At 37.7% G+C, this 144,179-nt stretch overlaps 1 long non-coding RNA gene across 3 annotated transcripts; it reads right to left on the reverse strand.

Moving 5' to 3' along the window:
• Window positions 1-24,350: 24,350 nt before the first annotated feature.
• Window positions 24,351-61,845, reverse strand: LOC110135104 (uncharacterized). 3 transcript variants are annotated; one of them, XR_011484682.1, is made up of 7 exons: window positions 61,710-61,845; window positions 59,227-59,417; window positions 48,584-48,779; window positions 27,430-27,549; window positions 25,158-25,267; window positions 24,557-24,819; window positions 24,351-24,439 (listed from the first exon to the last, which is right to left on the reverse strand). It is a non-coding gene; the product is annotated as an uncharacterized lncRNA (long non-coding RNA). The 3 variants fall into 3 exon arrangements; XR_011484681.1 differs by having other exon boundaries at window positions 24,557-25,267; XR_002313264.2 differs by lacking the exon at window positions 59,227-59,417 and having other exon boundaries at window positions 24,557-25,267.
• Window positions 61,846-144,179: the final 82,334 nt, after the last annotated feature.

Raw genomic sequence — 144,179 nt, forward strand, 5'->3', positions numbered from 1 at the left:
TTCCCAGAAAAAAAGAGTTGTTTTTTTTTTTCAAAGTAGAAATAAGTTTCAAAGTTTATGGATTTAGATCTAGTTGCAGTTAAATAATTGCTATTTTTTTATATTACTGTGCCTCTCAAAATATACTTATGAAAAAACATAAGCTTTACGATTAAGGATATAGTAAACATTTATGTATATTCTGACATTCAACTTCAGCTTTTCAATGGAGAGTACTTGTATTTCAATGCATAAATAATTTTATAGAATTCATACATTTGCTTCAATAAGGCTTTCACATTAGATCTAATTTTATGTAAATTTTATTCAGATTTCAATCCAAGAGTTTTGTAGGGGAGGTTAAAAGGTGTTTATCTTGATTTGTTAAAAACACACCATTAAAATTAGGCAGTGACAAATATTATGACTTTTTAAATTGTTATAAATGGCTGAATTTGTTTATTAGACTTGTGTTTATACAAAATATTTTAACTCTTAAAATGTAACCTAATTTGATGAATTGTTCATACAGGAGCCATAGTCAGGAAAGAGATCTGGTAATCTCATAAATTCAACAGTCGGCTTGTATTCTTAGTAAAACCCCTCTTTAAGAGTATTGTTTAGTGAAATAAAATAGTATATATCACATTTAGAGAAATTAATGAAAAGAAAGCTTATTTTATTTTTAAAAATACTAGCCTTTCTGTAGCTAATCTTTATGATTAGTACTAAAAAATACATTTTTAACATTTGAGAGAACATATATTTACTCAGAATAACCATAATAAAAAATAAATGCAAATTGACAAAAAACATTTCATTTTTTCATTTAAAAATACTTCAGAAAGTAATAGTTTAAGGAGGGAAGGAAAGTAATTAGAACCATTCCTCCATAAATATAAGACTAGTATATTCCTACATGTTAGTTATCAAAAGTAATCAGTGAAGATGGAGTATAGATAAGACATGGCTCTAAATTAAACCTTAACCAAAAATCCAAATAGCATTTCAGCATCACGTATTAATAGAATAAACTTAATTTTAGTTTCTCATAAGTGCAGCTGCATTTTCTATTTAATTACGGGTTTTCAACAGTAGTAATTTTTCCTTGACCTACTCAATCTCCCAAGTCAGAAAATTGCTTCTTTTTAAAAACTGACAATGGCACGGTATGTTTCCAAAGAAAAAAGACAAATTACAGAAAACCATTAGTTTAAACAGATTTAAATAGCCAGAAGAAGTTCTAATAGAAACTTGGCTGAATAAGAGGAAAAGTTAGAAGTTACTTTTATTGCATGGCATAATGTGAATGTTAAGATATTTTTTTTTTTCTAAAAGTAAAAAAAAAAAAAAGATATGTTGTATAATTACAAAAAGCCCGACACATTAAAGATGACTTGTTTCTTGCTCTTTGGTAAAGGGAATTCTTTACAATTGCAAATTCATGGAGATTTTGCCTACAGCCTGGGTAGTAAGGTGAACAGAAAAAGATGTTTTAAAAGAGAAAAGTTCAGCTTAATAAGCATTGTGAAATAGGATAGCAAGAAAAATAAAAACAGAGCATTAGTCTTTGAAAAGATAATAAGATCGAAGCTCAGAATTTACAGACAAACACAGAAGCAAAACACGTTTTTTGACCTAAATTGTTAAATCGTAGTGCAGAGTGTAAACACTCAGGTTTTGTTCTGAATGAGAAACTAAATAATCTTACTGATTTAATAAAGCAGACGTCTTAACCACAGAGACGAGAAGATGGGAATTTTTGTTTATTTGAATCAGAGATTTTTTATAACGTATGTTTTAATCACACATTGAGACTCCTTTTGTGGCCAGTGAATAATTCATGGGCTAAGACTCCAGGTTGATGACTGATTACAGAAAGAAAACAATTTAATAGTCAATGGATAATTCTTCACTGTTTAGTTTTCTAACTTTTGTCATGCTCATAACCTTTCTCAATTGTATGTGTGCATTGAGATTTTTCTCTGACTATTTAAATGGCATTAAGAGCAAATTGCTTACCAATGAATTAAATCTGATAAAAGAGTATTTCTTCTAAAGCTTAGTTATTAATACTTTCCATTATTGGTGGTGCCAACATAAATGATGTCTGTCTTCAGAGCCAAAACATGGTCTCAACATCAGGTTAACTGAGAGGTCTGGGTTGTAGACTCTGAACCATCGGTATTATGAAGATCCATTGAGAGCAGTACCTCCAGCCAGGGAGTCAGGGCAGGTTTTAATAAAAACCAGGGGTGTCAAGACATTCAGTGGTTTTATCTCTGTTCACTTTGGTAGAGTTGACACCAACAAACGACCCAGGACCTCCTTCCAAGTGCATATCTGCCAAAAACCCAGGTTGCCCGGGGAAGGGAAGTCAGAGGCTCATATTACTATAAACTTTATGTGGCCACAATACTGATGTTTAGCTTAATTTTTTCTACTAGAGTTTCAGACGGATGTGCTATATTTTAAATTTTACTTAGCAAAATATCCCTTTTACAATCTACTGTTGCTTGTGAGGAAGGTCCAAATAAAAGTGGCCCTCAAATCTCATCAGCTTCCTCAGAAGCTATGAACTAAAAATGAAACCCACGCAGCCAGAGGCTGCTTCACAGGAGGGAGGAACTGAGATGTGGTCAGATGGGTTAGGAGAGAATCTGCCTTTGGAAGGTAATTACAACATTCATTTGTGGGATAAAAACCCATGAAAAGAGAGTTCTTTGGAGTAGAAGGGACCATGAAAATCTAAATAGCAAAATAAACACACATTTACACCCAAATTCTTGTAAATTATCAACCCATAAGTGGCTGATCTCTGGGTCATAGGTAGTGACCGTAAATACTGTCACCAGCAGATGACAATATATTGTATTGTCTTCATGAACAGTTGGGCCATAAAACAAATGCATAATAATTTTGGACCCTTTTTTATGGTGTCAGGAATTTCATAAGGAAGTCTTTATAAAGCTAAGGAAGTGTGGATTCAGTGCCACGTTTACTCCTTAATTTGCTGAGATACTGTAAAATGAAAGTTATAGGTAAAAGTAAGTCACAGGTCAACTAGACGGAGTATTAGGACATATATTTGGAGCCCCAGGACCTAGTTCTTGGTCTGTTTGAGCTCTCTCTTAGTTTCCTCCTGTGTGAAATGAGGATTTAAGGCTAGATCATCTCTTGGGTCCTCACAAGTTCTAAAATTCTATGGCTTTAAAAATTATAAATAATATGCCATTTGATATTTCTTTCTATTTAAAAAAGTGTTACTTATATTTTTCAGTTTATTGATACGATATTAATGTACTGTGTTAGGTGCCCTGCTTTGTAAAAGGAATTAAAAAATGCATTTTGGCATGCACAAAGGAATCAATTAAAGATCACATAGAAAATGAAAAGTAAAAGGACTGTTGAGAGCAATGAAATTTCTGGAAAGAAATTTTTAGGTATTACCACAAAAACAGAGAAATGCTGAGAAGCCATCTCTCACTGAACAACAAATGATTTCAAAGTCAGTAAAACATTTTTCTTCTCTCCACTACCAAAATAAATAAATAAAAGCCAGAGAGATAAGAAGAGAAAGGAGAGAGAAGAGAGAGAGAAACTGAGAGAAAGAAAAGTGGGTTCTCTATCTTTACATGGGAGAGTTACTACAGGTGTCCCGTTTACAATCAAAGGGGTTTTCATCTCGAGTACTATATTTTTGTATTCACTAAAAATACGTATGCACATTAAAAAAATCACAAGGCAATGTGTTTGAAAATTTTTTTAATTACAAAAATTAAAATGACTCACAATGAGTTTGAGCAGGTGTGTACAGGTCACAGGTCAGTAGGTCAGGGAAATGTCAGAGGGACTGAGTGGCTAAGTTAGAATGTGGGGGTGGGTCTTCCCTGGTGGTCCTGTGGGTAAGACCCCCTGCTCCCCATGGGGGGGCTGGAGTTCTATCCCTGGTTGGGGAACTAAGATCCCATGTGCTGCACAGTGCAGCCTAAAAACAAACAAAACAAAACAACAACAACAAAGAATGAGGAGGAGGTTGAATGATAAGGAACGGAAAAAGCTAGGTGGGGCAAAGGACTCCAAGATAGAAATAATCATACTTGATGAATAATTCAATGCCTTCACCTTTTTTAGCAGTAACCATAACACTCTTTGTCTTTAGTCCTTTTTAAAATAAAAAATCAGCAATGGCCACTAAAAAATCTCTTTCAATCTCACAGTTGAGGTCTTGCTGTGAAGGCACTAGTTGCTTAGGAAAATCCCAATTGACTGCTGTTCCTGTTACTTTAAACTCAAGTCCTGCAGTGTTACATCATTGTCTGTAGGTGTCTGGCATGTGGCTAGACATCAGTAGATCCACACCATCAGCTTTCATTATTATCTTCATTTACCAGGAAACCACTGGCTGTCAACCGAATGCTTTGGCGAATTATTTTAGCTGTAGTTATGATTTAAACCTTTCTACAGGGGAAGATTTCTTACAACAAGGCTGTCAGCTTGGACTAAATTCTTGATGTCCAATTTGTACTTCACTGACTCTCCAGTGAAAGATGCTCTAAAGGGCTTACTTCCCCTGTCTAATAAAGATGCCGTGAAGAGGTAATACCCCCAAAATTAGCAATCAGGAAGAAAGGAACTCTGACCATTAAGACTGATGGCCCTGAACTATGCTCACATCTGGTACTCTAGACTATGTCATGGGCTCCAGCAGTATGGGCTAGTCGCCAGCATCAAGATATATGTCTACAGGATGTTATCAGATCAGGGAAGACTCCTTTAATTTTAGGAACAGTTACTATTGTTATTTTTACTGTTATTTAGGTTAGTATCTTTTTTTTTTTGCTTTAATATTAGACTCAGTTCTTATAAGTGTTAAAAAGCAAAATTCAACTGAATAAGTTTTAAAGATCTCCTTAGCTTTATTTGGTAGTCTGAGAATTGGGCAACATCCAATCAAGCAGATAGAAAAGACCTCTGAAGAGCTATAAAGGCAAGAGGTTTTACAGGCAGAAGGGAGCAGAAAAAGGGAGTTGTATAGGCAAACAAGCTAACTGGTTGTTGCAAGGATATTTCCCTTATAGTGGCTGGCAGAGGTCTACTGGGCAGATCACCTCCACTGTGCTGATGGGGTGGTTCCTCTTTAAGAATCCATTTCTAGGAAAGCTGAGACTGTAATTCAGTTAAATCTGATGACGTGGGGCTTAGCATAAGCAACTCCATTTTGGGCCTATTGTCCTGTCTTTAACATCAGAAGATATTAGAATTAGGGGTTAATTTCTTAGCCATGTAGGAATATTTCAATTTGCAACTCTTTTTTTTTTTTTTTTGCTTAAACTTCATCATGCTTAGGAAAAATTAGGATCATTGCCACTAAGTCTTTCCACCCTTAGGTCAATTTCTATTCTCAGTCCCAAAGTCACTTGCTCATTACTGCCACATATGATGGATCTGTCGATTGGCCAAATGTGTCTGGGGATTTTTCCTCATCTTTCCAAGATATTCTCCTCAGCTGCCTACACTTTCATTAGTTTGAAATTCAAAATATATTTTATACTAATGAATAAAGCCTCTTAAAAGCAGGAACATCAGTTTGATTAACTTTATGAAAGGAAAGAAATTAGTATTACTTGGTGGTGATAATTATTTTGTAAATTAGGTCTCATTTTCCCATTTGTTGGAATTACAATGTCAAAAAATCTTTAGATTCATTTCAAATATTTTTTCATATTGAAAGATCTCTAAACATGAAGTCTTTACATTTTTTTTTCTGCTCTGACATCCCCACTCCTCAATTATTGACCTATAAATGAAACCAACATTGAAATCTAAAGCACAGCAACTTTGCCTCATATAGTTTTCTCTTAGACAATTTAGTTTTTATCATATGAAATTTCATCATCATGACATGCTGGTTTTATTCAGATTCTCACATATTTTATATTAGTTTAATTTTTTTGTCAAGGAATACTATAAGAACAGTTTTGTTCTTTCACATTACCCCAATACTTGTAGAATCATAGCTAGCTTTTTTCTTTGAAACTTTCCCACAATTCATAGCAGATTCCAAAAATAACCTGTTCTTTTACCAGTGGGGAGAGAGAAGGGGAAAGGAACATGATAAAGGTAAGGGATTAAGAAGTACAAACTACTACGTATAAAATAAATAGACTACATGGATATATTGTACAGCACAGGAAATATAGCTGATATATTATAATAAACTATAAATGGAGTGTAAGCTATATAAATATTGAATCACTGTATTGTTCACCTGAAATTAATATAACACTATATTGTATGTCAAATTAGCCACAGAAATGTGGCTTTTGGGGGTTGGACACAATGAATTCTTCCCAGATAGTAACAATGTCATTAGAGGAAGAGTGAAATGGTTTTAATAGCATGAACTACTTCCAGTTTTCTCTGCTTGGCAAATCTTCTGCTTTAAATTCAGGTTGCTTTGTTTAAGACTGGGACCATCTTTAATGTCACTGAGATGAACTTTTAACAAATCTATAAAATCTTGTTAAAAATAGCAACAACATTTGTGAAATTTAGTTGGGCAGCCTGTGGTATTCATACATACAATCTATGTTTTTATAAATATAGAACTAAGGCAATCAATATTTTTGATTTTATTCATGATTTGCCATATAATTCCCTCTCATGGATAGAAAAACATGGGAAAGATTTAGTTCAGGAATTTGGGGAGGAGGCATAGAGTGAATAGATCTGGGATCTTGGACACAGGATTATATGAAGATTGCTATTTTTATTTCACTATTTCCTCATGGGTTTAACTTTTATTAAATTTAACATATCCCATTATTTTCTGTGGCATTAAACACTTAGATAAGAAAAACAATGGTTCTGGAAATAAATCACTAAGTGCAGTTGCCTTGTGCTTAAGTGATAGAGCTAATCTAGAAGGAGAAAAGTGGCCCAGAGACCTCTTTGTGTGAAGTATCTCAACATATTGCTGTCTGTTATATTGTACTGAACACATGCACTTCTGTTTAGTAATATTTTGGGGAGCTGAGATTTAGGGCAGAAAAGATTGGAGCATCTTTGCAACTAATTCTAAAATTTTATAGGGTTATTTATTTATTGGTACTGTGATGAACATGCATTATTTGTAATAACATTTTCAGTTTAACATTCCTTTTTTATTTAACTCTGGTTTTTAAGACCTTCGAGTTTTTCTTTGCTTTAGCTTGGGAAAACCAAATAAGTGCAAGTTTCCTCCAAGACACCTCATGAAAACATTTTTTTTTAATAAAATCAAGAGTGAAACGAGTCTATATTTATTTGGAAGATCATCTGACTACTGCTAAATGGAGTATCTCAATCTGAAAGTGAAATCTGTTTCACTGCTAAAAATTGCCAAGAGTTTTTTGACTGAGATTTGGGAATCTGCAGAAAATGTAAAAGTTTTTTTTTTTTTCTACAATAATCTGTTCAGTGAACAAGCTGTGAAAAATAGTTCTGTATTTTGTCCATGTGATGCAGCAGACGGTAAATTTCCATTTTAAAGAACGATATGAGTAGCTTCTGGCATCCGTCTCTATTGCCTTACTCGAATCTACTTACACTGAGTTACAACAATGCAGTTTATTATTTCTTTAAAGCAAAAAATAAGAAGAGATCTTATATTCTTTCTTTCTTTTTTTCCCCATAGCTCAGTTCGATTCCTTTATCTGGGATCAGTAATATGAGGACATTTAGAGGCCTTATCAAAATGAAACTTCAAATGCCACAATTGTATTAAGAAGATATTATTTTCATGCATTTAAAACTTTGATTTGAAGAGCTTTAAAATTAATTTGCCATTTCTTTCTAAACATATTCTTTTGAGGTAGGTGGTTTGATAAACATTTATTATAAACTCTTAAAGGATATATTTTTAAAAGAAGTATAATTATGATTCTTATATAGACACAAAGTGGACATGTGCTTAAAGATTTTTTATCTATTCATTAATTAATGAAAGAAGCAGTAAGATGTCATAACCTGCTCAAAGGAAAATTCAAATTTGCCTTCATATACACATAGGTAAATAAAGAATGCTGGAATGAATTGGCAAGTAGATGCAAAACTGGTGAATATTTACAGGCTAATAATCAATGGCATTCTATACGTCATAACATTTATATTTCTATGGACCAGAATTATTCATATTATTTTTAATTTTCTATAGCTCAAAGATTAAAAATATCTCAAAGACAGTGAAAAGCAGAGATAGCCTGGAAGGGTGTGCTAGACACTTAATGATCTTTTTGGTTTGTTTCAAGCTCTTTCCCAATTTTTAACCTACAGATCCAATTAAAAAGTACTTTTAACATTTTCCACTGAAATTAATTGACTTTGTTTCCTGATTTACATTTTACCGATTTAACTAAACACCTACATGGAACAATGTCTGACAGATAACAAGCAGTCTATTCATATTTGCTGAATGGATAAAATTTTTCTTGTATTATCTACTGAATATTTTATAAGTAACACAGAAGTACAAGTTAGTCTGTTCTTTTGTTCCCAAATCTAAAGCATGTCAGAAAGATTCTGAAAGAACCTGGGGATCACCTTCAAGGCTGTGGTACCTACCTTTCTTTTGCTTTTGATCTTTTCACAGTCAATGACACATCCTCTGAGAGAGCAGGAGATACATAAATGGAAACCATGAGTTCAGCTGCCCAGTCTTCCCAGTCCCCATGGCTGTGCACAAACCCTGGTGGGTAAAACCAGGATCACACTGGCTCTGGGGTAAGCCGCCTCTGAGGGCAAAGCCTTACCTTTCTGAAGCCCTTAGTGTACTTTGCTGAGGACTTTACTGCAGGTCAGATGCTTGTCACTAGGATTTTGACAATATTAGGTTGTCCCGAGAATTAATGTTTGTGCAGCCTCCACTAACTTCACCTAGATGATAACCAAAGGAGTTTAGTTTCAGGTTTCTGAAGAAGTCTCTGATGCTCATACAATCTTTTTCTTCCTCACTTGTCTGATGACTGAAATTCTGTAACTTCATTCCTTAGACTTATCAATTGTGATGACACCTCTGATGTGTATATATATTCTCTTGAGAGAGGTAGAGTTATTATTAACATTTTATGTATTGCACACTTCCCTGGGGGAGAAAAGTGGTGACCAGACTGTGATTTATCATCCTATTAAGATTCTGATGTGGGCAATGAGTGTCAGACAACAGGCCCAAAACATTAGGGATAGGTCAGAGTGAGGCAAAGTCAGGAGTGAGAAAGTGGTGCAAAGTAGAGCCCAGGGTCTTCAAAAACTTCACACTCTAACCCTCTTTTGGTTAATGGCTCCAATGTATTTTTGTAAAACTATTCTGGTGTTACCAGCAGCATTACAAAATGGAGGGCATTCATTTACCGTGGAAGACTGTTCGCAAAACTGGAAGCTTTTCATAATGGCGGCTATTTTGGATCTTCATTTAATCATTGGATTTCTTTCTTACTTATTAAAAAGTTTGAGAAGTTGTCTTTCAGACATTTCATCATGCTTATGCTCTGCTGCAAATCTGAATATTCTCTTATGGTTGACAAGCATTTTCATATATATTATCTCATTAAATCTTTACCATAATGCCATAGTTCTTATTGTGAGAGACAATCTTTGACTCAAAAAGTGTATTTTCCCCATTCATGCAAGCTTTTCTGTGTGAGATAAATGACTATCCTATAAGTAGTTTGTCCTCATCAACTATATGGGTGCTGTATGTTGATGAGACTAATTACTTCTGTTGTGGTAGTCCATATTCTGCATGAAGATAATAAAAAAAGACAACACTCTGGAGCCACAGCCTGATTCATCTGCCATTTATAGGTGTGGTTTAGTCTTTCCTTCCTTGCTGGCTTTGCTGTTACCACTGAAGAAATTAGTTCTATAAATACTTCAAGTCTTGACTCACTGACACTCTGTACTTCGTCATCCAATATTTTCAGATACTGTAAAATTTGAATGAAGAAATCTTGGAACATAGGTTATCCATTGTTCTCATCTATAACTCTCTATTAAAGCAGTAAATGGATTGGAATGAAAGTTAGACTTTGAAAAATAATATGACTTTTAAAGATAAGAAAAAATGATCTGGTAATTTCCACTCCAAATAGCTAGTGTGACTTTAGATGAGTGACTTAATTTTCTAAAGTGGAAAGAATAATACTTTTGGTTTAGGGCATAGAGGTATTGTGAGGATTAGGGACAGTGAAATATTCTTAGTTAAAAGATATTATTTAAATGCAAGGCATTATTACTCTGAAAAGAAATAGAGGACCTAAGTTACGTTCTGATTAAATTTGCTTTTAAACTCTTGAACCTGAAAGGCCAAAGAAGTCTATTCTTGTATATATCATTTTGTGCACGAGAGCTGTCTACCTATGTGACTTTGGATGAATTTTCATTAAATGAATGAATACGTTTCATTCAAGGATTCCTAGCTAGCTTTATTCTTTCTAGGTCAGTAGACAGTTTTTAAAAGTTTGGGTTGTTCAGGCTGTAGGGAAAAATAATTTAGGTGTATCCTTAAGCAGAAGTTAAATTCAAATTTTTGTACACTGAATGAAATTCTAGTTTGAAAAATCCTCAATCTTAATGTACTTCAAACCATTTTTATATTTTTATTATTTCCTTAAAATAAATCTAGACCTTTTCTTATGTACATATCTTGTCAATTTTTGGCTGATCAGAATCTCCACTATGTTTTCAAGCATTTTCCTCCTGCTTTTCTAGAGAACTGCATCTCCACTACTGTAAGTAGTCCTGGGGTGATATTGGATTTTCATCCAAGGGACTGGATACTTTCTTTTCTCTTCTCTAGTTCTACCAGGGGGCTATTGAGTATCAACACTGGCCAATTAGATGCCCTCTTCAGGGACATCTAGCTTTGAGGAGATGACAAGGTTTGGGGTGTGATTAGAGGATTCCTCAGTAGCAGCACAGGCAGACAAGGAAGCTGTAATGATGGTGACATCTTTTTCTATACATAAGCTGGGTACTGTGCTTTATGTTTCCTTTTTCTTGGTCCTCTGGAGCATCCTTGGATTTTTGCCCACACCCATAGCTGATCTTTCAGTTTCTTGTTCATTTTGAGCTCCACAAAAATCTTCCAATAGATGCTTTTTTGCCTAAAGTAGTTAGAGTGGGTTTCTGTTGCTAACATCCAAGAATTCAGATTGAAAGAGTGCACCTGTGCTTCTGAGGAGTAGCAAGGTGACACAGGGAAAGCACTTGGACATTACTTGGTTTTAAGCAACCACTGACAGGTTGGCCACTATGATTATTATGACTCTTCCTTTAGCACTAACATATGATATTGTTTGGGCTTCCTGGGGGGCACTAGTGATGAAGAATCTGCCTCCCAATGCAGGAGATGTAAGAGATGTGGATTCAATCCCTGGGTCAGGAATCCCCGGAGGAGGGCATGGCAAACCACTCCAGTATTCTTTCCTGGAGTATTCCATGGACAGAGGAGCCTGGTGGGCTACATGGGGGTCACAAAGAGTCTAACAGGACTGAAGTGATGCATGCATGATATTGTTTAAGCTCCTTTAGATTGTCATTCTCATAGACAAAAACAGAAACACTTTGTAAGAACCTTGTCCTAGTTCTTTTTGCATGTGGCCCAGTATTTGGAATATAGTTTTAATTCAGCAAATATCTATTGGTTGGACTAAAAAATAAGCTAAGTTTGACATTTTTAAGCACACGATAGGCAACCAATTATTATGTTTGATTAAATTCAACTTAATTCATTGAATCCTACTATGTCCAAATTACTTATATTCATAAGCCTTGTCCTTTGCCCTTTAACTTTTAATAAGTTTGCAATTTCATAATGAAAAAAGGATGAAATAAGAAACTTTAGAATTTATTCCTCTACATGCACTTTGTGTGTGTGTGGCTTTGATGCTCTAGTATTGCATAGTAAATTTGAACCCTGTCTTTAAGATTGACTTGTCTCAACCATGAGTAGTCTAGTGCTAAGTATATAAAAATTGAACATAAACTTGAAACATACATCATATTGTGTGATGCTGACTGGTGATTTGGATTAGAGTTGACCTGTTACCTCTATAAACCTGGGAAAATTGAAATTTTACTATATTTAATTGATATTCTGATTTTAATTGATTCCACTGAAAGTAGAAACAGTATTTTGTATTTTACACTAGAAGCTTGTTTTATTCCATTAATGACCATGTAGAGCATGTTCATTTATAAAGTATCGATAAAATTGAATGAACCTGAAAATTGGACTGAGTGCCAGGAAGAAACATTTCAGCCAATGAGTACATGGCCCTTATCAGAATACCCAGAAAGAGTTATAGCTGTATTTCTACATTGTAATATAGGAAACAGCAATTAGGACAAGAGTGAACACCATCCTCAGGGTCTCTATCCTCAAGGTTCTGACTGCATAGTGACATACGAGAGGGAGAGAGAGGACTTTACATTATAGGAACTGATAACCCCCATCTCAGTATCTTTAAGCCAAAGTTTTGCAAGTATGGCTCTTCACTGGAGGACAGGGAAGTCTGGCCTGCAGTCCATTGGGTTGCAAAGAGTCAGACACAATTTAGTGACTGAACAACAAGAACTATAGACTATAGACTATGTGTGACTGTTCTGGTCTCTCAACTGTTGTCTGCTCATGACAAGAAGCTTGCTTTAGAATATAAATCATCTTCATCACCAAAGACACTTGCTATTTTTTAAATAGCAAGACTGTACTGATGAAGGGAGCTGGCCATTGATTTATAGTGTGACACGAGTTCCTCATTTCATGAAGACTGAAAACAAGTGCTTTGTAGGCAAATCACCTTGAGCAGGGCTGGTTGGTATAGTGTCAGGGCTGCTTGTTCAACTGTGGCTTTAGGGCCACAGAGAATGCCTACTGAAAATAGTACTTTGAGGATGAGATGCCTGGCAATCCATAGAACATTCTCAAGACAGGAGGCAAAATTTATTTGCCATTTCCCAAAATGTGAGATGATATTATTTTGCACATTTCCATGAAAATAAGAGAGATGGTCAATCTCTCCAAGATGAATATGAATATCTCTATGGTTTAAGCTGCATTCCCCGCCCCCCACCATATTTGTGATGTTAACACATTCTGAATACTGATAGCAAGACTATGTGGACAGGTACATTAACTTAGAGAGCTTCCTATATTCTAGGAATCTCTTCCTTGGTTTCTCTTACACCAACATTAATTCAAAAGAAGGCTCTTACTAATTATCCTAGGGGAAGAAATATGATATAATTGAGACTCATGTAAAATCCTTATTTGAGCAGGATGAGGAACTTTCTATAATTTTGAGCTAATAATTGGGGATGAGATTTGAATAGAAAAACAAAATTGAATCTGTTTGTCTTCTGTGATAGTTGAAATTTCTTGGCTCCTAAGCTTTTGAACTGTAGTGTTGGACAAGACTTTTGAGAGTCCCTTGGATTGCAAGGAGATCAAACCAGTTAATCATAAAGGTAATCAATCCCAAATATTCATTGGAAGGACTGATACTGACGCTGAAGATCCAATACTTTGTCCACCTGATGCAAAGAGCCAATTCATCAGAAAAGACCCTGATGCTGGGAAAGACTTAAGGCAGGAGGAGAAGAGGGCCACAGAGAATGAGATGGTTGGATGGCATCACTGACTCAATGGACATGAGTTTGAGCAAGCTCCAGGAGTTGCGGAAGGACAGGGAAGCCTGGAGAGCTGCAGTCCATGGGATCGCGAAGAGTCGGACATGAATGAGAGACTGAACAACAACAAGGATAAATAAATATTTGATTAGCATCAGTTGATCATGATTTGTGAACGTCCTTCAGTTTGGGGACAGCATAGAGACATCTGTGATCTGAGAGTTACAGGTTCAGCTCCTTAGAGTTTCAGAGTGCAGGGAGACTACCTAAACTGATACCCTGCTGTTGGCCATGTGCAGTCTGAGAAAACCTTGCCACCTGAAAACAGGGAAATTCTCTTTTGTTGTGAAGGATTTGAATTGCAGATTGGAAGGCAGGATGTGAAATAGATGAGGCTGAAATTGGGGTTCTTGTGACACTTGCTATAGGAAGTCAGAGCTATAATTTTTAATAACTCATTCTATTTCTTTTGTATGGAGTGGGATTTAGTGATTTTGATTGATATTGTTGTTGTTGCTGAGTTGTGTCCAACTCTTTGTGACCCCATGGAGGCCACTAGGCTTCTCTGTCCCTGGGACTTTCCAGGCAAGAATACTGGAATGGGTTGTCATTTCCTTCTCCAGGGGACCTTCCCCACCGAGGGACTGAACCTGTGTCCTGTATTGCAGATGGATTTTAGTGACTGTAATTATAGCATCAGGATTCCAAAGAAAACAAAATTTTGTTGTTTAGTCGCTAAGTTGTGTTTGTCTCTCTGCAACCCCGTGAACTGTAGCCCATTAGGGTCCAATGTCCATGAAATTTCCAGGCAAGAATATAGGAGTGGGTTGCCATTTCCTTCTCCATTGATTGATGTTAATAGTGTCCATCAGTATCTGAGTCTTTGCTCCTCTCTGGCACATGAAAGACTACAAGTTTTAGGCCTGCAGTTGGAGGAGACACAAGAATAGTTCTGGCCAAAAAGTGTGAATACAGGTGATATCATCTTCAGGTTGAAGCCTGGAAGAAGGGGATAGAATATCTCCAGGTGTCATCTGCCTCAGCAACTACAGGAACTCATATGGAGAAGACAGAGCCACAAAATCAAAGCAGATTCTCCAAGTTACTGCATGGAAGACAGCTACCCTGGGATGTTGCCTTAACTCATAACTGGCTTTATACAAATGAGAAATAAGCCTTGGTAGTGCTGCCCTACTGAGATTCTGGGTTTATTTGTTACCACAGCATAGCCTAGCTTAACAGACTGGTAAAATGATTTAATAATAATTGCCTTAGATAGCTCAATCTTCAGGTTCTAGAAATAATTCAGATTATGAAAATGTCTGGTTAAGCAAGACCTATTAACTATTTAGAACTGTAAACTACTTCTTTGTATTCATTTAGTAATTTGTTCAACTATTCAGCAAGAGATCTAGTGTAGGTGGTATGCCAACCCCTGCGCTGTGCCCAGGGAAGCATAGTATCACAGTGAGCAGCATGTGCTCTGAATCAACTGCTTGAATTTGAATCCTGGTCCCACTATATGTAAGCTGTGTGATTACTGCTGAGTCTTTAACCTTCATCTCTTTTACTTTCTTTATCTCTTCACTTGTTAGACAGCAATTGTAACATTACCTACCTAATGAGTTTGTGAAGATAAAAGGAGATAATAGATGTAAAGCACTTGGCATTATGCCCTGTGATGTAAATGATCAGAAATATTAGCTATTATTATTTGATAGCATCCCTGTCTTCCAGTAGCTTTTATTCCAAATGAGAATATCACAGTCTAGTAGTGAAAACCATTTATATTAATAATTCCTATATTATAATTTTATTACTGTCATAACAAATTACAATAAACCTTATACTTAAAGTGACGCAGATTTCTCAGTTCTACAGGTAGAAAGTCTGGGTTGACCTGACTGGGTTCTCTGCTCCCAGTTTCACAAGGCTGGAATCAAGATGTCCACCAGTTGATTCTCATCTGAGGCTCTGGGGAGGATCTGCTTCCAAGCTCATTTAGGTGTTGGCTAATTTCAGTTTGCAGTTTTAAGACTCAAGTTCCCATAGTCTTGCTGGCTCTCAGCTGGGGACTGCCCTCTCTCAGCTCCTAGAAGCCTTACTCTCCCATCCAAGTACTAACCAGGCCCGACCCTGCTTAGCTTCCGAGATCAGATGAGATCGGGCGTGTTCAGGGTGGTATGGCCATAGACTAGAAGCCTTACTCTCCAGAGCCCACAATGGGGCTAATCTTTCTCAAACTTGGAATCGCTTTGACTTCCCTTTCACCTCATCACTCTTCTGCCTCCAGCTGGAGCAAGTTCTCTGCTTTTAAGGATTGATGTGATTAGACTGGTTTGTTTAGATAATCCCGGGTGCATGTGTGTGTGAGTGCTCAGCCACTCAGGTATCCTCCATTCTTGGTGACCCCCTGGACTGCAGCCCCCCCAGGCTCCTCTGTCCATGGGATTTCCCAGGCAAGAATACCACAGTGGGTTGCCATTTCCTCCTCCAGCGGATTTTCCCAACCTAGGTGTCAAACCCGTGTCTCCTGCACTGGCAGGCAGATTCTTTACCACTGAGCCAGATTTACTCCTATTTCAGATAACCCAGGATAATTTCCCATTAAAAACATTTTAATCCTAATTACATCTGCAAAGTCTCTTTTGCTATGCAATGCTAACAACATCTTCACAGGTTCCAGGGACTAAAGCATGTGCATCTTTGGGGAACCATTATTCAAGGTCTACCACAATTGCCCTGGGTCCACAATCTACCTTTTTCCTGTTCTTTATAATGATACTACTACATATTGAGTACTTTCTGTGTGCCAGGTAATAAACCATACCTCTGTCTCTATATCGCCATATGCATGTGTGCTAATTCACTTAAGTCGTGTCCAACTCTTTGCAACCCTATGGACTGCAGCCCTCCAGGCTCCTCCGTCCATGGGATTCTCCAGGCAGGAATACTGGAGTGGGTAGCCATGCCCTCCTCCAGGAGACCTTCCCAGCTCAGAGATCGAAACGATGTCTGTTATGTCTCCTGCATTGTCAGGCAGTTTCTAGTGCCAGCTGGGAAGCCTGTTTCTCTGTCTATAACTTTCTAATTTCATATAACTCTGCAAGCAAGTTAATATTATTAATCCATTTTAAAGATAGGGAACTTGTGCTTACAAAGATTCTTGAGTTGGCCCAAGATAGATTTTCATAGCTGATAAGGAGAGAGAAGGAGTTCCAAACCAGATATGACTGCCTCCCTTGGGACTTTACTGCACTAATAATCCATGATGCTCCTGGGTCTCCTTTCAGCATCATGATTAGCCCATTTACAAGAACAGTGGGCTCCTAAACTGGCAGTGGCTCAATAGTTAAGGTTCTACTTGACTCTCTAGAGCCATCAACATGCTTTTCTGCATCCAGAGTCACAAACTTATTTTGGCCATCTCTTGCTGTTTTGGGTCAACATTAGGAAGAGAGGTGGGATGGTGCTGATGGTCAGGGGGTAGACATTGCTCATATTACAATAATGATAATAATAGCTGATGCCTATAAAGAACCAATTATGTGCTGGGCCTTGTGCCAAGCACTTCAGATGGAGCCTCAACATTAATTTCATTCTCAAAACAAGTTTACCAGGGAGGTGCTGTCACCAGCCGCACTTGAGGGCATGGAATTGAAGTCCAGAAAGCTTATGTAACTTTCTTAAGGTCACACAGCTAGAAAGCAGTGACGGTAGGATTTGAACCAAGTCTCAGGGCTCCCTGGTGTTGCCCAGGTGGCACGAGTGGTAAAGAACTTGCCTGCCAATGCAGGAAACGTAAGAGACATGCGTTCGATCCCTGGGTGGGGAAGGTCCCCTAGAGAAAGGCATGCAAGCCACTTCAGTATTCTTGCCTAGAGAATGCGGTGGACAGAGCAGCCTGGTGGGCTATGGTCCATAGGATCACACAGAGTTGGACATGACCAAAATGACTTAGCATGCAGAGAGCTATTTGTCATTCCTTCTTCTCCTCTCTGCCCTCCAGTAAAGTTGAAGACAAGAGGGTCTTGTAGTCAAGACTGGGGTTGGGGCTGTTGGCTGGGGTCAGTGAGAAGATAGTCTAGAACAGCTGTGGTAGCCCTGCCTCCAGATTAGGGTATGGCATCTAGGCTGCCAGCTCCTCTCTCTAGCATGGGAGTGAGACGCCGTGAGTTGGACAGCCCAGGGTGCTATTAACATGTCATAGAATCAGAAAGAGGGGCCCTTTTCTGATTCTATGCTGACAATGCATTCAGCAAGCATTTCACATAGTTACCCTTCTCCAACCCCAGAATGCATCTCTGTTGATGGTTTTTATGTCATTATAAGCAACCACATTGCTGTGCTGAGCAGCTAATTTTCCTGACCTTTACTTGTTTTCCTTTCAAAAGGAGTGACATGGTAAAATAATGCACTAGGAGTCTGCATGCACTTTTATTTATTTATTTTTTTGTCCTGATTTAGGCTCCTTTCACAAATATCTTGAAAACATAGTTTTACATATGTGACCGTTCTAAAGTGTTTTTGAGGAAAATTGTTAAAAAGTGATAAAGAGGGGTGGATGTGTATGCTTGCAACATGAAAAGTTCTTGGTCGTAAATGAAAAGACCCAAAAAGGAAATTAAATACATGTTTTTGAAATTATTATATCTAGAGAAAAAGATATGTAGATATTTTAGAAAGGCTTTTGTAGCTTCTATACCTTTTTCAAATTTTATTGGATTTGACATTCCACAATTTAGAATGATATAAATTATGAGGACAATGACAAGTTTGGTTATAATGGCAGAAATTTTTTGGTACCATAGACTAAATCTATAATGATGATATTTAAGCTGAATGAGAATTTCTTGAGATTGTATATATTAATACAAGAAGAATTCAGATGACTTACATTCTTATGTGGACTAATATTCCCTTGAAAATATGTTCTAAGTTAACATTTAAAAACAATGACAATTAAAAATATAGTCTTAATTATTGAGCTAGGAATATAAATGTGTTGTAATTGTCTTTATTTTCTTTCCTTTAAGTGCCACAGATATCTTGCAAGATACATTTTTTAGGACTGGATTTTACAGCCTTTAATCTGAACTATAGTACTTTATTCTGAAAGTTTTTCATAGCTAGATCCAATATTATTTAATGTTGTGCAGAAAAACAGAAACTTCAAATTGATAGAAGGTTTGTTCATATTCATTAATGTAAAAGGGAACTCTTTGTGATATAAAAATGTTTCTTGAGCTCCTGCCAATTAAAAAACAAACTAGAAAAGTCATCTGAAATATAATCGAAACATAACACTCAACAGCTGAAGGCTGCTATTTGGAAAACTTTGATGAGCCTGTAGAGAGGTGGGATCAATTTCACCTTTTGACAGCAATGGAAATGTGTCTTAGAGGTTTTCAAGTTATAAGGTATGTTCTGGTTCCATTCTAAAATTAAAAACTGTCAACTTATTCTAGAATTTGACTCATATTCAATTTTAAGTTCTCCTTTGCCTAATAACTTTAAACTGTAGCACAGATGAGACTTTTTCTTTTCTAACTTTTATGATAGGTTATTAGATCAACAAGGGCTAACCTAATAATTGCACAAAACCATAAAGTATGCCTTGAAAGAAGAAAATTTGGGATTTTAATAGGCTTTTGGGTTTTGATGAGCATGTGTTCAATCTTGCTGCATTCTTATACAATGGAAAGTGTCAGTTTTCTGTTTGTAAAACAACTGCAGGCTGAGAATGCTGTTGCAGTTATCAGCAAAGCTCAATACTGTTTTTGGACTTAGCAACCTTTCCAAATGGACTTTGAAGAGTCCCTAAACTGTGTGGGAAATTATTTTGAGACAAAATTCATCCATCTCACCTTCTTTGTATTATAACTCCATTAATTTAATACAGCATTAGATGATTAACCCTTACTGACTTAATCTTTCATTAATGACCAATGGTTGATAGAATCAACCATTTCAGCAACAGAGAATGAAACCATTCATTCATACATCCCTAAATAATTATTGTATAAAACACTGCCTGAGTCCTAAGATGCAGCAATGGACAAAACAGAGTTTTGCTGTTCTGGAATTTACAAGCAAAGAAGCTAAACCTCTTCTCTTTGTGGGAAACACTTTCCATTAAGTCTAATGGTACATTAAGTCTAATTTTGCAAATAAAATCTCATTGTAACATAATCTCTAGCCAATTTCAGTTTGTGGTATACTTTAAAAATACCAAATATTGACTGGTAATAGCCACATACTGCTATTTATTTCATTTATTTAAGTGAATTAAAAAAAAATTAACAGACGATTACAACCCTGGTGAATCAGCTGGTAAAGAATCAGTCTGCAATGCGGGAGACCTGGCTTTTATCCCTGGGTTGGGAAGATCCCCTGGAGAAGCGAAAGGCTACCTACTCCAGTATTCTGGCCTGGAGAATTCCATGGACTACAGTCCATGGCTTCGCAGAGTTGGACACGACTAAGCGACTTTCACACACACACACACACACACACACACACACACGCACATGTACTTACTGTTACGTTGCATCTGAGATTAGCTATCTTTGGCAGGAATCTTTTTAGCCTAAGGCTTACCTGTACAACAAACAAAATCAAAGTCATAGGTATTACCCTTAGGGGGAAATGGTGAAATATTTGTAAATTTTTCCTCTCTGGATTCTTCCAGTGTCTTTTACTTGGATCTTGCTCTGATCTTAATGGCCCCACAGTGGTTAGCATAACCACTAATACACGATTAAAATGATAGAACAATAAGTTACAACTTGTATTACTGAGTGCTTGGCATTGTGCTAAGCATTTTACATGCTTTATTATATTTAATTATTACAACAATCCTATGAGGCAATTAGTCTCATACTTTACAGATGAGAAAAACTGAGAAAACTGAGTAGAGAAGTAACTTAACCAAGATCACAGAGTGAGGCAGAGAGACTTGCTCCCCAGAGATGATGCTTGCAGTCACTGAGATTAAATATTTGTTGGGGAAAACCCCATTTTTACAGCTCTAGAACTTCTGTGATGCAGGCAAATAGAGCACATAAAAGAAGAAAAAAATAAATATCTTTCAGATGCAAAAATGGTGTAGCTGTGGCCGTCCTAGTCATGGGAGCAAGACTTCAGGAAGGCTCCTCATATCACCTGTTGAACCTATTGCACCATCTCCCCAAAGGCAGTTTAAGGTTGTTTTCTTTCTCTTCTCCTTCACTATAGCTCCAATAGGTCAAGCAAGGTTAAAATCCCACTCAATAAACTTTGAAACCAGCAATTTCTTTACTAGGAAACCAATACAGTTAAAATAGATAATTTAATAACTATTACAATAAAAGTCTATTAAAATAACAATGGGAGTTACATTATTAGGCTGCCCAGCATAGGTACCTTGAATAGTCCATGATAAGAATAATAAAAGAGCTTCCCATCTTTTTCTCTTGGCTCTTCTCTCCCTCTCCAAGCTTTTTTTTTTTTTTTTTCCTCTTTCTTTGGTGAGACTGAGTAGTTCTTTGCACAAATCATGAGCATTTAGGTCCTTGTGCTGTGAAAGTGGAAAGTTAGCTAGGATTTTTTTCACAAGAATTTTACAGTAGTATAAGAATATAACAAACCTTGAAAAGAATGTCTCCTTCTGATTTCAATAAGCCGTATTTGTGAGAAGCATAATAATGTCTTCATTTGCTGGAAAGATCTGTTCAAATATAAATGCCATAACGAGTTGTGAATTTGGTTATAAAGACAGAAAAGTCTGTTACGGTGGTGTCATGCCCTGATGATGTGGCTCAGCCTGTAGACACATTCATTACCTGCATCTGTGAGCAAATGATGGGACAGAAGGAAGTTATTAGGGGTTTTAACTTGACGCTTAGGACAGTGGGTGTCTCCTTGTGAATCTGTGTGTGTGTAAGGCAGTTAATTAATCCAGGGTAAAGCAGGTCCTTAGAAATGGGTGCTTTACAACTCTACTGTCTGTTGAGAATTTACAGAGCAAGGAGGATGCTGATCTGATCTAAAGACTGTTTTGCTGCAAATAGAGACCTACTAACCCACGTTGGAAGTGCTGAAGACGATGATTTTAAAGTGCAGCGTGGCATGGGAGTTTCACAAGCTGTATGGCCAAAGAGGTTTACAAATGCCAAGGATAGGTACTGGTCAATACTGGCACTTTTAAAATGCCAGCCTGTGCCTTCCCTCACAGAGAACAGTTACATTTGATTAGGGATCATCTGGGAGTGAGAGCGGGGAGGCAGCTTTGAGACAAGGAGAACTCTACAGATAGAAGCAGAGAGAACTGGGATGAAGTAATTATTGGTATTGCCGAAGACTCAAGGGGAGAGAGTCTTTCTGAACACAAGCCTGGGAGGTCTCCTGTGGCCCGAGGCTGACATTCTCGGGCTGGTGATGACATTTACTATCCGGGGTGAGTCTTAAGCTTTAAGAGCAAAACAGAATTGTAGCTTTTTGCCTTAATTTAGACCAAACTTCGGGACATATTAATATCAGCGACTGTTTAAACAGAGCAATAGACAACCGCACACCACTTTAACTAAACCCAGCATGCAAGCTAATTTTAAGGCAGCCCAGTTGGTGGAAGCCCATGCATTAATTTATTCTAATAGCAAGTGGGGGAGGTGGGGAGGGGAAAAAAGGTTGAAAGGCATTTTTTTTTTTTAAAGAACGAAAAACCCCAAAGAACTCATGCTCAATGTCTTTTTTTTTTTATTTGGTATTTAACACGTACAATTTGGTCAAATTATGGGCAGGATAGCAAGAGAAGCTAGTCAGTTTTAAAAGACCGAGAGTGTGTGAGACAGGACATGATTACTTTCCTGAATCCCCACTTTTTTTTTTTCTTCCAAAAGAGACAAAGGGAAATACTTAAGAACCAATAGTGACGGCAACAAAGCAATCACTGAGTTGCAGGATACCTTTGTCTCTAGGGGGCACGCAGTAATTTTTACATGTCTACCACTGAGTGTCAAACCTTTTCTTTTCTTCTTCTTTCCATTCTGGATGGCCAAACTGATTATCTAAAATAGAAAATTAGCACACAATGGGTTTACTCTGCGATACCCCTTATGCAACTAATGGCAAAGCTTGTTAATTGGTTGTAAATGCCAGCAGGTTGCCAGGATAATACTTCAGAAATAAGCGGGTATTCTGATAATTACAGCAATCTTCATCTATAAAAGCTTAAGTAGATGAAGTAGTGGCTGGCTTAAAACCAAGATTTATCCCGCTGCACTCACATTAAAAGAAAAAATAAGATGAAAACAATAATGTAACAAAACAATTATATAGCAGGAAGCTTTGTAGGTTTTAGAGATTGTGAAAACTCAGAAAGTAAAACAGTGCTGTAATAACCAGTTATGGAAAAATAGGCCATTTACATTTGTGTATAATTAAATAGTAGGCTATGCAATTTCACTTTTTAAAGTAAACTGCCTTTTCCTTTTTTTATAGGGCAACGTAGCCATAATTGCTGCATTAAAGCTTTAATGAAAGAAAAAACAGCAGATCAAGATGACATGTAACATCTACATTTGTACCGTGGCGCTGTGCTTGTTTAGTAATGGGAAGCTACTGAGGAGATTAAAATTGCAGAATTCTTCATAGTTTGTTCTAAAATTGCTATAGGAAGATCATTCGGGGTCTAAAATACACACAATTTATTTTTCCACCTTCAATCTTCAAGAATTTAATGGCTTTCGTAACTAGGAGGTGGTTGGAAATATGTTTTATATTAGAGAGAGAACTACTTTGGATCATAAAAATGATCAGAAGTAAGTGGATCAGAATTTAAGCCTTAGGGGCCTTCCTAGTGTATTAGAATATTGCCCAAATGTTATATCATAGTGTTTAACTTAGTGTGGTATAAAGAGCTTTCTTGTTCAAAATATCAACAGGTTGACTTGTAATATTGTTCCTGTATATTTCGCAGTTTCTTTATCACCCCGACTAACATCAGGAACTGGTGCAAAAGGTAGCCAGCTTATATTATGAGGTAACATTCTGGTAAACAGTTAACAGGCATGTGGGCTTTTGTTTTTAAAAACAGTCTCTCCTGTGAGCTACTTTCTCCTAAGAAATATTCCTCAGATGTTACATTCCACATAGGTTGGCCATGTTTTCTGTAAACCATCTCTGGCAAATAATGCAGGCAGAGATTGGAAACCTTCATTATGTGTTACAGTACTGAGAAGAGGGTATGAAAACATGCTAAAAACACATCACGCAAGAGAGTTAGGAGAAAAATACCAAGGACATTAGTGCCAATGGCTAGAGCAATAAAAAGTAGCCTTAAGAAAGTAAAAACAGGAAAAACCAAACATTTATATAAATTCTACGTGACTTTATTCTTCCTTTTGTAAAAAGAAAAACGCAAAAGCCATTTCTGGTAAAAGAAAAACCCGAGGAATGAACCCGAGGAAGGCCCAGAATTTTGGCTTTTTTCGGTTCTCACTTGAGGGAAGTGATGCAGTTGCTCCGGGGTTTTGTTTTGGTGTTTGTTTCTTGCAGGGTTGATGAAATGCATCTTCATCTACGTGCAGTTCTTCTGGTATGGAAAACTTGAAATACAGAGCCTTCTGGAGGGGCTGGCTTCCGCACACAAGTCAGAATGTGGTGTTGGCATGGCGGCCGGAAGCGCGCGGGAGCGGCGCTCGCCCAGCGTGGAGGCGCACCAGGCGGCGGGCGGGAAGCGCGGGACACGCGCGCCGCCACCTCACAGAGATGGGGCATCCGCAGCAACTGTGTTTCTTGGTTCAAGTACCACCTGAAGCGGGAGGAGGGGAAAAGGGGGAAAGGAACAAACAAATCATATTGAGTACTTGTGGAACTAGGAGGGGATCCTGGCCTACCACTGAGTCTGGTAGTTCAAAGAAGTTCGTACCTTCGCCTTCTCTGCTGTTGGCTCCTCACTGCTCACAGAAGACGCGGCAGCAATGACCTCGCGCCCTCCCAACAGTATTTCGTGTCTTTTGGAGGCTGGCAGTTGTGGAAGCATTTAGGATGGCGCCAAGAAGGCACTTGTGTTAGGCGGACTGATTTAAGATGTTCTTTCACCCACCTCTTTAGTGTATTTTGAAGGAGCAGAGAAAATAGCAGGGGCAGGCTTTCCTTCCCAGGAGGTTGAAACCAGCAGAGTTTTGGGATCTGGGTAGGTAGGGGTTGAGAGGTAAGACTTTAGGGGAAGAGAAATAGAACAGAACAGACTTCAGAATAAGAAATGTGTGTGTGTGGCCGGGGGTGGGGGTGGGGAGGGCAGGCATCATCCAGTGTTGTGTTTTGTCAGAAAGCTTAGACACGACTGACTTTCCTTAAAATATACTGAAGAAAGCATCTCAAAATAAATCACCTACATTTAGGGAGAGAAAAACTTCCTCAAACGTAGAAAAATATCGTAAAAAATCAAATAAAATTTATGGTCAAGGGCACAGGCAGTTCTGCCAATATAAGAACTTGTGGAAATTATTCATTTAGCATAGTTTTACCTTTTCTGAAAGAAGAAAGTTGTTTAAGTCTGTCTCATGCTTGAGTTAAATTATTCTTAATGATATAACATAGTTTTCCATACAGTAGTGAAGTATTCGTGGTAACTTTCCTGAAGGACAAATAAAAATTAAATTGAAGAATTCAGTGCTTGGTGGATTTGTCTTTCACGTATAGAAAGAATATTATCTTTTTCTCTGACGCATGAATTCTATTTTGTTCTCAGTCACTCATCCTTGCACAACTGTACCTGTCCTTTGATACCTTTCAGAATGTTTCATTATTTGAGTAATATATATAATCAGATTGATGTACATTTTAGCCTCTTTATGCTACTAGCATTTTTGCCCCATCACATGCTTTAGAGAAGAACACACTCCACAGAGTAAACCTTTGGGAAATTTGTGAATTAATTATTTTTAAATGAAGAGTAGAACATTTTTGATATTTTTAAGGTATTATCAATGAAATTGATATTAAACTGATAAGAATTTAAAAATCAATATTTCCAAGTCAGTTTGAGGATTAAGTACTTAAAAAGCAAAGTTCTCTGACTAGAATTTTCTCTTAGCAGAGGAACATAGTTTCTGTATGTACAGAAAGTATAGCATGCCATCCTGATGGCACTCTTGCGGGAATCGTTGTGTTCGTCCTAACAGTGAACATTTTCTCTGTTTCTGTGTCAGTTGTCACTAATCAGTTATGCATCTGATGTGCAGATCCATCAGGGCAGAGAATTTAAGTCATTTTGGCTTTAACACATATGATATGCTTGTACAGGAGTTTACCAAAGCCCCTTTTGATACATTTTCAGAAGGGGACGTGCATATGTTATGGTACCTCTACAGCAGCAGTGACTGAACTAGCTGACAAGTGACAGGAGGGTTTTTTTCCCTCTTTGGTATTTCATGGAAGTGTGCACAAATCATAACAAGTTGCCTCACTTTCATAAGACAGGGAACATTTCCCTTAAAGCGCACATGGCTATATGGTGTGTTTGTGTACATGAAAATTCATGCTTCTATCAAGTTTAATTTTGCCATTTTTGTTGTTTTTTAAATTACAGGTTTGGGGTTTTTGAAGAGGCATAAATAATGGCTTTCCATTTCATTTTGACTGATTTTTGAAAAAACTATATCAAAGTCATAGTGGAAAAATAAGGTTCTTTACTATTGAGAGAAACTGTTGAAATACAGGTGACCCATATCTGCTGAGCTGGTTGTTGTTTTATGAATTTGTCAAGAAGCCTCAAAAAATAGTAAACACTTACTATATGCCAAGAAGTCCTATGTCAGATGATATGCAGCAGACCAGGGTTCACAATCATCTGTCTGAATTTGGACCCATGTTTTAAATCAGTATTAACAGCAACAACAACAGTAAATATAGGAGCCCTTATGCTGTTATTTCTTCCTTAGGCTCTGTGCTGTACAGGCTTATCCCCAACCATATGCAATTAAGGAAGGACAGTGAAGTGGAGAAAAAGTCATTTCAGTGTCAGCAAGAACCAGCCTTCAGCACTTAATGAGCTCTGGTTTTGCCTGGGCCTCGGAATCTTCTTCGCTAAAACAGGGAAACTATTGGGAGAGACCAATGCGCAAATCACTTACTGTATCACCTGAAGATGGATGCTTAATACATTTTGTTTCTTTGAGCTCCCTTTATCCTATGACCTCAGAACAGGAAGAGAGTCTGTATAGTTCTTTCTAGGTAAACTCAGATCTAGCTGCATAATTTTTTAAGGTAAACTAAGATTTTTAGTGGTAGGTTCCTGAACCTATAAATGCTGACTGCCCGGCTGTGACATCTAAAATAATTGCCAGTAAAAATGATCTGCTCTAAATAGCTAATAAATATATACATATATATGTGATTTTCCATTTTTCTAGTCAGCAGATGTATTCTTTTTAAATTCTTCAACTTCTTTATAATTATCTAAGTCATGAGATGTACCCAAAGCACTGAATGGGGTCTTTCAAGTGCCGTGGATTTCACCTTGAATCAGGGACGGGAGGAAGGACACCGAGGAGAGAATTTGCCATGACCTCATTCGGAGCCCCATCTCCTCATGGCCCTGAGCTTAGAAGTTGCACAATTCTTTCTGAAGAAAAGCCTGTTTTTAACCTGCTTCAGGACCACATAGTGTGATTTTTCCATCATATGTAAAATGAGAGCAGTGTTACCAGGCTTGCTGAGACTTTAGAGTAAGGTCTCTTCTGTGAAATTGTTTGCGGAGTCTGTCCTCTGTCCCTCCGTAACTTTTCTGTTGCTCACCTCAATCTTCCCTCAGGCGAGTGTGAATCTAAGCTTTTGAGATCTTGAGGAAGCGTCTTCTTCCTTTTTCTTTACATACGAAGTGGCTTCTTTTTCTGTTTATATCCTCATGTGAACATTCTGGATGGTAAGAATGACAGATTATTGGCTCAGTCACAATTTGCCTTACACATAACCTCACTGCCAATTTTATTAAAAAAAGATGTCTTCCTTTATGGAAGAAATAAGCATATCTTGGTCGTGGTGAAAAAAAAAAAATTACACAAAAAACTGTTCCGTGAACCAAAATCTTCCATAAAGGCAAATACACCTGATTTCTATTGTGAGCCGCAGACAATGGGGCCTTATTTAACCTGCTTCTTGCCCTGTCTTCTCATGTTGTAATCATTATTTCAGGATGGTCTCTAACCTAATGAAAGAGAACCCTTTTGTGGCAAAATAATGGAAATTATGATGATGAAAATAATAATAATATCATCTTACAAGGATGCTTTCTATTCCATCTTCCAGGCTGAGCAGTGAGCCCGTAACAATGTAAAACAAGTAGATAATATTGCATACTTAAAGTGTTTGCACATTACTTCAAACTTGTCCAGCCTTCTCTTTGCAGTGACTCTGAATGAGGACAGTGAATAATCTGCTATGATCCCAGGGGAGAAGGGAGTGGGAAAAATGTAGAATTTTAATTCAGGTGATTTGGTCTTAAGCTTGTGCTTATTTAATGAAACTAGATTGGGAAACTTTTTTTTTAAAACCATGATATACAATTGCAGGAAGAAGACACTAGTTAAATTTCTGTATTATTTAAACAATTTTGTGGAAAACACCAAATAACTAGCTTCTCTGTGATTAGGAGTAATGTGAGATGGGGTGAGTAATAATTAGTTATTTTGTAGTGTATCTATCATACTCAGAGGGTTAATTTGATTTCGAAAGAAAGATGATGTTAACATTCTTTAAAAGATTTCAGATTCCCTGGGGTAGCTTTTACTTTATAACCCTATTGTATACTTAATATGACTTTTATCATTGTGTCAGTGTGTTATCCTTTAGCAGACTGTGGTATTTAAGTAAACTTCTGTGATTCAGTTTCACAGTATGATTTAGGATCTTAATGCTAGTTCTCTTGGGTCTATGATGCAAGTTGAAACTAAAAATTTTATTCTCAAAGTTTTAAAAACAGCCTTGCCTGCTAAGGAGACAATCTTTTAAAAATGATAATAAAAATAAAAAATACATTTAAAAATACTATTCTGGTTTATATTGCATTAAAGAAAACATATTTGCTATTATAGATCTTGTAGCATTTGTGTTTTCATAGTTTTAGGTCCCACTTTGTTAGATACTTTAGGAATAGTGTCAGAGGATGTGCAGGATAAAAGAGGTGTTTTAGCTTTAGATGGCAGTCATTGTACATACATTGCAAATGACAGCATTTTTCATGTTGGATATGCTCTGAGAAGTTAATTTGCTGCTGCCACACATATGAATAATGTTAAAACTATTGTGTCATTGGCGATTTATATGACTTACTTATAAAATGAGATGGGATATTTTGGAAGACACGCCATACAGTATGGACTTGACTGATGCATTAGAATGACTAACAGAGGGTCTGTGAGAGTATATACTTTCCGCTTGAGGCTATAGAGCATGTCAGGTGTCAAGTACTTGGCTCTGGTGGGTGGTGTGTTTCTTTAAGGCACTAAAACCTTTAAGAGGTTTGAGAGTGATGATGTCATTAATTAATAACTGACCGCATGCTAATCGATACACGATAGGTATATACTGTAATGGCTTATAAGCATGATGGCTTTTTAATGGCTCATGTATAATTGTTAATTGATTTAAAACAAAGGGAAATTTCTGTCTATTGAGTCAATAGTTTATGGATTATGACTACCTTTTAGTTTGAGATTGCTAATGAATGCTCCTTCCTTGCCCTCACCTCCTGTCTTGTTCTTCTATGTTTTTAATCAGGGATGTCTGTAAACAAGATACATTAGACTGATTATTGGGACTAGAATCCAATAACACTTGTAAAGCCCCAAAGGCTTTTACAAGATTCCGCACTGGGGCTTCACAATATATGTCCTACAACATGGAATAGATATGAGTCTATTTAAAGTTCTGTGCTTACTTCTTTTATAATATATTTTACACAAAAGATGTATGTCATATAAATATGAGCCCCTTGTTACATTATTAAAAATATTTATGTTTGGAATTTCTTAAAGTGTGTAGAGTTCAGAGATTTATTCTGGATGTGGTATCCGTCAGAATAAGTGACCTGAGACAAGGCTGTGATATTACTTCACTGTCTAAATTAAGAACCTAATAGACTTACCAAATGTGTATAATTGAGTTGCTTTTCTGTTCAGCAGAAACTGGCACAACATTGTAAATCAACTATACTTTGATTAAAAGAAAAAACTAAAAAAAGAATCTAACAGACTTAGAATAGACAATGTCAGAAACAAAAATTGATGGATGGGATTTTACCTGGAAGAGCTGTTGGCAAGCCCAAGAGCTGCTGAGAGGCGTTAGGAAGACTTAGGAACTGGTTACTATAGTACAGTTTTGTGTTTAATAGAAAAGAGGTGTGTGGTTCTTTATTTTTTCCAGATGGCAGTTATCGTTTCGTCTCCTCCTTCAACAGCCATTCGAGCATTTTTTTTTTTTCTTTTTTATTGCTCCATTCTTGGAGGTCTGCTTTGGAATTGTTCCAGTTATCTTTTTTCATTTAGGCAAATTTTATATCAAAATACTGATTTTATATATACGGAAACTAGTGGTTTGGAATGTTATCCCTATCACCTTTTATATGAATGTGCACGAAGTTTAAAGAGCCAAATGGTATCATAGGAGGTATTGTGAAAAACAGCAGTCCTTTGCCCAAAACACTTCTGACTTCCTGCAGTTCTCACTCTGCAGAGAAACATTTTCAACTCTTCTGGCTGACATTTTCCCCCTGGTGTTTACCTCCATATTTAAAATAACTTAACTGATACTACAGACTCCTCATTTTTCAGTTTGAAATGTTATTTACTGATTTCTTTGTATGGAAGATAGGAATTTAACACCTTTACACCTTCTCGTCTCCATCAATACTTTTGCTGAAACCTTCTTAGAAAGTTTCAGTGTTTATACTTCTCTCGTTATTATTATTATTAATCCACATGCACACGTTATAGGAGGTGTAAATCTCCCCTTAGTTAAAAAAAAAAAACAAAAAAACAAAACAGACTTCAGATAATCTGCCCAAGAACAGTAGGGAAGGTGAGAACAGAAGTCTTTTTCCACAGGTGGCTCTGTGTGTGTGTATGCGGTTGGAGTAGGGGACTGATCTTAAGGGACAGACAGAAGTGAACTCTAGAAGGAGACTGAGAAGGAAAAGGCAGTGATGTAGGAGGAAAACAAGGAGAAAATGGAAATCAAAGGAAAGCATGTCGAGAAGTGGGAGGCCATAAACACATGGCATAATCAGAGTAAAGAGGAGCATTGAAAGGCATCCTCTGGTGGCTGCTAGAATGTTGAGATCCAAAGAGAAAGAAATGACTTCATAATAGTCACTTGAGGAACTTAGTTCTGAAGTAAAGAGAGAGAAGGGAGTTGAAATAGCTAGATGCTAGTGAGAGAGAGAGAGAGGTAAAAATTTATTGTTGCTGTTTTTCTGCATGAAATCCTTTAGCATGTTTCTAGGGAGAGAGTGAAGGACAGGGAAGCCTGGTGAGCTGCAGTCCATGGGGTTGCAAAGAGTCAGACCTGACTTAGCAACTGATCAACAGCAAGGTGAAGGTGTAAATTGAAAAATCTGCGGGCGATCAGCAATCTTTTCCAATCATACTTCTTTGACAACAATAGTTTGATGCTAATATTTTCTTATATTGTACCTTAAAATGTTTAGGGGCTTCCTGGTGGCTCAGATGATAAAGCGTCTGCCTGCAATGTGGGAGACCTGGGTTTGATCCCTGGGTTGGGAAGATCCCCTGGAGAAGGAAATGGCAACCCACTCCAGTACTCTTGTCTGGAAGAGGCTACAGGCCATGGGGTTACAAACAGTCAGACACGACTGAGTGACTTCACTTTACAATGTTTAAATGGCTATTAAAAGAATTATCTTCATCTTCACACATTCACACACACACACAGACACACGCTGGATGCTGGCAGTTGGCAGGAGATGTGTTCACTTTGCTGATTGGAGCCAAGACAGACAAACTCCTAGTGCAGAGCCATCACTGCCATCCTGCAGCTGCCCCTTACAGCATCTTTTATCTTCCTCTGCCTCTTGAATGATCTTTGCTGTTAAGAATTTCCTCTACTCTTATTTTTTTGGCTAGACTTATCTGTCCGTCTGCCTGTGGATATCATTCTCTTCAAATCCACAGCTACATGGTATGTTGACTAACTTCATCACACCAGAAAGCTGCTGTTACTATTCAGATTGTACACAAATCCAGACATTTTGTAAGGAAAAGAGATTCCCTCCAGCCTAGTAACATACGTTGAGGACATATTTTTATTTGACTGTCCCTAGAAGCACCATTATCATTAATACATGTGGTCCTAGAGCTGTACATCAGGGTAGATAACAAAACCACTTAATGTAATTGAAGTTTAACCTGGATGCTGACAGTGTTTTAGTGTCAAACTACCAGCAAGTCTCACTAGGAATATATTTGCTTCTCATTTCACTTTTAAAAATGACTTTGGTCAACCAGAGTACACGGGAGGTTGGTTTATTTAATGGGTGGTGAAAGTCAGTAGTGATTTTCATTTTTACATTATCAGTGAAAATATTGATGCTTGGCTATGTATCGGTTTCCTGGATGCAGGGTAATGCATTTCTCAATCATTCACTCATTCATTTTGTCAGTCTGCAAGAACTTCTTGAGAGTTTAGTATGTTTAAAGAACCATGCCAGGTGTATTCCTGTCTCAGGCTTAGAAGAGAAACAGAAGAGTGAACATATTATTAGAATATCATATGATAAGGATGGGATAGCTTCATCCTGAATAATGGGCTGTAGGATTCCTCTAGAATGCGTACACTTAGCCTGAATCTTGGTGGAGAAGCAGTTCAAAGAAAGCTTTCTGGAGAAAGTGGCACCTGAGCTTGGAGGATGAGTAAGTAAGCTGAGTGAGATGGGCAGAGAAGGAAGAGAAGGCTTCCAGGCAGAAGGAAGAGTATGTGAAAAGGCGTGGGTGCATGGGCAAGCCAGAAAAAGCCTAGTGCATCCTAAGAAGAGCAATCATGTAATAATGTCTGGAGTTAAGTGTGTGTGTGGAAGGTCTAACAAGTTGTAAGGCTGGGGAGGTGAAGAGAGTCCACATGCTCAGAGGCCTTGATTTCAAGGATTTGGATTTTAGGAGAGTAATGGGAATTCACAGAGGAGTTTTGAGTAAGAAAGTCATGTAATCCAGTCAGCCTTTTAGAAATAACAATCAGGAGAACAGACTAGAAGGACCTAATGCTAGGGCCATGAGGCCAGAAAGCCAGGTGAGACATTCTGGTTTGAGCTAAGATTATAGCTGTGGCTGTGAATGAAGAAAGATGAGAGAGACATTAAGATAGTGTCACTGGTGCTTGCTGATGTGCTTCCATTTGGTGTCATAAGGGGGAGAGAGGGGTCCTGTGAGTGGTCACGCGGCCTTCTCAGTAATTTCTGGTGTGAATTCCTGGAACTAATGGTGCCGGGGTCTGCTCTGTGGTAATCTGAACAGCTGGTTGATGAACACTGAAGCATTCAAGAATTTCTGAATGACAGTATCTAGTAGGTTGAAGTTTCTTAAATTCAATATATACAACATTCCCAAATGACTGTAAGTTATTCAGTGGTATCTTTAGCCCTGCTGAGTATCTAAATTAAAAAAATCCCAGGCCTCCATCTATAACTATGACTAATGATGAACCATATGCAAAGCTAATGCGATTCTAAAATGAACTTTCTTGCTGTATTGTCTGAAGAAACACTACTTTGAATTCTCAAGGAGACTTCTCCCTGTGTTACAGAAAAGTATGTGAAGATGTGTTGATTTTCTTTCTTTTCCAGGTATGACATTTAGTCCTAGAAATATGAAAGTTTTCAAAGGTTTTGACAATGGGAATACTTCAGACTCACCAAAAAAGGCAAAGAGCTTCACTTTTTGGAATTTAATCAGTTGACCTTGGCATCCTGAAAATGGAACCAGACAGTTATATTCTGCTTTCCCAGGTGGCACAGTGGTGAAGAATCCACTTGCCAATATAGGAGACATGAGTTTGATCCCTGGGTCGGGAAGATCTGGAGGAGGAAATGGCAACCCACTCCAGTGTTCTTGCCTGGAGAATCCCATGGACAGAAGATCCCAGTGGGTTACAGTCCATGGGGTCTCAAAAGAGTCAGACATGACTGAGCACACATGCTTACACAGTTATATTTAAATTTTTGCATTTTTGAGAGTAGAAGGACTTTTACATTTTTAAGGGGGATAATATTATTATTTTTTTGTTTAGAAACAATAAATACTCATTGCAAACAATAGTGAAAATGGACATGTATAAAATGTAAAATCAAAAGTGCCATAATTCCATCGCTAGAAACAATGACTAAAGTTTAGGTTGCATCTTCTAGATAGACACACGCATATTTTTTAATGGTGTCAAATTATACATAGTTTCCCATAAACTGCCTTTTCCAATTATCAGTGTTATGGATATCTTTCCCTTGAAGATATATAGACAGTCAGCCTTTAATGATGTTTTAATTTTGTATATGTATAACTTATTCACCCAGTTCCTTATTAATTTTTCCCCCTAAATTTTCAGCTAACATTGTTGCCTTGGTTATCTTTGCATACATTTATGCATTTTTCCATTCATTATTTTGATAAATTTCTAAGTGGAACTTTTGGGTCAGAGGTTACATATGTTTTTAATTTTGATAAGTATTTTCAAATTAACACCTGAAATCGTACTGCCAACTTAGTATGAGAATACTTTTCTCCAGGTAATATGACCTATGTTGATGTAATCAACTTTTAATTTTTCTTTCTCTGTGAGATACGGGTAAAAAAGCTTATCCTTCTCTAATTTGAGTATCTTTTACTTTTAATGATGCTGTTTACCTTACACTTTTGTTCTTTTCCATATTCTCTCTTACAAATTACTTGTTAAAATTTTTTTTGCTAATTTTTTGTTATGTTATCATTTATTTATTGATTATGAAAAGTTCCTCATACATTGAAGTCAAACTTTTCCTTACAATTTATGATTTGCAAGTTTGTTACGAGACACCTCCTCCTCCTCAAGATTGCAAGTAGAATAGTTTTAATGAAGAAAACTAGGGATAAAAGGCTTAGTAAAAAATTCATAAGCAGAGAGTTTATTAACAAAAAGTGTAAGAATGACAATTGGAAGGATCGTGAGATGGTCTCTGAAAAAAGGAGAAATTTGCCTAACTTCACCATAAAATGACAGTAAGGACTAAAGTATAGATGACATGAAAGTAGTGACCTCTGTCTTATTTACTGCTTTCTCCCCTGTAGCCGCATTTGGAAGACAGAAATTGGTTGGTTTTATTTTTGGTATTAACGAAGGGATGCATACATCTAAGCATGGGTGAGTGAATACACGAAAACTCAAATTAGGAAAGATTAAAAATCAATATGATTTCTACAAATACTGAGAACCTAGAGGCCACAGCCATTCCAAAAGCAACTTTTACTGTCATGGTGAAAAGGGTAATTTAAGCTTTAAAGTCCTTTTGTTTATTGAGGTTTTTTCCTTGACTGAAGTTTCCTTAATTTTCCTAATGTTTGTGAGGACATTAAATTTGTGTCCCTTATAAACTGTAGTGTTTGCCTTGGTGTAATATAAATCCTAAAGAGGATTAGAGAATTTAAAAAGAATAAACACTACATTACAGAGTCAAGGAAAGACTGGGCTGACCATTAGAATATTCATAATTTAGTGATTTACACCTAAATGATTTAAAAAGGCACTTTAGAATCTTCTTCATTTGGGATTCTTGAGCAAGTTTCAAGGTCTGACAAAAATGTTAAATATATTGGAAAAAATGTAGGAGATAATTTAAAGAATTAACGTAAATTTAAAGAATTAAAAGGGAAGAGAATGAGCTAATGTTTTCATTTTAACCAATTATTTGATCATTTTTAAGATTACCATACATATACTTATGCCTAAATTCTGAGTTCCGACTTATGGAAAAATATAATAACCTCCCCTTTTTTGTAATTCAGATACTTTCTTAGATGCTTAAAATCAGCTTTTTATAAGCTATATTCTCTAACGGTTTTTTTCCGGAAAGAATGATCTTTTTTATTAGTATAATAGCTAATTTTAATTCTATGTGACACAAACCCCTTTATATGGTATTTTATATAGTAATGTTTATTTCCTACACAAACTCTCTAGGATGTTTTATCTGTTTTATATCCCATTGAATTCTCCCTGAAACTGCACTAGTTTACAATAATTTTATTACTTTATTAATTAAACGTTTTCCAACAAGCTAGCTATGGCATTTCTTATCATCAAGGGTTCCATTAGTTTTTAATGGTGTGAGACAAAATTACCATTTACCCACATGCAATTTAAGAAGCATCATTAACACAGGAAAAGCACCAGGTGGGATTTCTAATAGTTACTGGTTCTCATTTTTGTTTTTATTTAAAAGGAATAACTGGTTTTGAGATTTTTTGCAGCTATATTGCCAAATCTTCACTTGGATTTTACGATCGAGATAATTTAAAATAATGTCTTCTATTTCCTTAGGCGCTATTCAACAATATTTTACTTCTGTGTTCACAGCTCCAGTCTAGCACTTTTCCTCCACAGTCGGGTGACTGTTGTCTGCACAGACAACAGAACAAAGAGAAACCTGCATGGACTTAAGCAGGGACGTGCAGCCAAGAGTGTGGGCCGTGTCAGTGTACAGGCCACAGAGCGGCCTCTGCCCGCAGAGAATCAAGGGTATTAGGACTAAAAAGATGCAGAGGTCCCAAAACCGAAAGAAAGGGACACTCATTTTTTTTTCCTGCCGATCATATGACCCTTGAGACAAAGTCATACATCATACCTTAGATGATGATTGCCCTCTTGGAGAGTGGAAAGTACCCATTTCTGTAACGTGAATGTAAAAGACCTGATCAGGAATACCCAGGCATTGAAGTTTGTAACAACATACTCTCAGAAGACTAGGAAGAAGTAGCTATCTTGCAATTCAGTATATTGTAAAACATGTTGAATATAATTCACACCCCTATTGCCTGAAAACCTTAACTAGAATTGGAGGTTCATTCAAATCTTCAGCAAAATACTCATTAGCTATTATATTAACAAAAGGCAAAATAGAACAAAACCAGACATATAAAAAGAGGTGTTATAAAGCCAGTTTGGGCCATCATTTCAGACTTTGCTGTTACTGGGCAATTTCTGTTCTGGGATGTAAAAGAAGTGGAATAGTAAAGGAAAATCACAGTTTCAAAAGTCAGAGTTTGAGCAAAATCTAAACTCTTTGACATAAAACAGACAAAATTTAGTGAAATTTACCTGTATTTCAAAATTATTTTTTACTAAAGTATAGGATATACTTAAAAATAGTATATTTACTTGTCTCAGGATAGATAGATAAAAACGTCTTTAATCATCCCCTAGAAAATGTATACATTTTATTACCTGGATAATCTGTTGAGAAAATAAAGAAAATTGTTGACTCATATATAGCTGGCATGTCCTTTTCAGTGATTTGTCAATGGATGGATGCATGCTTTGAAGTTTAGTACATTGAAGGGGGATGCTGTTTATCCATCTTCATATAGAGCGGTCTACTCTGGGGCATTTTGGTGTAAAAGTATTAAGTGTAACCCAATCCAATAAATATGTATTGACTATTTTATTATAGGTTTATCATACTAAAATTATTATATCTCGGTTAGAACACCACACTCCATGACAAATAGTTGTTGCATTTCAGAAAGAATTGCTGCAATAAAAAAATCTTTCAACCACAAATGGAGAAGAGAAAAAAAATTTGGATAAAGTCTTCTAAATGTGTAAGTTCTGACACATTAGGAGAATAAGTTTACTTCCTCAGATGAAGATACTTTATATTAAGCTAAACCTACACTTTCTTCTTATATCAACGTACATTTTCAGTTAACTGCCTGATAAATAGGTGTCTGGATACAGAAAAAAAAAGTAAACTTATTCACAGCACTGTTGTATATGTGTCTATTTTTTTCTTTGTCTGCATGATGATAATGTGGTACATGGTTCTCCTGTTAGTGCATCAATTCTATATTTGTATTACCTGCAAAAGAAAAATTCATCAAAGTTATTGATGAGCTTATACATTGCATGTGCTCTGTAATAGTCCTCAATTTTGAATCTGACCTAAATCATTTATTAAATTTTAAACAAGTCACTTTATCACTTTGAATGAGAAAATGTTATTTGGATAGATTGCTTTCAGCATTGATATATAAGAAGACTCATTCTATAAATTCTTCTCTGGAACAATTACATTATTACATAGTTTATTGGGTAAGTTGTATTTTCTTTGGGCTGACACTTATTAACACTAGATTTCCAGGGATCCGGTAAAATAGTTTTGGTGCTGTTGGATTCTTCACATTTGTTCCATTTCCATTCAATGTGCTTTTATTGTGCTTGAAGCTGACAGAAAATTGCCAGAGCCAATCACCAAAAAGTGCTTATTTTTTTATGATGTTTTATTTTCATTGCTCAACATTAACATAATGAAACTTTAGATTTTTCTATTAAAACAATGCAGTACATGTGAAGTGTCATGATGAATGACAATTTCTTGTGATATACATTTTGGAGCTTGTAAAATAAAGATTGACATTAGAGTTTCCCGGATTGGGTAATCTCCAGTTTTATTTAGAGGCTTTATGAAAAGCAGACATATACCATACACTTACATGAACACATGTGTATGGGTGTGTAAGTGATATTCTTAACCAGAAGAAAAGATAATAAAAATTTATTAGAGCATTGTTATATCTATCAATATTATTATTCAACATCTCCTAAGCTTCCCATGCTTTGAAAAAGCCCAGGCCTTGTTCCTTTGAATGGACATTTTCCATAGAATGAGATGCCAGGATATGTGATCATATGTCAGTGTAGATTCTCAAAAGCAATACATGAGATATGAGAGAGATTTTATTTGGAAACAGTCAGACACCAAGAAAATGCTTTCTTTTTCTATTATGAGGACAGCATAAAGTTGGTGAACTTAAAAAAAAATGACTTTACCCATAATGAGTTTTGTTTTGGATCATTTTTAGTAGAATGATATCGACATTAAGATATCAAGATGGCAAAAGGAGACCTGTAACAAAAGTTTGAAGTTTAACAACCAAACTTGGTGGACTACACTTGCTACAGCAAACTAATGCCCTGCCTCAGTGGTCCAGTTCTCAGTCTACTGGGGGATGCTGCTCTGTATCCCATGCCTTGTTCTCTGTGTGCATGGGCTGGCACCCTGATCACGCACCACCCAGAGCTGGGAACGTTCTAGAGAAGGAAAAAAAGCAAAATGGTTTAGATCCAAAGGGCTTCGTGGTCAGATACCTTTCATTTCTGGCTTGCCTCCAAGTAATCTTGGACAAGTCACTTCACTTCTTTCAGACTTGGTTAAGTTTTCTCTTTTGAAAGCAAGAAAACAGGGTTGGATTGTTTTAGTGTGAAAATGGTACAGGACGGTAAACGTTCTCAGCGCAATGCTTGGCACCGCGTGCTAGTCAATGAGTGGTTTGTGCTGCTCCCACTCCCAGTAAAGACGCAGTGGCCCCTGCTCCACTCATTCAATGGCTTGATTTGTGGCTTAGATTCCTTTGTTGAATTTAATTAAAAAGCCAGGTTAGTGATAATTAAATATTATCCTTGAAAATAATAGCTGGTATTTACTGAGCATTTACTACATGCCCAGCGTAGTGCTGAACGTGTATACTTTGATGCATGTGTTATGCATGTGCACACACACACATGTAGTCTCATTTTATTCTCTCCAAACATCTATGAAGTAGGTATAACTATTATCACTAAGGTGAGGAAACTGAGGCCAGGAAGCTTATATCTCTTGTCCAACTTAAGCAGAGAAGGCAGTGAGGTTCAAATCCAAGTAGTTCCAGAGCCCACATAGTCAACACTAGGAAGGAAGCTGCAGATGAACTGTTCAGTGAGCACAAGTTATCCATCTCACTGTTGTATCACAAGCCATCTAAAGAACTGAGAAAGAAGACACACAGACACACACACACAGACACACACACACACACACACACACACACACAAACAGAGAAAATGATACTTGGTGCTTTAGAATGAATGATCATCTGCAGAAGATGGCAGACAGGAGAGATATCCACCATCTAAAAATACATTTTCAAGAGCCGTGATTTATGTTTGTCAAAGTTTCTCTTCTCCGGGGCTCAGTTTTCTCAGCTGAAAATGACTTTGTTGGGCCAAATGAGCTCTCTCTTTCTGGGTCTAGTCTATATTTGCTTCATGAGTTCTAATCAGCTGCACATGACGTGTCCTACTGTTCCATGGGTCACTCAAAGGGGTTCCCAACTGACATCTGGTCACCTCTTTTAATGTCTCAGAACTGTTAGTTGACAAAAGACTCCACTCCTGTCCATTGGCCAACCTGTCAAGAGGGGTTCGGTGGTGATACAGAGGGAAAGAAACTGGGAAACATGGTGATCCTTACTAATAGTGGAAGCAAATATTGGCATAATGTTAGCAGAATTCTCTGTCACATTCTAACTCTGCCATGAATATCCAACAAAGGAATTCATGAAAACAGAATCTGGTCATATTTAATGTTTTGATCCAGCAACTTCTTTTTTCCTTAAAATCTTGGATTTCATGCTACCGAGAAATGAAAGATGGGTTAAAACAAGGTCTTTTAGCCCCATCTGAACAGTTAAAGTTCTGTCCAGGAGAGGTATGGTCATCAAAATTTTGTCCCTTGAAGCAGTCTGTTAATTTAGCCTTAATAACATCCTCAGAAAAGAGGCATTTTGTTTTGTCTGCACTAGTGATGCAGTGTAAGATGGAGATATAGCAATGAACCGTGTGGACTTGGAGGAAGGAGCAAAAGGCACCAGCTACGTCCAGTAAGTCCTTCTGACTAATAGGTGATGTGGCTGAGTGGACCAAGAGTCAGACAACTGGGGTTCTAAGTCTGGCCCCAGCTCTCAGTAACACTGCTAAGCTTTAGTTTCCTTCTTCCAACATGTTAGTAATTCCTGACATGTGCTATGAGGTACATTAGGGTATCATGAGGCTGTCCTGAAGAGTGCAATGATGTCAGAGATGTGTTTTGTAAGCTATAAATCACAGATGTGAAGTCATCCTGTGATTGGCTTCATTGTGAGAGGGCTGAGTTGAAGGAAGTCTTATACAATGTTAGCAGCATTACCAAAAGAAACCTACAATCTGTTCACAGAGATCCATGGGCATAAATAACGAAACAAGTAGTGTGTTTCAGAAGTTAAGTGCTGGAGAGGTTATAAGGTATTAAAGAGGAAAGTTAGCAATGAAGTCAGCCAAGGTAAATGTCCATAGCTGCTGTTATCTTAACATTTTAATAGCTTGGAACTGTGAAGAATGAACTGGTTAATGGGATTTTGGAAAATAGAAACTTAGAAAACACAATTATGACAGAAAATGTTGGACATTTTAAATACCTGAAATTTTATATGCATGCTTAAAATTATGTACTTATCCAAATTGCCATGGATATAACTTTATGGTATAAATAGAAAATTCTAGTGTCCTCTTTGTATCTTGAATGACTGTCTTAAACACGCAAATAGAAGTCAGATAAATATACTAACTCTTCTCATCTGTGCATCTCCTAGTTAAGTATCTTAGATACTATTAAGCAAAGTGCTGAATTAACTTTTTAACAGGGGTTCTTAACCTGGCCAACATTAAACATTTGGGGTCACATAATTCTTTGTTGTGTGTGTGTGTGGAGCGGGAGTGGGTGACTGTCCTGAGCGTTGTAGAATGCTTTGTTAGGCATCCCTGGCCTCTGCTTACTAGATGCAAGTATCACCTCTGAGTTGTGACAACCCAAGTGTCCCTAGGTGTTGCCTGATTTTCCCTGGGGAACAAAACTATTGCTGTTTAAGAGTCAGTGCTCCATAGTGATACCTGAGAGGCTTCAGCTTTCCTGAGTCAGAATCCCAAAAATTGTGGGATAGAAAAATTAGCGATATTACGTTGTAGAGAATAAATGAATACATATTTCAATGCTTTGTGTTACTAACATATTCCTCATGTTAACTCTCTACTTTCTCTTTGTTTTGGTTTTGTCATGAGGATGCATGGTTGGATAATGTGCTTCCGAAGGCAGGAGCTGGGTTGTGTTTCTAGGGACCTCTGTCTTTTATCTCTTCCAGCTCTGCAATTTCACGTTTTCACTTACCTCCTGTGCTTCACTATTATGTCTTTCATTATTTTGTTTCATTAGTACATCATCTTCATGATTATGACTCTCAAAGCAGGAAGAAATATAACTGTGCTTGCCTGTCTCTCCAGCACTTTGATGTGACTATTCCCACTGAGTTCAAGTTCCCCTTGGCATCCATACCTCTGGTGCTTTTTTCTTGCTTTGGTAGTTTGTTTTTTTTCTTCTTAGCTTACCATCTTGGAGGCATTCAGGCACATCTTGTTGCTCAGTAGTTAAATCCTGTCTGTCTTATGGACTATTGCCTGCCAGCCTCCTCTGTCCTTCACTCTCTCCCTGAGTTTGCTTAAATTAATGTCCAAAGCACATCTTAGGGTCAGTTTTATCCTCTTTACTCGTTTACCTTCTCTGCCAAACAAGTTATATTATTTCTAAATCTGCAGTCTCTATCCTAATTCCCCTTTTTCGCCAACAGCGTCTCTAAAACACTTCCTAGCTTTGTCACTGTCACTGTTCTAGTTGCCCTTCCTGCCTCCAATCTTTCTCCACTTGTGAATATTTTATACTGTCAGGTTGTTATTCCTAAAACATTGCCACCCCAACAAATCTTTAGTTGAGCCTAACTTACTCTTTCAACCCTATTTCTTACTGCTGAAGCTAAAGTAATTTCTCTTTAGCCTGTACTTCTTTAAGACTTTATCTCTTGATTTCTTTGAATACTGTTATTTGCTCTAAACCATGGTTCTGGTTTTTGTATTTTTTGATAAATTGGATTAACGTTTGAGAAAGAAATACAACCCCCCCCTTAAATTGTGAAATATATATGGGAATCAAAGAATCTACTTCTACTTAAGTACTCTAAAGTTACTTTAAAGATTATTTTAGAAAACTACAATATGCAGATGGTTATAAAATACTTTACATGGAATTCATGCATCCCTGATGTTGATACTGTTTATTTTGCCTCTTGGAATTTAACATACAGCAGGCCTTCTTTACCTCCTCATCTTATGGTGGGACATGAATATGGAAATCTAATTTCCATATTTAAAAAAATGGAATCTTAATCTGCATTCCACTTCAATAGGTATTAAAAATACTTTCTTAAGAGACGCCGACTTTACCAAGTTTAAATATGGAGGTAACATAGAAAATGAGAGAGAGCCCTGGTTGTTTATTGCCACTGATTGTTACAGCCTCTGGCTCATTTATTGGGAGGGAGTGAGCACACGTTGAACTTGATAGTTGTCATCAAGAATGCAAAAGCAGTTCCTTGGAGAAGGTCTTGGCTTGAGCCCAGGTTGGTAGTAAATATAGGCCATTACTTGTTGATGTCTGTTTGATGGCCTGTTTGAAATGAGTTGGTGGTCTCAGTCCAGTTATTAGAAGACAGGTGTCTACATCTCAAACATCATGACAATGGGCACTAATTGGCACCCTTATTTAGAGTCTCAGCAGAGAAGCAGAGGAATCAGTGGGGGAGGGGAGAAATTATTGTTGCCCCACCCTTCAAGAGTTTCCTTTCCAATAACATGATGAAAAATTCCCCTGCTTAAATTAAAGAAGTCTTTGGGGATAGAAGCAGAAAAATAACACCTACTGCTGAAAGATCTAGAGGTTTTCAATACGGGAAGGGATGTTAGTTATGTGTTTTGTCATCACTCTTATTTTGCTTCCTACTCGCACGTGTCCTTGCAGTTTAGAACTGGACTGTTGGCCCCATTTTCTCTGTCCTGATCTCAGGGAACATGTTCTGAGATGAAAGAACGTCTGCTTGGGTGTCCACTACTGTCTTTTATCAGTTCAATCTTATACTGAAGTATAAGTATAAGTATAAGACTGTTCCCAGTCTTCTCCCTGGATTTATGATTTACTTTTATGTGCATAAAAGCACTGAGCATATTGGTTCTATGGCTACCCATCATTGAGTTTTTCTTCCAAAGCATATTTTATTTGATTGTTAAAGAGAGAGAGACACATGTCTCTTACTCTCTGCTATCTTCCCCACTGTCCTGAGCTTCTAGAGAAAAGGACCTTTACTTGATTCATTTTACCATCCCCAACACTGGGTACCCTGTGAGGTACATATTAGGTACTCAGTAAATACGTAAAATAAAGAAACAATGAATGAAGGAACGGATGCTTTCTCAGTCTGTAGAAGACACATACAGACATCCAGGAGTGAAGTGAGGAGTAAATATGAAAGAGACAGATTTTTTAATAGGCCAAGTGGCAGGAATTTATAATTCTATTCTACTTGGTGCCTTTGAAATTCTCCAATTTGTGTTTTGAATGGTTGCTTAGTGTTCCAATCCATGCAAACCATTTTACACAATTGCTTTGTAATCGGCATAATTTGGTTTCCTAACCGAGGAGCCTGCTCCAGTGTGTGTTTATAAGAGGAATTTATGTTCTCTGTTAGAATTCATAGTTTCAGCACTGCTAAATCCAGTGTTCTTTATTTCATGTGAATTAATAATTTAATGAATGTGGTTTTGATTATCCTAACCAATAAAATTATTTAAGGCAAAGGGGAGAATTTCATAAACATGAAAACTGTGACTGTATTTTGGTATTGCAAATAAATATAGCATTATAATATTTTACTAATATATACTAGAACTGGATAAATGTTTCCAAGTGTTTTGCTTTTGTCAAAATATAATTTATCATGAAAATTTTAAAAAAGCGTTATTTTAAAATTATAAACCCAAGATAGCTGTCCAAACTTGTCTAGAAAAGAGCTTAATTTATGATTATTTTGATTACTTACTTAAACAAATGTTTAAAATAGGACTATTAAATGTAGCAAATGGTGAATATAAGTCAGTATATGTTGAAAAAATACATGATAACTAATGTACATAGACAATACAGTTTTAAAATTCTAAAAATTCTTTAAGATTTCTGAGTTCTAAAATGCTTTCTCTTCTCTGTATATCAATTTGACTTGACTAGCTCCCTAGAGATTTTTGTCACATGAATAACGACTAGAAGCAACTTCGCCAATATGAGAAATTTCATGTTTCAATTTGAGATATATTTCCTGAGTTCAACATCACTCTTTTTCTTTTGAACACTGGATTATCAATGAAATAGATAGCAAACCTTTACAAATCCTTTAGCATTAGAAACAAATAACACTTGTATTAGTTGCAGGAGTGTGCTGTATCTTACTAGGAATCCCCATTGTAGCATACTTAACACAGGTGAGGGCAAGTCCAGATGCTAAGGTTTGTGATAGAGTACCGTATTCATTTGAAACCAAGGGAAATCAGTTCAGATATTGTAATCTTTAATAGCAGAATAAGAAACTCAGATGTTCCATTGCTCTCAGTCATGCTTTAATTTTATAGATAATTTAAAATATTTTGAATTATGAGCTAAATGGTACATGGAAGGCAAACTTCCTATCAAGATTATAGCTTAGTGCCAAGTCCACATGTGTATTAATGTTGTGTTAGATAATTCAAACCACTTTCAAGCAGCAGAAGTTTCTGCTAAGCACTTACCAAAAATTATTTTCAGTAAAGCATATGATATTGCAGACCCACCATAGAATTTCTATTAGCAATAATCGATTTGTAAGCTGATCAATATGTGGTCCACTATCTTCAACATCTCAATATGTTATACTTTCATGCTTCTTGATGTCGTTACTAAAAAACTCATTGGATTTATTTCCTTGATGCTTATTGCAACAGTCTCTAGAAAGCAAAGCTCCGAGAATGGTTTTAAATTTCATCCCTTAATTTTGTGTATGAGACTCACCTCCAAAGTTTTCATGTTCCCTTAAGACATGTTTGTGCTCGCTTTTCTTTTAGACAGAGTTGTAATTAGTCCTGGGGAGCAGTTGTTTCCAATTAACCAGGAAGAGAAAATCACAACTGAAGTTTTATAACAAAAAATTAGGCCGTCTGATATCAGACCAATAGATTTCTGCTGAATTTCTGTGATAGAAATCTGTTACATATTTTGAAACAATTTTGTCCATTCTTATTTATCTGTGATCATAACATTTTTGTTCTTGTTGGCAATTATTGAGAAGACAAATAATCTTATTTTTTGAAAGCTGCCTAGAGGGGTGGAATTTTTACCATGCACATACACAGCATTTTGCTATAACTAATTTATTTCACACAAACAATAAAGTGCACAATACCCATTCTCACACTTGGCTTGCATTTAACAGTTGCAGCATTAATCTATTTTAAGTTAACATATTTTTAAATGAAGGACATCAAAGTACTTTTTAAAAAAGATAAAGAAGGTGACTATATTAATGAGACAGATCTCTGATTTCATCTCACAGTTGATAATTTCATGCTGTGCTATATTTTTAAATAGTGGAGGTCTCCGCCCCATTTCTTAACTTTTTCAAAATAAATATAATTACAGAAGTTTTGAATCTCAATATTTAGAGTTAAGATATTAAATATTTTTTTCAGGTAGTTTTCTTTCTGTATGACAAATAGTTCATCATAGATACCATTAAATATACTCAAGTAATAAAATCGTGTTACAACTTATATTTGGTAATCAAAGCTCTTTAAAGGAGAAGAAAAATGAAAACTGTTATTTAGTATGAAATAGCTTTTGATAAGCTTCTGCAGAATATGTAAAGAGTGTAGGCCGCTGTTCTTGTACAGTTAAAAATACACATACACGCCCACAGCTACAAACAATTTGATGTAAAGCTCATATCGATACTAATGGAATATATAGGGGCATGTTCAGGGCTAAAAGATGGTTTCTGTGGGTGTGATTTTATAAGAATTTTTTAACATTCTATTAAAGCTGGGGAGGAAAGCTAATGTCTTCCTGACCTTGGAAGTTGGTTTTGAACTTTTACATGCAAAAAGCTAGCATTAAATAATAAAACTGTATCTGTACATTTTATCAGTAGACATGTATTTTTCATGTTCAGGCTCCAAGTAACAAATAAACGGCCTTTGATGGAAGAGAATGGATGAATTCTGTACCATTTATAGAACACAGTGTGTTAGGTTAAACATCTTTGCTCTTTGGGGAACCAGATAAAAAAATTGTTGTAGGGCCCCTTATTAAGTGTGTGTTTGTGTGTGGGGAAGGGGAAGAATTTGAATAGAGGGAGTTGTCAATCAACTCTTTCTCCAGCATGCCTATATGACAAAAACATTTATGTAGAATGTTACCCTGTTGTTTGTCAGATATATTTTCCCTTCAAATGCAGCAAAAAAGTTTGCTTGCTGTCTAGTCAAGCAATACTGTTTCTTCAGATTTGAAGGAGAACTCAGAAAGTTAGGTTTTTTTTTTATTCTTCTTCATTTAAGTATTATTTTTTAATTGCAGCATATTAAACATAAAATCTGGTACAATCTTTAAAAATAAATAGGACCTAACTATAAATGGGCCCTGTTGTGTTTTTATCTTTGACAAGCAAGTAATTGCTTCTCAAATTTATCAGTTTGTTTATGCAAAAACCATTTACCAAGCCTAGCTCAAAAGCATCAATTTCATCATTATCATCTTATTAATTTAGCCAAGCTATAACACAGCTGATTATTCCTGAGTAATATCCTCTGCGGCACATCATGTGTGGCAAAACCATCTGTACAGTACCTATTTAATAAATAAACCCTCGGCTAAATGTCTCTGTTTATTGAGAACTAATGTTTATAGAAAATATAATGGAACTCAATAAATAACTCAGCTTCATCAACCTGCATATGAATCAGTGCGAAGAACGCTGACATCATCACCTTTCAAGTACCAGAGAAAGCAAAATTACCCAAAAGAGCTATAGAGTCAATATTAAAGCATTAAAACTGCAATGAAGGCATATTAATGCTTAAAACTTCATTGTTGGCAGTGGAATTGGCACAATGGACATATTTTATAACTCTAGGAATACTTAGGCTTTATGGCTGCTTCTTTGTTGACTGCCTTGCACTTAATGTAGTTTTCCACTTTAAATAAAAAAAACCCTCAAGATCTTTAAAAAAAAAAAACAACAAGAAAATTGCTGATTCTAAGCATTCATTTTTAAAATAATGCAAACTGCTGATTCCAATTGTTCAGATTAAAAAAAAAAGCCAACTCCTTTAACTCCATGCTTCCTGAATTCATATTAGTAGCAACTAGATATTTTGAGGCAAAGGCTTTTTTGAAAAGTCATGAATTTTTAAAAAATGAGATTAATGAGTGATAGCACTGGTACTGAGAGTATGAGAATGATTAAATCACTCTGCAAAGAACGGCCAAATTAACATGTCTGGGGCCATATTAATAATAATGTGCATGCCCCAAATTTAAATAAGCACAATTATTTAGTGTATTCCTATTGACATTCCTCACTAGAACTTTAAAAATTTGATTAATGACTTGAATTTTTATGTTAGGACAAATCCAATGAAGTCAAATAAATTGTTTCGAAATAGATCAAGAAAATGGGTTCATTTCTTACAACTTGTTTTAAAAGTCTGTCTGTCCACACTTTGTTTTCCAAAAGTAAAGCTTCATTGACAAGAGAAAACACCAAAACAAGATTGTCTCTACTCCTGTGCAAGGATGTCTTTTGAGCATCGATATGCTCTGCTTCTGTCTTGAACCTTTCTTGTCACACAGCTTGAAAGCATCCCTTTTCAGCGCCCACAGGCCTTCAGGTTTTCACTAAGGCCTGACCCCAGCTGAAAAGTAAGGGGAATATCAAGTACTGACCTGTTGCTGTGGACGTGTTAGCTTATTTTCCAGGTCTTGCTTCTACTCATGCAGTTCTGAGGGCCTCCCTGCTTAGTCGTTCCAGGTGAAGACTTGTTTGCTCACCCCGAATACCTTTCTCCCTGGGCCGTAAGATCTTTGCAGAGTTTTGAATGGTAAGGACACAGAGCTGCTTCTGCACCTTTCACGTGTGAATCTAAAAACAGAGTGTTTTTTGTTTTGTTGTTGATGTTATTCAAAACTTTTATTTTTAAGTCTCACCAGAGAAGGGGGAGACCTGTAATAACTTAAGAAGGGGTAAGATCCTGTAATCTGCAGACATCAGCTTTCCTTAGTTGCTGGTTCCGTTATTCTAGATGGACAGTTTTGTTTTCTAGTATTTCAATTTATGCAGTGGGCTCTGTGGTTTGCACAGAGACTACCCATTCCCCAAACCTGGGAGGGCTCGGGGGTAATCCTAACAGAATCCCTGCACCTCCTAAATTAGGCGAATGCCTCAAACAAAATGCACACCACATCAAAAGGGCAGAAAGATAGTGAAATGGTGCCAGTAATTGCCTTGTGGGGCAACTCAGCTTAAACAACTTAAAGCTTGCAAACACTGCACCCACACGACCCAGAAGAATACTTTTGTTCCAGGGTTTAAATTGCAAGCTAGGGAGCCAACAACTCTGAAACCCCTCTGTTTGGAGCCAGAGCACGCAGTGTGCCTCTGACATACGCCTATAAGTAAACCTGGGTCTGCACGTCAGCAGTTTTGAATAGTTTGGGTTTGGTGACCAAAGTCAACTTCCCACATATTCTGTCACAACAAGGCCCAGATCAGCAAAAAGGCTGCTGGATTGACCAACTGATGACACTTACTTTCAGATGACCTATAGTTTAAAACAGCAAAAGTGCAGAAGTGCTGGCAAATGAGCCTCATATGGTCAAGTGGCCCACACCCAGAGGGCTCCTGAGATTAAGCAAAGTAGATGTTTATCTATTTGTTCTGAGTCGCCTTCACTGTCTAGCCTCCCATTGTGTAATCCATAAAGTCACTTTGATTCCATTTTAAGAAATCAATTTTATATGTTTCTGATGAGAGGTGATGTCAGGCCTCACTGTTTTGAGGCAAGAAGTCAAAATATCAATTCCAATCATCCACTCTGCTGTGGGTAAGAGTGAGGCTGGGCATGGGATAGAGAGAGAGTGGGCCTCCCATAAAATGTGATATATTTTTGAATCGACCCAACATAACTGTTAAACAAATCCACCTTGATCTAGCCCTGAGGACCCATTTTTAAAGGAGTAATCATTTAGCTTATATCTGTTAAGAACCAATAGCAAGGGCTACTGAGCATGACAGACCATGATTCAAGGTTATAATGCCAAAGCCATGAAAGCAAAGACAGAGCTTTCCCATAGGCGAGGTGCACTCTTGGAGAAATCCCGAAATTGGTAAACCTGGTGTGTATCTGTGGAAAATTCTGACAAATTCTGACTTGATAAAGGGCAGCAGGTTTATGAAATAGGTGGCACATCTTTGGCTTTCTTTCATCTCTAGAAGAAATATAAGAATTTACAGCTCTCAGTTCTAAAAGCTAAACTGCAATAAATACTAATAAGAAGATGGTAGTTTCAGTTGGATGATTTTAGCCATAGTAGAATATAGACATCTGTTTAATCAGCCTTGCAACAGTATTTACCAGGTACCTACTTTGTGCTGGGCTTCCCTGGTGGTCAGACGGTAAAGCATCTCCCTGCAATGCGGGAGACCTGGGTTTGATCCCTGGGTCGGGAAGATCCCCTGGAGAAGGGAATGGCAAGCCACTCCAGTGTTCTTGCCTGGAGAATCCCATGGACAGAGGAGCCTGGCAGGCTACAGTCTATGGGATCACAAAGCGTCGGACACGACTGAACTACTAACACTTCAGATACACCAGAGAGTGTAAGGACGTTTCACGGAGCGTACAATCTGATGAAAAATTGAAAGGTTGGAGAAGTAAATGCAAAATACAACCTACAGAAGAACTGTGAAAGACAGGCACAAGATGAGGGTTGGGATTGCATTTTGAACAAAAGAAATAGCCCCTTAAAACACCCACAGTAATAAATGAATGCACAATGCATGAAAAGAACAAAGACTGGTGTCATTAGATAGTAGATAGCAAGAGGAAGCTGGTAAGAGATGAATGTGGAGAGCTGGTAGGGTTTGATGTTAAGAATTTTGGTCTTTAGAGTAATGTTACAGTTAATCCATGTTGTCTGTGGCATGTTATTTGGAGAAATTATTTCAGGGTCCCGTGGCAGAAAATATTTGTCATCAGCAAGTACTAAAGTTCACTCCTCCAACTTATACTTTGGTAAACACCTATTCCATGCAAGGAATAGGCATTGGTAATATAATAGTGGTCCACAAGGATGTGGTCCTTGCTTTCACGAACTTGCAATCTATAAGAAAAGATAAACTTTGAATAAATAGAGGTGTACCAGGTGTTATTAAAGATCAAGTGCAAGGTTTATGTCAGGAGAGCCATTTCAGCAGGGTGAGTTGGCAATACTTCCCTGAAGAAATGATTTAAACTGATGGATGAAGGAAACCAGAGTTAACTGTAAGATGTCCATTTCTGACAATGAAGAAAGTAGCAGGAGGTGAACTTAAAGACAGAGAGGATGCAGGGTTTGAAGGCTCAGTGGCTATTTCTGGCTGATAGTGAAAACCATTTTTTTGGTCAAACATGGACAAAGTGGCTGCCCTTTTATATGTTTTCCTCTGAACCTTCAGAAATAAACATATTTTAAGGAATGAAGACCCCTTTGCAAAGTAGCTCACCCTAACACACACAGTTTAACCTGGGTTAGGGCCCTGTACTCATTCTTGCCCTTCCCAGCGGTCTGTGGTTGGTATGGATAAAAAGACTCCTGAACCAGCTCTTTTCTCCATGGGTCATCTTTTGCTCTTGGATCCTAATTAAAGAAGTGGGATCACACTTCTGGGGTCAAGGCCACCTAAGCTGAGAGTCGAATGGGGCTAGAGATTATGACTATCTCTCCTTTTTTCCGTTTGTTCTTATTTTTTCTCTTTTTGGGAAACACATGGAAATACACAAACTCTCTTTCTCCCATTATCCTTCCCAGAGAAGGAAGGAAAGGAAGAAATTGGAAATCCAAGGCTGAAGCAGAAAGAATGGTGAACTGAGCTGAAATGGGGTTCATTATAAGGCGATGGCACCCCACTCCAGTACTCTTGCCTGGAAAATCCCATGGACGGAGGAGGATGGTAGGCTGCAGTCCATGTGGACGTTAAGAGTTGGACACGACTGAGCGACTTCACTTTCCCTTTTCACTTTCATGCATTGGAGAAGGAAATGGCAACCCACTCCACTGTTCTTGCCTGGAGAATCCCAGGGATGGCGGAGCCTGGTGGGCTGCCGTCTATGGGGTCGCACAGAGTCGGACACGACTGCAGCGACTTAGCAGCAGCGGCATGGTTTTTAAACTTCCCAAATTTTCTGGTTCTCTGCACCGCTCTGACAAGGAATGAATTGCTCTTAAGTATTCCACAGTCTCCATCCTCTTTTGGTTGCAGTTCTGTTGCATATACGGGCTCAGACCAAAACCATTAGCCACAGGTGGAGGTATTAAAATAATTGAAAATCCATCCAGTACTGCACCCTGAGCATCGGTGTAAGGCATACAGTGACACAGCTCCGAAACCACTGTCCATAATACAGGAGTTTGCCTTGTGTTTTACATCACTTTTAAAGGGAATGACATTGAATTTCACACATGGACATGTTTGTGGCCTACAGTACCACACTGTTCTAGGCCTGTAGCTTTTTTTTTTTAAACTGTAATTTAGGTATAGGGAAACACACTTTATTTTTATTAATTATTTATTTTGTCTTATCTTTTGGTCATGCTATGCAGCACGTGGGATCTTAGTTCCCTGACCAGGAATCTGCAGCCCCTGCATCGGCAGAGCCAAGTCCTAACTGTTGCACTGTTCAGGGAAGTCGCTAGGCCTATGTCTTCCTACATTGCATTCATTGTTTCAGTTATTTTACTGATTACATATAAAGGGATGGTTCTGTTAATGCATACATTAAATAAGCTGTGGCCTAGGAAATCAAACCTCTTGAGGAATAATTTGTAAAAATCCTATACTTTATACAATTTATTTTACACTCAAGACCTCTTAGTTTAGTAAATGTTATTTACTATTTTTTAAAAGTGTTCAGTGCTGTACAACTGTTCATAATGCTGAAGTAAGCAATATGGGGGTCTCTTTTCTTGCAGAAAGGAAAAAAAATATTTACAAATGTTTTCTGATAATTTTGCTAAAGTTTATAATTTATTTTAAGTCCAAGGAGGCAGTTCCTACTTAATGCATTTTAAATTATTTGTGTTTCTTTTAACTTCTTTCCTATAAATCTATAGTCATTCTGGCAAGCCAAATTATAGGCATCCTGACGGTTACTGCTCATTAAAAGTTTGATTGGAGAGGGGATGACTTAAGTAAGAAGGGCCATTCCTTCTATAGTGATAGTCTTCACAGAGCACTAAAAAGCTTGTGATAAAAAGCTTGTTGGAACCATACTGGGCTATCACTTCATTATTACTTGGTGTCATTTTTGCCTCTTCATTTGCTGATAGGGTGTCTCTTGATGTGAAAGACTGATTTCTTCTGCTGTACCTGAATTTGCAAACATTAAGAGTTACATTAGGAACATTTCATTACCAATGTAAGTCAGAACAGGACAATTGTTTAAAGATTTTGTAGAGTCATCGTTCTTTTTAAGAAAATTTATGTTACTTTTGATGGCACTGGGTCTTTGATGCTGCATGCGGGCTTCCTCCTGTGGTAGGAATGGGGCTGCTCTTTGCTGCAGTGCATGGGCATCTCATTGTGGTGGTTCTCTTGTGAAGTGTGGGCTCTCGGGGCCCACAGTCTTCAGTAGTTGCAGCGAATGAAGCTCAGTAGTTGGGGCATGTGGGCATGTGTGTGAGGGTTCAGTAGTTGTGATACATGGGCTTAGTTGCTCCATGGTATCTTCTCGGCCAGGGATCGAACCCATGTCCCCTGTACTGGCAGGCAGATTCTTATCCTCTGTATCACCAGATTCTTATCCTCTGTACCATTCTTATCTGGTGTACCACCAGCGCTATAATTCTTGCAAAAAGGTAACCTTAGTGTACTTGTGATTTAGTATTCCAGAGAATGCTAAATCAGGGTAACAGAATACTTTCTAATCAGTCATGTTAATATAGATGATATACCTTTAAATTTTTTGGTTACTTTCTATCATGGAGACATAGTACTTAACTACAGATCAGTAATGTGTGTGTCTGAAAACTACATGAAAATTCTTATCAACTAAAGGGACGTTTACAGTAGAATCAGGAAGTTGTTGTTCAGTCCCTCAGTTATGTCTGACTCTTTGCAATGCCATGGACTGCAGCACGCCAGGCTCCCCTGTCCTCCACCATCTCCTGGAGTTTGCTCAAAATCATGTCCATTGAGTTGGTGATGCTATCTAACCATCTCATCCTTTGCTGTACCCTTCTCCTTTGATCCTCAATCTTTCCCAGCATCAGGGTCTTTTCCAATGAGTAGGCTCTTTGCATCAGGTGGCCAAAGTATTGGAGATTCGGCTTCAGTTCTTCCAATGAATGTTCAAATGAAATTATATTTAGGTGAAATCATATTATTTATTTTATTGTTATTTGATTATTAGTCAAATACTTTGTAAATAGCACTTTGCTTATTCTCAGGGACTCTTCAAGTTAACAATGCTAAAATATTCACTAGGGCAGTGATTTTCAAACATGTTTGACCCAAAGCTCCCTTTTGATAATATATATTTTATGATGCCTAATTTAGTACTCTGAAATTCATAGATAATACCTTCTTAGGAACACACATTTTAGAAAATCTGTAATGCTGTAATTATAATACCTAGAAAATACAAAAAGAAAATATATTATAAACTAATATGTATGCAATTTGTAAATCCTCTGACACAACCATCCTATTAGACAAAAACACCCACCAAAATGTCCAAACTGCTCACTATGTAGTGGGGTCATCCTGCCTGAGCATTCTTTCAGGAGTCACCCCATTCCTAGAGACGAGAACACACCTGCTTTATTCTTTTCTTTATGTCCAAATCTAGACATGGTATTTGGCATTGACTAAGTGGTCAATAAATATTTATAGAGTGAATGTTGAATGGACAAAACTAAACCAAATGTTGAATGTTGAACAGGCAAAACTAAACCAAAACTGTGGAAAATTATTAAGGAGATGGGAATACCAGACCACCTTACCTGCCTCCTGAGAAACCTATGTATGCAGCTCAAGAAACCACCAGTTAGAATCGAACATGGAACAATGGACTGGTTCCAAATTAGGAAAGGAATGTGTCAAGGCTGTACATTGTCACTCTGCTTATTTAACTTATATACAGAGTACATCATGAGAAATGCTGGGTTGGATGAAGCACAAGCTGGAATCAAGATTTCAGGGAGAAAAATGAATAACTTCGGATATGCAGATGACACCATCCTTATGGCAGAAAGTGAAGAAGAACTAAAGAGCCTCTTGATGAAAGTGAAAGAGGAGAGTGAAAAAGTTGGCTTAAAACTCAACATTCAAAAAACTAAGATCATGGCATCCAGTACTATCACTTCATGGCAAATAGATGGGCAGTGATAGATCTTATTTTCTTGGACTACAAAATCACTGCAGATGGTGACTGCAGTCATGAAATTAAAAAATGTTTGTTCCTTGGAAGAAAAGCTATGACAAAACTAGACAGCATATTAAAAAGCAGAGGCGTTACTTTGCCAACAAAGGTCCATGTAGTCAAATCATTGGTTTTTCCAGTGGTCATATATGGATGTGAGAGTTAGACCATAAAGAAGGCTGAGAGTCAAAGAATTGATGCTTTTGAACTGTGGTGTTGGAGAATACTCTTGAGAGTCCCTTGGACTGCAAGGAGATCAAACCAGTCAATCCTGAAGAAAATCATTACTGAATATTCATTGGAAGGACTGATGCTGAAGCTGAAGCTCCAATACTTTGGAGCTGTGATGCACAAAAAGCTGACTCATTAGAAAAGACCCTGATACTGGGCAAGATTGTAGGCAGGAGGAAAAGGGGACTACAAAGGAGGAGATGGTTGGATGGCATCACCAACTCAATAGACATGAGTTTGAGAAAGCTCCAGGAGATAGTGAAGGACAGGGAAGCCTGGCATGTTGCAAAGAGTCAGGGGTCACAAAGAGTCAGATATGACTGAGCAACTGAAAAACAGCAACAAACCAAAATAACTCTAAATTCAAACCTTATGCTTCATGAGTTTATCATCTAGTTGGGATAGCAGTTCCGTTTAGTAACACAAAGCAAGGTGTTGGCTTCCCACAGGTTCAAAGGTCAGGATTTGTGGTGTGGGCTGCTGGAATTTAAGGAAGGGGGATTGCCCCACCCCTCTGTTATACATTTCCTCTGCACTCTGCTTCATGCGTTCTGTGCCAGCTGCTGGGCTCGATGCAGGGGGCAGACAGTTTGATAAGGCCTTGGGGGCTTGGGGCTGCCATCCTACACAGAATTTATGGTTTCTATGCCATGTCAGAAGCCTTGGAGGAAGGGTTAAATGCACATTCCAAGGACCAGCCTCAGACCTTCTGATTCGTGTTTTCAGCAAGTCTTAGTGATAAACTCTGATATAATTTGTGAGTCTTGCTTTAAGAAACAATCAGTGGGATGGACAAAATATGTAAAGTGTTCCTCCTAAAGAATTTTCGGTATTTGGAAAGTAAATAGTAACTTTTGGGTGAATTTTCAGCATCAACTTGAAAGGAAACTTATTATAGTCATTTCATAAATAAGGTGAATGTAAAAGATGGGAGTAGCAGTGGCCCCAGTTCCGGAAAAGGTCAGTATGGTGATGATACCACTATAGTGGCAGAAGGCCAAAAGGAAGTCAAGAGTCTCTTGGTGAAGGTGAAAGAGGAGAGGGAAAAAGCTAGCTTCAAACTCAACATTCAGAAAATTAAGATCATGACATCTGGTCCCATCTCTTCATGGCAAACGGAAGACAAAAACATGGAAACAGTGACAGATATTTTCTTGGGCTTCAAAATTACGGCAGACAGTGACTGCAGCTATGAAATTAAAAGATGTTTGCTCCTTGGAAGGAAAGCTATGACAGCACACTAAAAAGCAAAGACATCTCTTGGCTGACAAAGTCTGTCTAGTCAAAGCTATGGTTTTTCCAGTAGTCATGTAGAGATGTGAGAGTTGGACCACGAGAAGGCTGAGCGCCAAAGAATGGATCCTTTTCAATTGTGGTGCTGGAGAAGACACTTAGTCTCATGGACAGCAAGGAGATCAAACCAGTTAATTCTAAAGGAAATCAACCCTGAATATTCATTGGAAGAAGGCTTGCTGAAGCTGCAGCTCCAATAGTTTGGCCAGCTGATGTGAAGTGCTTACTCACTGGAAAAGACCTCTATGCTAGGAAAGACTGGAGGCTAAAGAGGGCAGCAGAGGATGAGATGGTAGGATAGCATCATCCACTCAATGGGCATAAATTTGGGCAAACCCCAGGAGATAGTAGAAGGCAGAGGAGCCTGGCATGCTGCAGTCCATGAGGTCACAAAGAGTTGGATATGACTTAGCGACTGGACAACAGCAACAACAAAATGAGAGTGTATTTTGAAGACCTCACTTCTATGACTGATGCTGTTTGTAAAATACTATTGTTTTAACATTCTTGTGACAGTAAAAAGTTTTGATTATAGGTGGTGCAATTGTTTTGCTTTCTGTTGCTAGTATTGCAAATGAAAATGTATGCAGGATGGGAAAATGTTGAACTGAAAAAAAGTGTTCTGTTTTGCAAGATGAATTTTTTCTGGGGAAGATATTTAAATATTTAAAATCAAGTGTCGTTTTGTTTTCTTTGTTTCCTGCCATCTTTATAAAGGCTTTATGTTGCTGTTGTTGTTCAGTCTCCCAGCTGTGTGTGACTCTGCAAACCCATGGACCGCAACACGCCAGACTCCTCGGTCCCTCACCATCGCCCAAAGTTTGCCCAAGTTCATGTCCATTGTATTGGTGAGGCAGGTGTCCTAAGTCTCTATATTTTAACTTAAATGGTGATGTCAGGCATAATGTAATAAAACAAATTAGTTATAGCTCTCACTAGAAACTTAAAAAGTTGTTATATTAACACGATCTTATATTAAAATTACTCCTAGGAATTTTTTTGTATTGCTTTACAATTTCTTTTGAAAAAATACTTTAGGATTAATCAAAAAGGTGTTTACAGTTTTCTCACTAGGTTAATATTTTATTTTCATGTGCTTTGTCTGAAGTTTTTAACCACAATTAAATTCAAGTCTCTCATCACACTCACCCTTTTAACAATATACATCTAACAAAATTTTAAATGGGGTAGTAGCTGCTTTGGTTATAAACAGAGCAGCCTAATTCTCAATATGTCCAAGATTAATACAGGTTTCTGTATTTTTTATTTTGACTTTATATTTTTGAGTCCACATTTTAAAAGGATAATTGGATATAAACAAAATAAAAGACTTTCTGAGTTTTGTTGTAGTATATTACATAGCTCAAAATAAAAGGGAGATAGTTATTTTAATAAATAAAAGCCTACAGTATTAGAAAATTCCATTATCCCTTCCTTTGGGGGTGAGGCCCCCACCAGGGCAATAACTTACTGCTACACCCTTTCTGAAACTTATCCTCATGAAAACGAATCAACTAACCAAAGAATTCTAATTTTGAATCACCAATTTAATAAATATATTCAAAGTAATCACAAATTCACAAAGTATAAAAGCAATATAATGATAGCTCAATCAATAGCTTTGTCTGCATGATGGTAAACAATTTTCTGAATAGGATTTCTTCTTCTTAAGCTGGTTTCAGTGCTATGAATATATACTATTTTTTTAAATAAGAGAAAATTATTATAGGGCCCTGAAAATTATGATTTTCTTTCTTTTGAAACCAGAAATTCTCTCAACACATTTAAAATAAACAGAATGTTTGAAAAAACTCCAAATGTTCAGTTTATTGTTTTAAGCTTGTAATTGATAAGAAGGTTGCCTTTTTATTTTTTAGAATAGTCCTGTAAGTTATTAAGATAAACTTTATGTAATAAAGGAGCAAATGCATCTTTATAATGGTACACATTTTTATAAAAAAGTTTTCCAAAGATAATTTATATGGGAAAAATCTTTTACTTTGATGGTTGTTTTGTGGGTATAAATTCAATCAAGCATTCTGAACAATGCCTGACTTTCAGTTAGATTTCCTTATTATAATTTATTTCTGGCCAGTGAAAATCTACAGAAGAAAATTTGTGTTAATTTCCATTTAGGCTCTTTGCAAGGAGACAGCTATGGAAGTGAGCACAAGGTCGTGTTCTGAGAAGGCCTTCCTCTTTCCCTTGTATTCTCAGAGTGTGGACAGTGTTTTAGAAGATTATCTAGCATGTGTATTATTCACATAGAGAAATGATTCTTAATGTAAACATATGCAGATTTCCATAGACCTTGATGTTCACATGATGAATTAATACTCGAGAAATTAGGTACAACTACACACAGACAGGCACACACAGAGAACTGACCCAGAGCAGTCAACAGTTGTGCAGGCGACAGACCCAGATTGAACCGATGGAGTGGAAAAGTGTGAAGTCAGTAAACTCCTGCGATCAGCCCATGGTCACACGCGAGGCACTAATGTGACACAGGCAGCGGTCCCTCCTGCCTTCTGCTTCACGAAGAGTCCAAGGAAGTTTGGCAAGTAGACCCTGAAGTCCTGTCCAGAGAATCCAAATTCATCACCCATGGAGCTTAATTCCGAATTTCCGGCCCAGACAAAACTACGATTAAATCCAATGAGTGTTTCTCATTTTAGAAAGCTGTGCATGTGCATGCCATGTTCTTTTCTTAGATAAAAACATACCCACAGATCCTTCCATACAAAATGAAACCAAACACATTTAGAACACATGTAAGCCATTTTTCTATGGGAAAGGCCATTTGTGGTTAACACAGAAAGTATTTATGGTTTCACTGTTAATTGTGGTTTCTTTGTATTAGCCAAAAAAGGTAGCATTTTTCATGGTAGGAATAGTATGAAAGCAATCGCCTTTCTAAAAAAAATGGGCTGAATTTTCCGGGGCATGAGGAAGTGACTGAATTTATGATATCTTCTAAACACCAAAGGAGTATATACAACCTACAACTGTGTTTTCAATTTGAATAAAAGTTTATTTTAAATTGTCTTAATTGCTCTTTGGTGGATTTCCACAAGTCAAGTCTATATAATCAACATTAAATAATATTTAAGGCTTGGATGCGTTTTAGTTTTTTATTTCTAATTGTTACCTAGGGATATTAAAATTCTTTATGGACCAAAACTGTTTTTGGAAATTGTTAATTATATTTTTTTTGGAAATTGTTAATTTTACAAATGTTAATTCATTTAATTAAATCAATGGATTACTTTCCCTCCCTCCCTCCCTTCCTTCCTCCTTTCCTTCCTTTTATTTTTTTGATTTAAAAATTAAAGAATCATGACAGTGTTGAAATATTTCAATTATTTCATACTACTAAAAATATCATTTAATTTTAAATTGCATTCTGGCAAAGATTCTATAATGTGGGTGAATGCATTTGAAAGGTTAATTAAATATGAAAACAGACAGATTCATTAATTTGAAAGTACATTTGTGGGGTCTACACACTAAAAATTTTTAGCAAGATTTCCACAAGGACTATGTTTTAACATCTGAGTGCGTCACATATACCTTATTAGGAAGCAAGAAGGAAGAGACAATCTGTTTATTAGGTTAATAGCCAGAATACTTAGATTAACATATCAAGCAGTTTTTCTTTAATATTCTAGTTTTTTCTACAGGAAACAAAAATATTTTATTATTTCCTCATTACACAACTTTATTAATAATTTTATAGAAAGCAGTGATATATAAATGCTATATTATAATTTATTAGATTTCATAAGAAAAAAACAAATATTTAATCCATATGATCCTAATTGTCTCTTTCTGAATGTGAAAGCATTCTTTATCAAAATGCTTAAAGTAAAATTTATCAATTTAATCATATATATTTATGTATATCTCATGAATGTATGTGAAATTGAGTTTAAATGAACATTTTATGATGTTAAATTCAGTTTTCCAAAGATCTGCATTTATTCAAAGATCATGTGAAAGGCTGTTAACTTCGATAAATATTGCTCTGTCCATTGCTAAGCTTTTATATAATTCTGGGTTTAATTTAATAGTTACTAACACCAAATATGCTGGTATATTTAAATTACACCAATATTAGTATTTGAAATATTTCCAGTAAAAAATTTCAAGGGTTTTTGATATATATTTTGTTTCTCCTTTTCTTTAGAAATGGAAAATTAAACTGAATGTATTATTTTATATGAAATTTATTCCCTTCAATTTGTTGATATACCATAAACTTTATGCCTCTTGGATAATGTTGCAATATACATTATACAGGATATAATTTTGAATATTAATGTAACATATTTGACACAGTATTTATGTATGCATTTATGAGTATTTTAAAATATGCTGTTAAGTCTTTCATGTCTTCTTGTGATTTTCATTTTGAAAATCATTAGCATTTTAAGAGATGATGTTCACAGAAATAAAATACTTCTTTGTGAAGTCTTTACAAAAAGGAATAAAACCTCAAACCCAAACTTCATTTTAATAAATATGTTACATTTTCTTTTCATGTTACTAACATCAGATGCAAATGATTTCTGATCCCAGATACCGTTTTCTTTTGCATAGGAGAGTATAATGTTCTCCTTTTCACGATTATTTTCATGTATATTCAAATCTTGATGTAAAATAGCCAAAGAACAAAAACAGACTTTACTGATACATTGTATTTTTCAGTTTTTCGTTATAAGCAATAGGTGCTGATAGCCAACTAGAAGAAAAATCCATGCAAAAGTTTGTCATTTCTTGCTGTTCAGAAACATGTGCAGATAGGACTTTATAGTGTCCACATATTTCTTAGGCTTTACAGTCACATTCTCCCAGCCGAGGTTTCTTACCTTCCTTCACTGCATCCTTCTGAGACTCCTCCTGCACTATAGCGGCTCCTTCCTCGTCGTCTGCTTGTCTAGCGCACGTCAGGCTGTAGGGGGCACTCCTTAGCTACCACAAAGACATGCCGGGCTCAGTCCTTTCCGCGGCTCTGAAGTGTATTTAATATTCATTACTTTATCAAGACATTTAGTCGAAAAACACTTCATAGTTCATCTTTAAAGCACATACCGGCATAATTGAGTTAGAAAAAAAAATCCTCACATAGGTATCAAGGTGTGCATTTGGATTCCTGAGAACATTAATAAAATGTGTAATACTGCACAGTGCCTGGTTTAATAACTACTTTTCAGAGCTCTCTTCAAGTTATTCTTTTCTTCTTGGAACTCAGGGTGGATTTTATAATGCTCAGATTTTTATTACCATACCTCAAGCCTTGTCCCTTTGCCTGGAGGACTCCCAGAGTGCGGAGTGGAGGGTGATCATGATTTATGTTTGGGAAGAGGAACCACAGAGCTTCTACTTAGAATTATGTGCCCTACACTGAAGCTTATAAACAGCTTATCTTTAATGGGAGTGAAATATTGAATTTAAGATTGTGTGTGGCCTTTTCTTTACTCTTTTCCCTCTATTTTCCCTTCTCTTCACTCACCCTATTTCAAACAGACTCTTCTTGTGTGGCAGATCTAAGACCCCTTCCCGAGCATAATCACATGGGCCTCTCACACGTCTCTACCTTCGAGGTTCAGGTCAGCTGCTGGGGCAACTGTCTTGGCTTTTTATAGCTGTTCATACTTACAGCTTAGAGAGACTGGTAGCATTAACTAGTCTGACGTGTCGGAACTTATTTTCTTTCCACTTTCACCCTCTTACTTGCCTCTGGGCCGGGGGTCCTGGCTTCCTGCCGAGGGATGCGGTGTTGACCGCATGCCTCTCATGCCTATTGGGGACCAGCCCATCCACTTGGGTCAGAGATTACCTTGTGTGCCCTGACCCTGAATGCCACTTCAGCCATCTCATCCTTTCTCTCCTCAGCATCAAACTTTCTCCTTCTGTGCTCTAATTTCTCCCCCTTCACAAACAAAACCAAAAAAATCCCTGTTTTCTACAACCTGCAGTCTCCCCAGTTCTCAGTTCCCTTTTAGAGCAAAGTCCACCCAAATGTTGCCTTAACCTGAGTTACCAGCTCCTGCCTCTCCTTCTCTTTTCTCTGGCTGCACCATGGATACTCTTTTCTTTAAGCCACATTAGTTCAGTTCAGTGGCTATAATCTTTTCCCTGCAGTAGATGACTCCTTTCTTTTTAAAATATTCTTTCATGGAGCATCTACAACATAGGCTCTCTGATTGTCCTTCCAACTCACCGACAGGTCCTTGCATTAGCTGTCTCTCCTCTCCTTGAGGCAGGCCTCTCTCCTCTCTCTCTATGCTCTCTCTAGGCTTATCTCATCTTCTCTGAGTCTTGAAGAGCCATCTGTGTGTGGAAAAACCCTAAATTTGTATTTCTAGCCGGGACCACTCTCCTGAACTCTGAAATAAATAGCCACTTTCTTTCTTTGCTGGATATTGTTGGATGTCTAACAGGCTTCTCAAATTGATCTCCAATCCGTCCCTCCTAAAAATAAACAAAAAATTAACACACACATATACGATTTGTTTGCAGTCTATCTTAAAAAAAAGGAATTTTCTCAAAATAAAATATTGGTTTATAGCCATTGTCATCATCCATCTTGATTATTATCTCCCTGCTTCGGTCCATTTCAGTGTAGCTGATATGAATACAGTAGCTGCCCAGTGTCATCTCATTTCAGTCCTTTTGTCAAAACCTGTTAGTAGTCCCCATCTCGCAATAAAAGGCGCAGTCTTGGTAATGGCTCATGGTTGCCACTGGATCTGGTCCCTGAGATAACATCTTGGCTTCATCGTTTCCTCTTGTCCTTGGTTCACTCAGCTGCACTCTCTTTGCACTTGCTTTTGTTGTTCAGTTACCAAGTGGCATCTGACTCTTTGTGGCCCCATGAAGTGTAGCATGCCAGGCTATCTCCCTGAGTCTGCTCAAACTCAAGTCCATTGAGTCAGTGATGCCATCCAACCATCTCATCCTTTCTCGCCCTCTTTTCCTCTTGCCCTCAATCTTTACCAGCATCAGGGTCTTTTCCAGCGAGTCAGCTCTTCTCATCAGGGGGCAAAAGTATTGGAGCTTCAGCTTCAGCCCTTCCAATGAATATTCAGGGTTGATTTACTTTAGGATTGCACTTGCTTAATAATCCAAGGAAGTCCCTGCCTCAAAAGCCCTTCACTTGTCATTTTCTTTGTCTGGCATGCTCATACCCGAGAGATCTTAATGATTCCCCCTGTCACACCTGTAAGATCTTTCCCAGAAAGCCACCTTTATAATGGGGAAATGTCCCTGAGTACCCTATTTAAAATAGCAGTCCTCCCCACTGGACACTGCATTTCATATAGCTAGCTTCTGTCTGTATTATTCTTTTCCATAGCATTTAATACCATCTGCCTACCAGATATGTCACTTGTTTATCAGTTGTTGCCCTCCCATGATGATATGCATACCAAAGGCAGGAGTTCTCAAAAAAAGTGCTGTGCCCACATGGCCTTCCCCACTGCCTAGAAAGAGATCTGATGTGCAGTGGGCTCTCAGTCATATTTGCTGAATGAATGAACACACTTTCCTACATCATCTGGGAAAAGAACCTATGTCCAAATTTGAAACTCAGCCAGGATTTGATTGTATTATCCCTTTTTTGTTTTAAAGCTGGTTTTCTGATTTAAATAAGCTCCTTAAAGTGATGCCACGTTTTCTTGTGTTGGTGTGTGGTTTGTTGCTCAGTCACGTCTGATTCTCCTGACCCCACGGACTGTAGCCCACCAGGCTCCTCTGTCCATGGAATTTTCCAGGCAAGAATACTGGAGTGGGTTGCCATTTCTTCCTCCAGGAGATCTTCCTGACCCAGGGATCAAACCTGCATCTCTTGTGCCCCTCGAATTGGCAGGGAGGTTCCCTAGTATCTCAGCTGGTAAATAATTGCTCCTGTGAGCAATGCAGGAGCCCCCAGTGTGATTCCTGGGCTGGGAAGATCTGCTGGAGAAAGGGATAGGCCACCCACTCTAGTATTTTTTGGGCTTTCCAGGTGGTTCAGCTGGTAAAGAACCCTCCAGTAATGCAGAAGACCTGGGTTTGATCCCTGGGTTGGGAAGATCCCCTGGAGAAGGGAATGGCTACCCACTCCAGTATTCTTGTCTGGAGAATTCCATGGACTGTCTAGTCCATGGGGTTGCAAAGAGCTGGACACAACTGAGTGACTTTCACAGCACCACCTGGTATCTTAGGTTATTTTCTTTAATTGACTCTGGACCACCTTGGTATTTTTACTGTTAAAAAATATCTGATGCAATAGTGATTGTTGGTGGCTTTAGGATCTTGTCTTTAGTGAGGACATTTTTTTTGATGGGTGTTTGAAATTGCTGGGTCTTAGGAAAGCCAAACCTTTTGAGGAAGGAGTTCCCCACTTTTTAATAAAACAATAAAGCACTCTTGAGTTGGACACACTTCATTGAGCAGAAAAATTCTGCAAGACTTCTCAGTCTGCAGAATTTTACGGAATTTGGTAGAAGTAGTTGGTTACAGGCCCTTATCCTTCTTGCTCCTTCTCGCCTTCCCCTCATGCCTCAATGACCTCAAGCTTATTGTGACCACGTGGGATCACATTTTAAATGTCACCTACAAAATGTGACATGTGTAGTTCAGTGCATCTAATTACATGACCAAATGGTGTTACTTTACCTGAGTAAGTGCAGGAGAAGCTATGGAGAAAGAAACCAGCATTCGTGTAGGTCAAGGATTATGCTTTTTCATATATCAGCTTATTTAATTCTTAATGCAATCCATTATACAGAGTAAGAAACTAAGATTTGGAGAACTTTACCAAGATCTCTTTACTAGTATGTAAGGGTTCAGAGATTTGTCTGTCTTTTAAACTCATCTTCTCTTCAATGTTTTATGCTGCCTTCTGCATTATCAGCTTGACATAATTTGCTATAAACTCTGAAATGCTTTTTGGGCAGTTTTCAGAAAGTAATATGTGCTTATACTCATTTTTTACAGACACAAAGTTACATAGTTATGTGAGAGAACAGTAACTATCATTATTGTACCAGGTCCTTTTCTAATCTTTTGTGGGCATTATCTCTAATCTTTACATCAATTCTAAAATGATGATCTTGTCATCATTGTCATTTCACAGAGAAGAAAACTGAAGCGTATAGAAGTAGGTTTCCTGATTTTAAAGATGCTCATGCCTGTGCTGCTACCTAGAACAATAAATCAGATTTTCACATCTTTTACTCCTTCACCTTAGCCAGGTGTCTGCTCAAATGCCATCTCATCAGAGAAACCCTCTGTAATCAAGTTATGTAGATAATTCTACCTAGAGACAGTATCCTCTTAGTCTTCTTGATTTTCTTTTAAAAGTTATTACCACCTGTACATTGTATATTTACTTATTTCTTGTCTATTTTTCCCAGCTAAAATTCAAGCTGCATGAGTTTAGAAAAAAATGTTTGTTCTCTGCATTATCTGTTGGGCTTAAATCTGCAACATAGTAGATACTTAATAAATATTAGTCAAAGTAATGAGAAGAAGTATAGAGCTGAAAATATACATGATATTGGATTAATCTGGGAGAGCTGGATACAGAGGATAAGAGAATCTTTGAATAAAAGACATTACAAGAGAGAGGACAAGCACATAATAGTCAGACAAGAAGCACTGAAGAAATGTGAGAATTTAGATTCTTCTGAAAACAGACATTGTGGAAGATTTTCTCTTACGTGAGCTCAAAGAAGACTAATACAATTCTCAGAATCTATGGTTGAAGAAAAGCGGATTTAAAAGTAAAGAGAATCTCAGATTATTCAGACTTTGAGATAAAACTGACTCTGGAATTTAAAAAAAAATGACGTATTTAGAGGCAGCCTTCCTTGGTAGCTCAGCTTGTAAAGAGTCCACCTGCAATGCAGGAGATCCTGGTTTGATTCCAGGGTTGGGAACTCCAGTATTCCTGGGCTTCCCTGGTGGCTCAGATGGTAAAGAATCCACCTGCAATGCGGGAGACCTGGGCTTGATCTCTGGGTTGGGAAGTTCCCCTGGAGGAGGGCATGACAACCCACTCCAGTATTCTTGCTTGGAGAATCCCCAAGGACAGAGGAACCTAGCGGGCTAAAGCCTGTGGGGTCACAAGAGGCAGACAATCCTGAGACTAAGCACAGCACGTATTTAGAGGCAGAAAGCTTTGGTTGTGGAGTTAATCTGAAGATATGCAAACTACCAAAGGGTTGAAGATGTTTGTGCTATTTCATACTCAAAATAAAAATTAGAAAAAGAGGAAATTAGGGCACAGAGACTGTAAGTAGTTTGGCTAAAGTCACACGGTTCTTAAGTGGCAGGGTTGGGAGGAGAAACCCTGGCAGATGGTTGTCAGGCCCTGCACTCTTAGCCACCAGGCTGCCTGGGGCCTTTCTGGACAGCATTCTATTGCCATTGAACTTTTAATTTTTTTATTTGGAAATACTGTTTCATACATCAATTTTCTATTTTCTTACCCCACTGTGGCTTGCCGTGGATGGCTCCTGTTAAGTAACTGGGTGACAGTCAGCTCACAGGAGCTTCCATGCCGTGGCTTCTAAGAATGAGAGTCATCAAGAATTCTTCGAATGATGAAGTGATTATTACTGCTTGATCATTTGACAGTGGAAAATCAATGAGACCTTGGCAGAGGCAGCTTCTGGGAGAAGAGGCATTTTACTTCTCATTAATAAAATTTAGAAAGAGCTAATAGAACAGAGTTGCATGTAGCATGGGAATTATTAAGACACTAAAGGCTCCCTGTGCCATTCTCTAGGAGTTGAGGAGTCCTGAATGTACTGGAAGAACTTGGAAGTAGTGGAAGTAATAAGAAAATGAATGAAAGAAAGAAAATAATTAAGAAATCAAAGTTCTTAAAAGGTGTCAGAGAATATGTTTCAGAAAACAATGGCCAATTTGGAGTTTTAGAGGAATAAAAGTTAACGGGAAAAATATGTAAGTAATCATAGCTAATCATCCTTCCATCCATCCATCCATCTATCCATCCATCCATTCTTTCAATCACATTCTACACATTTGGGAACTAAACAGTGATAGAAGTGGAAACAATAAGTTGATTGGAAATGTCATTGCAGGCATCCTGTGAATCATTTAGTTCAATAAAATAAAAATGACACTTCATTGGAATTAAATTTTTTTAAATAGTGTTACAATTAAATATAAATGAAGGCTATCCCACATACATCTTAGACTAGTCTTGTAGTCTAGCATCAAATGTGCTACCCTATTTTTCATGTTCAATTCTAAGAGCATGCACTGGCTTGGAGAACTGTTGCTCAGATATGTATTCTTTTTAGAGGGGGATAATGGCCTAACCAATATAGATACATATTAATGATTAATGATAACATGATCTCAGCTCTCTGCATTTATAAGTTGTATGTATGCTATGGAATATGTTGGGAACATGTCCATAAACAGGTAGATTTCTCTTTGCATGAGCCCTCTCTAGTTGTGAAGAATCATTTAGGAACATTTAAAGAAAACTGTGGAATTAACACTCTATGTAAGACATGTAATTGTGACGCTGAAAATCAAAATTACCTCTGCTTGGTGCTAAGAGCTTTGTCTGTCTTACAGACTCAACATGCGGTATTAAGTGAATGTTTATTGAAATTTTGATTAAGAAAATGAAGAAATCTTTTCCCATGTAAGAACAGCATTGATGCATTTTGTGCCTTTCAGATTCATTGATATCTGGAGCCTTTATATTGCTATTCTCAGCTCTGCTTCTCTGCCTTCTCATTTCCTTTTGCTGATATATTCCATTCTTTGCCTTCTATGACAGATGTTTCTTGGCCCCTTCTTCTTCAGGACACTGTAGAATTGTTCTATATTTCTTAGGTTGAGCTTGAGTTTACCCATAAAGAATTATTTCTTCTTGCCCTCATTGCAGTTTTTCCAATAGAGCACATGACTTGGTGGGTATTTGGGGGTGCCCAAGAAGTCTGTGGCTTCCTGTATTGTAGTAAGCATCCATGGTGAAAGGGGCACACCTAGAATCCAGGGTTTCTGTGTTGTTGATCTTCACTTCATTTCCATTCATTTCCTTTCTGAAGACTTTTGGTTTTCTAGGTACTAGACAACAATTATTCAGGCATGCTATCTATGACTCACGGTATATATCCTGATTCCAATATGATTTTTTTTTTTTTTTGCCATTTAGGAAGAATATCAATTTTCTTCTGCTCTTCCTATGAAGCTCATCGTGTGAAAGAACAGTAACTGTAACTGGAGCTAATCTGGGTTTTGTTGGAAGCCAGCCCTGTAAGGGATGAGAAGAAAAGCTCAGGAAGTTCATAGCCTTATCTAATATGATAGAAATATTGGGATTTACTTGGGGGAGGAAAGGAGATGAGAAACAGGGCCTAGAGTAACATAGGTCAGGAAAGAGATATACTGAAACATTGTCCTTGTTAGACAATTAAATGTTTGCTGAACACCATGTGGCCAACCTCGACTTTCAGCAGTCTTCTGAAGGGGAAGGCAGTAGGCTGAATAGCAATGGTATCAAAGCTGGTGTCTGGCTTTGGAATGGGTACGTCATCTGGTCTCCATTTAGGAACACTGACATGAATGAGATTCAAAGGCTCATATCTATGAACATTTTTAGGGGGGAGGTGGTTGGAGAAGTGTAACATAGAAATGCAGAATACTCTGGAAATAAAACCACCATTCATCCCAGACATGGAAAGGTACTAGTCTGACAGAGCCTGTATCTTCCAGTGATATCCAGACTGTGGGCTGAGGATGGATTTACCATGGTTAAAATCAGTATTCTAAGACTTGAGTGTTTAAAATGGAAAAAAGACTGGTGGTTGGAAACCTCATTTTTCTTTGTTACTGTTTTTGAAACATCAGGACATCAGCTTGTCTCTTGGGACTGTGCCCAGGAGGTCTAATTTTGCTGAAGGATCCAGTCAAGGCTTTGGAGTTAGTTTAGTATTCTAAATTAGTTATATTTTGATTTTACTTGGATTTGTGGAAAAACTAAAAAAGTCAACATCTAAGAGAGGCAATTTCAGGTTCTTCCTACCTCCCATGAAATTGTATTTTGGTTGTTATGTTGAGCACACAAAAGTAAAAAATATCCCTCTGAAAATGTTCATGAAGCATGAGCAGCTCCTCTTTCAGGGCTCCTATTCTCTTGGGTGAATGTCGTAATTTCATTCCTAGAAGCATAATAGGGATTCCCTTCTCCTGTTCAGTGATTATAATGTGGGAATAAATCCTTGCCTCCCTAAAGTGTGTATACCTGCAGTGAATATACTATAGATGATTGTTGCACCACTAGAGAAATGAAAGGAAATGGGAGTAGGGGTTGCAAAACAGAAATAGAGATTTAAGCTAAAACTCAAATCAGTGAAGCCTGAAAATAGTGAATCAGAGAGTCAAGGGAGTGTTTGGATTCAGGGAAGTGTTGGAAACTGGAGGTTAAAGTAGGGAGATGAGTCAGAACCACAATCACTTTGTACATTTTTTTTTTTTTTTGTATTGAATTGTATTGAATTCAAATTGAATTGAACTAGAAGTAGAGAGAGTATTTATCAGAGCAAGTGAACATAAATACAAATATGAATGCTTGACCAGATAGATGACCATGGGGTCATGGAACTCAGCCTCACCATATCACGTTTGGACAGAATAAGGACTGATGACTTTTGGTTTTGGTGGGAGGAGGCTGAGGGCTCAAGGCCATGCACCTGATAGCTACTCACTCTGCTATCCTAGGGGTAGGAGTAGAGAGTCCCGGAATGCCCTAGAGGTTTGCTTTTTGGAAAGGATGCCTGTGCTGTGAATCCTTGGGCTTTCTGTAAATTACATCAGCATTCCTTCATCCATGCTATTCGGAAACATGTATTGCAAATTTAATTTGCTTAATTCACAAGTCTATTTTTTACCTGTTCAATTTAATACCGTTCAAATTTGCCAACAAGTGATATGCCAGTTTCCTGCCAGACTACTCAAGGCAAAATGTGAATCATCAGTGGCTAAATGGCTTTTCTTGACATTGAATAAATTTCCAACTTCCTATTTAGCCATGATGCATGTTCATAACTGATCTTAATAGGAAAATAAGGTCTTTCTACACTTTATCTAACTCAAGTCTTCACATAATTCTGCTTTGTTGTGGACTTTAGTGCATGCTAGCATATCTGGTTTTATTTATAGATGCGTATGTATAGCATGATATGAACACATGTAGATTTACTCATAAAATACTCATGGCTATATAGAATAAAATGACATAAAATTATTAACTGGTTGTTTTATTTCATCTTAATTGATTCTATGTATTAAAGATATAAGAACCTTTAAGCATGTTTTATCTAAGTCTTTTCACAGCTTTATGAGATAGGTAATATTATTCTTATTTTCTAATAGAAGAAACAGATGCTGAGAGGTTAAAATATTTTCTACAAAACTCCAAAGCTCATGTTCATTTCCATTGTCTCCTGTGGTTTTTTTTTTTTTTTTTACTGTGTTTTTAGTCTCACTGACAACATGGTTCACTTTATTTTGCTATTATAGTCCATAGATCATGAATTTAAGTGTGAAATTTATTGCTGTAAAACATTCATTATAGTTGCTGTCCTCCATTTCTCATATGAGACTGAACCCAGTGATGGAAATTTTGAAGGTAACATTTACATGTCACGTCTATCTTCCAAAGAAATTTTCAATGTGTATGTGTGTGTTAGTCGCTCAGTCATGTCCAAGTCTTTGCAACTCCACGGACTGCAGCCCGCTAGGTTTCTCTGTCCATGGGATTCTCCAGGCAAGAATAATGGGGTGAATTGCCATTCCTTTCTCCAGAGGATCTTCCTGACCCAGGGATCGAACCCTGGTTTCCTGCATTGCAGGCAGATTCTTTATAATTTGAGCTACAGGGAAATCCTTTTCAATGTATATGGATGATACATATTAAGAATATATGCCCAAGAATACCAAAACTTCTGAATTCTTTTTTGATAACCACATCAAAGGTAATTCTTGAGGTTTAGAAAGACAAAAATATTCCTTGGAAAAAGAAAAGAAAATTAGCAAAAATTAGTCCAAACACAAACACCACAAGAAAAACTGTATAACTATATTCCCATAAGTATATGTTAATAAATTTAGCAACAAAAATATACAGTGCTTCATTATGTGACTCATTAAAAATGAATTTAACTAGATGGTGGCAGAATATGAGTGCATGCACAATGGTTACAGTAAATGTGCAAGTGTAGCCTTTCTTTTAGACCAAGTATTAGGGAAGAAAATTGCATACTTGATGTCTGGCGGTTTCTAGAATGCTGTTTTTGTTTACGGGTTGGGAAAATGCCAGTGGTTTCAACAAAATAAGAATAGAAATCATACATTATTGTGAAGTTATTTTAGAACAACAGATGCAAGGCAGGTCATGGAATGTTTTTGTGACTGTTAGGCAAAGAAATAGAACAAGACTCTATGTGATTCTTGAAGGATCAAGGGTATAAATTTTATTTTGATATCACTAGAATTAATATTGTGAATTCTTCCCCTGATGCATATATTATATAGAAATGTCAGATTATTGGAATATTTGATCTGAATGGGTAATTGAAAACTGCATAGGTTTTTCCCAGATGGAAATGGAAGTTGTTTCAAAGAAGTTGGAATGATGCTAAAATCTATAAACCTTTTTTTTCCCTTTTGACCTTTTTCTTTTCTCTCAGTGCTATTCTCACAGAATTTGTGAGTGGCATTTTAAATTCATAAGAGTAGCTCTTTAATTCATTTTAACTCTGTGTTGGTAAGACCTTCTGTGTATTTGATAATGTGTACATATTTCATCATCATAAGCACCAAGGTAAAGTAGCGTGTGGAAAGGATGAGTCACAAAACTTATTTCCAAAAGCATGTTCCATTGATTTCCAAACCATGGTATACATTTGAAAGGACTACTTTCTGGCTTAGCTGGTAGCTCAACTGATAAAGAATCTGCTTGCAATGCTGGAGAACCCGGTTTGACTCCTGGGTTGGGAAGATCCACTGGAGAAGGGAAAGGCTATCCACCCCAATATTCTGGCCTGGACAATTCCATGGACAGAGGAATCTGGCGGGCTATAGTCCAAGGGGTTGCACAGAGTCAGGCACAACTGAGTGACTTTTGCTTCACTGCAGTTTATGGAAAAATTTAAAGAACTTAAGTGGATGTGTTCACAAGGCCTTGGGCCACCAGAAGTTCTCTCGAGGAGCACTGGGATAACTCATGGATATCTTATGGTCCAAAAAATGGGTTCCTGACCTGGCTTTTTTTTTTTTTTTTTGAGAAGCTATTGCCTATGAGGGTTTATTAGTTTCTTGGCTAATCTATTTACTGTCATTGCCTTACAGTGGAGATACATGGATGTTAAAACATAACATGAAAACATGCAATTTTTATCTTACAAAGGAATCTCCAAATACGTGTGGTTATTACAATCTCTGTAGTTTGTAAAACAATATCTGAATCATTATATTGTCTTTCCTAACTTTATTCCAAAATACTACATTTACAACTTATATATGTGATGGTTTGATTGCTCATTGTGACCTCTGACTGTTCCATGTATTTCCTATTGGGTTACCCCTGGTGAATGGACATGCTTTTTTTCCTCCTGTGGTATCTGCTTGTGTCTTTTTGGCTTAACTGTGGTCAAGGCAGTAAAGGACAGTGTTGTGCTACCCAGTTGGTTTAGGTCAGGCCAGGGTGTTCATGCCTTCATTCATTCCAGCCCATTTCCCAAACCACCAGAGTGATTGAACTGTTGCTCTTGTTATGGTTTTTCAAAAATCTTTAGGCTATCATTCCCACAGGGTATAAAACTTCAGGATCTGGCTTACTGATCTAGGCTTATCTCTGATGTCCTGAAAAACTGGGCTGGACCATGCTGAGGTGCTACCGCCATTAAAGGCACCTTCCCTGCGCCACATGGGCCTGAGACAGCTTAGCAATCTCCATCAGTCTCTTCTCCTTCTGAGGTTGCTCCCAGTGAAAGGTGCCCACAAGAGGTTTGATTGGATCCTGATGTGCTACTAAGCTTGAGGAGTCCTTCCATTTGATGACAGGGTTCTCCCCTTCCCAAGGTCACATGTACCATACATTTGCTGAACCTGGATGGGTTCTAGTACCACTTGAACTGAGGCTGGACATTAACCATCCCTTCTCTCTGACACTCACAGTCACCAGTGGAATCTGGTCAACCTTCCAGGCATTTGTTCATATGATATATTCTCTCTCAGAGGTACTATTATCCCTGTTTAGGATTTTTAATTTCCCTTAGGAAATCAGATAAGTATAAACCCTCAACTGTAAATATGGTTCAGTATGTATTCAGAAGGTCATCAGCCACCATGTCAATTAGTGGGAACAAAACAGTATACTTGGAGAAAGGGGTGATTCTAGCACTACATGACTCTGCATAACTCCCTTGTATCATACAACATATTACACTAAAATTACTTATGTGTGCAAAGTTGCTTCAGTCATGTCCAACTCTTTGTGACCCTATGGACCATAGCCCACCAGGTTCTTCTGTCCTTGGGATTCTCCAGGCAAGAGTCCTGGAGTGGGTTGCCATTTCCTCCTCCAGGGGATCTTCCTGGACCAGGGATCAAACCCGCATCTCTTATGTCTTCTGCATTGGCAAAATCACTGCCAAGACCAATATTATGATACTTTTCCTGTTTACCTCTAAGAATTTTCCAGTTTCAGGCCTTCTGTTTAAGTCTAATCCACATTGTGATTTTCCTATCTGAGTATGGTAAAAGATTAGTATGCAATTTTATTCTTTTGTATGTGGATATCCAATTTTCTTGTATCCATTTCTTGTAGAGACTATCCTCTCTTCATATTCTTGGCATCCTTGTTGAAGATCAGTTGACTGAATATGTGTGGATTTATTTCTGTTCTCTCTATTTTGTCCCATTGATGTATAGTATGTTTGTTCTAATTACTGTAAATTTATAATATATTTTTAAATCAGAAAGTGTTATGTCTTTAGCGACACCAAAAGCACAGGCAACAGAAGCAAAAATAGATAAATGGAACTACATTAAGCTAAAATGTTTTTGCATAGCAAAGAAAACTCTCAAACGAATAAAACGGCAACCTATAGAATGGGAGAAAATATTTGCAAACCGTATATCTGATAAATGGTTACTTTCCAAAATATGTGAGGAACACTTACAACTCTATATCATAAAACAAATAACATGGTGAAGAAAATGTGCTAAAGACTTGAATAGACATTTTTCCAAAGGAGACATACAAGTGGCCAACAGGTATATGAAAAGATGCTCAAAGTCAGTAATCACCAGAGAAATGCAAATAAAAAACTACAATGAGATATCACTTCATGCCTTTTAGAATAGCTATTATATATAAAGACTTACTGTCTTTATATATACTTAGACAGCAAGTGTTGGCGAGGATATGGAGAAATTGGAACTCTTATACATTGTTTGAAATGCAATGATGTAACTCCTAAGGAAAACAGTATGGAGGTTCCTCAAAGATTAAAAATAGAACTACTATACGATTCAGCAGTCCAACTTCTGGGTATTTATCCAAATGAATTGAAATCAGAATCTTAAAGAGATATTAGCACTTCCATGTTCATTGCAGTACTATTGATGATAGCCAAATGTGGAAATAACCCAAATGTCATCAATAGTTGAATGGATAAAGGAAGTGTGGTGTGCCATATACATGCAATGGAATACAGAATATTATTTTAAAAAGAAGGAAATCCTGTAATATGTGACAGCATGGATGAAGTTCGAGAACATTATACTAAATTGAATAAGGGAGTCACAAAAAGATGCATACTGCATAATTCCACATATATGAGGTATCTAAAACAGTCAAACTCAAAGAAGCAGAGAGCAGAATGGTGGTTGTCAGGAGCTAGTGGATTGGGAAATAAAGAGATATTAATCAAAGTGTACAAATTTCAGTTGTGTAAGGTGAAAATAATTCTAGATATCTGCTGTATTGCATTGTGTCTATAGCTAACAATACTGTATTGTACACCTAAAAGTTTGTGAAGAGGGTAGATTTCATGTGAAGTGGTCTTAACATGATGAAGAAACCCCCCAAAACCAACAATGAAAAAAACAGTGTCTAGTTTTCCTTCTCCTCTTCAAATCTGTACTCTTTGAGAGCAGGAATTGTGTGGAATTCATTTTTACATTCTTGGGTTTTAGCACAGTCCATGACATGACAATAATTGTCTTTGGAGGGTAACAAACAAAGGAGATGAGTTGCATCAACAGATGAAGACTGAAGTTCTCAAAGGGGAGAAGTCAGGCAGAGGGAGCGCTCTTTGTGCCTCTGAGAATGACATGTCAAGGCATTTATTTGCTAGTTTATTTTTCAGAATGAAGTGAAAAATAATTTCTGTTGTATAGACCCATTATTAGTGGTCAGACTGTGCATAAAAGTTGTGTTTTTATTCCTGGTCTTTGTGTGGACTTGCTTAGTGGCAATAAGCAAGGACATTCTTAGAAATGATACTTGCCTATGAATCTTCTATTAGTTTCTGTTGCTTATGGCCATATTATAAGAAAATGGCTATGACGGAATTGATCAAATTTCCATGAGCTGACAGATTTATGTTTGATGTATGTTTGACCATGAGAGATTCATCTGTTATGGAAGTGAATGTAGAGTAGGGCATTTTAAAAATTACTAGTTATGTTAATGTCGGAGAAGAAGAAACTGGAAACAATAAATATTGGCACTCTGTGCCTTTGTCTTCATGTAAGAACTGCTTTGTCAATAATCTTAATGAAAATAAAACTATAGTACACTGAAAGTCAGTTGGCAGAAACATAAATAATGCCATAATCACAAAAAATGCTAAAAAGTTTACATTTTAAACATGTAGATCAGGTTACATGTGGAAAAGCCAAACAAATAGACTTCATTGCTTCATTGGCTGTAATTATTTCCAGTCAATTAACTGATAAATTCCAGGTTCTTTTTTATTTCACAGCATTATATCATATGAATAAATACTTTTTCTTTTTTTGGCAGAAGGAAAAAAGAGTACACTATGTGTACTGGCCTAAAGATATAAGCATCTCTCTGTAATTTGTCTGTGTGCTGTTTTTTTTTTTTTTGCTAGCCATATAATTTAACTTTGATAAATTACATATGAGAGAGTTGGCCCTGTTGGCTGACCACCTCCAGTGAAGTTGCCTAAAAGACTCTATAATATTTGCAGAGGACATGGGTCAGCGACCACAAGACAATGGCTCCTCCCAAGTAAATAAACAAGTAACAGGCCAGCGGTGGTCAAAGTCAGTAGTGCAAGGCAAGTCAGGCTACAGATGAGAGAAAGTAGGGCAGTGCGGTGCGTAGGGAGGCCCAGGCAGCCTTTAAAAAGGGAGGGGGTATATGATGGCTGGATGGCATCACCGACTCGATGGACATGGGTTTGGGTGGACTCCGGGAGCTGGTGATGGACAGGGAGGCCTGGTGTGCTGCGGATTCATGGGGCCGCAAAGAGTCGGACACAACTGAGCGACTGAACTGAACTGATATGTATACCTATGGCTGATTCATGTTGAGGTTTGACAGAAAACACAAAATTCTGTAAAGCAATTACCCATCAATAAAATAAATAAGTAAATTATATATATATACAAAGGGAGAGTGGCCTACTTTCTGAGTTTGCCTTATTTACCAGCAGAAGTCATTTTCTTTTGTTTCCAATTTAAAACAATGTTAAAGTTATAATATAAAAAGAATAAGGAATTAGATAGTCCTGCATTCAGATCCTCATTTTCCCAATTTTCCAAATTCTTCTGGACTTTGGGACTATCCTTTCTATGCCTTAATTTCCTTATCAGCAAAACAGAATAATAACTCTAATTTAGATGATAACTCAAAATTTTAGGGTTAAAAGATAAATTAGGTCATGCAGTTGAAAGTACCCAGCACAGTATCTGGCATGTCCACCACTGTTTTCTTGCCTCCATCCATTCATGCATGTGTCTTTCCATCCAACATCTCTTCATTGTATGACAATTTGTGCCAGGTCTTTCTCTTGATTCTGAGATTCCAAACTACACAACTCTAAGGGATATAGTTTCCACTCAGGTCTTCTGATTCTCATTGTTTTGAATACCAAGCCTCTAAAAGACAATTTATATTTTTCAGCCAAACAGATGAGTGCAGCATTCCAAACATGATCACAAACTCCTGCCTCCTAAATCTTTGCATATGACACCTGAACCATCTCTATGATCCTCTTCACTCTTACTTTTATTTCTTCAACTTGTTTTTAATCTCCCTTTTTTTATGAGATCTTTTCAGACTAATTCTAATTATTTAGCTACTACTGTCATTTTTACAAATACCAGTAAATTTGCACTTCATTGTGTATAGCTTTAATTGGTGATCATATCTTCAGCCATTTAAAATTTTTTCCATATTACATTTTATACAATGATGCAAAATATTTTTACTTTGGACTCCTAAGTCCTTATAGCTGCTCTCAAATCAAAGGTTAATTTAAAATAATGACTGGTCATGATCTTCCTCCATCTATTTTCATCATGATAGAGAATTAGCTGCATCTTCATATTCTTAATTTGGAGTAGTTTCAGTGTTTTCACCTTACTGTCAGAACATCCAACTCTATTGGCTCAGTGGTGAAGAATCCATCTGTCAGTGCAGGAGACACAGGTTCGATCCCTGGGTCGGGAAAATCCCCTGGAGAAGGAAATGGCAACCCACTCCAGTATTCTTGCCTGGAGAATTCCATGGACAGAGGAGCCTGGTGGGCTACAGCCCATGGGGTTGCAAAGAGTCAGACATGACTTAGTGACTGAGCAGGAATTCATCAACATACTTTGTCTCAATGCTATCCTCAGTCTTTACTTGAAGCCCATGACTTGAATTTAGCTTCCCACACAACACAGAATCCTCAGCAGCTCTTGGTTATGTAGATTGTCGTGACACAATAAATGGCCTACCTTCAGTTAGTATTTTTTCCATCTGAAATATTTAATGATAGCTTTTAATTCAAAATCATGGTTTGATAATGATCTGCTTATTGAAAAAAATGTCAGTTCTCAAGCCTTTAGCTTCACATGTCAAGTATATATATATCATAAGATTTAACTTGTGGTGGCCAACTACAGGGTTTAAAATAAAGGTCATAATTTAAGAAAATAAAAACTACATAACTATGTATTGTGACATGTTAGGATTTACTACTTATTATTAGTAAAGATGACTTTCCATTATCTAGGTAGAAGAGCAAAGTTAGGATAGTTTATTAAATCAGAAAAAGTCCTTATATAAATCCCATTGATGTATTCATTGATCTTCTAGAGAACCTACTTATAAGCCATTATTTCTGATATGATCACCAAAAGAATTAAAGAAAGATTCAAAATCAACCATGAACACTGAAGTTTGTTCTGTTTGAAACATCTGATGTGATAGAAACTACTGAAAATCTAATAGGCAACAGAAGAAATGTGGGTTTCAAAAAGAGAGATAAGGAAAGAACAATAAGAGCTTATGTAAATCCACGGAGTTGGCCAACAGAAGCACAGCCACAGTGGATGTGAATACAGCGATGAAACAAACACAGGGCCAGTCTGTCCCAGAAAAACACGCAAAACCGTTAAAAGGCAGAGTTTGCCTTTTAAGCAAATGTGACAACAGGCAAAACAATAAAGAAATAGCTAATTAAGAAACCTACGCAGTAAAGCATTTTGGAATGTTCAGATACCTGAATTATTCTCTAAGCAAATCCACGAGAAGTTAGGGGACAAAAAATTAGGGAGGAAAAGGAAAAACCTCTTATTTTTTTTTTATTTTTAGCAATAAAAGTGTAGTTAAAATGTTTCCTAAATTACACTTTTCATATTTACTTTATACACATCTAGGTGATTCATCTAAGGAAAACAGATTTAATCTAATATTATTGCAATGGAACATTATATTATCTGGAAATGTCATTAAAAAAACCCCATATATAGTGAATTACATTAGGCTACATTCAATATCATCTGAAACTCAGTTCCATGAAATTAATTTGATTTTTTCAAGCTGGTCAGAATACATAGCAACAACAATATGTGTTTCTTTTTATTATCATGAACTCTACAATAGCAGGCCTCCCATTTGCTTGGCTTTGAAAGGATGCGTAAGCAAGATGCAAAACACCTAGGGCCTTGTTTTTTCCCCTTAAGATGCTTTGGAAGTTGTTGGTTGATTTAAGACCTGAAGTTGGCCCATGAGAACCAATTCTTGCTCATTAATAGCCTGGGACATGAATTACCTTCTGACCTTTTGTCTCCCCTAGAGCCTAATATGCCTTGATTTGCTAGACTTTTCTGATTCAAACCAGACAACTTGGGTATGAACATTTGACTCAGAACATTGCTTAATTAACACAAAAGTGCTGGTAAAATTGACCAATGTTGGTTGCTTTTCTGAGTATTGTCAACATATTGAATTCATCTTATATGTGTTTTTGGCGGTTTTAGTTTGGGGCAAATGCAATCCTCCATTCTTCACTTCCATGCTTTTGCTTAGGCAAAACCCCTTTGTCACTATTTTTCATTCTTCCCAAGGAAGGCTGAGGTTACGTATAAGGTCTCTTTGGTTAGGGCTTCTGAATGTTTTCTACATAGCTCCTCTATTAGTCCTTCTATCTTTCTTATTTCTTGTTCTATGACTTCATTTCTTCTCGTTCTCCCATTGCTACCTGATTGGCAAGTTCACTCCTTTTGACTTAATCATACTATGTCTTCCTGTGCTAAGATTACCTGATACAAAGGTGAACAAGACATTTACCTGTTACTATCAAGGAACTTACAGTCTTATAAGGGGAAGATAAAGGTAGCTAGGAAATTACATGGTAGTGCCAAAGTTGTCAATACCTGGTAGGAACACATATGTGTGGCTGACAGGGATGCTGAATTTATCAATTAGTGGTAGGAATTTAATCAAAAAGATCATGATGAGAAAAGAATTTAGGATTAGCATGAGACAGCAGAGATATAAGAAATAAGGGACACCAGTGAGTAGGAAAAATTACAACAAGTGCCACAAAAAGAGAATCAGAGCACCATGAGAGGTAATGAAGTTCTTCCTAAGAGATATAATTGCTGGAAGGACTGTGGGGATGACAGGTGAGTAGAAAGGGAAGAGCCTTAGCAATCGTGCATCTTGGAATTGTCAACTTTGAAGATATATTGATTCTGTGTTTCAGAGGGTGAAGTAGGGGATATAAGAACATAACGGCTATAAGCATTGCATCTAGAGTGATATGGCTATGTCCTGTGACTTTTAGCAAACTGGCTGACTGTTCTAATACTTATGCTCTTCTCTGCAAACTGGAGAAAATAATAGTGCTGAACTCAGTGTTATTTAAAGGATTAGATGAGATACTTCATGTAAAGTGCTTCAGTATAGTTCCTTGTGCATTACACATTCTAAAATATTACCTGTTTTTTAACATATTCTGTCTCAGTATACTAAAAGGTATCTAAACTGGTATTTTCAAATTGTGGGTTGTAATCATGAGGGCATAAAATGATAAATTTAGCAATTTAAAGAAAGAAGTAAAATAAAGTATTTGAGAAGCATTTTCTACAGTAAAGTTATTATTTTCAAATTTTTTTTTAGCCACAAACATGTGTGTGTATTGCTCTGTGTGTGTGTGTGTGTGTGTGTGTGTGTGTGCGCACACACACTTGTACAGGATCATACTCATAAATATTTAGAGACCACTGCACAATATGAATGCCAGATGGATAATAGATTGGATCATGATTTATACAATTAATTGGTTTGCCAGCTCGCTCTGAGAAGGGGATACCAGTCTATCCATTAGTGAAACCAAGGTCATGCGCAGTTTCTCCAGGGCTCAGTGTTGGCTTAAGTGCAAATAACAGGGGTCAATCACTTTGCAGTTCCTGGTGCAAGGGTTTCTGGATCTCAAAAACTGTCCTTCCTTCCAGCTTAGAGAATTTTAATATCCCTGCTGGGATCCCTACTATGTAGACCCTCTTCTATATCCTTTGAATAAAGAATGATAGATTTATTGAAAAGCATCTATTCCTACTCTTTCTATAATCAGTATTTAAAATTACAGAAGATATCAGTATTGAAACTCTAAAGCTCTATATTGGGTACATCATTGATTTATCAGACTGAAATACAGATATACACTGATATGAATTACTCAGATAAAAGATTATCCAAGTATTCATCTCAGAATGCTAGTTGAGAAAGCACCCTAATCAGACAACCTATAAGTAAAAAGAGAGATCCTGAGTTGAAGATAAGAGGAAATGTGCGAACTGTGCAGAACATATACTTTAATCTAAAGGGTGCCTAAGAATGTATAAAATTTTGTAGAATAAAATTTAAAGGACAGATAAAATTTCATGGAATAAAAGTGATAATACTGCAAAAAGAAGCTTAATTATAGCCTGGTGTCATCAGCACTAAATAACATTAGAAAAACCTGAGTGAAGGGGCTTAGAAAGGGGGCTAAATAAATACATTATAAAGGTCTCATCATATTGGGAGATGTGGAAAAGCATCTTGATCATTGGAAGAGAGACACCATTGCTTAAGATACAAGGCTGGTGGTGTTTAACATATGGATATAATTGAGCCAATACGCACCCTTTCTTCTCCCAGGTAGAATACCTGACTCTTATTTTTCCTTCTACCTTACCAGCAGTCCTTTGGGTATCTTTTGTTCTCTAACTACATTCACATCCTTCTTGATTTCACCTAACCCCATCATATTGAAAAACATTTACATATTGAAAACCCTGACATTTATATATCCTTCTGTGCCCACTGCCCTGAATTCAAATTCTCAGCACTGCCACCACCCCTCACCTGCTCCACCCACAGACGTCTCTAACTCAGTTATCAGTAACTAACATTCCGGTTACTAAGGGTAAAAAATCTTAGAGTTATCTGGGACTGTTTTCTATTCAGCCCACCTCCAATCTAATAGTAAACCTAGATAGTCCATCTTCAAAATACATACAAAATTCATCCAATCTCTTGTCATCCATTCATTCACTCTCATTTTTGTTACTTTAATAGCCTCCTCTTGTCCCTTATGGGAGAAGGCAATGGCACCCCACTCCAGTACTCTTGCCTGGAAAATCCCATGAATGGAGGAGCCTGGTGGGCTGCGGTCCGTGGGGTCACGAAGAGTCGGCCACGACTGAGCGACTTCACTTTCACTTTTCACTTTCATGCCCTGGAGAAGGCAATGGCAACCCACTCCAGTGTTCTTGCCTGGAGAATCCCAGGGACGGGGGAGCCTGGTGGGCTGCCGTCTATGGGGTCGCACAGGGTCGGACACGACTGAAGTGACTTAGCGGCAGCGGCAGCATTGACCCTTATGCTCAACATGGCAGTCAAAGGAATCCTTTTAAAACCTAGGGCAGATCATGTCAGTTCAGTTCAGTTGCTCAGTTGTGTCCGACTCTGTGCGACCCCATGGATGGCAGCACGCCAAGCCTCCCTGTCCATCTCCAACTCTCGGAGCTTACACAAACTCACGTCCATTGAGTCGGCGATGCCATCCAACCTTCTCATGTTCTGTTGTGCTCTTTCCCTCCTTTCTTCAATCTTTCCCAGCATCAGGGTCTTTTCCAATGAGTCAGTTCTTTACATCAGGTGGCCAAAGTATTAGAGTTTCAGCTTCAGCATCAATCCTTCCAATGAATATTCAGGACTAACTTCCTTTAGGATGGACTGGTTGGATCTCCTTGCAGTCCAAGGGACTCTCAAGAGTCTTCTCCAACACCACAGTTCAAAAGCATCAATTCTTCAGTGCTCAGCTTTCTTTGTGGACCAATTTTCACATCCATACATGACTACTGGAAAAACTATAGCTTTGACTAGATGAACTTCTATTGGCAAAGTAATGTCTCTGCTTTTTAATATGCTGCTAGGTTGATCATAATTTTTCTTCCAAAGAGGAAGTGTCTTTTAATTTTATAGCTGCAGTCATCACCTGCAGTGATTTTGGAGCCCCCCCAAATAAAGTCTGTCACTATTTCCATTATTTCCCCGTCTATTTGCCATGAAATGATGGGACCAGATGCCATGATTTTAATAACTTCATACAAAACCCTCCAGTGGTTATCTATGTCAACAAGAGTGAGAGCCAGATTATCTTTTTAGTGGCTATACCACCTTATGTACTATGCATTTTTAACCTATTAGAATGTATAGCCTGTAACTCTGTCTTTTGCTCTCCAGCACCCACTTCCTGAAAGTTTCTTCCTATAGATGTTTTGATGGCTTGAATATCCCCTCATCTCCTTCAGCTTTTTTTCACAAATGTCACCCTCCCAGTGACTGACTTTGACCACACTACTTAAAATTGCATCTCTGTGATTCCAATCTTCCTTTCTTTTTCTTTACTAGAGTTATTGCTACTTACCATAGCATACATTTTGCCTTTTGTATGGGAGAGAGTCCTGTATTCTCTACTAGAATGTAAGCTCCAGGGATTGTTTTTGATTGGTTTTGCTCCCCATTTAATCCTTAGTTTTTCGAATAGAGCAGTGCCTGGCACATAGAAGGGACCCACTAAATAATTCTTGAAGAAGTGATAGCAAGTTAAAGATTAATATCTATGTAGAAAAAGAGTCCTTACAAATTTGTAATTTGACAACTCAATAGAAAAAGGAGTAAAGAATATTATTCTAATGGCCAGTTGGTCTACTTAATGTCCATTCTCTCTCTCTTCCTTACCACTAAAGCTCTAATTGCATTCAGGGTGTCCTGGATCCAGTTGAAGAGCTCTACTTTCCCCTGAACCTGGAGTGTCCTCATGATGTGGTTTTGGCCAAGGAGGCATAAGCGTAGCTTGTTGTGTGGGCTTCTTGAAAAAGTGCTTTTGCTTATTGCATTTCACCCTCTTCTCTGAGTAACTGAAACTTGGGAAGATGCATTCACTTCCCAAGGAGGGGTGAGGGGAAACTCTGAGCAGCTCAGGTCCTGGTGGTCTAGAGACCCACTGCACCAGGGCTGGATCGCTCATCTTTGCACTTGTTTTCATTTATAGGAAAATAAATCCTTTCTACAATACTCTTATTTGGGCTTTCTGTTAAAGGCAGTTCAATTTAATCCCTAACTAATACAAACATGAATAAATAATTCATTAAAGAACATACCTAAATGAGGAATAAATATTTGACAAGAAGTTCTACCTCTTTAGTATTCATTAAACAGTGAAATTAAAGGAACAGAACATATCAACTTTTACTGATCACACTGCAAAAAATTATAGCAAAAAGAGCCCAAGAGTAAGGGCTATGAAACCAGATAGCCTGGGTTTAAATCTCTGTTTTTTTTTCTAGTGACAAACTGCATATCCTTAAGAAATTTCCTTAATCCCACCGAGGCTCTGTTTAAGAGTGTGCGAGTATTGCCATTTAAATCCCTACTCAGGAGAAGTTTCAAAATTAAGGGCATTATTATATATTTCTCTTAAAGATTTTTTTTTTTTTGATGCGGACCATTTTAAAAGTCTTTATTGAATTTGTTACAGTACTGTTTCTGTTTTCTGTTTTGCCAAGAGGCATGTGGGATCTTGGCTCCCCAACCAGGGATCGAAACAACACCCCTGGATTGGAAGGTGAAGTCTTAACCACTGGACCATCCAACTCTGATAAATTTGAGCCATCTGAGAAATCAATCTGGTGATATCTTTTAAAAATAAAAACCTGCATATAGAACCTCCAAACCAGCATCACCACTCATAGAAATCTATTCCACGGGAATAAAAGACACAACGTGTAAGGATATGTGTACAAGGATAATTAGTTTGTAGTAGTGCTTGAGGAAGCAAGAAACAAGTAGCCTCTTCCCACCCCAATACCCAAACTGGAAATAAACTGAATGCCTATCACTAGAGAGGTGTGGAAAAATTTCTGCTACATTTTTATGATGAATTATTATGCAGCCATTAAAAATCAATTTGATGTACATCAGTTGACTTGAAGAAATTTCCGCTATGTACTATTGTGTGGGGATAAGAATATTTCAGAACACCTGTATGATCTGCATGTGCATGTAAGCAATTACATGAAAGACTTGTAAGAAGTGTTCATACCAGGCAGCATCAGCTACCACAGTGGCGAAGCTGTCATTTTGGAGGGGTGGGAGAGGAAAGGAGCAAAGAATTACATTAAAACAAGATGGTCAAAAAGGAATGTGGGTAAAATTACAAATTTGAGCAGGCTCAGCCATTTAAACAAGCAAGGAAGGGTGTTTCCAAAATGTCATTGGTGGCCAAGTCAGAGGTGTGGGTTTTCAGGTCACTTTTGCCTCCTTTCTTATTCTTTTATTTGTTGTCTGTGTATTTTATACAATAAAAAATAGTTTTATTGATGAAAAAATTAAAACCAAAAGAGAATGGGACATCAGGTAGGAGAGACAGAGAGAGAGAGAGAGAGAGAGAGAGAGAGAGAGAGAGAGAGAAAGCTTACATAGATTTTTAAAGAGGTATTTGGCTATAAAAGTGACAGAAGTGATGTGGAAGCTAGAGTCAAACACAGGTGTCAGTGGAAGTTTGGTTAACATGGAGTTGTCAGCATGAATGTGATGCTCAGGTTAATGACTTTGAAGAGGGGGAGAATTTAAAGATTCAGATGAAGAGGAAATAACTGAAAGAGAGGCGTACTGGAAAAGGTAAGAAGGTATGAGAGTGAGGAATCCCTGACCTTTGGCAAGGGGAAGGACACATCCTTAATCATGAGGATCCGGAAGCAGTAGTGGAGAGGGGAGAGAAAAGGACAGGGAGAAAGAAAGAGACAGGAGAATTTGGAGTTGGAAAGACGGGGGCATTCCTAGCTGAAGGCTTCTATCCTTCCATGACGTTTGAGGAGTCTGTAACTTGTTGGAAGTGGCCCAGAAGGAGAGGGGATGAGAGCTTCAGTGATCAGAGGTGTGAGAGAGGGAAATGTAGAATTATCCGACAGAGAGTAATGTGTGTGTCCTCTGTTTTCTGGACTCTGCCTTCATGTTCTGGCCATGCTGGACCAACAAGCATTATCATGATCTACTCCAAGCAGTGGAGTGGCTTCATTTTGGATGTAAGCTAAAGCAAGAATTCTTCCATTGTGCAGAAGTGTGGACACCATGGCACTTCCTATATAATGCTATTTAACACCAACATGGGGTTCCCTAGTACTCAGCTGGTAAAGAATCTACCTGCAATGCAGGAGACTGCTGTTTGATTCCTGGGTAGGGCAGATCCCCTGGAGTGTATAGGCTACCCACTCCAGTGTTCTTGGGGTCCCCTGGTGGCTCAGATAGTAAAGAATCTGCCTGCAGTGCTAGAGACCTGGGTTTAATCCTTGGATTTGGAGGATCCCCTGGCAACTCACTCCAGTATTCTTGCCTGGACAGAGGAAGCTGGTGGGCTACAGTCCATGGGGTCGCAGAGAGTCGGACACGACTGGGCGACTAAACCCAGCACAGCACCAACAGACTGTGGCATGTGCTCCAATAGCGGCAGTTAAGAAACAGAGGCGAGCTTGGCTGCTGTCACCGGGGGGGAGCCAGCCCACAACTGAAAAACACTCAGTGAACACCTTTTTATATATGGAGTTGTGGGAAATAAAAACATTTAAGATACAGAACTCTGCTCATCAAAAATCACATGAGGGGGATTGCCTGGCACTCCTGTGGTTAGGGCTTCAAGCTTACACTGCAGGGGGCTCAGGTTATCCCAGTTCTGGGAACTAAAATCTGGCATGCTGTGTGACCTGGCACCCCCAAAATCACTACTATATATAAAATAGATAAACCAGAAGACTTAATGTATAGCACAAGGAAATACATTTGAAACCTTATAATAACCTATATCATAACTTATAATAACTTATTATATAACTTATAATAACCTATAATGTAAAAGAAAGAATATGTATATATGTATATGTGTATATATATATATATATATATAATAACTGAATCACTTTGCTATATACTCTAATCATTGTAAATAACTATACTTTAATAAAAAGTAAAACAATAATTACAAAAAGTCATGAGACAACTAGAAAATAATCAGGTGGGAAAAGAACTTGACTCATATGTGATCACTTTTTCATCATGACTGATTTCATGGGGGGAGCAATTATAGTACAAGTCTAGGGCAAGGGTAGTTAAAAGAAATCTGTGATCCAGCCTTATCCTGGAATATAAGACACTCGGAGAGTTTGCATCTTTGTTGCCTGTGCTTTGATGATTCTCATTCCCATAAGTTATGAAGACTTAGCTCTGAATCTGTGAAGGGACATAACTGGTTTCAGAACCTACTGGAGAGGGCTATTCACCCTGGCTTATCCTATACCTCTAATGTGTACTTCGCCAAAGAAAGCCAGATATTTTTCTTTCTAGTAATTGTCTACCATGTTCTGCTAATCCCAGTTTTTCTTTTCTCTCTTCACACTGTACCATACCCAAAGTGCCTTCTATTTTATTACACACATTTTATTCTCTCTCTATGTTAAGTATGTGTGCTTTTGCTCTAGCTGCCCAAACCAGGAATATGCTAGTATCATCTCTCCTAGTAGATGGTTCTCTCAACATAGAAAACTCTTCATTTTCAGCTTCCCAGAGACTCTAACAAGGGTCTATTCTGTTTTCTGAACCTTTCTGGGTTGTAACAATGTGCACCATATGGCCTCAACAAACACTTCTTAGCGATGCCTAATTTTTTGCAGCCAGCATTCCCTCTTGAATGTATGTACTTGATGTGATTTTGCATATGCTTCTTTTCTATAATGATCCAGATTCTTTGCTCTTCTGTTATATTCTTTCACCATTGCTTCAAGGTCTTTAGTGTAAGCAAAAGATGACGGTGTCATCTACATATTTGAGGTGGCTCTGGTCCTTGAGTCCTGTTTCTTTATCTGTAGAAACCTTGAAAGTTTTCTCAAGGTAGGAGGTGAAGAGTCTTAGTGAGATACCACCTATTAATTCTACACTACAAACTGACCTTTACCACCCAATTTTCGAGTTAAATGTGACTGTATCATTTGCGAAAATATGTTTGGGGCACTTACCATGTGGATCTTCTATTGCTTCATTTGCAGGGCTTCCAACAAAGCATCAGTTTCCATTAAGTCAAATTTTTTTTTCGAGTCCCCTGAAAGCCATGCAAAGTGACTTGTTTGCTGTCTGTTCAGCCTGCTCTGCAGTTTGAAAGGAAATAAAAAATAATGCCCACTTTAACCACCTATATATGCTGGGTTACATCAGTTGTTACATGCTGTTTATTGTCTATAAAGGAGGTGTATCTCAAATTGAACTTCTGGGCCACAGATAGTATTAATCAAATGATTATTTAAGAAACTACAGTCATAGATGAATAAATGTCGACTAATGGAATTGCCATACTTTCACATTGATTCAGCCAATACTGTCACCCAATTCAAAGTACAAGCCTGACAAAAGAGAAAATAATAAATAGAAGCTATGTAAATATCAGAAACTCTATACAGACCCATGAAATACAAATACAACTATATCGAGGAAGACCCTGCACACACCTTCTCAGACAAGTTCAGAATTTCCCTCTGGGTCAGAGGATCTGCTCTGAGCTGCCTTTGCCATATCTTCTGTTCCTTGCCCCCAGCTCCCACCCCCTCTTTCCTCCCTTCCCTTCTTCCTACCCATCTCCCACTTTGCCTTTTTTCCTTCCTTCCTTATTGCCTTCCTCTCATTTTGGTAAGGATTTTATGACAAAAATCTGTGTGTGGGTGGTTCAAAATGGAATATTATAGGCAGAGGCTGTAGAAAGAATCTTTGTTATCTATGGCTGAGTAACACATTACTCCAAAACAGCAGGTTAAAACAACAAATATTTGTTACCTTATAGTTTCTATGGATTAATGATCTGAGTGCATTTTAGCTGGAAGTTTTGACTCAATTATCTCAGGAGACTGTGGTCAACCAGGGTTGGGGCCCAGCCAGCCAAGGAAAAGGGCAGAATCCGCTTTCAGATTCACTTAGCTGATGATTGGCAGATTTTAGTTCCTCACTACATGAACCACTCACTCTACAGGGCAACCTCATGATGTGGCAACTGGTTTCCCTACTGTGAGTGCTCCAGGAGGGAGTGAGAAAACCCAAAATGGAAGACACAGTCTTTATCTAACCTAACATCAGAAGTGACAACCTTTCAGTTCCACCATATTCTACTTATTACAAGTGAGTCAGACAGTCCTGACTGCACTCAAGGACAGGTTGCATAATGGCAGGGGTTGGGGCTATTTAGGGCTATTTAGAGGCGTTGACCACAATGTCCAAAGTTTTCCTCTGCTTCCCCACTCCTCTTTTCCCTTAAAACGAAATTGAAATTTAATTTCTATATCTCCTGAAGTTAAAAGCAGAAGCAACTACTTGTTCCCATTTTGGTGCATTGGCAAATTTAGTGCTTTTCACAGGTGGGTGATTTTCTTCCTAACCCTAACTGTGTTTCATCTTTTTAAATTAAAATACTACCTATCCATCAAGTTGATCTATCTATCATATTTTCCTTTATTAATTTGCCTGTGTATCTCCAGTGTCTAACATGTCTTGTGCCCAACTGATGCTCAGTAGATACTTGCTAAATGGATGAACTATGCCAACTCCTTCAAGAACCATTACCAATGACCTTTTTCCATTGTGATCTCTCCTTCCATCTTTGTGCTTTGAGAGGGAGTATGGTTAAGTACACTGTTTCTGGAAATAGATTTCCTACATTCCTGTCCTAATTTTGCCCTTTACTGCCTTAGGGGAAACTGCTGAAACACTCTGTGCCTCACTTTCTTTACCTGTAAATTGTAGTTCTGGGACTTAAATTGAGAGAACACATATAAAGCTTAGTGTTTATACATAGCTGATACATTGATTATTTCCTCAATTATTTCTCACTACTCAAGTATTTTTTATTACTTGATTATTCTCTTTATATTTCTATGATGAAGACATGCATTATTGTTATCTATGGATGAGTGATCTCACTGTGGTTGTTCTGATTGATATGTATCCCAGCAAGTGGAATATGTCAGAACAATTGCAATGGCTTCACTCATCCATCTCCTTCCTCTGCCCTGTGATTTCCTAAAACTGTAACCTTATCTGATTTGTCTGAGTGTCACCAGGGTAAGACTGACACATAGTTACTTTTTAACATGTATTTATTTGCTGGACTTCAGACTAAGTAAGTATGAGGAGAAATGGTCACTTTTTGAAACTTTTTTTTTATTATTTTTTTAAATTTTCCATTTATTTTTATTAGTTCGAGGCTAATTACTTTACATCATTACAGTAGTTTTTGTCATACATTGAAATGAATTAGCCATGGGTTTACATGTATTCCCCATCCCTGTCCCCCCTCCCACCTCCCTCTCCACCCGATCCCTCTGGGTCTTCCCAGTGCACAGATTACAGAGGTAAGCACCTTTTATAAAGATGCTCAAAATTTTTTTGAATTGATTTGGATTAAGTGCATGTTCTGTCCCTTTAGTTCTGCCAATACTTTTTTCCTGCAGTCATAGTGGTTTAACACAGTGAAATCAGACCTTCTACCACATAATATTCTAAGCTGCCATGAACATTTTTTAGACCAAGGTAGGACATACCTTGAAGTAAATAAATAAAACAGATTCATCATGTGTATTTTTGGTTTTGATTTCATATTTCCCTTGGAGCAATACCTATTTCCCTGTAATCTCAGAGACACAGCATAATGATTCTTTTTAGAACATTTTTTGTTAATCCGAAATACATTATTACGTTTTTTCTGATAGATGATAGTATTTGAATATTAGTGAACAGGAAATGAGCTATAAAAATGCTGCTCCAAACAGATACAAATAAGGGCGAGAATTAATGGTATATTAAATCCCTTGAATAGAGGAGCCTGGCGGGCTACAGGCCATGGGGTCACAAAGAGTTGGACATGACTGAGTGACTAAACAATAACAACAATATTTTCCATAACAGGTTTCTCTGAATCCATTTTTTTTCCATGTAAGAATTATTCCAAATCTATACTTTGGAGAATGAAAGCCTTGAGAGGCTGGTACATGATGTTGAGCTTGATTATGTATATAATAGGATAAAAATTTAAGGGAATTGAAAGATATAACCAGGAGAGAAACAGCATCCAATCATTTACTTTCAATGTTTTAAAATAAAAAGAGAAAGGAACAGCTAAACAAAAACTAAGCTATTCATTGTAAGTAAGTATGTATGTTAAAGAGCCTGGTTAGATGTTGCATTTAGAAATTGCTTAGAGGTTGAATCCGTTAAATTTCTTCATAGTTCAATTAGTAGCTTCCCTGGTGGCTCAGACGGTAAAGCGTCTGCCTGCAATGCCAGAGACTGAGGTTTGATCCCTGGGTCGGGAAGATCCCCTGGAGAAGGAATGGCAACCCACTTCAGTACTTCTGCCTGGAGAATTCCATGGATGGAAAAGCCTGGTAGGCTATTGTCCACGGGGTCGCAAAGAATCGGACACGACTAAGCGACTTCACTTTCAATTAGTGTTTTTTGAGAAGGGAGTTCCGGTGAAAAATCAAACAAGAAATTTGCCTAGGTATTCAAGAAAACATGGGATCAACTTTTTAAAATAACTCATTTTACTAAAATGTAAAGTATAAATTTCCCATTTGGAGTCAGTTTCTACCAGCTGTCTTTTAAGTATTTATGATTATAGCATCAAGAAAGCTAAAAATGAATAAAGTAGCATGATTCACTTTCTATAAGTTATTTCAAAGATTATAGACTTTCATCTGAGATTTGTGCTAGGAACACATTTTACTTTTGATCATTATGAATATGTTCAGACTTACAATTAAGATTTTGAAAATTGCTGATGATATATGAAAGAAGAAAATAATGGTATAATGCTCTGTATTTTTTAGCAATAGGAAAATCACATCAACTGTTCTCATTTATACAAAATGCACTCTAAAGTTCTACCCTTAGAATCATTCCAATACTATTTCAGGTCAGTGTACTCGGTATCATTTGAGTGTTCAGATAGCCTTGGATCTATTGATGACCTGGAAATCTAAAGAAGTTGAAGAAAGAAGGATGCTTAAAACATTTCAAAGAGACATGTGTAGCAGATTAATGCTAAATAAAACTTACAACAAAGTAATTATCAATATAGAAAGTTAAGAGAAAGAAAAGGAGAAAAATATTTAAACGAGGCACCTGCTGTCAGTCCTAAGCCATGACATCAAATGATAAAAGTATGTTTGCAATCTTTCACTCATCAACTGAAAAAAAAGGCTGCTCCTTCGTGCTTCCCCTACGAGATTCCACTGTGGTACCATGAAGTGCTTTCCCTATCAGAATGTACTCACCTTGCATCCTGTTCCTTCAGGAATCGTTGCAGAATTTGGTTGGACATTCCACTGTATTAGCAATGCAGAGAAGTTAAAATATTTGTCCTTTAAAGAGATGTTTTGGGAAGGATGCTTAGGCTGGAAGCTTCTAATCCTCTGCCAGTCAGCATTGAGGAAACCTTTCTTCACCTTTCTGGCAAATGAGCCTGAGCTACTTGAGACCTCATTGTCTCATATGAAGTGAAGTGAAGAGAAAAGTCATTCAGTCATGTCTGATTTCTTTGAGATGCCATGGACTGTAGTCCGCCAGTCTCCTCTGTCCATGGAATTCTCCAGGCAAGAATGCTGGAGTGAGTTGCCATTTCCTTCTCCACACAGCACTATTGAGAGACAGTAAAGTATCAGGTTTTACAAAAATGGAATATTTTGAGTCCTTACATGAGAATCCTAAGGAGAGTTCTATTGTTTTAGAAAAGTAGAATGTAAGATGCATGGGTAAAAAATTGTTCCTTTTCATCAGTAGTCATTGATTCTATAGAAGTTAGTAGAATCAGTATCAGATACTCCAGTGTTTTTGATCAGACTATTCTAAGTGAAAAAATAACATAAGGTACAATCAAAATTGTGTTTAAAAATAGAATATGGACTCTTTCTGCATTTTGCTTTGTTTTTAGCTTGCATTTAATTTTTGAGTACAATAAACATTCGGTGTACTAAGTATGCACAAGGGGCTTCCCAGGTGGCACTAGTGGTCAAGAACCTGCCTGCTGATGCAGGAGATATAAGAGACTCCGGTTGGATCCCTGGGTGGGGAAGATAGCCTGGAGGAAGGCATGGCAACCACTCAAATATTTTTGCCTGGAGAATCCCACGGACACAGGAGCTTGGTGGGCTATAGTCTATAGGGTCACAGAGAGGCTTACACGACTGAAGCGACTTAGCACACGTGCACACATGCAAGTGTGCACAACCAGGACTAATCATATTTTTGAAGAGAGACTGTTGTCATCTAAATTTTCAGGCCTGTATCAGAAATGTTAACATAGGTGAAAGATGTTATGAGCTGCAAATTGAGTCTGATTAATAAGGTCTTTCCCACCAGCTAATGTTAAATTCTAAGCACTAGTATTTTTCTTTGTTTATATTTTTGGCTTTTGGTTAAAATCTGGAACTAAGATAGTGTAGAAACATCAGCCTTGTTTCAGTTAATAATGTAGAAATAGCAACTTTTTCTTTAATGTCCTTTGGGTTTACAAATTTTCATGTATTACACATTTTAAGTGTCAGATATAGACTGAATGATTTGACAAGGAATGATCTGTTCTCATTTAAGGCTTTGTACCAGTGAGCCTAGACGTTTTGATAGCGTGCTACTTTCCCGACACTTGGAGGCTATGAGGTTTGCCCTTGCAGCCTCTCTGCTGGAAGTTAGTGGCTGCACACAGCTACTCCCTTCAATCTCTACTGTCTCCCAGGTGCCACTGGAAAGTGAGGATGTTTTGATACAAATCTTGATTTGGCCTCCAAAATATAAAAGATTTCGTTATTGGTTGATGCTAGGTATTGAAGAATCTTCTATTGCTGTGGGGAGGGTAGAGAAATGTTGGGTATGAGCACAGATTTTGGAGCCAGAGGTTTGGGTCACTAGCTGTAAATTGATTAACTGCTCTGAGCCACAGTATTTTCATCTGTAAAGTGGAAATTTGGGATAACTGTTTGCATCTTATAGGGTTGCAGAGGGGAGTACATTCGGTGATGGATGAAAAATGCTGAATCAACATCTTAGTTTATTGTAGACACTCAATATTCCTTTTCCTTTCCTGGAGTCTGAGAGCCAGATTAACCCACTGTGAGCCCTTAGTTGGGTATCCTCTTCTCATGAGTCTCCTAGGCTTTGCTCTCCAGGGAGCAATATAGATGTCATTGTAAATGCTTAGTAAATAGGGATAAACTAACACTGATCTCAAGACAAAATATGGGATAGATATATGTGTATACCATATATATATGAGAGACTTCATAAGGTATGGCTCATGCAGTTATAGAGACTAAGAAGTCTCATGATCTGCAATCTGCAATTTGGAGACCCAGAAAAGCTAGTGGCATAGCTTCAAGGTTGGAAAGTTTAGGCAGTCTGAAGGCCTGTAAACCAGGATCCCCAAGGGCAGGAAAAGATAGATGTTCCAGCTCAAAAATTCAGGGAGAGAGCGAAAAAAGAGAATGGAAAAGAGTGAAAATTCAACCTTCCTCTGCCTTTTTGTTCTATTCAGGCCCGTAGTGGATTGAATGACGCCCACCCACATTGGGGAGGATCATCTGCTTAACTCAGTTGGCATATTCAAATAATATTCTCGTCTAGAAACACTCTCACAGACATATCCAGAATTAATGTTTAACCAGATATCTGGCCGGGGCTTCTCAGGTGGTTCAATGGTAAAGTATCCTCCTGTCAAGCAGGAGGTGAAGGTTCAATCCCTGGGTCGGGAAGATCCCCTGGAGAAGGAAATGGCAACTCACTCCAGTACTCCTGCCTGGGAAATCCCACGGACAGAGGAGCCTGGCAGGCTACAGTGCATGGGATCACAAAAGAGTCAGACACGACTTAGTGACTAAACAAAAACAAAGCAGCAGCTGTCTGGTACCCCATGACCCAGTCAAGTTGACACATAAAATTAACCCTCAGTCCGCAAAGGGCAAATGTTGTATCAATCGACATTATCACCAGCAGAGTATGAGAGTGCCATTTCCTAAAATGCTCGCTGGCATGGGATATTTTAAATAATTAAAAAATACATATAGTCACGACTGTGGAGAGAGGTGTAATTTTTTTAGGCAAAAAAACTGTATCTTGTTATTATGGCTAATACATGTGAAAGACTTTGGTTTCTATTTTGTGAATTCACTATTAGTTTGGAAAAGATGTTTAATATTATTATTATATTGAAATATTTTAAAGTATATGCCTAGAGGCTTCCCTGGTGGCTCAGATGGTAAAGAATCTCTCTGCAGTGCGGTGACCTGGCTTTGATCCCTGGGTGGGAAGGTCCCCTGGAGGAGGGCATGGCCACCCACTGCAGTATTTTTGCTTGGAGAATCCCCACGGACAGAGAAGCCTGGTGGGCTACCGCCCATGAGGTCGCAAAGAGTCGGACACGACTGAGTGACTAAGCACAGCACAGATTTCGAGCAGAAGATTGATATTGAGTTTTACTAAATATCTGTTTGTTCTCTATTTAGAGGTTTTCTCTCTCTTGGTCTTATTTTTTAAAAGCACCGATAAATATTTGCTTGTGCTCAGCTTGTGTCTATCCGAACTGGATTGCAGCAGCCGTAGTCTCGTTCCTCAAGGGTCTTGTACAGTTGGGTTTTATGAAATGAGGTTTTTACTTATCAAATTTCAGTTTCATTCTCTGAATATTCAAATACATTTGTCAACTGCTTTTAGAGAAGAGACTGTGAAAGGATGATGATAAATCTGGAAATTTAATTCTGATTTTTCGAAACAGAAAATCGTGATGCAAAGAGCAGGGGTCCAGGCGCTCTAACTCTGACCCTGTACCAAGGGGGTAACAAAATGCCCAAGCATCAGGCCTGCCCCAGGTTGACGAGGAATTTATAGAAGAGCTAAGATATTCTTCCCAGGTTATCTCATGGGCCACCAGGACTGAAAAACAGCTAAGGTAAGTGGATGCAGATTCAAAGACTAAATCTGCCCCTGCCCAGCTGTGGCATCTCAATCAGATTATCCAAAATGCCAGGGCCTTCAGAGAGATAAGATGAGGGTAAAGAGCTACTGAAATCTAAGCTCTCTACCTGTTCTACAAGAAACCAGTACTTCCATGATGCATGACTGCCTACAACCTGATGGCATCCGGAAGAAATGTTAACATTGCAGGTACACGTCTATGCATTTGATGGAGCATATTTGTGTGGTTTATATACAGAGTATATCATTTGAAATTAAAATAGAGGAAGTTTTAAGTGATTTCACTTCAGGGTCCTTGCTAAAGGCCGGGTAACGCTGCCAGTTCTTCTGTGAGAATTACAGATTAGCAAAGTGAGAATTGTAGCAGTTTGGCTGTAAAGATATTAAAAAGTCTAGTAAGTTTAAGTTATTTTCACTCCAGGAAAACTATAATCACTTGAAAGATCGAAGAACAAGAGTGAAATTTAAAAAAGGATTACATGTTCACAAATCACTGGTAAAGAAGGCATTGATGATTGTTTACCTATTTTTCTTTACACTAATGGGCTAATATCTTTATATTAAAACCAATTTGCAGTAGCTACTATAAATTCTTTAACCCTATAAGATTTAAAAACTTCGCTTGACAGACATTTTGGTGTAGGTGGTGTTGCAGGGAAATCATCTCATTTCATACCAAGAATAGCTTTTCTTTTATTGAGATATCAATGTATTACTGGACCTAAATGTTAAAAGGTCACTGAGTAACTTCTCTGTCTAGTTCTCAAGATCTGAGCAAATACAATATTCTCAAGTAATCTTTTGCACAGATATTCTAGAATTGAGAGTTTGCTGACCAAACAACTCAAAAAGAAACACATTATAACATAACATTTCAAAGTAGAGCTTAAAAAATGTCTAGCAGTTAGAAGTGTCCATATGTCTGAATTTATGTGTTGATGTGAGTTGATGTAAGTTTGCATGGCCTTATTATTTAATCTTTGTAGATGTGCATCATTATTAAGTTTTTATGCAACAACTGTTCCTGTATTGACTCAACCAGTACAAGAGGTGGAGATACTGTAAGTGGCAGGCACAGATTTCCTGATCCAACTCTTAAAGGGATGTTTGTGAGGGAAGAAACATGAAAGATGGAAGAACCCAGGTTTCTCATGAAATTTAAATTGTATAAATTGATATACTAAAATTCCTGCTTTTAGCTCCCCTGTTTTACCGGTATATTTTCTAAACTAGGGCAAGTCAGCTAAAATTCATAATTTATAAACAGTCTGTGGAAAAATTAGTGAATTATTTACAACACTTTTGAAAATGTGTTTGTATCTTATACAAAAATTAGCTAGCCTGTTAATCACAGTGGTGCCACAAACATGCTGGAAATTAGGACTTGCAAAAGTGAGTTTGGAAAAAGAAAAAAAAAAAATCCTGTAACTCAATCTGAGATTGGAAAACCAAACTGATTCTGAATGGTCTATTTAAACAAGTGCCAATTATTGAATAATTCTCTGACCTAAACAGAAAGTTATTGTATATGGAAAGATTTTTTTTTCTCTTGGAGTGCTTTATTCCAGATGCCCTCTCAAATTGTTTTTAATTCTCTGTGGGCAGTAGATAACTAAACCTACAGAATGTAGTAATGGCAAGGAGGAAGCAATCACGCTGGCCACTTCTAGTTAAGAGTCATGGAAAAGGCATCTGTTATATATGAATTGCAGACTATAAGGACTTTGACAGTTCATAGACCAGACCTAATTTATTAAACTAAGTTTCTAATATAAACAGTAATTTGTTTCAGGCACTGACACTGCAGGTCTGGATTATGTGAACCAAATATAAAGAACTATATTTCTCTTTTGGAAAGTGTGTGCCTTTCGAGCACTGAACAAAAATAATCTAATATGTCATAATAGTAAATATGATGAACACGGCCCACCTTCCTGAGCATGGGGCTGATTCACACTCTCTCCTTTTTAAATTTTCCGGAGGTTATTTTAAAAGTACTGAGGTATGGTTTGTAAACTTCAAAGCACACCTGTGCGTTATATTCCAACGGATGAGGAAACAGTGAGCCTACTTAGAGAGGTTCAAACTTTCCTGCACTTTAAATTTGAGATGTAGCTTGGTTTGATTGCCAAAAGCATTCTCACTGCAAAATCAACTGATCAGAAAAATATAAAGATTTCTGTCAACCGTTTTGGGTTATTTTGCAGACAATGTTTGATGGAATAAGACTCCTGAAATTTACATATAAAAAAGGCTGGTTGCTTGAAAAAGATTATGGACTAAATAAAGCTTTCTTTCAAGACTTTTGAAGATATGCTTCAAATAGGTCAAATAACATGTGGCTAGATTTTGAAGTGCTGTATTCTTTGTTTGTGAAAGCACTAACATATATTCTCATATGCACCCAACACCCCTTATTAAATTGTTTATATGCTGCCAATTCCTATATAAGGAAAGAAAGAATCTACAAATGCTTATTTTTTTCTTGTTTTAAAGGGCAGCATATTAGCTAGGATGATTTTGGCTGCAAGTAACAAACTCATTTTAAAATATGGTTAAAACATAAAGGGCATTTTATTATCTTATAAGAAATAAATTGGATGGAACTTCCGTGACTGGTTTAATTCAGTGACTTTCTCCTCGTGTCACACTAAACATTGCCCAAGTAAGAAAGGGTGAGTTTTTGTGATGTTTCCCTATGGAAGGAAGAAAGGTAATCTTTAGTCAGACTCACAGGTCTGTGGCTGGGTCTGCAGCCACAGCTGTGTTGACCATAGACAGGAGAATTACCCTGATGGATTAAACTAATCACCATTCTACTACCAACCATGAATGATAAGGTTATTGATACCTAACAAAATCGGGGTACATTTAACAAGGAAGTGGAGGAAATTGCCACTAGGTATCTAAGGAGTACTGTCTGCCAAATGTAGGAATAGGAAATGGAATCAGTTTAGCTGTGATATTTGAGCAATAGATGGTCCTCATGAAAGTTTGTACAATATAGACATGCATCTGGAAAGAACTGCTTTGTATTTTTCTATGACACATTCTAGAAAATGTAAATAGAAATCTCATATAATCATAAAGTGAAATTCCAGGAGAGGCCGTGTGATATAATTAGATTGAAATATTTAGAGCATTTTGGTTGAACTGACTATGCAGTTGATCCCAAATAAGATTAGGTTTTTCAGGCCATTTTGGTTTATGCACCCTAGAATGGACAAATTTTTGACTGAATACAAGCAACCAGTAGGTTGTTTTCATGTTTCAGAAAGCCATTTGATTTTTTCCCCCCACCTAATCACTTCCTTGTCAGGGGTAATGCTAAGTGTGTGTGGGCAAAATGACAGACAGATGGGAGAGGGAGAGAAAAAGGGAGAAAGGGGAGGGATGAGAGTGCAAGCATGATGTCTGAGGATCCAGGTGCTGGGCACAGTGAGTCATTCAAGGTTCCTTTATTTTACTATATTGGGTGGTAGATATTTTTGTGCTTGCTTGTAACACGTCACTTTAAACAACTTTCTTTTAAAAAAAAAGTTAAGTTCGAGATACAACTTAAACTCAATATAATACACCTGAGACTTCTCTAGTGGTCCAGTGGTTAAGATTTCACCTTCCAATCAGGGGGTGCAGGTTTGATCCCTGATTGGGGAGCTAAGATCCCACATGCCTCATGGCCAAAACACCAAAAAACGTAAAACAGAAGCAATATTGTAGCAAATTCAATAAAGACTTAAAAAATATCCACATGAAAAAAATCTTAAAAAATATATAAAACATCTGATGTCTTTTAAAAATTTATTTTGTTTTTCCTTACGAAGTGCGTCTCCCTACAGATAATGACAGTGATCTATTGGTTAATCGCTGCAACACCTTAGGGTCTTGAAACAATAGCTTAACAGAATTATCACCTTCAGGCAATAAATGTTGACCTGCTAGAACTACAAGGAGCAATACGAATACTAGGTGTTTCTTTCTATAGCACAGGAATTATATGCCTTTCATCTCACAAATTATTTTAAAAGGGTAAGAGAGATATAGACAGAAAAAGGAAAAAAACCTGCTCTAATCAAAAACACACACTAATTTAGGGAACAACTTTAAACAGAGAGATGACATCTAGAAAATAGCTGTAACTGTTTTCGCTATACTAGAAATAGCACTGGTCTGTCTGTTAGGTTTAGAGTAGCGACTCACCTGGCCATTGATCTGATTCTGCCCACAAATATGCTGTGTCCATGAGGCAGGCTGCACAAAGCAAGGAAACTGGAAACTATGTGAACAAACAGCAAAAACAAACCCAGTCTTATTTTACAGCTGCACAGGCTTTTGGGTTTAGGTGTGCGTGTTTACATATGCAGGCAATTACTCGGGGAAGGCACATTAGTTATACATAGGTTTGTATTTCTTAAGACTAAAATTTGCTTTGGTTGAGGTTATTACTGCTTTTTGTTTGTGAGAACTTGTTTGTTTCTTTAAAGTGTAACTTTAAATATTGTCTTTGGATTGAAAAACTTCAGCATAATAGCATCCATCTAGAGAAAAGTTAATCTCGGGTTTAAGTCAGTCAGGAGCTCACACTAAAATAAGCTAGTGTAAAATATCAATTTATTCAGATGCCTCTCTCTGTCTCCCACTCCCCACCCCCACCCCCCAATATTCTTCTTCCCCTGTAATAGCATTATAAAAGAAATTTGTTTAGAAAAAAGCACTTTACTTGGAGTCAGGGCACTTGAATTCTTGTTCTGCCATCTCCCTGGTTTTTGCTTCCATTCATGCTTTATTTATTCATGATCCACACTGATGCCATTTTGGACCCAAGACAGCCTGTTTCCGTTTCCTCATCTGTAGCAATAAGACTGATTCTTAGATGCTCAGATTCCTGTTTATGGACTAATGATCTTTGTTTTGCATGCTATGCTTAGAATCAGGAGAATTTTTAGCATTTCAATGGAAGAATTTCAATTACAGGTTCATTCTTATTGCTAAGCATCTACAAGGCTGATCGGTTGGTGAAATGAGGGACACCTGTCCTGAATGTGATTTTTCTAATTAGAAGAACAGCTCATTTCAAATATAGATTTTCTAAAACCTCATTTCAAATATAGATTTGCTAAAACCAAGTAATTGCAGATGTAGAATCCCACCTGCAAAAAATTCTAAATTTGAAAATTATCTGTGCATTTGTTTAGCAGTGAATTTGGTTGAAAAGAGTAAATTCTCTAAATTCACTATGGTGTTCTTATTAGAATGCTTTTAATTGAGCTTCTTTTTGCTTCTGTGTTATTTCTGGATTCAGTGTAAAACTGTCAAAGGAATTTAAAAAGTCTGGTGTTTGCATTGCTTGTTTTCTTTGAGAGAGCCAAAAAACAAGATGCATTTTTCGGGTTATACAAATTGTGCGTTTAAGTTAAACAAACCTTTAATGTACAAACTTTTGAAGTTATCCGTTTAAATCGATATTTTAAAAAATTCCACTCTTCGTTTTAAGACATTATTATTTCAAAATAAGGGAATTAAGATAATACTGATATATCTTCAAGCATATGATTCCTTTATTTTTTCACTGAATATCAAATAAAATGAGTAATCATTGTTGCCCATTAGTTGCTGCTTGGAACATGGAATCTAGCCAAACACAATGTGAGTTTTATTTGTGATTGTTTTTCAATTTTCATTGATTATCAACTTTTTGATAGAGCATAAGAAACAGATGCAAATGATAAGGAAGATGGATCAATCATGTTTAAAAACTTTGGGGTCAATCACATCAAAAAAGAAACTCAATTTATAAATTCTAAACTAGAATAAAAAATTACTCCAAGTATTGAGGAGATTAAATATGATTTCTAAAATTCCCAAAATTTATCTCCAATAAAATTTCTGCTAATTTTTACTTTTGTTTATACTTTATTTGGGAGAATTGGTGTGTTTCTAATTTATTCTCACAATAAACTATTTTTCCTTAAATCTTTAAAAATTACCTTAATAGCTGTATATTTTCTTACCAATGATTATATTTTATCAATTAGAAAAGTAGCTACATATCAATATGTGGAACTTGATGAAATACCCTAAGTGTGGCAGGGCTGCTATTAGACTGATAGTCACCTCATAGGCTCAAGGAGCAGAAAATGACATTAGTTCGCCACTTATGGCTTGGCTTTTAAATCTTGGTAGTGGAATACGAGATTCTGGTGTGGATTTCAGTACTTCGATCTGTCTCTACCTAACCCGATCTTCAGGGTTAATAGCCAGAAATGTTCAGTGGTTGCTTTGGGTCTCTGAGAGAGGACCTGGCCAAAGCAGGCCTTGTTTTTAAGTGCCTTCCCAACCAAGTCCTGTGCTACCTGGGCTTGCCCATCCTGCACCCCTGGGGCCCTGAGAAGCTGTTTCTGGCTCTTTCTTACAATGAATCTCTCCCTTACCCCATGCACCGTGCTTCCTGAACCCTGGGGAGGTGAGCTAGGTGAATGGTGGTTATGGGGGTGAGAGTCGGTAGGGAACTGATTACACTTACTTTGCAACAAACTGATTATCTAATTTTGAATATTATTCCCAGAGATAGCTTATAAAATAGGGCTTCCCTGTGGCTCAGCTGGTAAAGAATACTCAAGCAACGTGGGAGATCTGGGTTTGATTCCCGGGTTGGGACGATCCCCTGGAGAAGGGAAAGACTACCCACTCCACTATCCTGGCCTGGAGAATTCCATGGACTGTATAGTCCATATCATTTCTGGAGATAGCTTATAAAATGACACTAGTTTATGTATGTTATAGAGATTAGGATATTAAAAATAACGAAAATATGGTACCATGGTCTGCATATTTCTGTGTATTTAAGATCCATATGCTGAAGTCCTAACCCTGAAGGTGATTATTTAAGAGGGGTGTGTGTGTGCTAAGTTGCTTCAGCCATGTTTGACTCTTGATGACCCTATGGACTGCAGCCTGCCAGGCTCCTCTGTCCATGGGATTCTCCAGGCAAGAATACTGGAGCAGGTTGCCATGCTCTCCTCCAGGGGATCTTCCTGACCCAGGGATCAAATCCGTGTCTCTTATGTCTCCTCTCCTGGCAGGTGGGTTCTTCACCACTAGCACCACTTGGAAATCCCCTGTATTGGGAGGTAATGACTTGGAAAGGTGGTTTGATCATGAGGCCAGAGCCCTCATGATTAGGGTTAGTGCCCATATAGTAGAAACCCCAGAGAGCTAGCTGTCCCTTCTGTTATGTGAGGACACTGGGAAAATGTGAAGTCTCTGAACTGGGAAGTAGGTCTATACCTGATATCTGCCTGTACCATGATTTGAACTTTATAGCCACCAGAATTGTGAGAAATAAATGCTTGCTGTTTATAAATCACTCAGTTTATGATATTTTTGTTACAGCAGCTCAAATGGACTCAGGCATATGGTAAACTATTTTGACTCTAATTCTTTAAAAAAATTTTTTTAAGCATTTGTATTTTGCAAATGGTGCTCTCTTTTAAACTTTTGAGAACAACCTCTGTGGAATTTATCTTCTGGAAATGAAAGTAGAATAGAAATGTGACCTTTCAGAATCAATACAATAGCAAAATGATTTCTGGATTGGAATGAGTGCTGGGTTTCTAGATACCTGTTTTGATTGTTCCAAAGCAGAGAAGAGAGGCTTAACTTTTCCCACTGCATTAAATATAAGGAAAAGGAGAGGAGTAGAAAATAACAGGGCTATAACATAGTATGATATAGACTAATATCTACTTTTGGATTTTACAAAATCTACAATGGATTTTCCTAGACCTTTTTCCCCAAAACACTGGAAATATGGCCACTCAGATTAACAGGGGTGCAATAGTGTCCACATGCTTAACCCAGCCTCCCTTATGCTCTCAGCATCTATGTATCCAGTACACTTATAGTTCAGGGTCAGCAAGCTTTAGTGCACTCCTAGGTCCAAGAAATTAATCTAAATGAGCCAAACGTGTTGAGTGCAAGCTATAACCACATGGGGAACATGAGCGCCTTCTCAGCTGGGTACCGGTGGCAGCTTTTTATTGCCAAGTGGGAATGCAATTTTTGAGAGAAACCACAGGTTTGGGTTTTATGGAAAAATATGGACTTTTCAATGTGAAATATAACAATTTCTAAGTGTTGGCAACTGAGTACAATCTAGAAAAAGGAAAAAATGAACCCACCTACCAGTTAGATGAAAGTAATGTGTCTGATAATTGAAATGTAGTCTGGCTGCTAAAAATGCTAACAATGATGGTGACCAGTCAGTTGACCAATATTTTTTAGATTTTCAATACCTAGAATTAACAATACTAGTTTTTTTTAAATATTCTAGTACATGTTTTTAATGCATTGAAATATCATTGTTTTGTTAGAATAATACCATTATTTTGGCATTACAAATCTGAAACTTGAATCATTTGCATTTTAAGGAATATCCGACATGAAATATTTTAAATAAGTTTATAAAGTGTTTTCCTATACTTGCATAGCCTTCAGATGGAGGAAGAAATATAATAATTAACAAAACAAATATTTCTTTTGCAACAAAAATGTACACAGTCATAGTCTACTTCATAGATTTATAAACCATTGGAATATGTGACCATATTAAAATTAAACAAATAACTACACCAAAATCTCTAATATGACAACTGATGATTATAAAGTTAAACTGGAAATGCTTTTTAAAAAAAATTAAATTATATTTTGTTACTAATACAATGACTACAGTGGTAGAATAGGTGTTTTAATATTAAATGAAATAGTGATTTATGGCACTGCTATTTGCTCTGTATTACAACCAACATATGTACTGAACAAATTGTGACTAATTTGAATGAATGGATACATCGTGTACAGTTCAGTTCTGTTCAGTTCAGTCGCTCAGTCGTGTCCGACTCTTTGCGACCCCATGAATAACAGCATGCCAGGCCTCCCTGTTCATTACCAACTCCCGGAGTTTACTCAAATTCATGCCCATCGAGTCAGTGATGCCATCCAGCCATCTCATCCTCTGCAATCCCCTTCTCCTCCTGCCCTCAATCCCTCCAAGCATCAGGGTCTTTTCCAGTAAGTCAACTCTTCGCATGAGGTGGCCAAAGTATTGGAGTTTCAGCTTCAGCATCAGTCCTTCCAATGAACACCCAGGACTGATCTCCTTTAGGATGGACTGGTTGGATCTCCTTGCAGTCCAAGGGACTATCAAGAGTCTTCTCCAACACCACAGTTCAAAAGCATCAATTCTTTGGCACTCAGCTTCTTTATAGTCCAACTCTCACATCCATACATGACCACTGGAAAAACCATGACTTTGACTAAACAGACCTTTGTTGATAAAGTAATGACTCTGCTTTTTAATATGCTACCTAGGTTAGTCATAACTTTCCTTCCAAGGAGTGAGCGTCTTTTAATTTCATGGCTGCAGTCACCATCATCAGTGATTTTGGAGCCCAAAAAATAAAGTCTTGGATCAGGCAGATTTCAGATTGTCTGATACTCAGATTTTCCCAGGTAGGTGCTCAGCTGAGCGGCTCTGTGCTTCAGCTTTGAACTGCAGAGCTCACTCATGGCAGTTTCGACCAACTCTGGAGATGAGTGTCAGCACATGGAAAGACATGGGGTGTCTGACATTTTTGAGTAGACTCTAGGGCTTGTGATACTCCATTCTACTTTCACAGAGATTATTGTATTTTGTAATTTATATATCTGCAATATGTTAGTTATTTTGCTTTAAACCATCAGCATTGTTTACAGCTAAAATAGAAAAAACTAAGGTCAAAATAAACAGCTCTTGTTAAGCAGCATATATAAAGTAAATATCACTGTGATTTTTTAAAAATGTGTAAATCTCAAAGGGTTGCCTCCAGATTTTCAGAGCAAAAAGTGATATTGAGCAAAATCTAGCAAACTACAAAAAAAATGTAATCTAGCAATGTGTAAAAATTGCATTAAATTTAATAAAAGTCTTTCAATATTGACTAATACATCAGGCTAAACTCTCAGTTAGCACTAAATATTTTATATAGGCAAATGTAACACATCTGGGGCTAATTTGACATCAGCATCACCAATAAGAAAACAGCCAACAGTTATAATTATTATGTTTAACACTTGCAGTGACATTGTAGAAGTAACATTTTTCAAAATAGATTTTTGAAATTCCCTTCTTTGATCCAATCCCCAATGACATTAAAATAATCATTTCTTATTATTGGGCAGTAGGAAAAGAGACCACCTATATGTCACAGAGAGTTTATACCTACTGGTTGTAAGTCCATTTCAGTGCTAATACACATGATCATTGGGTATATATCAAAGACACTAAAATGCTACATATTGATGATAGTCTTCTCAGGGGAAAAGTAGGCCCCTGTCTTATAAAAGGCAGAGGTCAACAGTGGCTATTTTTACAGATAAATATAAAGATATTTCCTCAAATGATCGTAAATGTTCTATGAGAAAAGAGCCACTTTATGAATATAAAATCACCTAGATGTGTATGTCTAAACTATTGCTGAGCTGCTACGGGGATAAATGTTCTGAGGTTTAGAATTAAAATGAATTAATTTTTCTTTCTGACTCTGCCAGATGCTTAGTGTGTGGCCTTGGAAATGAAAAAGGCCGTGAGAATCCCAAGAGAAACACCCAGAACACTGCTGGTTATGCTGCTGTTCTGAAAAGCCATAGGTGGTGTCTTCAGGCAGTCAGGCCAGGAAGAAGCCACACATCCCACCTGTAGATGAGCGTGGAGTTGAGGAAAAACAGCACTCCTTTCCTTTCTAGTTGGTGTGGAGGTTTCTGCTTAGAGAGTACAGAACTTACGTACAAAGTGTGGGCATTTATGAATTGTTGCCTTAACGATTACTTTCTTTTAGAAACTACCAGTGGAAAGTAGACAATTCTTAGACTGTCAATGACAAAGTATTAAAGAGATCATTTAAGAATTTCCTCTTATGCACATGGAATTTGCTGTCCTACAGGGTAGAGGGTGGCAGGGAAGAACTTTTGAATGTAGTGTGAGAAATGGAATACTGAAGGGCATTAAACTATGATTCAGAAGCCCTGGGTTTTAGATAGACCCACCTCTTCTATTTATTTGCCCTTTGTTCTTCTCTGAGCCTTGGTTTCTTTTTTGATAAAAATAAGATTATGAATTCCTACTTTGCCTGTCATCACATTGCTATCAGGTTAAAGTGAGATATAGTATGTGAAAATTTTCTGAAAGGTTCTGGAAAAAAAAAAAAAGCTTTACACAGATGCAAAGAATTATGATGAAGAAATAATAGTCTTCTGCCAACTTTTCCAGGCATTTTCCCTCGCCGTTTAGAAAAAATATATCCATTTAATTTATGAATTTTTCCTTTATAATAGTAAACCAATGTATTTTTTGAACCTGGTAACCCTTGGTGTCTAGTTGTATTCTGTTACTAGTAGACCAAGAGCCGGCCTGGCCAGTCAAGCATCAGGGTTATTATAAACCAGCTGTAGCTAGACCTAAAGATACAGCATGAGGAAGTCCCTAACACAAGGGAAGGAAAAACTTCTGTTCCTTCCATCCTTAGAGGAATGTAGGAAGAACAAAGGAAGGTCGGGTAGGATAAGAAAATCACATGATGAAGTCCTCAGTACTCCTAGTTTTAAGCAAGGGCAGAGTGCTGAAAAACTACATAGAAAGATGTGAGAAAATGATAGAACATCAGGACGAATGATTCGGTTTCCTAAGCATTCTTCTCAGCGTCATGTGCAGTGTGGCTTTGACAACTAGAGTGACTCTGGCAGAAGGAGGAGCTGGGGTGAGAGTTGGGGCTCCTCCCGTGGTGAACCTGCACATGGTCTTTAGGGGCCTGAAGTGTCACTGTGCGGTGCCCTAGTGAGGGTTGGGCAGGGGCAGCACTCAGGGATCGGGAAGAGGCATGGTCAGCGTTAGCACCAGTGGTTACTATGCTATGCTCAAAGGCCAACAGGAACTGGCATGTCACCAAGGATGCAGGAATGACTGGGGCTCCCGCGTAGACCCAAGAGGGGAAGAAAGTCAGCAGCCTGAGAACACTGCATAGCATCTTTGGCTTTTCTTTGGTCACTATTATGAGAACACATGACATCCTTGCTCTCAATATGGCAGCAACAGAAGATAGAAGAGAAAACATACATGTTTACCTATTCATCCAAAAATATCTTCTGAAGAAGGCAATTTAAGAAAAGTTGGAGATAAAATCAATGGGTAAATTTTTATTGTCTCTACTACCTTCTTGTCTCACCTCCATCTAACAGGGTAGAGGCTTATGAGGTAGATAAATCTGTTCCAGAAAAAGGAAATTGCATAGTTTAAGAAAATGTGTTTCTCTTTTATGTGCACATTGGTTCCACTCCCATGCCATTTCTTGAGGTTTTATCTTGTCAGTTGTCTTGTTTGTTTTTCCCACAGGTATTCAGACTATCATTCATGGCTACTTAACTTTTTTTAAAGACAAGTTTTTCAAAGAAGGTCAAGATTTGCAACTAAAGTGAGAGGAAAGTATAGAGATTTACCACGTACCCACTGCTTCTATACATGCATAGCTTCCATCATTATTACCAGCATTCACCAAAAAAGTACATTTTTTATCAAGGATGATTGCATTGACACAATATAATCACCCATATTTTATTTTAAAGTTCACTCTTGGTGTTATATATTCTATGGATGTGGACCAATGTATAATGACACATATTTATCCATATAACATCATATAGAATAGCTCACTGCCTTGAAAATCCTCTGTGCTCTGCCTATTTATCCTTCCTCTCCATTGTGGTAACCACTGACCCTTTTATTGTCTACATAGTTTTGCCTTTTCCAGAGTGTCATATAGTTGGAATCTTATAGTACAGATCTTACTTTTAAATGAATGCTTTTCAAGTCTTTATTATGTGCTATGTACTGTTCTAAATGCTTTACAAGTGGTAATTAATTTAATCCTCATAATAGCCCATTGCATACTACTATGGTGCCTATTGTTCAGGTGAGAAAACTAAACTGAGGCACAGAGAAGTTAATTTTGTAAAAACAAAAACAAAAAACGTGGTTGTGCCAGCATTCCAACTCAGAAAATGTGGACTCAGAATGTGGTATACCACATGACTTTTTCTTCATGCCTATTCAGCCTTTTTAGCTTTCTTAATCCTTTACATTTAAAGCTCAAGGTAGATCAATATTGGTATTGGATAGTTTTGATTTGTATATACCCAGGAAATATTGAGTTCTTATGTGACCTCAAACATGCAGCCTTATGTATGAGGGGCTCAAGTAGTATATAATATTTGCCCCAATAGGCCAAATGTTGGTTAGTAGTTGATAATCATAAAACTTACCTATTAAAAGCCACTTATTACATTCTAATAAAAAATACATGTAGAGTGAGTATGTGACTTTTAAGCACTTGTAAGTTTTTATTTGGTAATTTTACCAAGGTTTTGTTTTGATTTTCATTATTTACCTAGACTCTCTCCTGAGACACATGAAATACACTTTTTATGTTCCATAAAATTAACATGGAATTGTAACAGAAGGCTATTTCTCGTGAGAAGAAAACTCCCTTGTGAAGAAATATACATGCTAAAAACACAAATGTCAAAGAAAGTTTATACATTAACTTAACTCTGTGGCCATATGCTAATAATCTAAAATAATTTCTGTACATAATTATTTTTATCATATAGAATGCAAATTAGGAAGTAAACTTGTAAACTTGGTGCCTATTTACTCAGCCAGAAAAAAGCAATATTTTGCTTACAAATGTGAAAAATAGAGAGCTATTTTGACAGAATAGTCTTGGTTCATTTCCAAGACAAACTATTCAATATCACAGTAACCCAAGTCTATACCTTAACCACTAATGCCAAAGAAAATGAAGTTGAACGGTTCTATGAAGACCTACAAGACCTTCTAAAACTAACACCAAAAAGGATGTCCTTTTTATCACACAGACTGGAAAGAAAAGCAGGAAGTCAAGAGATAACTGTAGTAACAAGCAGGTTCAGCACTGGAGTAGAAAATGAAGCAGGGCACAGTTTAACAATTTGCCAAGAGAATGTGCTGGTCATAGCAAACATATGCAGATAACATCATTCTACCAGCAGAAAGTGAAGAGGAACTAAAGGCTTCTGGATGAAGGTGAAAGAAGAGAATGATAAAGCTGGCTTCAGTTCAGTTCAGTTCAGTCGCTCAGTCATGTCTGACTCTTTGTGACCCCATGAACCACAGCACGCGGGGCCTCCTGATCCATCACCAACTGCCGGAGTCTACCGAAACCCATGTCCATCGAGTCGGTGATGCCATCCCACCATTGCATTCTCTATTATCCCCTTCTCCTCCTGCCTTCAATCTTTCCCAGCATTAGGGTCTTTTCAAATGAGTTAGCTCTTTGCATCAGGTGACCAAAGTATTGGAGTTTCAGCTTCAACATCAGTCCTTCCAATGAACACCCAGGACTGATCTCCTTTAGGATGGACTGCTTGGATCTCCTCTCAATCCAAGGGACTCTCAAGAGTCTTCTCCAACACCACAGTTCAAAAGCATCAATTCTTTGGTGCTCAGCTTTCTTTATAGTCCAACTCTCACATCCATACATGACCACTGGAAAAACCATGACTTTGACTAAACAGACCTTTGTTGATAAAGTAATGACTGCTTTTTAATATGCTATATAGGTTAGTCATAACTTTCCTTCCAAGGAGTAAGCGTCTTTTAATTTCATGGCTGCAGTCACCATTATCAGTGATTCTGGAGCCCAAAAAATAAAGTCAGCCACTGTTTCCACATCTATTTCCCATGAAGAGATGGAACCAGATACCATAATCTTAGTTTCCTGAATGTTGAGGTTTAAGTCAACTTTTTCACTCTCCTCTTTCATTTTCATCAAGAGGCTCTTTAGTTCCTCTTCACTTTCTGCCATAAGGGTGGTGTTATCTGCATATCTGAGGTTATTGATATTTCTCCTGGAAATCTTGATTCCAGCTTGTGTTTCTTCCAGCCCAGCATTTCTCATGATGTACTCTGCATATAAGTTAAATAAGCAGGGTGACAATATACAGCCTTAATGTACTCCTTTTCCTATTTGGAACCAGTCTGTTGTTCCATGTCCAGTTCTAACTGTTGCTTCCTGACCTGCATACAGGTTTCTCAAGAGGCAGGTCAGGTGGTCTGGTATTCCCATCTCTTTCAGAAGTTTCCACAGTTTACTGTGATCCACACAGTCAAAGGCTTTGGCATAGTCAATAAAGCAGAAATAGATGTTTTTCTGGAACTCTCTTACCTTTTCAATGATCCATCAGATGTTGGCAATTTGATCTCTGGTTCCTCTGCCTTTTCTAACACCAGCTTGAATATCTGGACATTCATGGTTCATGTATTGCTGAAACCTGGCTTGGAGAATTTTGAGCATTACTTTGCTAGCACGTGAGATGAGTGCAACTGTGTGGTAGTTTGAGCATTCTTTGGCATTGCCTTTCTTTGGGATTGGAATGAAAACTGACCTTTTCCAATCCTGTGGCCACTGCTGAGCTTTCCAAATTTGCTGGCATATTGAGTGTAGCACTTTCACAGTATCATCTTTCAGGATTTGAAGTAGCTCAACTGGAATTCCATCATCTCCACTAGCTTTGTTTGTAGTGATGCTTCCTAAGGCCCACTTGACTTCACATTCCAGGATGTCTGTCTTTTGGTGAGTGTGAGTGATCGCACCATCATTATTATCTAGGTCGTGAAGAATTTTTTGTACAGTTCTTCTGTGTATTCTTACCACCTCTTCTTAATATCTTCTGCTTCTGTTAGGTCCATACCATTTCTTTCTTTCTTTTTTTTTTTTTGGTCCATACCATTTCTATCCTTTACTGAGCCCATCTTTGCATGAAATGTCCCTTGGTATCTCCAATTTTCTTGAAGAGATCTCTAGTCTTTCCCATTCTATTGTTTTCCTCTATTTCTTTGCATTGGTCACCGAAGAAGGCTTTCTTACCTCTCGTTGCTGTTCTTTGGAACTCTGCATTCAAATGGGTGTATCTTTCCTTTTCTCCTTTGCTTTTCACTTCTTTTCTTTTCACACCTATTTGTAAGCTGTCTTAAAATTCAATATTGAAAAAACTAAGATCATGGCATCTGGTCCCATTGCTTCATGGCAAATCAAAGGAGAAACAATGGAAGCAGTGACAGACTTTATTTTCTTGGGCTCCAAAATCACTGTGGATGGTGAATGCAGTCATGAAATTAAGATGCTTGCTCTATGGAAGAAAAGCTGTGACAAATCTAGACAGTGTATTAAAAAGCAGAGACATCACTTTGCCAACAAAGATGTGTACAGCCAAAGCTATGGTTTTTCCAGTAATCATGTACAAATGTGAGAGCTGGACAATAAAGAATTGATGTTTGCAAACTGTGGTGCTGGAGAAGACTCTTGGAGAGTCCCTTGGACTGCAGGGAAATCAAACCAGCCAATCCTAAAGGAAACCAGTCCTGAATATTCATTGGAATGACTGATGCTGAAGTTGAAACTCCAATACTTTGCCTACCTGATGTGAAGAGCTGACTCACTGGAAAAGACCCTGATGCTGGGAAAGACTGAGGACAGAGGAGAAGGGAGCAACAGAGGATGAGATGGTTGGATGGCATCACCAACTCAATGAACATGAGTTTGAGCAGACTCCAGGAGATAGTGAAGGGCAAGGAAGCCGGACATGCAGCAGTCCATGGGGTGGTAAAGAGTCAGACACGACTGAGTGATTGAACAACAACAACAGATTTGACAGTCATACAATGCTCCATATCTGCTTTTGCCAGAATTATCTGAATTGTCTGTTTAGGGCGAAGTCTCACTCTATAAATTTAGTATGTTTCTGCTGAAGGGCTGTGGTTCATTGTTCCCTGGTCAGTCTCCATAAATGAATGAAAAGCACACCTTACACACCAGTGACGTAGTCACATTTTGAAGAAGACACAGTTTTCCCTTCAAAGATGATGTCATATACACAGCATCTGTCATAACAATAAGGCCATAAATAATTGGTACAATATTTGAACTCATTTGTGTTAAAATTACATTTGGATTTTAGACTTTCAGTTCAGTTCAGTTCAGTTCAGTCGCTCAGGCATGTCTTACTCCTTGTGACCCCATGAACCGCAGCACGCCAGGCCTCCCTGTCCATCACCAACTCCCGGAGTCCACCCAAACTCACATCCACTGAGTCGGTGATGCCATCCAACCATCTCATCCTCTGTCATCCCCTTCTCCTCCTGCCCTCAATCTTTCCCAGCATCAGGGTCTTTTCAAATGAGTCAGCTCTTCTCATCAGGTGGCCAAAGTATTGGCGTTTCAGCTTCAGCATCAGTCCCTCCAATGAACACCCAGGACTGATCTCCTTTGGAATGGACTAGTTGGATCTTCTTGCAGTCCAAGGGACTCTCAAGAGTCTTCTCCAACACCACAACTCAAAAGCATCAATTCTTTGGTGCTCAGCTTTCTTTATAGTCCAACTCTCACATCCATACATGAGTACTAGAAAAACCATAGCCTTGACTAGACAGACATTTGTTGGCAAAGTAATGTCTCTGCCTTTTAATATGCTGTCTAGGTTGGTCATAACTTTCTTCCAAGGAGTAAGCATCTTTTTATTTCATGGCTGCAATCACCATCTAAATTCTGCCACTGTTTCCACTGTTTTTCTGTCTATTTGCCATGAAGTGATGGGACTGTATGCCATGATCTTTGTTCTCTGAATTTTGAGCTTTAAGCCAACTTTTTCACTCTCTTCTTTCACCTCATCAAGAGGCTCTTTAGTTCTTCACTTTCTGCCATAAGCGTGGTGTCATCTGCATATCTGAGGTTATTGATATTTCTCCTGGCAATCTTGACTCCAGCTTGTGCTTCTTCCAGCCCAGCGTTTCTCATGATGTACTCTGCATATAAGCTAAATAAGCAGGGTGACAATATACAGCCTTGATGTACTCCTTTTCCTATTTGGAACCAGTCTGTTGTTCCATGTCCAGTTCTAACTGTTGCTTCCTGACCTGCATACAGGTTTCTCAAGAGGCAGGTCAGGTGGTCTGGTATTCCCATCTCTTTCAGAATTTCCCATAGTTTATTGTGATCCACACAGTCAAAGGCTTTGGCATAATCAATAAGGCACAAATATATGTTTTTCTGAAACTCTCCTGCTTTTTCAATGATCCAGCGAATGTTGGCAATTTGATCTCTGGTTCCTCTGCCTTTTCTAAAACCAGCCTGAACATCTGGAAGTTCATGGTTCACGTATTGTTGAAATCTGGCTCGGAGAATTTTGATCATTACTAGCATGTGAGATGAGTGCAATTGTGTGGTAGTTTGAGCATTCTTTGGCAATTAGACATTAAAGTCAAATAAAGAATAATACAATTGTCTTGATACATGATACTTATTATTAAATTTAAATAAATTAAATGGATAGGGAAACTGGTCTTTAAATATTATGGTTAAACAGTAATTTCTTCTGTTTCACTTTATTTTAGCTCCTGTTAATTAGAAGGCATTACTTGGTTGCTAATCTCTAACAACAATAATTATCCCTTAGAGTAACAGTAGGTGGATAAGCCTGAGAATGCAATTTTCCTCTTTAACTAGTGCTCCTGAGTATCAAAATCAAGGTTAAGTAGTCATTTAATAAAGGCTAAGTAATCCACATGAAATGGATTTAAAGTGACAAAATGTGGTATGATATTTCGTCTTTTCAGGTGTATGATTGTAATACAAAGACCTGGTGGTTCTAATAAGATCAGGACTGTTGGTGGTTGAACACCACATTTTTGCAAAAGGGAGAAATTCCCCTACAAAGGAGTAACAGATGGATTGTCCTGGGTTTAAAGTAGTCTAAGACAGATGATAGAATGGACAGAGATGTGCTTCATTGAGACCAGGCACCATAGGATGAGATATTTGCTGGTCTTCGCATCCCTTCTGAAGGAGGCTATGACAGAGGCTCTATAAACTCATGAACAAAATCACCGTGTCAAATAACCAGGCCGCCCACCTCCCAGCAGGGCCTTCCAGACCCAGTGCTCATGTGCTCATCAGTGGGAAGGATAAGCTGTTAAATGGAATCTGCTCTTTGAAGCAAAAATCCATTTTTCCTTTGCTTTTTCTAAAGCGTATGTTATAATATTTGACTCAAGTGAGAATTTAGTGTATGTTTTCATACATAAGTTTCAGGGTAGGATCTACAAGGATTCTGGTAGGGGCAAGACAGGGGTCTCACCTTCAATATGCTTGTATCACAAGGGAAAACAAGGTAAGTAAATTCTAACAATAAGCATTTCATTCATTCATTCAATAGCTATTTCATGAGCCCCAGGATGTGCCTGGTAGCACTCTGTTGGCCAGAAATTCAGTGGTTAAACAAGATCAAGTTCTTGTTTGGAGCTTTAACTTTGTGGAGGCTGTGAGCATGGACTTCGATAAAGATAAAGGGCTGGAATGAATCAAGGGGCTGAGAACTTGGTGTCATCTGGGAGCAGCAGGACTATTCATTTGAGTTAAACCAGGGGAATGAAAGACCATGATGGTCAAAGTGATGGGGAAATTACATGCAACAGACCTGGAAAAATAGGTTGTTGAACTCCAGATTAAAGATAAATTCTTTAGGCAATAGGTAGCCATTGAAGAATTTTGAGCAGAGTCACAAAATAAAAACACTTTAGGAAAGTTATTGTGGCAATAGATGTAACATAGATGGAAGTGGGGAAATCAAGGGCAAGGTGACCACATAAAGAATTATTGCAATATTGGAAATGAGTGGTCATCAGGCCTGATCTGGTGGAAGCAAAGTGAACAGAAATGAAGATAAAAAGTTAAGAGTCTATGGGATGTTTTTGATGATCTGAGGCTTTGAGAATCCTTTGAATTAATGTTTGATGCCAATATTATGGGTAGTATTATTACCCTTTATGTATTCAATCAATATTCTCAATTTCTTTGTAACTCATTTGAACTGTTTGCAGGTATCTGTAGCGTTTCCAATTCCTGCTGTTTATGATTGCTATCAGAGAGTTCTCCCTGTGAATCATTCTTCTTTGCAGTGTTTATGTTGCAGCTTTACTCTATGTTTTGGAAAAAAGAATATACACTAAGATTTCTACCATTTAAAGACCTAATTAACCCTTATTATAAGTTGCTCACTATTTTCTACTTTTTCCCTAACTTTTTTCAATGTAAACTTGTGGCATTCAGCTCATTCCTGTGGCATGAGGGAAAATAAGCTCCTGTCAGTGTATGGAGAAATTTTCCTGTGGATGTGAGAGGTGAGGAAGGCTCATGGAGTGGAGGAGTGGGAAGAGGGTGCAAGACTGCCAGGCTGCCCAATGGTTTGGAGGCATCTTGCAGTTACACAGAGGGATGGTACATGCAGAAACAGTTAACTGTCTCTTGGAGTGGCAAAGTCTTGCTTTTTAAATTTTTGTCTTTCTGTCTTTCCATCTTGTTGTCTTTTGTTCTTTCTTCCCTTGCCCGTCCTTCTCTCCCACTTCCTTCCATCTTTAGTACACAACTAGAGTATAAGCATCTTAGACATGAAAATAATCGCTCTAGTCCAAACAGAGTGACAAGCTCAGTGGCTCAGTCACGTCTGACTCTTTGCGACCCCGTGGATTGTAACCCACCAGGCTCCTCTGCCTGAACTTCAAGTAGAGTAACAGGCAAGTTTAATGAAGTTCAGGTGGCAGCAACAACAGCAACCGCATCACCATGTTCTTCCCTCTTGTATCTTTTGGTTTGCTTTCTTAAGGCTACAGATTCATAGAGTCTACTACATGTTTCAGTAGATAAAGCATGAGCAGTTTCACTTACTCTTCTTGTGGACCCCAGGTATTTTTTGATCACGGATCCATTTCAGGAAAAATATTTAGAGTACTCGATCTGACCCCTTGATAAATGCATGTGTTTGTATTGCTGCTGCTACTGCTGCTAAGTCACTTCAGTCGTGTCCGACTCTGTGCGACCCCATAGACGGCAGCCCACCAGGCTCCCCCGTCCCTGGTTTTCTCCAGGCAAGAACACTGGAGTGGGTTGCCATTTCCTTCTCCAATGCATGAAAGTGAAAAATGAAAGTGAAGTCGCTCAGTCACGCCGACTCTTAGCGACCCCGTGGACTGCAGCCCACCAGGCTCCTCCGTCCATGGGATCTTCCAGGCAAGAGTACTGGAGTGGGGTGCCGTTGCCTTCTCCGTTGTTTGTATTACTTAACTTTAAATAATAATGTATTTTATATGTGTAATTTAATAGATATAATAATGTAAGAAAATAATATTTAAAATAATGATTAAGAAGAAATATATTAGTGTATCCTATGATGAGTGTACTACTTACCTTCGGTACCATCTTAAAGCAAACTATACCTTGATAGTGAAGTTTATCACCAGCAATAGTAAATATAAATCCGTATTTCAACTAGTCTTTCCTAAGGCAGCAAAAAATCTGGCCCTATATCATCTCAGATCATGTCCATCCTGGCTTTTACCCTAAGGTGGTGGGTAAGCTCGGCAGGGGAGAAAGGAAGTGGTGCCCTGGTCTGCCTTCTGTGGTTTCCCTCTATTCACTTTGTGCTATTTCCTTTGGTCCACAGTTTCTTTCCAATAATCGTTTATGCCATTGTTATTTTTGTGAAGATTAGTTTACGTAAAATTTGATAATAAAATCTCTAAGTTCACTTTCTAAATCTCAGCCCACATACATTGCTGTCCATTGGATTATGGTGATGGCTAACAAAAGGATTGGGTTTCTCCGTCATCCACTTCGATTTTCCCTTCTGAATTTGTGAATACCATAAGGTCCACACTACCCACCAAGAAAGACCAAACAAAAGCACTAACACCAACCTGAATGTAAATATTAGTAAAGCCTATTTCTTTCTCGCCTTTCTGTGAATAGTAAGCGTAAGTGAGCATTATAATAACAATCCCACTGTGCCATCTCGGCTGTGCTATCCATCTCCGAGGTTTAACTCTCTTCAGCCCACCTTATTCGCACATAGTTTGACTGCACGCATATGATAATTCATTAGTTCTAAACATCTTTTATCTGGAGAAGGAAATGACAACCCATTTTAGTATTCTTGTCTGGGGAAGTCCATGGACAGACGGGCCTTTTGTGGACTTCCTTGGTGGTTCAGCGATAAAGAACTTGCCTGCCTGTAAGGAGAGGTGGGTTTGATCCTTCTGCCAGGAAGATCCCCTGGAGAAGGAAATGGCAACCCACTCCAGTATTCTTGCCTGGGAAATCCCATAAAGAGAAGACGGGCAGGCTGCAGTCCATGGAGTCACAAAAGACTCAGACACGACTTAGCAACTAAACAGATGAAACAACAACAAATGTATTTTATACACAGTAGACATTCCCAAGATGATTAAGTCTTTCCAGGGTTCTTTTCCATTTTATAGTATAATCAGATTAGTTTTTCAAACTTAATTTAACACACACACACCTTTTCTATGCTACTGTTATCAGCAGTCTGCAATGGGTTGCACTCAGCTTCTACTTCCCTGAAGCTGCCTTTTTGGTGTTGATTGATTTCCTGAATACTTCTATTCCTTTTAAGATAAAGACCACCAATAAATTTTAAAATATATATTTTTAACCTAGGCCTTGTTGGTATGTTATAAGTTAGAATATTTTCCTTTCTTTCCAAATGACAGAATTTTGGTTTATATCTATGAAAATAAACTCAATTTGGTAAAATGCAGGGAACTAGTAGCAGAGGCTCATAAAAACAAACAAATTAACCAAATAAATATGTACAATTATCTTTGATTCATCAGTGTTTATGTAACATAAATGGGTATAATGGAAACATGCATAGATTCAGATTTCACAAGTTGTTCAGCTTTGTAATCAGAGAAAAGAAAAAATGTACAATGGAAATATTGCAATGACCTAAGTTTTCATAAAGACATGAATCTGGTCTCTAAATAAGAATTCAAAGATTTAATTTCTGTGATAGAGAAACTTTTATACTAACTCATATCCAGAGTGAAGAAGTTCATTTGCTTGAACATATTATCCAGGATTTTTTTTTTTTTTATCTTGCTGTCTAAGTGGGTGGATAGAGAGAACATTTACTCCTTGGAAGATTCATTGTGACTTTTGGTGAAAAACAAGTTTTAGATTTCTTTTAACTCTCCATTATTTTCTGTGTAATGGAAATAAATGATTTTGTTAATTAGTGATTTATTGCTCCACTTGCAAGATAGTAATGATAATTATTCTCACAGTTACAAGAGAAAAAAGTTCTAAATCCTCACACTTGACTGTTTTGTCTTCAGACAAAAAATAATTTGCATAATGAGGTGTGTAACTATTAGTTTTATCAAGTAAATTTTGTTTCATACAGAATATAGACTTAATATTTTTGAATAAAGAAAAATTTTATGTGAAACTAAGTAAGCAAGCTATCTAAGTAAACTAAACTATCTTACATTCAATATTTAATCAATTTAAAACAAGCTAGTTTTAGACTAAAGTTTTTAGACTGAAGCATTGCTACATCTTGATTACACTGCCCTAGTTCTAAAGGTATTTTATACCACTTCCGTGTCCATTAGGCAAAGACTATTGAATGCTCCATTACAAAGAATGAACATTTTTAACAGTTTTTCCTTAAATTAACATGACAGGTACTACAGTGCAATGTTGTTAATCTTCTCCTAAAAGCTTAATGTTGCTATTTAGTTGTTTACTAATAAATCAAAGAAAACATTCCTTGTCATTTTAACTTAGACGTAGATGGATGAATCTTCATTGTCTTTGGAGATGGAGAGAAGATCTTATAAGAAAAGTAATGATAAATTTCTTACAAAAAAAGAAGCATACACATATTCACATTGCCATGTATTGCTGAAAAGCATACACACTCACTATACTTAAAGAAGATGAAATTAAAAGGAATCATGTGATGGAAACTTTTGTAAACTACAAAAGAGTAGTATAAATGTCATTTTATTTATCTGTCCATCTCTGCATTTATTTATTATTTGATCTTTTTTTTTGTTTGTTGCTTTCTGGAAGATCAACCAGAATAAAGCACTTCTTGGTAGTTTTGCAAGTTTTTGTTTAGTGTCTTTTTAATCACATTTCAGGCTTTTGTGTCCATTCCCTCTGGAGCTTTGTTTGTTTGTTTTAAAACTTTCATACAGGCCTATCTTCAGTTCCCTGAAGTTTTCTTTGATGTTAGTTAAAAATTATTCTGGTTGGGACTGATAATTTGGTATTGCAGACTACTAGGAAATAAGATAATATGTACCTTTAGGCTAACAATTTAATTTTGTTTATTTCTGTATTTCCTCTCAGTGCTTTGTGGTGATAGATGCTGAGCAAATACTAATGAATGAGGGAGTGAGTGAAATAAGGAAAGACTAGGCAATTTTGGAGGGTTGAATTATGAAACATTACCAAATATCTAAACTTAGGTTGTCCTTTTTTAAGAGCATCTGAATTCTTCATAAAATTCTTGCTTTTTTTAATGGGTGATGAAAAAATTGGAAATACAACATCTTTATCATATCAGACTAATATTTAGCCAGGTTTTGCTTTCATTTTAGTGCTTCAGCTCTTGTCTTATGCCACAAAAACATATAAATTGGAAAGTCTGATTAAAACAGGAAAACTTGTCCTGAAGACCATCTGTAGCTTGATTTCTCCTAAAGGAGTTAATCTTTGAAACAGACTTATAGAGTTAGTATTGGCTGATAAAGTTTTGGCCTGATAATTACATAATAAGCTGGTGCCTTCCCAAGTTATTAAACTTTTAGAATCATTTTCAAAATTGTATTTATTGGGTTTCATAAAATGTTAATGTTAGTTATGAACTATTCAAAACCTCCAGGAATTTCAGCATTTCTTTGGTGTTCAAGAATCAAGAAGATTTAAAAGTAAACATATTGAGCAGAATAAGTAATACCCCAAACTAAGTATTTTCATCACTTTGAGCTATGTTATCATCTCTATTAATAGTAATTTATTGACAGTCTTTTGGCAGGATTAAGTAGTTGACAAAATTGAACTATTAGAGCAATTTTTTGTAGAACTATACAAGCTAGTTTAAGGAAAAAAACTATTAATAATGCAGAATAGAGAATCCAAGTTTATTGGTAAGAAAGTCACAACAATTAGAAACATGTGAGAGGTTTTGATGGGCTTCTCAGGTGGCGCTAGTGGTAAAGAACTCACCTGCTAATGCAGAAGACATAAGAGATGCGGGCTCAGTCCCTGGGTCAGGAAGATCCCCTGGAGGAGGGCACCGACCTCTCCAGTATTCTTGCCTGGAGAATCCCATGTACAGAGGATCTCGGTGGGCTACAGTCCATAGGGTTGCAAACAGTCAGACGTGATGGAAGTAACTTAGCATGCACACACAAGAGGTTTTGACATATGTTTTAAAATATTGTGCTTTCAGGTACAAGAAGTCTTGGCTAGTCCAGATCAGCTCCCAGATATTAATATTGTCCCTCCTATTTCCTGACTGAGCAGCTCTTGGGATGGTGTCGGGTTGGGTCAAATGGTAAAGCTTCTTTTTAGGACCCAAAGAATTCATTCCTTGTGTCAACGAAGTGGATTTACCCTCTCCTTTAGAAATATCTAGTTTTTTCCCCCTTTTTTAAAAAAAATGTATTTTAATTGAAGGATAGTTGCTGTACATAATTTTGTTGCTTACTGCCGAACCTCAACATGAGTGAGCCATAGGTATACATATATCTAGTTTGATTTAAGTATTTAAGAATCTGGGAGGGCATTTCAAAGGAAGGAGGGATTGGATGTGGCTGTCCTGCTACAAAAATGCTACCATGGGCAAGAGGGAGGGCCAGTGGGAACAGGGGAGCTGTCCATAGTGAGTGGTAGGAAGAAATCATGTTTAATGTGATCTCTGGGGCCACTAGGAATACCATTTAAGACTAGAAATTCATTTTGCCACAAGAAAGCATTCAAAGAAAACTTCTCTCCATAAACCTGACCCTCTTTCTCCTTTTCTCCTGATCATACTCCCAGTATCCTTTTTACCAAGGCTAGATTACAGTTTTTCTGGTCCTTCACTTTCTACCTTATCAATATCACCAAATATTTGCCAATATCTGAAGACTGAATATGGTACATCCATTACTTCTTTTCCTTTATTTGACCATCCCTCATCTAGTCTTTCCTTCCTGTGCTTCCTTATATCCTGAAAGTCTAGCTTCTAAAACACTTCCAGACCCATCTCCAAAAGCACAAACCCTACTGACGGCCTCTTTGATGACAGAATAAAGTGGTCCATGCTAACCCTGAGCTGACATACAAGGCTCTTCATGATAACTTGATCAATACTCACTTCATCTCAGTTATTTCCCATTACTCCTTCATGCCACTTTAACAATGAAGTTGGCAGGTTAATCATTGTGCAAACAATCCCCAACTTCTCCACTTCATTTGGAAAAAAATTTTCAGGCTTGATATTTATTTGAAATATGATATACTCTTTAGGATCCATTTCAAATGTCTCCTCTTTCCTGATGCTTTTCTGACTCCTTTAGCTTAAAAAACTGGTCTTTCTCTTTCTTTTGAATGTCCATGACACAATTTTATTATTGGCATTTATCAGATTCTAGCTTTTACTACCCAGTCATTTTTATCTACTTTTTCTCAAATAGTAATATTATTTGATACATGTAAACAAATAAATAATGTATCCATGAATGTGTTTCCTTATGAGATCATTTTAGAGTTTTAGATAAAAAGGGAATTATTTTGTTTAAGTGTTTGCGATTTTCTAAGCCTATATTAACACAGTCAATTGAGAAAGGGACTTTAATAAATAGCATATAATGTCAGAAAAAATCACCCAGGACAACTTAATGCCTTGCTTTGCTCACCTTACAATTTCAAAGGCCCTGATGAGACTGACATGCTAAAAACTATTTGTGATGATTTTCATCTTTATTTTATTGATGCTGACTGGCTACATTTAAAACATTGATCTTTTGTTGGCGTGGGCTTAGTTTAGATTTTCTCTTTTGGATATTTTATTTTGAATTTTGTTCTTACTTACCAGACTGGGCCATGAAGTGTTTTGGGCTTTAACTGTTTATGAAAAAATTTATTCTAAACATGATTTCAAGAGGAAAAGATGAAATGGTATTGTCGGCTGACGGAACAATTTTGAGCAAAGATCAGACAAGGTAAAATAATGGTAGAGTCACATAGAAGTTAAAGTTCTGTTTGTTTGCCGCAAATAAAATGGCAAAAATATAGGAATTCAAGACCAGGTCATTGTGAATTTCACATTTAAAAACTTAGACCTATAGATGCCTGAGAACCTTGAAAGGTTTATCAGCTGGGAAATGAATGAGCAAAGCCCCTGCTATCAGGTATATGCAAAATGTGGGTGTGAAGGGTAGACCGGACATATGAAAAGCTAGAGATGAGAAAACAAAACAAAAAGTCTCCTGTGATAGGCAGGCAGACTCTTTGCCACTAGTGCCACCTGGGAAGCCCTGATAGGCTAGGCAAGAAGCCCTGAATAGGGTAATCAGGAGGGCTGCGTTTTTGGAGTCGTGGCAGAGGAAGACTGAAAGGGTGTTTTGTTCTCAAAGTGTTGGCAAATCTTCCTGATATTTCCAGCATGGGTTACAGGAAGGACAGGGCATACTGGATGTGGGGAACACAGGAGGATGGGAAGGTGGGAAGCTAAGAGGATGAATTCAGTTTCTGGCCCACTGAATCTGAATTCAATTCAAATTGTGGATGTTGTTACGCAGAGTATCAAAAATTAAGAAATGGAATTCAAAAGATAAGGGGCTATATATTCAAATTTAAAAATCATAGCATAGATCTGATTGTTAAAACCCAGGGAAAAGCTAAAAGCAGCCAGACAAAGGTTTTAATAGCAAGAGGAAAATGATGAAATAATAATCCTCTATAAACTGGTGAGGGAGATGGAAGGACTGATGAAGACTGAGAAGAAACACTCAGAGTTCATGGAAAGGGTGAGGTTACCTATGCTAGGTGGGGGTAGAAACAAGGTTGTATAGGGTGAATGGCAGTGGTTCAGGAAGAAGTTATGCCCTATTCTTGCCTATGAATGACTGACAATTAAGCATTCAACTTGTTTTCACATATTGGAAAATTGTTAGATGTTCTCCTTCAGTTGTGCTGATTTTTTAGGCAAAAATGAGTCACTTTTCTGTAGCCTAATAACGTATAATCTTGAAAACGTTTAGCAATTTTTTCTTAGGCTCCTTAAATAATCGCCTCCAACCTTTCACATCTCATTTCACATATGATCCCCTTATACATTAAAGAGGACTTGATTAGCTGAAGATCATTAGGCCTCTTTTCCTTGAAATGCCACTAGTTAAAAAATTCCAGTTTGGTGTTCACAACTCGCAGCATCACTGGACAAGCACATATTTGGTGTTCACCAACTTTCTCTTGATCTTTGTTCACAGGTTCTCTTTGCAAATACACATCAAGCATGAAAGACTGCAATGGATCCTGAAATGAACTTAGTCTAATCAACTTAATAGTTGTTTTTAATGTGGCATGATGTACCTATACATGTGTACCTATAAATACAATGAGTTTAGAGTTAAATTAGTCATCAAACTGGTTAAGTTAATAAAAACAATTAAGGTTAAATTGATCACTTCTTCTTATTCAGACCTTCCATAAATGGGCCTAAGAATTATAAAAAACATAGGCAAAATAAGCTTGAATTACAACTTTTTTTTACACAGACATTTAGAATAGCTCATTCTTTCCTGGTATATGACTGTGTTTGTGTATTTTGCTATATATAGTCTTGGGTTTTAGGGAATATTTTATACATTCTCTCACTGTTTTCATTATATATTCAGAATTATATTTACTTCCATGTATACTTTCCATCCTCTTCATCATAAATTCCTTTAGAAGCTGGGACCAGTGTCTTGCTTTCTCTGTGATCTCCATAGCACTCACTCCCATGCTTTATTTCAGAAAACACACTTAATAAAGATTTGTTAAAAAAAAAAATAAAGATTTGTTAAAAGAATTAATCCAAATAACATCCTCAAAAGTGTTGAGTTGCTATCTCTGTTTTGTATGTTAGATTGAGATTTATTAGATCCTTGAGGTCAAAAACGCAGAAGTGCGGCGGCTGCGACAGCGGCGCAGAGGGCTGCATAGGAACCTGGAATGTTAGGTCCATGGATCAAGGCAAACTGGAAGTGGTCAAACAGGAGATGGCAAGAGTGAACGTCAACATTCTAGGAATCAGTGAACTAAGATGGACTGGAAAGGCTGAATTTAACTCAGATGACCAGTATATCTACTACTGTGGGCAGGAATCCCTTAAAAGAAATGGAGTAGCCATCATGGTCAACAAAACAGTCCAAATGCAGTACTTGGATGCAACCTCAAAAACAACAGCATGATCTCTGTTCGTTTCCAAGGCAAACCATTCAATATCACGGTAATCCAAGTCTATGCCCCGACCAGGAACACTGAAGAAGCTGAAGTTGAACAGTTCTATGAAGACCTACAAGACCTTCTAGAACTAACACACAAAAAAGATGTCCTTTTCATTATAGGGGACTGGAATGCAAAAGTAGGAAGTCAAGAAACACCTGGAGTAACAGGCAAATTTGGCCTTGGAGTACTGAATGAAGCAGGGCAAAGGCTAAGAGAGTTCTGCCAAGAGAAGGCACTGGTCATAGCAAACACCCTCTTCCAACAACACAAGAGAAGACTCTACACATGGACATCACCAGATGATTGACATTGAAATCAGATTGGTTATATTCTTTGCAGCCAAAGATGGAGAAGCTCTATACAGTCAGCAAAAACAAGACTGGGAGCTGACTGTGTCTCAGATCATGAACTCCTTATTGCCAAATTCAGACTTAAATTGAAGAAAGTGGGGAAAATCACTAGACCATTCAGGTATGACCTAAATCAAATCCCTTATGACTATACAGTGGAAGTGAGAAACAGATTTAAGGGACTAGATTTGATAGACAGAGTGCCTGATGAACTATGGACAGAGCTTCGTGACACTGTACATGAGACAGGGGTCAAGACCATCCGCATTGAAAAGAAATGCAAAAAAGCAAAAGGCCTAACTGAGGAGGCCTTACAAACAGCTGTGAAAAGAAAGGAAGTGAAAAGCAAAGGAAAAAAGGAAATATGCACCCATCTGAATGTAGAGTTCCAAAGAACAGCAAGGAGAGATAAAAAAGCCTTCCTCAGCAATCAATGCAAAGAAATAGAGGGAAACAATAGAATGGGAAAGACTAGAGATCTCTTCAAGAAAATTAGAGATACCAAGGGAACATTTCATGCAAATAGGGCTCAATAAAGGACAGAAATAGTATGGACCTAACAGAAGCAGAAGATATTAAGAAGAGGTGGCAATAATACACAGAACTGTACAAAAAAGATCTTCATGACCCGGATAATCACGGTGGTGTGATCACTCACCTAGAGCCAGACATCCTGGAATGTGAAGTCAAGTGGGCCTTAGAAAGCATCACTAGGAACAAAGCTAGTAGAGGTGATGGAATTCCAGTTAAGCTACCACAAATCCTGAAGGATGATGCTGTGAAAGTGCTGCACTCAATATGTCAGCAAATTTGGAAAACTCAGCAGTGGCCACAGGATTGGAAAAGGTCAGTTTTCATTCCAATTCCAAAGAAAGGCAATGCCAAAGAATGCTCAAACTACCATACAATTGCACTCATCTCACATGTTAGTAAAGTAATGCTTAAAATTCTCTAAGCCAGGCTTCAGCAATGCATGAACCATGAACGTCCAGATGTTCAAGCTGGTGTTAGAAAAGGCAGAGGAACCAGAGATCAAATTGCCAACATCTGGTGGATCGTTGAAAAAGCAAGAGAGTTCCAGAAAAACATCTATTTCTGCTTTATTGACTATGCCAAAGCCTTTGACTGTGTGAATCACAATAAACTGTAGAAAATTCTGAAAGAGATGGGAATACAAGACCGCCTGACCTGCCCCTTGAGAAACCTATATGCAGGTCAGGAAGCAACAGTCAGAACAGGACATGGAACAACAGACTGGTTACAAGTAGGAAAAGGTGTACATCAAGGCTGTATATTGTCACCCTGCTTATTTAACTTATATGCAGAGCACATCATGAGAAACACTGGGTTGGAAAAAGAACAAGCTGGAATCAAGATTGCCAGGAGAAACATCAATAACCTCAGATATGCAGATGACACCACCCTTATGGAAGAAAGTGAAGAGGAACTAAAAGCCTCTTGATGAAATTGAAAGAGGAGAATGAAAAAGTTGGCTTAAAGCTCATCATTCAGAAAATTAAGATCATGGCATCTGGTTCCATCACTTCATGGCAAATAGATGGGGAATCAGAGAAAACAGTGGCAGACTTTATATTTTTGGGCTCCAAAATCACTGCAGATGGTGACTGCAGCCTTGAAATTAAAAGACATTTACTCCTTGGAAGGAAAGTTATGACCAACCTAGACAGCATATTAATAAGCAGAGACATTAGTTTGTCAACAAAGGTCCATCTAGTCAAGGCTATGGTTTTCCAGTGGTCGTGTATGGATATAAGAGTTGGACTATAAAGAAAGCTGAGTGCTGAATAATTGATGCTTTTGAAGTGTGGTGTTGGAGAAGACTCTTGAGAGTCCCTTGGACTGCCAGGAGATCCAACCAGTCCATCCTAGAGGAAATCAGTCCTGAGTATTCATTGGAAGGACTGATGCTGAAGCTGAAACTCCAAATACTTCAGCCACCTGATGCAAAGAGCTGACTCATTTGAAAAGACCTTGATGCTGAGAAAATTGAGGGCAGGAGGAGAGGGGGACGACAGAGGATGAGATGGTTGGATGGCATCACTGACTCAACGGACATGGGTTTGGGTGAACTCCGGGTGTTGGTGATGGACAGGGAGGCCTGTGGTTCATGGGTCGCAAAGTGTTGGACATGACTGAGTGACTGAACTGACTGACTGAGTTCAAAAATATTTATAAATTATTTTTGTGATCTTTTCTCCTGCATCTAAAATATTCCGTTGCCCGTGGTAGGTGTTCAGTTCAGTCAGTTCAGTTGCTCATTTGTGTCCAACTCTCTGTGACTCCATAGACTGCAGCACTCCAGGCTTCCCTGTCCATCACCAACTCCTGCAGCCTACTCAAACCCATGTCCATCACGTTGGTGATGCCATCCAGTCATCTAATCCTCTGTCGTTCACTTCTCCTCCCACCTTCAATCTTTCCCAGCATCAGGATCATTTCCAATGAGTCGGTTCTTTGCATCAGGGGGCCAAACTACTGGTTTCAGCTTTAGCATCAGTCCTTCCAATGAATATTCAAGACTGACTTTCTTTAGGATGGACTGGTTGGTTCTCCTGGCAGTCCAAGGCACTCTCAAGAGTTTTCTCCAACACTGCAGTTCAAAAGCATCAATTCTTTGGCACTCAGCTTTCTTTATAGTCCAGGTCTCACACCCATACATGACTATTGGAGAAACCATAGCTTTGACTAGATGGACCTTTGTTGGTAATGTCTCTGGTTTTTAATATGTTGTCTAGGTTGGTCATAGCTTTTCTTCCAAGGAGCAAGTGCCTTTTAATTTCATTGCTGCAGTCACCCTCTGCATTGATTTTAGAGGTGCAATTATTCATAAAGCAAGGTGGTACTGCTACATGTTATAGTTACTGTGCTAGGCACTGGGATATGCAAAAGAAAATGTAGGATCATTCCTGGATCAGTGACAGGAGTGGGATCCACAGGTTTTCCTGAGTAGATGTTTGGATGTGAAGAAAGCTAAAGGTTTATGGGACATGTAGTTTAGTTACAAAATTTCAAGATGTGAGGGATCTTGAAAGCCATCTTAAGTATAGACTGAATTCTATGAACAGAAATATTTTATTTTGTCATTAACTTTCTTTAACATTGCAAGTTTGTTAATTCCCATTATAATGCCTTTGCACGTAAAGGCTGTAGTAGAGACTGCAATATATACTTACTCTAATGCCCATTCTTTCTTTGTTTCTTAGCAATAGATCCTGATCTTTAGCTGGATACATTGACATCTGAAAGTCTCTATCTCCCAATTACCTGCATTTAGGTGTATCCATGTGATAAGACTCTGACCAATAAGATATACATGAAAGCAGTTTGCAAGTTTTCTGGGAAGGATGATTAAAGGAAGCTGTCTCAGCTGAGAGGACCCAGTCTTAGGCCCTTTATCTTTTCTTTTTATTCTGGCTTGTAACACTGATGTAATGACTGGAGCTCCAGCAGCCATTTTGGGCCATGAGATGATGTTATACTATAATCCATATACTAGAATGATGGAACAGAAAGGAGATTGGGTCCTTGATGGAGCTATCTTACCAGTCTTAGACTGCTAATCTCCAGATTTCCTTACATAAGAGAATAAGTAACTTCTCTTGTATAAGCTTCATTTATTTTAGAATTTTCTAAGCAGCCTCACTAGAACAAAGGGCCATTTAAGACACTTTGTATTAATTTCCTTTGAGATATAGAAAAATTTTATAGACATAATAGTTCCTCTTAAGGTTTTGATTTCTTAAACTTTGATTCATTGGTACATAAAACTATCTGAGTGAGGATATCACCTGAAGATTGTTTTCACCTGAAGATTGTTTACTCTGGTTACAGCAAAAGGACTTAAAATATAATTTCTTAGTTCCCTATCTTGAGCAATATCTTGTGAGGGAGGGCTATGTGTGCAGTGAAAAATGGACCCTGGTTTGAATTCTTTCCAGTAGTGTGAATACAAATAAGTCATGGTCTCATCTTAGAAAGTCATTATTCTTAAATATTGATATTAATATCTTTTTGGTGCTAGTATTGTATGTTTTGTCAACAGTCAGATTTTTGAAACCTCAAATTATCTTAATTGCCATTTGCAAATATACAACGTTGCTTTCTATTTGTACTATATAAAAAGTTGGGTTTGAAAATTCAGTTCAGTCATTTAGTCATGTCTGACTCTTTGTGACCCCATGGATGGCAGCACACCAGTTCTCTATCCATCACCAACTCCCAGAGCTTGCTGAAACTCATGTCCATTGAGTCAGTGATGCCATCCAACCATCTCATCCTCTATTGTCCCCTTCCCCTCCTGCCTTCAATCTTTCCCAGCATCAGGGTCTTTTCAAATGAGTCAGCTCTTCACATCAGGTAGCCAAAGTATTGGAATTTCAGCTTCAGCATCAGTCCTTCCAATGACTACTCAGGACTGATTTCCTCTAGGATGGACTGGCTGGATCTCCTTGCAGTCCAAAGGACTCTCAAGAGTCTTCTCCAATACCACAGTTTAAAAGCATCAATTCTACGGCACTCAGCTTTCTTTACAGTCCAACTCATATTCATACATGACTACTGGAAAAACCATGCTTTGACTAGATGGAGCTTTGTAGGCAAAGTAATGTCTCTGCTTTTTAATATGCTGTCTAGGTTTGTCATAGATTTTCTTCCAAGGAACAAGCATCTTTTAATTTCATGGCTGAAGTCACCATCTGCAGTGATTTTGGAGCCCAAGAAAATAAAGTCTGTCACTGTTTCCATCATTTCCCCACCTATTTGCCATGAAGTGATGGGACCAGGTGCCATGATCTTTGTTTTTTGAATGTTGAGTTTTAAGTCAGCTTTTTCACTCTCCGCTTTCACTTTTTAAATTTATTTTTTTCATTTATTTTTATTAGTTGGAGGCTAATTACTTTACAATATTGTAGTGGGATTTGTCATACATTGACATGAATCAGCCATGGATTTACATGTGTTCCCCATCCCGGTCCCCCCTCCCACCTCCCTCTCTACCCGATCCCTCTGTTTTTGTTTTTTTTTAAAATTTTTTTTTCCATTTATTTTTATTAGTTGGAGGCTAATTACTTTACATCATTACAGTAATTTTTGTCATACATTGAAATGAATTAGCCATGGATTTACATGTATTCCCCATCCTGGTCCCCCCTCCCACCTCCCTCTCCACCCGATCCCTCTGGGTCTTCCCAGTGCACCAGGCCTGAGCACTTGTCTCATGCATCCAACCTGGGCTGGTGATCTGTTTCACCCTAGATAATATACATGTTTCGATGCTATTCTCTCGAAACATCCCACCCTCGCCTTCTCCCACAGTCCAAAATTCTGTTCTGTACATCTGTGTCTCTTTTTCTGTTTTGCATATAGGGTTATCGTTACCATCTTGCTCTTCAGTTCCTCTTCACTTTCTGCCATAAGGGTGGTGTCACCTGCGAATCTGAGGTTATTGATATTTCTCCCAGCAATCTTGATTCCAGCTTGTGCTTCCTCAACCCTGGCATTTCACATGATGTACTCTGCATGTAAGTTAAATAAGCAGGGTGACAATATACAGCCTTCATGTACTCCTTTCCCAATTTGGAACCAGTCTGTTGTTCCATATCCAGTTCTAACGGTTGCTTCTTCACCTGCATACAGGTTTCTCAGGAGGCAGGTAAGATGGTCTGGTATTTCCATCTCTTGAAGAATTTTCCAGTTTGTTGTGATCTAAACAGTCAAAGGTTTTGGTATAATCGATAACAAAGAAGTAAATGTTTTTCTGGAATTCTCTTGCTTTTTCTATGATCCAACGGATGTTGGCAATTTGATCTCTGGTTCCTCTGTCTTTTTTGAAAATTATGACTGAACAAATAGAGATGTTTTATAAATAATTATGATGGCGTACAGCAACTGAACATTTGATTTTGCATAAAATTTGGAATGATTCTAAGTCAGCATTATAATGTTTGTCCCAATGTACTGTCATTAATACTGATTACTGAGCCATTTTCTTAACTAGCTTCCTCATCTGATTCCATATGGAATTGTAAGTACTAAAGCTATTTTAATGACATTAACTTCTAAGCACTATATATTATATGCTTGTAAAATTTTAATTCTCATCTTACAACAAACCCAATTTTACCATTCTAATTTAAACATAAACAATATCTTATTAGATTTATTTCCAGAAGTGTTCAGAAGTACCCATTTTTTTCTTACGATTTGAAATTCATATATCTACCAACATATAACAGGTGGCAATAGAGAAAACAGCTATCCTGAATTTATTATTTTTACCATATATTTAATATTTGGAAATGAACTACTTTTTATATGAAGGGAAAATAGAGCAGAGTCTGGTACAGATTAGAAAAATAGAGGATGATATGAATAATTAACATATGGGTTTCAGAAGAGATTTTCATTAATCATTAGCAACTGTTATAAATATTTTAGATTTTTATTAAAAATCTAATGCCAAATATTTTATAATTTGCATGTTGAGGAGTGAGAGAGCGGTGCTTGGGAAATGTTTCATAAAATAAATTCAGTCAGCTGGAATTTCAGAACTGAACTTATAAACTCAAGTTTTGTTCACTTGATCAGTAATTGAATGAGCCTGTAAATAACTGCCACAAATAAGCATAAATATTCCTTCTGAAACCTTGGATTGATTTTTTTATTCCAAATGTGATGCAAGCTTTGTATAAAATATGGATTTTTTTCTTGAAGTATCATAAAAACTTTAAAATTATATGAATTTCATTTAAAGATTTTGTTATGAGTAAGTTTTGTTAAGAGGTAGTTTTATTTTTATTTTTTTTTACACATTTGAATGTAGAGTTTATTTATTTATTTTTTTAAATTTCTTTCTTTTTTTTTTTTTTAATTAGTTGGAGGCTAATTACTTTACATCATTACAGTAGTTTTTGTTATACATTGAAATGAATTAGCCATGGATTTACATGTATTCCCCATCCCAGTCCCCCCTCCCACCTCCCTCTCCACCCGATCCCTCTGGGTCTTCCCAGTGCACTAGGCCCGAGCACTTGTCTCATGTACCCAACCTGGGCTGGTGATCTGTTTCACCCTAGATAATATACATGTTTCAATGCTGTTCTCTTGAAACATCCCACCCTCGCCTTCTCCCAGAGTCCACAAGTCTGTTCTATACATCTGAGTCTCTTTTTCTGTTTTGCATATAGGGTTATCGTTACCATCTTTTTAAAGTCCATATATATGTGTTAGTATACTGTAATGGTCTTTATCTTTCTGGCTTACTTCACTCTGTATAATGGGCTCCAGTTTCATCCATCTCATTAGAACTGATTCAAATGAATTCTTTTTAATGGCTGAGTAATATTCCATGGTGTATATGTACCACAGCTTCCTCATCCATTCGTCTGCTAAGAGGTAGTTTTAAAGAACGCCTTTGGAGGGTCACTGTCAGAAGAAAGTGAAATCTCAGAATGGCTTGCCCACCTCTTCATGCTGGCTGGCTCCCACTTTCTCTCACTTCCCTCCACACTGTACCCACCATCGTGAGCGCCTATGCTTGCCCTGGGCAGGTGTGGTTTCTCTTCTCTCTGTTTCGCAGAGTTGGTCCCTCTGGCCACGACTGTCCCTCTTCCACCTCCCACTCTCCCGGCCTTTGCCTGGTTTGAGTCCTCTTCGCCTGCAGTATCAGCAAAGAGGTTATTTCTTCCACAGCACTTCCTTGAGCCTCAGCCCGAGCTCGGAGTCCTGCCCGTGTTCTCAAAGGGCCCTCTGCTTTCCTGAAATTGGAACTCCCAAGCCTAGGCCGCACTCTGCAACTGTCTCTAAATCTGGACTGTAAGCCCATGAGCAAGGTCCCCACCACTCCATGGCCCTTGCTCCCACAGTAAACCTGCATCTTCTAGAATACCAGCTACACGGGAGGCCATTAAGACTTACAGTGAGTGAATGAATGAATGAATGAAGAGGAAGAAAATGCAACTTCCTCAGCTGCAATGTATATACGCATGTAAAATGCTAGCTCTGACCACATTTGTTCCCTGTTACTGAACTGGATTTCAGCATGGCCAATTTGATTATAACCACCTTTAAGACTATTTCTTGATTTATTTAGTCACAGTTTTGGTGCCAGTTGTGAGGATGATTTGATTGTCAGAATGACATTCACATAGCATTATGCTTGAGCTATTCCATTGAGATAGATCAAAATCAATATACATTAATAAAATATATAATTTATCAAGGTTGAGGGAAACACTGATCTTTATAAATATGAATTCAAATGGTTTTTAATGAGTGACAGGATATTTTAAAGGAAAAATTTAAGTAGAAGAAGTCGGTAGCAGAATAATTTAGATAGTTTGAGTAAGAATTGAATTAAAAAAACCTTTGCCTCAGCATTGTCTCCATTTTTATATCAGATTTATGGATGATTAATTCCACTTAAAATAAAGTTAGGGTAAATGCAGAAAACTAAACATACCACAAAACATTGCTAGACTTTCTTTTCAAAATCTACACTGACTTTTCTTTCCTTTCCATGTTTATCCTTCAACAGTAATAACAGAATAAACTGGAAGCACTGAATGATGTAATCATGCTTCCATGGCCCCATTTAAACAACTCCATGGGCTTCCCTGGTGGATCAGATGGTAAAGAGGCTGCTTTCAGTGAGGGTGACCTGGGTTTGATCCCTGGGTTGGGAAGATCCCCTGGAGGAGGAAATGGCAACCCACTCCAGTATTCTTGCCTGGAAAATCCCATGGATGGAAGAGCCTGGCAAACGACAGTCCATGGGGTCTCAAAGAGTCAGACATGACTGAGTGACTTAACTTTCTTTCTAGTAGACTTCTGGGCTTGTCTCCAGCCCAGAACCGGGTTGGACCCTGAGGTGGCAAGGTCACCAGGGGTGACAAGCAAATCTAACATATAAGATCTGCAGCTTAGAAACTGCACACATCCTCAGAAACTTCTGTGTTGACCATTTAGAGGCAAATCTTCATCTCCTTTCTGGTTTTCTTTCTCTCTCTCTTTGTGCTCCCTTCATCCGGCTCTGCTCTTGTTTATTTTCTTTGCATTTTCTGTCACTCTATTTCTGTCTCCCATCATCGGCCTGATCTGTACAATACTATTACTCTCATAGTAAGTGATGTATCACTAGTGCCTTAAAGGATGAACCCACCTGCTGTCAAGAGCTGCAGACTTGACAAAACCCACAGCCACAGCTTCAGAGGAATGTCAGAACAAAGAAAGAAACCTATTCGAAGGGATAAATAATCACACCGATCACTTCTTCACACTAGTTTGCACCGGAGTGGTTTGTTCTGAGCAACTGCCCCTTGAGTGGAGAAAGCCTGGGGCAGACCCGCTGCTGCAGGTGGCAGGTGGGGCCCCAGCAGCGGTGGCTGTCATCTGGAACGAGGGTTTGGGACCTGCACGCCAGGCTTGTGAGACAGTGTGATTGAGCCCACAGACAGGAGAGGCATTGTAGAGTGGCCCACATGTCTTTGGGTGGGATAGGGCTGTAGTGAGGATGGTTCCCTATAGCTCTATCCTAGATCAGAAGGAGGTTGGGAGGGAAATTCACGCAGTGAATTTTGTGTTTAGTCCTGCTTCTCTCAAGCTCAGATTTACCTGCCCCACCCCACTCCAACCCCACCCAGGGCAGCTTCTTCAGCTCCAGCGCACCAGGAAATTTCAATGGAATCTCTTAGTGGCACTGAATATGTTGCCTCTGTCTGTGGCATAACAAAGGTGCCAATCAATTGCCCTGCCCTGAAATCCTCACACCAGTGCTACTGGGTCTTATTTACCATTGCATGCTATGGTATTCTTTAGCTATGGAGATTCTGATGCCTGGTGGAAGCAAAGGGTGGTGGAGGTGAGGACAGGCAAGCAGAGGTGGGTGGGAGGGAGTAGAGGAAAGAGAAGTAGATAACAAAGAGAACATTTTCTATTTCCTCATTAAAAAAACAACAAACACCTAAGTGTGTAGAAGTATGTATATAATCCTCTTGAAAGCAATTCTTAAATTTTAGTTCTTCACTTATCCCTTTGATGAAAAGATAGCATATAATTAGAACATACAGCTATGGAAAAAATGACTTTATATTCCTCAGGACAGATACAGTCAGAAAAACTAACATGGCTCAAGTTTTGCTCATAAGCATCCCATTCTCTATTTTATCATTGAGTCTAACTCTAAGCCTGATTCTAATATTCTTTGTCAGGGAGAAACTACTTGTAATACTTTTGTTCAATAAAAAAATTGTTAGTTTATTACTCAAAAATAATAATATAATGGCTGCTATAATGAAACTGTTGTTCTGCATAATTCTTTAAACCCTCTTTTCCCTCTTCCATCCTTAAGGCTTTATTATACACAGCTTCTCTCTGCTTCTACATTAGATCTTTCTGCTGCTCTGGCTCCTTGGGGGACTGGACATAAAGGTGACACAGGGAAGCGTTGTTCTGGCTGGGCCCATACAATTGCTAACATCTGTTTTTAATTCTCCTGGTTAGGGTCTGAAATGGTTGGGAAATAAGCTCATATGTGACAAATGAAATAGATATCTGTTCACATTGAAAATGTTACACTATGGGATGAGGTTGAAAACTTCTGAGGTTCTCTTCCTGCATCTCCATCACCAACTGCTAGAAATGGAGCTGTTTTAGAAACATAGACTGTCCACCAGGACTTCTCCAAAGTGGACAGTCAGTATGGTGCATTTTAGTATGATAAACGGTACATTTACTAAGTCCATTTGTGACTATTATTGTAAACTTATAAGAAGCTTGGCCATAAGCAGAAAATTCAGATGAACTATGTGAAATTTATAGCGAGGATTCTATTTTATAAAACCTCCCTCAGATGGAGCCAGATAAATTAAAATGGAAAAGACAGTATATTTTGTGCAATAAAGTCTAGAGTAAGATGCTGCCACACACTGGCATTCAGTGATGCCACTCATCACTGTCATTATTCTGCCAGTGGCCAGAAGGAGCAGCTGCTCTTGCAACCGACATATGACAAAGCATGTTCTAGAATTTCTCTAGAATATAGAATATCTTCTCTAAAAGACTAGCGATTTCAACATGCCCCACTTACAACCTGATCTCGGCCACTGCCTTCTAGTCCCAACTCTACAGTACTGTGCCCACCCCTCCTCCCTTGGGCTTCCATCCACATCCCACCTCCCCATACTCTTCCAATCTGTCTATTGAACATCCCTTCAGTGTCCAGCAGCTTCCCATAATTCCTCAGTCTTGCCTTGGAACAGAACTCTGTCTCCTTGCCTTGAACAGAAAACTGACTATCCCAGTTTCACTGCATCTTCTCTCAGCTACGTCCTCAGGCTCCCTGGGTGAAGTAGGCACTCTCCTGTCTCTTGGTCGCCTTTATTCACCTTGAACTCATCTCACTTCTGCACAACCCATTGCTACTCTAGCATATCCATCCTCCAGCTTTCCTCATTTGAGACCAGGGGATCCCACTTGATTTTTTGCTTTCTTTACCTCCACCTGGAAACCATCAGAAATCCCTGTTGATTTTACTTTCAAACTATATTCTTGAGGGTCCCTGCCTCTGTCTCTATGCCCACAACGACCTGGCTAGTCCAAGCAAGGTCGTCTCTTCCCTGAATACCTGCACAATAAAAGCAGGCAGCTTTTCCTCCTCAGCTGCTTCTACGGTTGATCTTTTAAAAATGTCAATCAGACGATGTGGCTTTACTGTCTACAACCCTTTAAGATTTTCTTACTCCTGTGAAATAAAATCCAGCCTCCTATGGACAATAGGCCCCTACATGATCTGAAGTCTGCCTACACCCGGAGTTTCACTTTAGTTTGGTCTTCTCCTTGGTAACTATTCTTTACTGACTTTGACTTTATTTTTAAATTACTTTTTCTTTCTTAGCACAAGGCCTGGCTATGCTTATTCTTCTACCAAGACTGCCTAACCTCTCCTGCTGTTTCAGAAACAATCCCTGATCCCTCAGAACTGACCCCTTATGGTCAAGGTCTCAGTTTAAAAGTCAACCCCTCAGGGAAATTTTCCCTGACTGCACTATGTAAGGCTATGGTTTTTCCAGTAGTCATGTATGGATGTGAGAGTGGGACTGTGAAGAAAGCTGAGCACCGAAGAATCGATGCTTTTGAACTGTGGTGTTGGAGAAGACTCTTGAGAGTCCCTTGGACTGCAAGGAGATCCAACCAGTCCATCCTAAAGGAGATCAGTCCTGGGTGTTCACTGGAAGGACTGATGCTGAAGCTGAAATTCCAGTACTTTGGCCACCTGATGCGAAGAGCTGAGTCATTGGAAAAGACCCTGACGCTGGGAAAAATTGAAGGCAGGAGGAGGAGGGGATGACAGAGGATGAGATGGCTGGATGGCATCACTGACTCGATGGACATGGGTTTGGATGGACTCCGGGAGTTGGTGATGGACAGGGAGGCCTAGCGTGCTGCCGTTCATGGGTCGCAAAGAGTCGGACACGACTGAGTGACTGAACAGAACTGAACTGAACACTATGTATTACAAATCCACCCTTGATAATCTTTAACATGTTATCTTGGTTGGTTTTTCCTTTATGAAAATTATGCCAATTTATGCTTATTTACTTAAAAAAATATGTATCTAAGTTACCATATCCCTCACTAAATCGTAAATACCATGAGGTCAACCATGTCTCTCTTGCTCACCACTGAGCCTATAGCCCTAGCATAGTTTTTGGTATATAGTAGTTGCTAGATGATGTCTAGCAACTACTAAATATACTTGAAACAAGTAGAATTTTTTTCTTACATTTCTTCTCTTCATTATATCATATTCGTTAAAATATTTTCCCTGTTTTATATATATACATACATACACACACACATATATATATATGCCACCATGGAAGCCCCATATATATACACACACGTATATATACATATGTATATATGTATACATACATATATGTATATAAAACATACCTAAATTAGGTAGTTGCTGCCTAAAAGCTGCTGGAAAAACACCTTGGTTGCTTGTATTCTATTCATCGCAATAAAGTCTCCACTCAAACAAGTGAGTTTTCTGAAAGACATACACTGCTTGCAACTACTTGCTAGGAACTCGTCTCAGAAAACCTAGGCTTAACCATGGTAATCACAAGTATGCCACGCACACCACAGAGAACAACATGCACACACAAGTTTCTTTATAGAGGGTCTAGTGTGGCCTTATGCATGTGTTTTCACGGCTCAAAAGCTGCAGGGAAACATACTGTGTGTTAGCTTGGAAATTGGGGCCTGCTGGAAAATACAATATTTTACCCTTTGAGTGCTAGGTAGTTGCAGTCTCAAAGCTGCGTGAAAAAAAATCACATATATTTTCAAATATTTACATCAAATATATATATTCAAAACAGATTCTATATAGAGTTTCTTTGGATAATTGTGGCTTCCCGGGTGGCGCTAGTGGTAAAGAATCTGTCTGCCAAGGCAGGAGGTGCAAGAGATATAGATTTGATTCCTGGGTCAGGAAGAACCCTGAAGTAGGAAATGGCAACCCACTCCAGTATTCTTCCCTGGAAAATTCCAGGGACAGAGGAGCCTGGCAGGCTGCAGTCCATGGGGGTCACAAGAGTTGGACATTACTGAGCTACTGAGCACACAGCACAATCTCTGATTATACATGCTTATATGCTCTCTGATTATGTGACACCTATTTTAGGGCTCTAAAAACTTTTTAGAAATAATAGTTAATAAACAGGCAGTTTTAGTGATACTAGGTCATTATTTTGCATATAAATCCTACTTACTTTCTTAAGAACCCTCCTCTATCTAACATACATGGAGTTTCTGATTCAGGACTTACAGTTGACTGCTTTGACTTAGTGATCCTCATTTAGTGAATTATGTGATAAGCTGAAAATCAACCAAGAAAAGTTTTACAATTAAAGATCCATTGTGTACTTTCATTGATACACATGGAGTGAAAGATTCCTAATTATTGGGGAAATGCTTAGAATAATAATAATAATAATCAGATAATTATACTCCTCTTGTCTGACATTTATGGAGTGCCCGTTGTATGACAGAAAACTTTCTGGACTCTGGGACTGTAACACTGAACGTGACATGGTCTTTGAATTATTGTGGTGGGGATACCTGTCTACAAACAAGAAATTATAGTACAGAGTGGTAGGTGCCTTAGAAGAGCATCGTATAAACTCCTTTGCTCCATAAAGAAGTCAGGCAAGGTTCCACACATGAGACTTTTGGACTGCCATTTGAGAATGAGTAGGAGTTGGTCAGATAGGGAAGGTGAAAAAGAAAGAGGAGGACATTCTCAGGAGAGAGCCATGCAGATGGGAAAGTGTGTTTCGTGATAATGAGAGTGATTATTGGGGTTGGAACAGAGTATATAGAAAGGGAAATGTCAAGGAATGGTACCCATATCCTAGCTGCACTGATGTTTTTGCAAAAAATAATGAGGATTTAGCATGCTCCATCAGTAAGTAAGAAGGCTGTAAAACATGAAAACTTCATTCTGTGTAAGTTATCTTCATTTACATTTTAGGTTAAAGTCATGATTTAAGAGTTCATAGTCTCGATAATGTTATTATAAAACTGTTTAAATAACCAGCCTGAGCATTTCCTGCCATTTTTCTTTAAGAACAGGGGTCATTAAGTCCACTCAAACATGGTGGTCTTTTATCTATATATTTCTGCATCTTTAGATGATTTAGGTCCTAAATTTTAGGCTATCAGTTTCAGGATCATTTAAAGATTAAATTGAAAAAGTTTGGCTATCAAAGCTCCTGCCCATGACTTGCATTTTACATGTGTGGAGTGGGTGGTCATCTGTGTTACATGATGAGGAGAGTCCAGCAATGCCTCCTCACTCATTTTTTTGCAACCCATGAGTCACAGTGATAAACCTGTCATATTAGAAATTCCTTAGGGTAAAAATATTATCCCCAAACCCGAGTTTCTTTATGTTTCTTTTCTTGTTCTTTTTAAGACACAAATGGCTTTCTAACTGTCACATTCCAAGGACATTCTTAAATTGTCATCTTACTTGACTTCTTCTGCCAAATTTGAGATTCTGAGTACATCATTTTTCTTGAGATTTTTTCGGTTTTTATGTTCTCTAAATAGTCTTGGATTCTTTCAAACTCATGCTTAGAAGATATGAGCCAAGGTTCAGAAAATAGACTTGTATTTAATCCCACTCATTTTAATACGTTGCCTCACTGCAGCCTTCTGCTTGTTTGGCGTCCCCAAGACAGGACAATTTAACTTTTCCGGAGTCCACCTTCTCTCTTCTGTCTGGGTACCAGAGGGCTTTGGTTCTGGCTGAACGTGATGGTGAATGTGAGTCTGAGATTTAAGTTCTTCTTCTTCCAAGTTTCAGCCAATCTTCCTGTTTTTGTTTGCAGCCTCCTTTCCTATTCCCAGAGGTATTTGGTAGCTCTGCTTAATGGCCTTTCCAGGTTTTGAGAGTGCAGGTCCACTGTTTTTCCTTATTGGCTTCCTCTCCTTTGGCACTTAAATCCCTTTCAGCTTTTTAAAATCAATAACCACTTGCTGAGCTTCTTTTTGTTTTTCATAATATAGTTGACATCATCTGCTGTCAATGGCTCTTCCATTCTTTTGATCTTCTGAGATATTAGCGGTTTTATTCCTTTTAGTAGGGTTTTGAGAAGAATCTAAGATAATTGGCTAGTCTGGCTTTAGGCTACCATGTTTAAATGGAGATCATCAGAACTATTTTTCTGACATCAAAGATGATCCTATTAATCCAATGTTTAATTCTTTAAATGAATTAAAGATTTAATTCATCTACCTATGAAAGCTAAGTCTGAATTCCTACTGGATGCTTTCCAAAGTGCTTCAGGCTCTTGGCCCTTATTTATCTATATTCTAGGAATGTCCTATTGCCTCTTTCAATTTTGGTCCTGTTACAAAATTTCTGGTATGTGTTCTAATGTTTCCGGGTTGAAAGGTACAGAAAGGTAGGAGGAAGACAGTGAATAAGCCTTTAACACAACTTATGAAATAAAAATGTTGGAAACTTCTTGGTATATTAAATAGTGAAAACATGAGCAAAGCAGAATGTGTAAAAGATTTTCAGCAGAGGAAAGAGGCATAGGATACTCACCAGAACACTGAAGAGGATCCAGGATCAGGTACAATGGCTATAATGGAGGACATGAGAAGAAGCTGGCATAAAAATGACTATGTTTGTGAGACTGTCTATTTATATCATTTAAAATTCCAGTAGTTTTTGCTTCAGGTGTTTTGAAGCACTGATGTTAGGTGCATAAGTGCTTAGCATTGCTAAGTTATATGATTAAATGAATTCTTTATGAAAAGAACTTCTTTATCCCTGGTACTATCTCTGATCAGAAATAGGTCTGTCTGATTAAATTAGGCTAACCTTATCTTGATTAGCATTCACATGGCATATCTTTACCTATATTTCCCCTTTTATTGTGTATATGTCTTTATATTTATTTATTTAACTTTTAAAATTGAAATATAGTTGACATGCAATATTGTGTTTTAGGTTTATTACACAATGACTTGATATTCATATATATTGTGGGTAGCCTATCCCTTCTCCAGGGCATCTTCCTGATCTAGGAATAAAACTGGGGTCTCCTGCATTGCAGGCAGATTCTTTACCAGCTGAGCTACCAGGGATGCCCACATTGTGAAATTATCACCATGATAAGTCTAGTAACCATCTATCCTTATACAAAGTTATTACAGTATTATTGACTGTATTCCTATGCTGTACATTACAACCCTATATCTTATTCATTTTATAACTGGAGGTTTACACCTCTCAGTCCCCTTCACCAATTTTGCCCCACCTCACCACCCTCCCATATGGCAATCACCTATTTATTCTTTGTATCTATGAGCCTGCTTTTGTTCTATGTGTTGATTGGTTTTGTTTATTAAACTGCATGTATAAGTGAAATTAAATGGTATTTAGCTTTCTCTATCTGACATTTCACTTAGCATAATATTCTCTATATCCATCCATCCATGATGTTTCAAATGACAAAATTTCATTTTTTATGGCTCTGATTTCATTTATATTTAAAGTAATTATTGATAGGTATGTACTTACTGCCACTTTGTTTTTTTTAATTATTATTTTTATAGTTCTTTTGATTCTTTTTTTCTTTTGCTCTCTTCTCTTGGTACTTGATGACTATCTTGGGTGTTATGTTTCGAGTCCTTTATTTCTGTGTGTGTGTATCTTTATAGGTTTTTGATTTGTGATTACCCTGCATTTAATATACAACAGCCTACCTGTGTGTGTGTGTGCACGTATATATGTGTGTGTATATGTGTGTGTGAGATTATTTTAAGTTGCTGATTTCTGAAATTCAAATGCATTCTAACAAC

Source organism: Odocoileus virginianus, chromosome 30, assembly GCF_023699985.2.
Source record: "Odocoileus virginianus isolate 20LAN1187 ecotype Illinois chromosome 30, Ovbor_1.2, whole genome shotgun sequence".
Lineage (NCBI taxonomy): Eukaryota > Metazoa > Chordata > Mammalia > Artiodactyla > Cervidae > Odocoileus > Odocoileus virginianus.